Source organism: Nyctibius grandis, chromosome 4 (genome assembly GCF_013368605.1).
Source record: "Nyctibius grandis isolate bNycGra1 chromosome 4, bNycGra1.pri, whole genome shotgun sequence".
NCBI lineage: Eukaryota > Metazoa > Chordata > Aves > Nyctibiiformes > Nyctibiidae > Nyctibius > Nyctibius grandis.
The window spans coordinates 22,306,964-22,451,142 of record NC_090661.1 but is presented as its reverse complement, the minus strand read 5'-3'; the positions used below and the strand labels follow the sequence as shown (position 1 = coordinate 22,451,142).

Genomic DNA, 144,179 nt, shown 5'->3' with positions numbered 1-144,179 from the left:
AGCAATAGCACAATTGCTTATCAAAGTACATAAAAGGATTACAGACATTACCGGACTAGACTCAGATGCTATCTATTTACCTATCAGAAAGGAATATCTACAGTGGTTAACAAATCAGTCAACTCTTTTTCAAATGGCCTTACAGGACTTTACTGGACAATTGTTAACACATTTGCCAAGAAATAAAAAGCTACAGTTTATTTGCAAACAGGATTTGGAAGAAAAACCTATCAGATCAGAGATACCTGTGACTGGACTAACTGTTTTTACTGATGCAGGAAAGCGATCACATTCAGCAGTTATTACCTGACAAAAGGATGGACAATGGAAACATTGTAAATTCTCAGGAATTTACTGAGGACTCATTGCAGACACTTGAATTTTTTGCGATATATCAGGTTTTTGTAAAATGGAAGGATTTACCTGTAAATATTGTAACAGACTCTATGCAGCAGGCATTGTAAATCGAATTGAAAGAGCTTTTATACGACCAATAAGAAATATGCGACTTTACACCATTTTGCTACAGTTGCATCAAGCAATAAACCTCAGAGAGATACCTTATTTTGTCACCCACATTCGTAGTCATCAATTTGATCAAGATTTGAGCATTGGAAATAATAAAGCAGACACACTTGTGTCCTATACGCAAATATCACCAAATTTATTTGAACAAGTGCGCCTATCCCATCAATTCTTTCATTAATCAGCGAAAATGTTAGCGAAACAATTTCACCTCACCATGGCACAAGCACGTGAATTAGTTAGTGTTTGTCCTAGTTGTCAGAAAATTGGCATGGGAATTGGAATAGGGGTAAATCCTCGAGAGTTGAGTGCGTTGCAACTGTGGCAAATGGACGTTACTCACATTGCAGAATTTGGAAGGCTCAAATATGTTCATGTATCTGTTGATACGTTTTCACATATAATATGGGCAACAGCACAAACTGGGGAAACAGGTCGTCATGTCAAATGACATTTACTTGCTTGCTTTACAAGTCTTGGGGTTCCACAACAACTTAAGACTGGTAATGGACCAGCATACTGTTCATAAATTTTTCGTCAATTTTGTCAACTATGGGCTATTACACATGTCACCGGGATCCCTCATTCGCCTACGGGTCAGGCGATTGTGGAACGTGCTCATAGTACATTGAAACAGCTTCTGCAAAAACAAAAAGGGGGAGAGGAAACTGAACCTTCTGAGAGACTTGCAAAAGCTGTTTATGTACTTAACCATTTAACTTTAGCAGGAGATAAGGAGTGACCCCCAATTGTAATACATTGGGAGGCAGTTCGACAGGGAGCAAGCTATGTGCAAAACAAAGGCAAAGTGTGGTATAGGGAACCAGGTACTAATGAGTGGTTGGAACCAGGGGAACTATTACTAATGGGTCGAGGTTATGTTTCTGTCTCTACAGGCGCAGGAGTACGGTGGATTGTTTCTAAAAGGATGGTTAGCCACATTATTAGAGGGAATAGTTTATATAGTTGTGATTATAATTATCATAGGGATCTGCGTGGGTTGTGTTGAGGCAATCATTGAGAATAGTATATGGAAGTAGTGAGATAATAAATCTAACTACTTCCAAAGGGGGAAATTGATACCGGATGGTTTAGCAACGGTTTAGCAAGAGTAGGCCTCAGAGTATGCTCTAAAAGGCCTGATCTGTGTTACCTTTAAACAGAAGCAGCTTTCCTGTCAGTAGTTTTCCTTTCAGCTAGAATAACAGAGAATAACAGTATGTTCTGAAGTAAACTGCATGTTTTGTAGACAGAGTCTGCTTATGGGAATGTTTATAATAGGCATTATCCTACTTGTGTTACCCTGTTTGTTTGCATGTTTGCAGAAAACTGTGCAACGAATGGTCAATACAACCTTTGTGGCTCAACAACAGAGAGCAGGATTTATGGGTAATCAAGGCTGGGATTCTCTGACTGGGCTCTGCGAGACACAGGGAACCAGGTTTAAGTAAGAAACAAAAACACAGAATTAAGATTCTTGGGGAGGGGGAAGGATTCCCAGACGTAATTCCTGCCAACTACCAATCTCACATTTTACATCGCCCTCTTTATTCTTTAAATCATTTTGCCCGGGGAGACCAAGAGCGTGCCCCAATTGAGCGACATTGGGGTCCAGGGGTGCCAGAAGTGGGCCCCCCAGTCAAGGTTCGGTTCCCTGGGACAGCGGAGTGGGAAACAGGTTGGGAGCTGCTACATCACGGGAGGGGGTATGCCGCCATCAAACGGGATGATGTTATACAGTGGGTCCCTACACGCTGTTTGCGCCCTGATTTAAAACAAAATCCTAACCCGAAGTAATATGTACGCTGTCCGAGCTTTATGTTTTGCAGGAGTACCTGTGGGGGAAGCCGAAACAGCACCAGCCTCGACCTTCAGACGTGAGGAGTCATGACAGTACAGAGAGTCTGGTAAAGCGGCGGGGTGCCAAGAAAGATGAGGAACGGCGGCCGTTGCTGAGTGAAACAAAAGCTTTAAACAATGCGCTTATGATTAGCTTGCTTTTGCTTTGCATCTCAGGAGTTGCAGGGGAATCTTACTGGAGAACCTGGGCTCGGGATGTTGTATCCACCAGCTACACTTACGCTTTGATGCAAGGCTCCAGAATCAGCGATACGCTTTACTTCGCATGACTTGAAGCATGGGGAGGGGGAAATGTAGGTAGATTAGGGTACAGCGACCGCAAAATCTCGGGCTGTAACGGAAGGTAGGCGTGGCGAAAGGAGCAGGATGTGTCATTATCGTGCAAGTTCGTACGGGACAAGACGACTATATAAGGCTGTTGCACAGTTAAATAAACGCCATTTGTTGCATCCTCACATTGGTGTCAGTGCTCAATGGCCCTGGGGTGCGGATAGCCTCAGGCCAGCCAGCAACCGAACGGAGCTTGCTGCAGACAAGCGGCAACACCAACTTCTAGCTCTTGAATGAAATAAAACCTTTGCTTCTTGCACTGTTTCTGAGACTGAATTAGTGACAGTATTAAATATGCCTTGCAACAATAGTCCACTTTCAACTGTAAGTATTACGTTTATAGAGAGATACCACATTTTTTTCCAGTTTATTTTTAGTGCCTTACAAAGTACAAAGAATTTTCAGACTCTTATAAATTGAAATTATTTGGCTGAGTCCAGTGTGCTTTTAATGTCACAATTCCATTCTACCAGAATGCGTTATTGACAGTGAATCATGTGAAGATATTATTTAGAGCATCACACTGAAATATTTCCTTAAAAATTCTTAGTTTCAATATTCATTTGAGATCACAGGACAAAATCACTGCTCAGGAGTCTCATTTACTCCCTAAACAAATCTCCAGTGGCTATCAGGATCACTTTATAGAAATTATTTGGCACAATTAAAACAAAGACGTCACTGGATGTAGTGGTCCATATTCAAAGTCCTGCCAGTCACCAATTAAAACAAAGACGTCACTGGATGTAGTGGTCCATATTCAAAGTCCTGCCAGTTACCAATGGTTGCCTTCTGCTAATCCCTACCAGCTGCTGAACACTGAAACCTCATCTTAAAGAATATTGATCTTCCAGCACTTACACATATATTCACTAGAGAGCACAGCCAATAACCCAAAATTTACCTTGAGGTTTAGGAAGGATATACTAGTCATAGCACCCTTCACAGCCCTGGTAGACACATTTTTACCTGCTCTAACCTCAGGCACCTCACAAAGGTCCCTAGATTGAAAGCATAAATGCCTTAAGCTTCCCTTTAGTCAATCAAAATAGATAATGCATCTCCAGTGGTGACAGATAGACAGAATTACCCTTTTTCCTTGACTATAAAAGATGTCTATAACAGCTCATCCCTAACATAAGGCACATCATAATTTGTTTAAGTGAGGTGTGATGAATCCCAGCTGTTGTCCTTGCATCTTTCCTCAACATGATGAAAAAGGATGAACTACTTTTAAAGAGACTGCTGGAGAGAACAGATTACATTCCTTGGTCTGCCACAGACTCCCCTGTGCCTGGGAGAGTGCCCCCCCCCCAGCAAAATGTGTGACCGGAGGACAGTTTCCCGCTCACATTAACATAGCCACAGTGCTGCTAGCACATCTCTGACTGCAGGGTAATTATGATCATCATAATCAGAGTTCGAATCAGCTTTTCTTTCCATTGGGCAGTGAGGTGGCATGAGAACTATGTAATTAGAGCTGGGGCTTGACAATTGTTTTGGGATGCAGTTTCTGGGGAAAGAGGGTAAAATACAGCCTGTAACACCACCTGCTTTAACCAGTGGGATTGAAGGTTTCAGCATCTCCCAGTGCTTTCTTGTATCTTCCTCTCAGCTTCTCTTATCAAAAAAGTCTGAGGCAGTTTACTGAAAAGCAAAAGTTCACATGTTCAGTGCAGGTGCTAGCTTCAGCTAAATGCCAATTTATACCAGTCTTAAGTAATGAGGAAACATTACCTGTGCCAAGAACACAGGTATCTTGAATCTGATTAGATGCTAAGTGTCTCTGTGGATTAATTACCAGAATTTCTTGTGCTCGATTTGGCAGAGACAGACTCTCTGACTAGAATAAACAACAAAAAAAATCTTTCTTGCTAATAGTTTAACATCTCTGGAGTAATGTATTTCTTTCCTTCTCCCCCCCCATCTCCATTTCTAAATCCTTTCAGCTTTACAGTGTCATTTCTTCAATGTTAAAAATGACTGGTCCTTCTGGCCAAGCTAGTTCTTAAAATTTAGAGAGGAAAAGAAGTCGTACTTCCATATTTTTTGCTGCTTCTTTTTGCCTACCTGTAAATTATTTCCTTCTATCTTAGTAACCATGTAACTAAATCTCAAGATGTAGCAAAGAAGACAGTTCTCCGCAGTGGTGCCCTGCAAGGGCAGCAAAACAGGACGACCTGACCTGTTTCTTTAGCTTGTCATAGTCCTGGAAAGCCAAAACACCTGGAGCTTCTCCTGAGAAGTGGGAAGCTGGTGGGGGACATGGGCAGGACTGAGAGTGCTGCCTGTGTCAGAAGCTGCTCTTGCTGCCTCAAAGCCTGCCACCAAGGCTGGCTCTGGCAGCCTCTGGGGAGAAGGACCTCCCCAGCTCTCCACAGGGCTCTCCATCCACAGCTGTTATCCATCCTCAGCTTCTCAGTCTCAGAGCAACAGAAATAGTTGTGCTTATGTCTGTAAGCCTGAACTGTCCCCTGAGTAGACTTAGTGCATGATGAAAAACTGCTTATCTAAAAAGTCTGCAAGATCCATTTTATGGACCCAACTCTATGCAAACTTCTGCCATTCCCTGTAAAACATCAATCCACACACAAAATAAAGAAATCTTGCATGAAGTTTGTGTATGCTGTGTTGACACATATGCAATAAGTTGCTATCCAGTCTTATTTTTCCCTATAAGCCATTCATTTCTGAGTTTAGGACTTTGAAATACAACTTCTGAATAGCTCTACTGCAAAGTTAATATTGGACTTTTCTGTCATTTAATTTAATGCTACCAAGTCCTTCCATTTCTCCATGTTCACCTCTTGTGCACACTGAGTGCCTCTCTCTCTCTCACTTCGGTCTTACAGCTTTTGAAATACACACCATTAAATGGATACTGTCACAGGATTTACTCCTTGCAGTTTGTCCCTGAGGACTGTAGAAATGAAATTTTCCATTTTATAGCAACCAGGGTTTGGTGGGCCTTCTGTGCATCCTATGCTCCCCCTCATTTTTCAGGAGGAGAGGGGCACGTAAAGACTCCATTCATTTTTTCCTTTTTTGGATTACTAGAAGTCCACAGAGAAGCTAAGCTAATCTAAACTTCAAAGGGCCTTACATTAATGAGTAAGACAGAGCACATGAATACTGTAGGCTACATGCAACAGAAATAAGGACCAGTGACACTACTGTAAACTATCTGCTAAAAGCAGTGTAATAAAATAATGCAGAAGCGAAAGGATTTCAGTGTTCTGTGTCTGATTAAACTGGCTTATGGAAAGAAACATAAAAAATATAATGAAGTCATAGCTTTGTAATACACTATGACAAGAAGGAACTATGGCTCTTGCGAGAAGGCCAAATCATGTGCATTTCTAAAGTGGCAAGGCATTTTGGAAGACTGTTTCTCAGTACTCAACATACATATGCAGAAGTGCAGGGCACTGTCCAACAAAAAGCCTTCTAAAGGTCTAACTAACCACGTAAATATAGATGCATGCAAAGTCACTAGATAGACATTTCCTATTATCAGCAACAAGATTGGAAAAGTTACCTTAGTTTTTAGCGAAAGTATCCCTGACAACTCCTACTGCAGCTCTCATTTTCAGGCCCTTACCCTCAGTAGCAAAAGTATTGAAATGTTATTACCATCAAAAACATGTATTTTTGTTGATAAAAAATAAAATCTACTCTTTTAAGGAGTCACAAAAGGTGGAATACGTTTCAAAATTTCCTGGGTTTAATGGTAGGTGTTTTTGCTATGTATACCAATGCATACTGTAGGTAGATTAGGGTACAGCGACCGCAAAATCTCGGGCTGTAACGGAAGGTAGGCGTGGCGAAAGGAGCAGGATGTGTCATTATCGTGCGAGTTCATACGGGACAAGATGACTATATAAGGCTGTTGCGCAGTTAAATAAACGCCATTTGTTGCATCCTCACATTGGTGTCAGTGCTCAATGGTCCTGGGGTGCGGATAGCCTCAGGCCAGCCAGCAACCGAACGGAGCTTGCTGCAGACAAGCGGCAACAAGTGGTGACCCCGACGTGATTGCTGGGCTGGCGGACCGCAGGCGGTCGGAGTGGGTTCGCGAACCATGGAAACCTTGATAAAGGTGATTTCGTTACTGGGCGGGGAATTTAAGATTTCTGTGAAATCGAAAGACGTAGCCCAGTGTGTGGACCGTCTCGTTAAAGGGGGGGGGCGGTGGCAGGACCGGCTGATTGTTTACAGCCGAATACCTGGGAGCGGTGCTCGATGCAGCTCGCTGAGGGAGCTATGGCAGCGGGTTCTGCCAAAGAATTAAAAACATGGGGAGTTATCTTGTGGCTGCTATGGGCTGCGCGGGAGGACTGGGCGACATGGGATGCGGCTCGGACATGTTTACATGGGGTCTACCCTGACCAAGACAGAAGTGGCAGTGGTGAAACTCCTCCAACATATACTCTCTGAGAGAGGAATTAAATATGACGAAGCTGCGTTAAAGCAGTTACTATTTTGGGCAAAAGATAAAGGACATTTTACAACCTTTAATGATGTCTTTGAAGTGCCTTTATGGGAGAAGATTGGTGACTCTCTCTGGAATGCGGTGTCAAGTGATGATAAGGAAGCCTTTAAATTGTCTGCTACATGGAGGCTGGTTAGTGAAGCGTTAAAAGGAATAAAAGCAGAGAGAGAAGTCACACATACAGCTTTTATGGCTTTAGGACCACAGGCGCCTACTACCCCCTCACTGTTTGCGGGACCAACACCTCCCATGGCCCCGGTGGCTGTACCGGTGGCAGCTCCTTTATCACCGTGGGTACGGACGGCTCCGAAAAAAGCTGAGGAGCGGGGAGTGAGAAAAATAGATACAGATCCATCAGAACCGGTAGTGCACCCTAAAACACAAACTTGATTTGAACTTATTGATTCAGACGCTGAACAGGAGACTTGGCAGAAACCCCCTCCGAAACCCCCTCCCTCTCATTGATCTCTCTACGGATGAGGCTGAGCAGGAGGACAAGAAGGAGGGTAAACATGCTTTGTACCCATCTGTCACGGTTTAAAGCTGGGCTGGCTATTAAACCTGCGGCAGATGCCCTCTGTTATCCCCCCCCCTCCCCCCAGAGGGAAAGGGAAAGGGAAAAGGGAGAGAGACTTCTGGGTTGGAAAATTAAAACAGTTTAATAAACTATAATAATGAAAAAAAAGTATAATAATAATAATAGAAATAATCAAATATATACAAATATATATACAAAACCAAGATTGAGCTCCCCTGAAGTCAGCCACGTCACCACCGGCACTGCAGGGCAGGTTCCGGGAAGGCCCAGCCTGGGCCTAGCGATGGTCGAGAGCTGGATTCAGGAACGCACGGATTGGGATCGGGGGCAGCAGGAAAACAGACGGAGTCCTCCCTGGACACCGGCCATAGCAGAAAGAGAGCGAGACCCTCGTGATCCCCCCGCTTTATACTGAGAATGACGTGTGTGGGATGGAATACCCTCGTTGGTCAATTTTGGGTCACCTGCCCTGTCCGCTCCCCCCTGCAGCTGCGACCCCCCTTCGGCTCTTCACTCGTGAGCAGTGAGGAATTCAGCAGTGACCTTGGTTTCTCTAAGACTAAGTACAGCAAGAGCCTTTCTGCACAACATCCCTACCGGTGCCTCAGTGATAACTACAAACTTCGAGCGTTATCAGTCCTGGAAGCAGACACTGTCCGCAAAAACATGCAGTTAGTTTCAGAAAGTGCAGTTACTTAGAGGAGACTTAGCTGAAAGTAAAAATCACTGAAAGGAAAATCGGCCTGGTTTAGGCCAAACCAGGACATTCCACCCCTTATTCCATACCATTCGTGTCATACTCAGATGACCAGGACACCACCTTTACCGGATTAGCCATTTACGGAGTCAGCAGTACCAGAGTCACAAGGACTTAAAGGACTGTTACCATCACGAAATGGACACGAACTTGACATGACAGAGCTTGGTAGACGACTGGAAGAATTAAAGACGGAATTGCAGCAGCATCGTTCAGCCAACGCCTCGGGACACGTGACTATGTCTCCCCCAAAAACCCCCCTCTGTGATCGAGACAAGTATTAGGGCCACCTCAACCTCCTTTACAACTCCCTACTCCACCTTTAGATCAGGGCGGGGGGGGAGGTTTGCGTCCATCTGGTAATGTGGAAGGTGAGGGAGAGGGTCAGCTTCCGCCCGCGTATACAGGGGAAGAGGGGGGGAGGTGAGGGAGGAGTGAAATGGGTCATTCGAGATGCGTTATTAGAAGGAGTTATAATTCCACAAGCATATCCGGTGATTGTGGGTGCGGGTCCTGAGGGAGGAAATATTTGGCAACTGTTGGATTGGAAAATTGTAAAAGAAGCATTGCCACTACAGTTAGCGAAGGACAACACAGGTGAGGACTGCAGAAAAGTTGTTGCAGGGATGGCAAATAGTAATGCCACCTTAACTGAGCTAATGGATGCTTGTGAGAAAGTAGGAACCACCACATTTCAGATGGAGCATTTAGCAAAAACTTTTGCGGCAGCAATTAAGGTAGTTCATCGTTGTTATACATGCAAACAGGAAGGTCACTTTAAGAAAAACTGCCTTAAGAAGTTGAAGCTGAGTGGGAGAGATAACTCTGTTTTGATGTGTCATTGCTGTGGGAAGCTAGGGCATTTTGTGAAGCTGTGCAGGTCTCAGTATAATGCTCAAGGTCAGCTGATAACAACCAGCTGCAGAATACAGGGAAACTGGAGAAAGAACGCGGGGGGGGAACTGTATGCTGACACAAATGAATCTTCCCAACCAGTTCCAGGCCTATGCAGTTAACTCGCAGCCCAAACCGCAGGGAGCGCAGGACTGGTGTTTCCACGCAGGGTTAACCTGCGCGGCTGCCAAGCCTTGGACCTGTGGCAAACAGGGATAATGCTAATGCTGATTGTCAAAAGATCATTGAAGCTTTACCTGGAAAAACAGATTTGAATGCTATGATAAAGGCATGTGCAAAAGTGGGTACTGTGGAACATAAGGCTCAAGTTATGGCTGCGGCCGTACTTGGGGCTTACGTCATCACAATTGCAGTCTCTATTCCAATTATTAGCAGGGGACACAAATTTAACAGCACCACGACACACTACTTCAGAGATACAGCAACTGATTACAGAAATAGAAAGCAGGCTACATTCCAAATTTGTACATCGTATTGATTTGAATCAGGAAATACAAATTATCACTTTGTTTGATAGGCAAATTCCGTATGCAATAATTGGTCAATGGAATTCAGAATGATCAGATTCGTTACAGAGCTATTGGCACAGATTATTCATCAAAGGACGGATGCGATGTCGGGAGCTTGTGGCCAGAGATCCCTGCATCACTAACCATTCCTATTGCAGCTCAATACTTTGAGTGGTGTATGGCTAATAGCTTTGCTTTGCAAACAGCTATGGAGAATTTCTCGGGACAGGTTGTTTACCACTTGCCCTCCCATCCTGTTATAAAATTGAGTGTGGAACTTCCAATTGCCACAGGAGTGTGGTGCGCAGACACTCCTGTGGATGGAACTACCATTTTTACGGATGGATCTGGGAACACAGGCAAGGCAGGCCTTGTCTGGTATTCTGATGGCAAGTGGGAATCTATGGTAGTACAACAAAAGGGTTCACCTCAGTTGGTAGAATTACGAGCTGTATTAAAAATATTTCAGAATTTTCCCATTCCCTTTAATTTGATTGCTGATTCAGCATATGTAGCTGGCATTATAAAGCAATTGGATAGATCTGTTATAGAGCATATATGTAATCAGTGTGTTTTTGAATTGCTGCGAGCTCTGTGGCAAGAAATTCAAATCTGAACTGCATTGTTTTATGTTTTACATGTGAGAAATCATACTAATTTGCCTGGGTTTATTGCAGAAGACAATGCTCGAGTGGACTCTTTGGTTTTTCATCCTAAAACAACACTTTGTACCAGAGTGGAAGCAATAGCACAATTGCTTATCAAAGTACATAAAAGGATTACAGACATTACCGGACTAGACTCAGATGCTATCTATTTACCTATCAGAAAGGAATATCTACAGTGGTTAACAAATCAGTCAACTCTTTTTCAAATGGCCTTACAGGACTTTACTGGACAATTGTTAACACATTTGCCAAGAAATAAAAAGCTACAGTTTATTTGCAAACAGGATTTGGAAGAAAAACCTATCAGATCAGAGATACCTGTGACTGGACTAACTGTTTTTACTGATGCAGGAAAGCGATCACATTCAGCAGTTATTACCTGACAAAAGGATGGACAATGGAAACATTGTAAATTCTCAGGAATTTACTGAGGACTCATTGCAGACACTTGAATTTTTTGCGATATATCAGGTTTTTGTAAAATGGAAGGATTTACCTGTAAATATTGTAACAGACTCTCTTTATGCAGCAGGCATTGTAAATCGAATTGAAAGAGCTTTTATACGACCAATAAGAAATATGCGACTTTACACCATTTTGCTACAGTTGCATCAAGCAATAAACCTCAGAGAGATACCTTATTTTGTCACCCACATTCGTAGTCATCAATTTGATCAAGATTTGAGCATTGGAAATAATAAAGCAGACACACTTGTGTCCTATACGCAAATATCACCAAATTTATTTGAACAAGTGCGCCTATCCCATCAATTCTTTCATTAATCAGCGAAAATGTTAGCGAAACAATTTCACCTCACCATGGCACAAGCACGTGAATTAGTTAGTGTTTGTCCTAGTTGTCAGAAAATTGGCATGGGAATTGGAATAGGGGTAAATCCTCGAGAGTTGAGTGCGTTGCAACTGTGGCAAATGGAAGTTACTCACATTGCAGAATTTGGAAGGCTCAAATATGTTCATGTATCTGTTGATACGTTTTCACATATAATATGGGCAACAGCACAAACTGGGGAAACAGGTCGTCATGTCAAATGACATTTACTTGCTTGCTTTACAAGTCTTGGGGTTCCACAACAACTTAAGACTGGTAATGGACCAGCATACTGTTCATAAATTTTTCGTCAATTTTGTCAACTATGGGCTATTACACATGTCACCGGGATCCCTCATTCGCCTACGGGTCAGGCGATTGTGGAACGTGCTCATAGTACATTGAAACAGCTTCTGCAAAAACAAAAAGGGGGAGAGGAAACTGAACCTTCTGAGAGACTTGCAAAAGCTGTTTATGTACTTAACCATTTAACTTTAGCAGGAGATAAGGAGCGACCCCCAATTGTAATACATTGGGAGGCAGTTCGACAGGGAGCAAGCTATGTGCAAAACAAAGGCAAAGTGTGGTATAGGGAACCAGGTACTAATGAGTGGTTGGAACCAGGGGAACTATTACTAATGGGTCGAGGTTATGTTTCTGTCTCTACAGGCGCAGGAGTACGGTGGATTGTTTCTAAAAGGATGGTTAGCCACATTATTAGAGGGAATAGTTTATATAGTTGTGATTATAATTATCATAGGGATCTGCGTGGGTTGTGTTGAGGCAATCATTGAGAATAGTATATGGAAGTAGTGAGATAATAAATCTAACTACTTCCAAAGGGAGAAATTGATACCGGATGGTTTAGCAACGGTTTAGCAAGAGTAGGCCTCAGAGTAGGCTCTGAAATGCCTGATCTGTGTTACCTTTAAACAGAAGCAGCTTTCCTGTCAGTAGTTTTCCTTTCAGCTAGAATAACAGAGAATAACAGTATGTTCTGAAGTAAACTGCATGTTTTGTAGACAGAGTCTGCTTATGGGAATGTTTATAATAGGCATTATCCTACTTGTGTTACCCTGTTTGTTTGCATGTTTGCAGAAAACTGTGCAACGAATGGTCAATACAACCTTTGTGGCTCAACAACAGAGAGCAGGATTTATGGGTAACCAAGGCTGGGATTCTCTGACTGGGCTCTGCGAGACACAGGGAACCAGGTTTAAGTAAGAAACAAAAACACAGAATTAAGATTCTTGGGGAGGGCGAAGGATTCCCAGACGTAATTCCTGCCAACTACCAATCTCACATTTTACATCGCCCTCTTTATTCTTTAAATCATTTTGCCCGGGGAGACCAAGAGCGTGCCCCAATTGAGCGACATTGGGGTCCAGGGGTGCCAGAAGTGGGCCCCCCAGTCAAGGTTCGGTTCCCTGGGACAGCGGAGTGGGAAACAGGTTGGGAGCTGCTACATCACGGGAGGGGGTATGCCGCCATCAAACGGGATGATGTTATACAGTGGGTCCCTACACGCTGTTTGCGCCCTGATTTAAAACAAAATCCTAACCCGAAGTAATATGTACGCTGTCCGAGCTTTATGTTTTGCAGGAGTACCTGTGGGGGAAGCCGAAACAGCACCAGCCTCGACCTTCAGACGTGAGGAGTCATGACAGTACAGAGAGTCTGGTAAACCGGCGGGGTGCCAAGAAAGATGAGGAACGGCGGCCGTTGCTGAGTGAAACAAAAGCTTTAAACAATGCGCTTATGATTAGCTTGCTTTTGCTTTGCATCTCAGGAGTTGCAGGGGAATCTTACTGGAGAACCTGGGCTCGGGATGTTGTATCCACCAGCTACGCTTATGCTTTGATGCAAGGCTCCAGAATCAGCGATACGCTTTACTTCGCATGACTTGAAGCATGGGGAGGGGGAAATGTAGGTAGATTAGGGTACAGCGACCGCAAAATCTCGGGCTGTAACGGAAGGTAGGCGTGGCGAAAGGAGCAGGATGTGTCATTATCGTGCGAGTTCGTACGGGACAAGACGACTATATAAGGCTGTTGCGCAGTTAAATAAACGCCATTTGTTGCATCCTCACATTGGTGTCAGTGCTCAATGGCCCTGGGGTGCGGATAGCCTCAGGCCAGCCAGCAACCGAACGGAGCTTGCTGCAGACAAGCGGCAACAGCATACTTTATATGCTTATACCCAAGTATACGTTTTATGAAACAGTGTAGTAGCTTCAATGCAAATTTGTCTTTGTTTTTTTCTTCCTCTTTCTTGCAGGCTAAAGTACATGGTACAGTATATGCTGAAAGTCAAGGTCGATAGTGTTTGTTTATTTACAACTTGGTGCCTTCTGATGCTTTTTTATCTTTGACCCCAGGCCTTGTAAATTTGTAGGGCATCAGTTCACCCCTTTGATATGTATCTTCATCTGCATCAGCATCAAAGAGAAGTTGGCTGTGCAGGCAGGGGAGACATAAGGCTCTCTATTTTGGCAAATGCCTCTCTTGCACTCCAGGGAAGACTGCAATATATTCTGAGCCCTGTGGATGTCACAAGCTAAGCAACTCTGAGAAAGAAAACATAACAACAATCTGATGTGAATTTTATGAAGCCACGGGTAACATTCATCTTTCAGCTTTGTGGAAACACACAGAAATATAGAATAGCTCCCATCTGCCTGACGAGGAACAATTAATAAACTTGAAAGAGATGATAAGAAGAGGAGGACAGGCTAGACTAAAGCTGTCTCTTTAAGATCCTCCGTGCCTGAGTGTCAATGTGAAAGTGGGAAATACTTTTTGTGCTGTCCTGGTTTCATTGGGATTTTGCTTCAGTTTGTGGCCAGCCATGGTGATCAGGGCCATTAGCAGCTAAATCCAGGGCAGCTGACCCAGGCTGGCCCACAGGTGTATTCCATATCATTAACAATCGAGTTCACTATAAAAGGGAGGGCTTGCTGTGGTGTGGTGGGGCTATTTTTTCTCTCCTCTTTTCTGGTCTCTCTTTTTGCTTATTGCTGATAACTGGTATTGCTGGACAACCTGCTGCAACTCTGTAGCTAAGTGTACTTTTGTGTGTTTTGTGTTAGCATTTATATTGGTTTCTTTATTTTATAAAATCTCTTTTATTTTAACCCCCAAGTCTCCCTCTTTTTCCCAATTTCCTTCCTTGGTTGGGAAAGGGACACTGGGTGATAGAGAAACTGTTATTGTTTAGCCCTGGGTGTAGGCTAAACAAAGACAGTTTATTTGGTGCCCAACATAAATAGATCACCTGGGAGAACCACAGACTTTTGCTCTAAGAGTCTCAGAAAGTTGAAGCTTTCACAGATTTGACTGTTTTGGTTAAGAGCATTCATTATGTTGGTGTCAGTAGCAGGGTCACTGGGTGGAATTCTCTGGGGTTTGGTTTTACAGTTGCTTTTGTGGTGGCTAATCAAACATGTGGATTTGCTTCTGTTTATTACTGGTTTTGTGTGGTTTATCACTTCTGGGCATGAACTTAGAGGTATCCCTCTGCTATGTGGTATGGTATTATAAATTCCTTTAGAACTGTGACCATTTCTGATTTCTATGGAATGGGAGTGGATAACACGTACTTTCCTTTTCCCTCGAGGCTGATCTCAATGGCTTTTGAGAATTTTGAATACCCGTGGGATATTTTGACCACCACTCTCATATTATCAGGCCTTTTCAATGTCCTTAGTTCTTGCTCTTGCTTAAACCTTGGTAGAAGGGTGGATACAGCACAGCTGCTGCAACCGCTGTAACGAGCCCTACAGCAGCCCTGGCCCATACACCAGTCCCCACAGCAGCTCCAGCCCCTATGACAGACACCGCAGCTGCTCCAGCACCCACAACTGGAATTGCAGATACTCAGACCCTGCCAGTTCCTACTGCAGACATCCCGGCAACCCCAGAGGCTATTCAGATCTCTGCACTGGGAAATGTGATTACCCAACTCCAGGAAGTATTTGCTGTGATGACCCAGACCTTGGCAACAAGGGCTGCAGCTAATCAGCCCCCAGTGATGGGTGATGTGGCTAACCTAGGGACTCAGCCAGTGTTGGTATCAGTCGCCCCTGTGCAGAAGAGAAAAACCACAAAAAGAGCAGGTTGTGATGGCTGACCAGAGACATTACAGGAGGCCGAGCCAGAGCTAATCACTTGATCCCTATCCCTAGGTGAGCTGTGAGATCTACGTAAAGATTACAGCTGTTATCAAGCCAAGCAGCTTGTTACTTGGCTGCTGCGCTGCTGGGATAATGGGTCCGATAGTCTCAAGTTAGAAGATGGTAGAGAAGCCAAGCAGCTGGGACCAATGGCTAGAGAAGTGGGTATTGATAGGGGTCTTGCAACTGGTGCAGAGCCCATCACTCTCTGGTGGCAACTCCCGCAAAGCGTGAAGAACAGGTATCCCTTTAGGGATGATGTCATATACCACCTAGGCAAGTGGACAACCATTGAGAGAGGTGTTAAGAATCTAAGGGAAATAGCTGTGCGGGAGCTGATTTTTGAGGACCTGGATGACCCACAGACACCAGTAGATCCAGATGCACTCAAAGTTACCGGACCCATATGGCACAAGTGGGTACTGAGCGTGTCATCATCGTATAGCAACACGTGAGCATTATTTAGCTGGGCAGATGCCGATGCACCAACAGTGGGCGACATAGATAATTGGATGTGGCAGTATGCAGACAATCTCTTCTCCTCCTCACGGGCCAGCATCTCAGCTGTAGAGAAACCATCTGACAAATCCACAGAACTGCTCGATGAGGTGTTGGAAAAATTGTCCCAGATGGAGGACAGACCCTGCTCCCCACCTGCACTGAAGAATGTCTCAGCCATCAGGAGACAGCGTTCCCCTGCAAGACCTGATCGGGAGAGATGGTACACGTCATGAGGCGCCCTGTGGTTTTTCCTGTGTGACCATGGAGAGGACATGAGGAAATGGGATGGAAAACCTGCCTTGGCTTTATGGACACGCGTACATGAGTTGCAAGGTGAACTGATTAGGAATGGGGCTTCTTCCAGGAGATTTGTTGCTCCAGTTTCCAATGGGACGCTCTTCAGAGAGCATAGATGGGCTTCGGACCCCTATTTACCACACTTGAATAATGGGGATCAAATCTATGTGAGCCACTCAAACCAAGATGTTGAAAATAAACACTATGTTCAGGATTAGAGGGGCCCTGCGTCCAGCCAGGTGGAGGATAGGGACAACCGTGTGTTTTGGACTGTGTGGATTCGATGGCCTGACACATCAGAGATACAGCAGTATCAGGCTCTAGTGTACATGGGTGCACAATGCACCATAATACCATCAAACTATAAAGGAACAGAATCAATTTGTATCTCTGGTGTGATGGGGGGCTCCCAAGAGCTGACTGTATTGGAAGCTGAAGTGAGCCTGACTGGGACTGAGTGGCTGATGCACCCTATTGTGACTAGCCCAGATGCCCCATGCATTCTTGGTATAGATCACCTGAGAAGAGGGTATTTCAAGGACCTGAGGGGGTACCAGTGGGCATTTGGTGTAGCGGCTGTGGAGACAGAAGAAATTTAACAGCTGTCTACCCTGCCTGGTCTATCAGAGGACCCTTCTATTGTGGGGCTGCTGAGGGTCAAGGAGCAAAAGGTGCCTATTGCCATTACAATGGTCCATCAATGCCGATATCGCACTAATAGAGACTCGCTGATCCCCATCCATGAGCTGATCCGTCAACTGGAGAACCAAGGAGTGATCAGCAAAACGTGCTCACCCTTCAACAGTGCCATATGGCCAGTGCGAAAGTCCAATGGGGAATGGAGACTAACTGTGGACTATCGTGGCCTGAATGAAGTCACACCACTGCTGAGTGCTGCTGTACCGGACATGTTAGAACTCCATTACGAACTGGAGTCAAAGGCAGCGAAGTGGTATGCCACAATTGACATCGCAAATGCATTTTTCTCCATTCCTTTGGCAGCAGAGTGTAGGCAACAGTTTGCTTTTACCTGGAGGGGCATCTGGTACACGTGGAATCAACTGCCCCAGGGGTGGAAACATAGCCCCACCATTTGCCATGGACTGGTCCAGACTGCCCTGGAGAAGGGTGGAGCTCTGGAACAGCTGCAGTACATTGATGACGTCATTGTATGGGGTAATACAGCAGGAGAAGCTTTTGAAAAAGGGGAAAAAGTAACTCAAATCCTTCTAGAAGCTGGTTTTGCCATCAAACACGCTAAAGTCGAGGGACCTGCAAAAGAGACCCAGTTTTTAGGAATCAAGTGGCAAGATGGCTGCCATCAGATCCCAATGGATGCGATTAACAAAATAACAGCCATGTCTCTGCCAACTAGCAGAAAGGAGACACCAGCTTTCCCAGGTGTAGTAGGCTTCTGGAGGATGCACATTCCCCATTACAGTCAGATTGTGAGCCCTCTCTATGAAGTAACTCGGAAGAAGAATGACTTTAAATGGGGGCCTGAGCAACAACAGGCTTTCGAGCAAATTAAACAAGAGATAGTCCATGCAGTGGCCCTTGGACCAGTCCAGATGGGAACAGAAATAAAGAACGTCCTCTATACCATAGCCGGGGAGAATGGTCCTACCTGGAGCCTCTGGCAAAAGGCACTGGGGAAGACTTGAGGTCAACCCCTAGGGTTTTAGAGCCGGGGATACAGAGGATCAGAGGACTGTTATACTCCAACAGAAAAAGATAGTGGCAGCCTATGAAGGAGTTCGAGCTGCCTCAGAAGTGATTGGTACTGAGGCACAGCTCCTCCTGGCACCCAGACTGCCAGTGTTGAACTGGATGTTTAAAGGGCAGACCCCCTCTACACATCATGCAACTGATGCTACGTGGACTAAGTGGGTTGCATTGATTACTCAGTGGGCCCAAACAGGGAACCTCAGTTGCCCAGGAATTCTGGAAGTAATAATGGACTGGCTGGAAGGCAAAGATTTTGGAATAGTGCCAGAGGAGAAGGTCATGCGAGCTGAAGAGGCCCCACCATACAATAAACTATCAGACAATGACAAGCACCGTGCCTTGTTCACTGATGGATCGTGTTGTATTGTAGGCAAACAGCAAAGGTGGAAAGCTGCTGTATGGAGTCCTATGAGATGAGTGGCAGAAGTGGCTGACGAAGATGGTGAGTCGAGTCAGTTTGCAGAGGTAAAAGCCATCCAGCTGGCTCTAGATATTGCTGAGTGAGAAATATGGCCAGTACTCTACCTGTATACTGACTCGTGGATGGTAGCAAATGCCCTGTGGGGATGGCTGAAGCACTGGAAGAAAAACAACTGGCAGCGCAGAGGCAAACCCATCTGGGCAGCGGAATTATGGCAGGATATTGCTACCCTATTAGAGAAGTTGGTTGTGAAGGTACGTCACGTAGATGCCCACGTACCTGAGTCGAGCCACTGAGAAACAGCAAAACAACCAGCAGGTGGATCAAGCTGCTAAGATCAAAGTGGCTCAAGTAGATCTGGACTGACAGCATAAAGGGGAATTATTTTTAGCTCGGTGGGCCCATAATGCAGCAGGTCATCAAGGCAGAGATGCCACATATAGATGGGCTTGTGACTGAGGGGTGGATTTGACCATGGACACCATCGCACAGGTCATCCACAAATGTGAAACATGCGCTGCAATTAGACAAGCCAAATGACTAAAACCCCTGTGGCATGGAGGACGATGGCTGAAATGTAAGTATGGAGAGGTCTGGCAGATTGATTACATCTCGCTTCCACGAACCCGCCAAGGCAAGCGCTACGTGCTCACAATGGTGGAAGCAAGTACCGGCTAGTTGGAAACGTACCCTGTACCTCATGCCACTGCCCGTAACACCATTATGGACCTTGTAAAGCAGATTTTTGTGGTGACATGGCACTCTGGAAAGAATCAAGTCAGACAAGGGGACTCATGTCTGAAATAGCCTCATAGACACCTATGTCACATCCCCTACCATGCATCCGCTGCTGGAAAAGTGGAATGATGTAATGGACTGTTGAAGACTACACTGAAAGGGATGGGTGATAGGACTTTCAAAAATTGGGATGAACACTTAGCAAAGGCCACCTGGTTGGTTAATACCAGGGGATCTGTCAACCGAGCTGGTCCTGTTCAATCCGAACTGTTGTGTACTGTAGAGGGGAATAAAGTCCCTGTGGTTCATGCAAGAAATATGTTGGGGAAAACAGTTTGGATTACTCCTGCCTCAAGCAAAGGCAAATGCACGTGTAGATGCTTTTGCTCGAGGACCCGGGTGCACATGGTGGATGATGCAGGAGGATGGGGAAGTTAAATGTATACCCCAAGGAGATTTGATTCTGGGCGAAAATAGCTAATAACTTGAACTGTATGATGCTAAGTGTAATTTATTACAGTAAGAATCACCCCAGACCCTGAACATGGGCTGCACCAGATACACCAGCTGCAAGATCAAATGCAACACATGATTCTGCTGTGCCCAACTTCAACGGTCCATGACACCATATTGAGGCCTGGTCCCAATCTGCTGACTGAGTGAATCCCACACCAATAGTTTTCCTGCCCTGAGACACCATTATGAGAAATGGAACCCATGGGTTTGGACTGAATTGATTCAATGGACTTCTTGGAGAGATGGCCCATGGACTGGAGAGAATATCTGTGTGTATATGTGGATGTGTATGTATGTTGGGAATGGGGAAAATACTAGTGACTTGATGTAAATGATATAGAATAAGGGGTGGAATCCTGTCCTAGTTTCACTGGGATTTTGTTTCAGTTTGTGGCCAGCCATGGTGATCAAGGTGATTAGCAGCTAAATCCAGGGCAGCTGACCCAGGCTGGCCCACAGGTGTATTCTATATCATTAACATCAAGCTCACTATAACAAGGAGGGCTTGGTGGGGAGAGGTTGGGCTGTTTTTGCTCTCTTCTGGCCTCCCTTTTTCATCATTACTGATGATTGGTATTCCTGGACAACCTGCTGCAAATCTGTAGCTAAGTGTACTTTTGTGGGTTTTGTGTTATTTATATTGGTTTCTTTATTTTATTAAATCTGTTTAATTTTAACCCATGAGTCTCCTTTTTCCCAATTTCCTTCCTCGGTTGGGGAAGGGACATTGGGTGAGAGAAAAACTGCTATTGTTTAGCCCCAGGTGCAGGCTAAATGAAGACATGTGCTCAGACAAAATGGTCCTGCTTGTAGGCAGCAAATTTGACCTCTAAGAGCTTATAGAGCAGCTCAGCTCCAAAAAAAACAGATGAAAGTGAACTTTGCCATGGGAAAGATCAAGCTCAACAAACTAGCTGCTGTTATCTGGGGAACAAAAAACACTGAAAAGGGATTATACCTCTCTTCCCCAAAATTGCTTCAACTATCTACTCCTGTGCTGTGCAGTTGCGAAGACCGTACACCAAACCTGTGCATTACATAGCTCATTAGCCAGGTAGTCACAGCACATACAGTGAGGAAGATCTTGCCTCTGCTTCCAACTTCCAGGACTTTGGCCTGGTGGTAGATCCCTGCTTTCTGCCACAAAGTTTGATTTAGATATCTGGACATATTAATTCAATGTGATGGCACAGAAAAGACCTAATATTGATTCAACTTCACTGCTTAAAATCGGGCACAAGATCTTTGTAAGTGATATTATCTCCAGGCCAGGCATTCAACTGTCTCTCCTGTGTGAAATGTGTGTGCCTGGTCCCAACTCCAGGTGCAGCTGGGGTGGAGGGGGAAGCCCTGCATCCTCTTGCTTGCAGAGGGGAGCTGAGCCCAGGAAATGCCTCTAACCACAGGGCCCTTGTTGAGTTTGCTCTCTCCCTTCTCACCTCTTCCTGCCTTCTTCTTCCCTCTCCTCACCTTCTTGAAAAACACAAAAAGAAAATATTTGGGGGAAGAAAAGAAAAAAAGTGATTTTTGCAATGATGGAAAACTGTTTTCCTATTCAGATCCAGTATTAAAAATAAATAAATAAAGCCCACCTCTAGCTAATAAGGCTGCTCCAGGACCTGTTTGATAAACATGCAGATGGTCTATGCAGTATGACAAATCTCCCAGGAACTGATGTTGCTTTTCTAAGCATTGTAGGAAAAGTTGCTTTATCTGCTTAATAATGTATCTAGATTTAACCTCTCCTTTGCAACATACAAAATTAAACAGAGTAAATCTGCCTTGGGATATGAGCCTATTATTAATACAGATCTTCTAACTGTATGTTAAAATACTATTGTGTTCCTTGACACATTCAGTTCAATTTGCATTATGGAAAGCTAATGCATTAACTTGGCAATAAAAATGCATGGCCTTCTGAAATGAATGAATTCAACTGGTTCTATGCACAGTCTTAATGCATTGCTCACATGCCCTTGTTTTTGCAAGGGTGAGTAATACAAATAGTCCCATGTTTGGTAGCTCATTTTGCAAGACTCACAAAGAGTAATAAACCCAGGGTGAATTTATCATTTTACAGACACCTTCCTATGGAGAAATCCATTGTTTGGTGGGTGTTTTTTTTATATGGCTTTCTTCATTTTAAGGTGGAATACGAGATTCAGTCTGTTAAAATACCTTCACTGCTTTGCTACAAAAAGTGACAGATCTCAGATGCCTCTTTAAATATGATTGTCTGTGCTTCATAAGCTCTGCTTTCAGTCTACAGAAAGGTTTAAGATATTTCAGCAGCTCTGTTCCAAGCTGTGATTATCCAGGAAACTAGAAAAGAGGCACACTTACTGTCTAATGTTCACTGCATCTCATCTTGTCAGAGTCACTACTTCACTGCCTGCTGAGTTCTTATGTTTCAACATGTGCCCTTGAGAGCCTTGGAATGAATCGAAAACGTTAACGCAGCAGGACATACTGATGTGCAGCTACTGAAAGGTTGTTAATGGCCTTGTATGCACATCTCCATACAAAGTTCTAGCTGACCTGAACAACTTACTTGACTCTCCAGATGTCAGGGTAAACAGATACTGAATAAAAGACCAAGCACCTGATATTTGTCTGAGCAGTAATTCTCAAGCTGGTTTTAAAGGCTAGAAAGCCTGGCTGTGTGAAAACTACACAAAAAATCTAGCCTGGTTTTACCGCAGTCCCCTTATCCTAAAGGAATAGCTCAGGGCAAGCTGCACCCAGAATTTCCCCTTTCACATGCATTCACTTCAAGAGATAGGCCCCTACCTGCAGCTCCACAGAAGTGCAACTTTGGTATTTATGCTTCTGTTGCCTAAGTCATCAAGCCATAACCTCTGGGTTTTTTGCTAATACTATGGCAGGTATGCAACAAAGTGCTGTTATATCTCATAATATTTCTAACTGCATCTGCATCAATAGGTTTGTCTTACCTTTGTAGTGAAACTCCCCAGTCAGGCACTCCCCAGAGAAGCACAAGAGCTCACTTAGATGAGCACCATGAGTACCAGAAATAGTGCTTCCAGAGAGATGTGACATACTCATTTAGTTTGTTCAAGGATTGCCTTTAACTTTGATGGCTTGTTTGAACTTGTTTGCCCTACCAATTCATAATTAGCAACTACTTTTCCTTTGTTTTCCTGATGTTGCTTACCCAGGTGTTTTAATCCCTTACCATAGTTACATTTTTCACTTCTTTTCCTAAGAAGCCCTGTTAAGTAAAGCTGTATTAGCAAGCAGATGAAAAAAAATACACCTATTATTAAAAATTATTCTCATCTCCTCAACTCTATAGAAGGGGATTTTTTTTTCTCTCCTATCTGTTAAAGAACAATTTGGTTCGTAGATTTCATAGGTGCTTCCAAACACAGCCATGAACTGTTAATGGCAAGCGTTAGGCTGAGGTATACCTCTTCTCTCCATTTATTGCCTCAGCTTCTCTGCTCATAATACTCAGGCGTTTCTTCAGCACACTTAGGGATTGCAGACTATAGTGTAAGGAGGGAAACGAAATTATGCCACGGCATCCAGAAACTGTATGTCTAAATAGCCTCTACAGGTCAATTCAGACTATCCACCTTCATCTCTCAAACTGCCGTTTTAGGCAAAGGCAAGCTACATAGAAAGCCAAAAGGGTTTCACATCGGCATGACTCCTAGCTTTGATGCCTCATCACCTGGACGCAAACACAGAAGTATGCCTGATGTTCTGCCTTCCCAGGTCACTGTCACAACCAATTGCCCATTTTGGGGGGCCATTCCCAATCCTCCCCTCAGATCATCCACAAACCAGACCTAGCTACCACCTTAGGATTGCTTCTCACACTAGGTAAACTACATTATCTGAAACATAGCCTGTTTTTATTATGTGTATACGTTCAGGAAGTAACTGCAATAGGTAATACAAGGGGAACTCATCTATGAAGACAAGTCTTTAACAGTAGGTTAGAAAGCATAAAAGCTACCTGCTTGCTGAACAGGTCTAACAGATCTAATGATTTTCCATCCCATATGTTTGTCCTTCCTTCCTTCCTTCCTTCCTTCCTTCCTTCCTTCCTTCCTTCCTTCCTTCCTTCCTTCCTCTCTCTCTCCCTCCGTCCCTCCCTCCCTCAATGCCTTCACTACAGATACACTTTCCTTAAATATTGCTATCAAATACAAAATAAGCTGTTGTCCCTACCAGAAAGAGGGGAGAAGTAGGTCATAGCTTCCCTTACAAAATGGGTCATCTTTGTTGATTAGCAATATTTTTGCATATTTATCTGTACCTCGATACACATCACAGTATAAACATGGTGACAGCACAAAGGCTGCCATCCTGCTCAGCCAGTTTCATTCTTGCAGAGCCAGATCACAGAGAAACAGGCAGAGGGATTTCATTGCTCATCTGCCTTTTGGCTACAGTACAGCTTCCAAAGCAAGACAGTGGTCACACTCTTCAGCCCACACCAGGGCCTCACTCTCATTTCCCAAGCCTACCTGACAGTCTGCTGGGGTGGCACATTCATAGAATCATAGAATCACAGAATCATTTTGGTTGGAAAAGACCTTTATGATCATCAAGTCCAACTGTAAACCTAACACTGTCAAGTCCACCACTAAACCATGTCCCTAAGCACCACGTCTATATGTCTTTTAAATACCTCCAGGGATGGTGGCTCAACCACTTCCCTGAACGGCCTGTTCCAATGCCTGACAACCCTTTTGGTGAAGAAATTTTTCCTGATATCGAATCTAAACCTTCCCTGGCACAACCTGAGGCTGTTTCCTCTCATCCTATCACTCGTTACTTGGAAGTAGAGACTGACACCCACCTCGCTACAACCTCCTTTCAGGTAGATGTAGAGAGCGATAAGGTCTCCCCTCAGCCTCCTTTTCACCAGACTAAACAACCCCAGTTCCCTCAGCTGCTCCTCATAAGTTTTGTTTTCATATGGAGTCTGGGAGCTTAATGTTTCAGAGAAAAGTCTGTGGAAATGGTAAATCAGTCCCAGTCTTGTCAGTGGGCTGCATGTGAATAGGAAAGACTATCCAGCACTTATTTTTATACACTTATTTTGGACCATCCAATGGCATTGGCTGGACAGTGAGATGGGCAGGAGTACAAAATATAAAATATCAGCTCAAAACTGGATGACAAAACCACAAAACCCCCTGTGTTTGTTTTTTGTGCTCTTCGTGTTTCCACACTAACCCTAACCATCAGTGCCATTTCCCAGTGATGCTTTTCACTGCAGCCCTCCATCTGCTCTATCCACCCACGAACTCTGTCACAGTCTTTGCACCCATCTGTCCTTACGCCACTGTGCCTTTCACTGGACTATATCAAATGTAACTATTTCCCAGTAAGGACTGGGACTGAATTTCAATCATCCCAATTATCAGCTTTGTGTCCATAACTCTAGTTACCAAAAGCCCTGTTTTCTTTTGTGAGTGTGACTTTCTTCTGATGTTAGAGTTGGATCTGAGACGCTGACTGAAAAAAATAGCTGACAGGTACTTTTCTCTTCTCTTCTCTTCTCTTCTCTTCTCTTCTCTTCTCTTCTCTTCTCTTCTCTTCTCTTTTCTTCTCTTTTTTCTTCTCTTTTTTCTTTTCTCCCTTCCCTTCCCTTCCCTTCCCTTCCCTTCCCTTCCCTTCCCTTCCCTTCCCTTCCCTTCCCTTCCCTTCCCTTCCCTTCCCTTCCTTCTCCTCCTTTTCTTTTTTCTTTTTCTTTTTTCTTTTTTTCTTTCTTTTTTCTTTTTTCTTTTTTCTTTTTTCTTTTTTCTCTTTTCTTTTCTTTTCTTTTCTTTTCTTTTCTTTTCTTTTCTTTTCTTTTCTTTTCTTTTCTTTTCTTTTCTTTTCTTTTCTTTTCTTTTCTTTTTTCTTTTCTTTTCTTTTCTTTTCTTTTCTTTTCTTTTCTTTTCTTTTCTTTTCTTTTCTTTTCTTTTTTCTTTTTTCTTTTCTTCTCTTTTCTTCTCCTCTTTTCTTCTCTTTTCTTCTCTTTTCTTCTTTTCTCTTCTTTTCTCTTCTTTTCTCTTTTCTCTTCTTTTCTTTTCTTTCCTCTTTTATTTTCTCTTTTCTCTTTTCTTTTCTCTTTTCTTTTCTTTTTCTTTTCTCTTTTCTTTTCTTTTTCTTTTCTTCTTTTCTTTTCCCTCTTCTCTTTTTCTGTTCTCTTTTCTCTTTTTTCTTCTCTCTTCACTTCACTTTGCTCTTTTCACTTTTTCATTGCTTTGCTTTTCATATATTTCACAAAGTACAGTGACAAATCTGGATTACACAGCGTATCTTTCTAAGCACCTGTATCTTTGCCAGAAGTCTGTTATATTTGCTGAATATTTTGAGAAATTAACCATCTCTGATTAGTAAAATCCCATATCACATCTTTCATTCAACTGTGATTAATGCATAAGACCCTGTTTTCTATAACGAAGTTTTGGGGCTTAATTGATGTGTGTGGCTGCATATGCAGCCCATGCAGTATACTCCCACTTCACACATTTCCTTTTGAAATAAGCTTTACTCTCAGTAGTCTGTGAGTGATACACGGGGTCTTCAACATCGGCTTCCATCACTTCCATTGCTGTTGGAGTGAGTCCAGAGGAGGGCCATGAAGATGATCAGAGGGCTGGAGCACCTCTCCTATGAAGACAAGCTGAGAGAGTTGGGGCTCTTCAGCCTGGAGAAGAGAAGGCTCCGGGGAGACTTTCTAGCAGCCTTCCAGTATCTGAAAGGGGCCTACAGGAAAGCGGGAGAGGGACTTTTTACAAGGGCATGTCGTGATAGAACAAGGGGGAAAGGTTTTAAACTGAAAGAGGGTAGATTTAGATTAGATATTAGGAAGAAATTCTTTACTGTGAGGGTGGTGAGACACTGGAACAGGTTGCCCAGAGAAATTGTGGGTGTCCCCTCCCTGCAAGTGTTTAGCGTAAGGCCAAGTTAGCGGAAAGACCTGGTCTAGTGGAAAGGTGTCCCTGCCCGTGGCAGGGGGTTGGAACTAGATGATCTTTAAGGTCCCTTCCAACACAAACCATTCTATGATTCCCATCACTGCATCCAAAAGAATGTGTCTGATAAACAGTATTAGCTATGACATATTACAGGCTAGCCACCGACAGAGAGGGACATAACCATGCACACTTATCTAGTGGTTTTTGTATACAGTCCCTGGCTTCCTTATAGCTAGGTAGGGCACAATGTAGAGGGTTGCATGGAGAGATTTGCTGGTGATTTCCAGCAATTAGTTTTGGAGGTTCAAGGAAATAGTAATCTGATATCATGATAACTTACAGCTGGCCTTAGCTGCAGAGAAATGGCAAAGAATGAGAGAATAATTCTGATCTAACCAGTAACTCTGTGAGAACATAATTTTAGTGGTTTCCATTTCTGTTCGTGATTTATACAGCAGACTGTTCTATCAGTTAAACCATCACACACAAGACATGAAATGGAAAATTCTAAGGTCTTGATCATGATTATTTAGCCAGAAGTTTTTCAGTAATTGTGATACACCATGGAAAATCACAGCATTCAAGAGCCATGACACAGGCAGTTCCTTTCCACCCTTACATGAAAGAACACTGTACTATAAAGTATTATAAAACACGTAAGAAACCAGCTGTCCTGACACCTACTTGACCCAAACTCTGTGTCTTTATTCATAACTGCACGATTCCTTTTCGAGTCAGAAAGATTTTGCAGTGGTTTTTTGTAACATTCTGTACAATTTGGGAGGGAGAGGAGAGAAATATAACAGTAGAGATATACATCAGACTCTGAAATCTGTTTGTCTACCAACAATCATAGAGTGTCTGCATGTTTTGAACACTTGTTGAAAATAAAAGACCCTCCATATTTGATTTTTGGAGTCCTCAAAAGGAGGCAGATTTTTAGCTAGTTGCAGATCTGACTTCATTCCAAAGAGGAAAGAATCCTCTGGCAAAAAAGGGTGGTGAATTGACATGTTTCACCACCCACTTGTGCAGGATAACGCCAGAAATATCCTTCCCAGGGGATCTTTTGAGATTCAGATTTCTCCCCTGTGTCTCTGACTTTCTTTCTGTAATTTGGAGATTGTAGGGAAGGTCACCCCCCCCTTATGCCTCACCCATGTGGAAAATCATTCCCTCTATTGTCTCCACTGTCTCTCGGAAACATGACTCCCAGCATCCCCTATGGTTTGCTCCAGTTTTTTGTTTGGAGAGAAGGAAGATGATGAAAGATGGAGCAGGGACATTTCATGTACAGCTCAGTTATTTATGCTGAGCCCTATCCAAAGTGGGATATCTTTACGGTGAGGGTGACCGAACACTGGAACAGGCTGCCCAGAGAGGTTGTGGAGTCTCCTTCTCTGGAGACATTCAAAACCCGCCTGGACGTGTTCCTGTGTGATATGGTCTAGGCAATCCTGCTCCAGCAGGGGGATTGGACTAGATGATCTTTCGAGGTCCCTTCCAATCCCTAACATTCTGTGATTCTGTGATTCTGTGATTCTGTGATCTGTCGGCACCTTTTGCCATGTCAGCAGAACCATTGACAGACAGTCTAAGAGAGAGGGAGAAAAGACAAGGGCAATAAAACCAAGCAATGTCATTCATAAAATTTCCTTTTTATGTGGATGCTGCTTTATAGGATATTTCAATCACTTCAAAATCAATCCAAGAACTACTCAAAATAATAAAGGAATATAGCTCAATTTCTGGTTATAAGATAAATAACATGAAAGAAAAGTTATGAAGCTAAGTGGGAGGAATACAGACAGTATGGGTACTCTGGACATATCTGAACAGAAACAAAGGAACTGAGGTACACAGTTACCTCTCAAAGATTAATTTTAAGGCAATTGAAGGGATTCATCAACGAATAAAATATTTACCTGAAGTGGTTTTCCTTTTCTTAGCAGACAAAATAGAGATAATTGAAATAAAAGCTCAGGAAATAGTGTTTTCTTCCAGTATTTTTCACTATCATTCCTCAAGAAACAGAAAGAACTGGTGAATAACTACACCTCAAATTCAAATGACCCACAAGTTGTGGAATAAATACTATGCAGGCCTAGTGTGCAATGATACTATTGTGAATGCTGATTCAGTTTATAATGGACACACTTAAACACAATGAGATCAAAAGTTTACACATCAGAAAATTAACAGAATTAATAAAGCTATATCATTTATTGGTCAATTAAATTAGGAAAAATCACAGTACATTTACTGAGTAGGAGATAAAAGAAACTAGCACTTTTGCTCATTGTTAACTTCACCTCTATGACTGACATCTAATTTCACAAAAAGTGTAAGAAGGAAATGGATACCAAAAACATGTAACTATATAACCAACCCCAGAGGCTGTTCCAAAACTTACCAAGTAGAAATGCCTAATTGGTCTTTAAATTGCACCTGTTAAGCTCTGTCTCATTTCATGCATGCAGATACTGATCTCATATACAGTTGGGTTCATTTGTACATCCCTATAGCCATGTTATGAGAGTAGCTACTTGATCCGGCTGGTTCTCTGCCCCCTTAGCACACCGTGAAGATGATCCAGCACTGTGTGCCAAGGGAGAGCAAAGGAAACTGCCCGTCCCCTGAGGCTGAATATGAGGCCTTTGGGTATTTGTAAGCCACTAGAAAAACTGAAAGTCATGCAAACAAAATAGGCTGGGGTCCCTTTAGCAAACCTTGCCCAAGTGGTCGCAGGAGGGTTTGCCCTTCTCAAGAAGACCAAGTGATTCCACCACAGTGATTTGGAGCAAGACACCAGAAGCACCATGCTGCAGACTGAGTCCCCATTCCTCCTTTTGAGCCCTTCCCCGCATTCGAGTGTCCTCCTTTCTTCTTCTTCTGCCCTGACTACAGCCCAATGTTAAGTTTATGGTGTTCTTCACAAGACACCCTAGCCCCAGCTGGACTACAACCACTGCCCCTTGAGCATTGCTGCTTTAGAGCAGTTTCCAAGCAGCTGTGATTCATGGATGCACAGCTCACCACTTCATTTCCCATCGCCATGGCCGGGCGTGCAGCAGCCTTCCTGGCCAGGCACGCGTGGCTGCAGCCATGCTGCTGAGAGAGCCCTGGCACAGGGAGGCAGTGAGTCCTGATCCAGAGCACGCCCTCGGGCTGCACTGGCAGGCAGGATCTCCAGCTGGGCAACAACTCTCATTTGGGGAGAGTCCTGGAAGCGAACCTCAAGAAAAAGCATAGCTAGCCTAATAACGCAGTATTACATTAAAAATACATTAAAAATTAAAAGCAACAGGATTCAGTGTGCCAAGTTTGTTTGACAAAATGGAACGAAGAACAGAATATCAACAGACATACATTAATAAAAGACATCTTATGCATTTTAATCCATTAAATATATATGGCTCAATTCACTTTACATATTTTTCCCATTGTGAGACAGGAGCAGATTCCTTGAACAGCCTTCTATATCCTCAATATAAACAACAATAACAGAAAAGAATTTAAAGTCAGTTTAAGAGTTATTCCAAGGAGAAGGATACGAAAAGAAATAATGAGGTAAACAGGCTCTAGTTAAAGTTTAAAAGTAGGTATTTTTGTTAATGCTTTTCTTTTAAGAACTATCAGGCAGCATGGATATCATGAGGTTACTGTGGGGAAAAGAAATGAACCATCAAATCTCTCCAGATTGCTGGAAGCAAACAATGCTTAGCACTATTGTCAGTACAATTTCTCCCTCGTGGTTTGAACAACACTTGAAAATTATGATTAGATACAATCGAAACAGCCAGTGTACACAACAAAAGGCAGGAGAGAACGCATTGTCAAGAAAAAGCCAATTAATTAATTTTATAAGAGTTAGGCAAAAGGTAGCCTTGAGAGCATATTTAAGAGGAATATGACCTATCTTTTTTTAATATGCACACAAACTTTTGAGATACTTTAGCTTAGTGACAGCTGTGAGTGCAGGATACGTGGAACTAGTTAACTCATGTGGGGAGAAAAAAAAAATCTGTAAATGACTTTCACTGAAGGGCTGATCATAAACTTCAGACCCACTGTTTGACATTAGCCAAGGTAACTTTTGTTCCTGTTCCTCCACATGCAAGCCAGTTTAGTAGCTACTGTTGTTCCTTATCAATGTCATCTAAGCCTCTGAAGCAAAGACAGAGGAGAAGACATGGCTTTTTTCACATTTGTTTTTCTTATTTCTCACCATTTTTCAGCAATGCCTATAGACACAAAAAAAAAAAGCTTTTTACTATGTGGTTTCAAAATTAAATGCACGCCATAGACATGTGGTTTGAAAGGATAAAAAAGGAACTAGAATGTCTTCTTTCTTTTACCATATTAACCAAGAAACTATGTAGGGAAATGATGAATAATCTAGTTAAAATGCAGACCACACATATTTTTAGTGACTAAGAAATAAATAATTGCAGTTAATGGTTTCCAAGGTATGTTTTGCTAAAAATATACAATTTCCAGTCTATAATACACTACTTCTATTCCATATATAACACCTACTCTCGTGCTAGTGATATGGAAAAATAGTTTCTGTTGTCAGCAGTTGTTTATTGTCAGTTAAAATCAGCAATTAAAATAGGAAATATTTCCGTTCTTTAGTGGTTTTTTTTTAAATTTCACATACAAAACTTTAAACTGTATTTTCCTGAAACGCGGATAATCACTGTATTACTGATTAGTAAGATTCAATACTTTCCCTTTTGCATATTCAAGTTAACAGTGTCTTAATATTATTACAGCTGTTGTGATAGTCTTTTCCATAAGAAGTTTTTGAGAACATTATCTGCCAAGAGATACTGTACCTGAATGGCTAAGTATGAGATTTCACTCTAAATAGCAACTGTGGAAATAAAACTATAAGCAAAGACAAAATACCGTTGCAGGAAATTTTGATTTCTGATAGTCATCCTCTGGTTACAGTTTTACGATTTCTGCTCCAACTTGCTAATGGAGAGAAGTCAGTCAAACAAGATTCTGTTGTATTTGTCCTTGCCCTAAAGTTAGGGTATATTTTCAATATATTTGATTTATTTTAGATTACCACAAAGACTTTCAGAACAAGGTATTGTGCGTTTCAGTGTAGCAGGCAGCATCTGTTCTGTCTCACAGAATGGCAGCTACCTCTGCAGACTGCCAAGTCCCATAAATTTAATGGTGCAGTCTACAGAAAACAGGATCCTAATGGTTATATATCTATAGACAGAGATTCATGGTGCTAGAAGGGCCCATTTAATCATCTAGTTGGACTTTCTATATATTGAGGGGCTCTTAAATTTCACACTGTAGCCCACAATACAGGAGTAAATACATAGCTAGTCATCTTTATCACCTATGGCAATTTGTAACGAGCTTCAGAAACCATACCGGCAGAGCCCATGGGGTACACAGGGAGGGACTGCCACAGCTTCTAGGTCAGAAGAAGGGCATCAACCAGAATGGATACTTCTCTCTAAACCTGTTTCTTCAAACTCACTTTCTTTCCTGTCTCTGCTGCTTTCACATAAAAGTCTGGGTGTTGTGGGCCTGAAACCGTGAAAAGTTACTGAAATATGGACTGGCTGCTTCTGTAGTCTAACAAGCAGTAGCACTTGAGGCCAGAAGTATTGGGAGAAAAACCGAGTCAGCCACTATAGGAAAAGAGAGTAAGATGGCAAGTCTGCATTTCTGATGGTGGTTTTTTTGAGGTTCTGATGGCCTTCATTAAGCCTAAACTTACTGGTGTCTGTAAAGGCTGAAATTAGCATGTGCCAACCACAGTAAATAGTAAGCCAAGTAGTGTCAACACAGAAGACTTCAGGGAAAATGCCTGACTTGAAGGTCAAGAGCTTTACAGTGTAAATTCTGGTGTTATCACAGAAAATATGCCGGGTTTAGAGTGTAATCAAGAAACCTAGAGTCTTTTGAAGCTGACTTCAGGATGGACCACAGATATATACCCAAAAAATTTGCAGTCATGGTTTTACATGTGTGCCTGAGGGTATAAGCAGATCTTTCCCAAAGATCTCAACATGCAGCAATTCATTAGAAATTAATGGACCTGAAAACACTGAGTTGTCTTACCTTTTCTACTAATCTGTAATGCAGAAACGGGACTTAGCAGAACGAGACATGGATATTTGCCTTAAAATGTTTGAAATGCTATACTTTGATGTGTGACACCCTGGAACAGACTAAGATTTGCTAAACCCAGCCTCAGTGTTCACTTTTTGACTGTCAGGCATAACTGGCCCACTCTGAATTATATGACCGTCCCTACCAGAAACAAGTATCCGTGTACTTGAACTCAGAGATGAGCTAGCTATTAATTCACAGAGGTCCCTATATTAAATACATATGCTATATACAGTTTTCTGTCACTACAATGCCTTTTTCTTCCTATGGTGCATTCATTTCCCTCTTTCATTAAGCTTGCTTTCCAGATAGTTGGTTAAGTTAATGTATTTGCACTTGGCTCATGCATTAATCTCTGCAAACTATACGGCATTTTGCATACTGCACACCTTGTCATAAATTATTACTTACTCATAGTATTTATCACTCTGTATTTGTAACCACTCTAAATGCAATGCATCGGCTACTGAAGACTCACAAAATAACATTGACAGAAGGAAGCCATTCACAAATAGAGAAATAGTGACGATTTCTTTTCAATCTAATGGGCATTAGGGAAAATATTTTCAAGTTCAGCAAGTAGTTTGAATTTCAATACACAAGTTTACAAACACAACTCCTAGAGCTGGCCATGAATTCTAAGAAGGATAAGAAAATGTCACTGTGCTATGAGATGAGGAGTCAATCTTCTCTGTCTTATTCCTTCGTTCAATTTTCTTTTATTAACACAAGAACAGCAGGTTTCTTTAGGTCTTGCAGTATTTTATTTCCCTTTGCTGAAGTTCAGTTTCGTAGTGAAAAACTAACTAGGCTGGGGGTTCATGAAGTGTCTGTCATTCATCGTGATGGGTTGCTGCAATATGAAACCAAACGAGGAGCTCTTAATATATGTAGTGAGGAAGGTTAGATAGACTTTCTCAGCTCTTCAAAAAGGAGGCACAATGCATCACTTCCTGAATACAAATTACCCCAGCGTCACTGATCGTCCCTCTGGAGTTGTGGGATCTCATGGTTTGTCGAGAAGATAAATTTTCAAGAATCACACTTGATTGATAAATCACACTTTTGATTGATAAATAAATCAACAAAAGCCATTTTCCTATCAGTCTGACTAATTTGACACCCTTTCTTCATCAAACAAATGGAAAATTATATTCATCCTGATAGTCTTTTATCCAGGCACACAGTGGTAAAAGTCAAGATTTGCAAACAAAGATGTAAAGCCTTCAGGACACCAACAAAAGCCTTTTCTTCTCATCATAGTTGCAATGAGATCTGAAGTATTCCTAACGTTCAAAGGCCTGCTCTCCTGTTTGGCTTCTTGTGTGTTACGCTTACACCTCCATCTGAAGGTTGCTGTTCCTGTTTCCCGTTTTCTAGAATTCCCACAAAAATGTTGTTGAATGAATAAAGCTCTTGCAGAAACCTGCAGTTGTGAGCGCAGAGGTGCTCAGGGGTTTCAAAGCAAATTATAAATGCTTGTTAGGAGTGGTGCTCAATGCTTTAATTGTGGAATTTTCCTAGTAACAGTAACAAAAACCCACTCAACACATCAGGTAGTAAAGGTATGTCATGCAAGAACCCCTGCTCTGCAATTTCAGGAGCAAGTTTGGTAATGTTCACATCCACTGCATATATTTTCAAGTCTTTTTTTTTTTAACCAAACCAGGAATACATCCAAATGCAAGGCAGACGTATTTAGACAGACGTGACATGGAATGATACCAGTAAGCTTAATACTTGAGCAGTGAAAGTTTAGTCCAAAAAAATGTGTGAGTCAGTCCTTCCTGAGGGAAGAAGACTTGCTGCAAAGTTGGAGAATGCTACTTATCTTCTCTGACTTCCTTGATGTCTGTTCTGTATTTTCCTGCATTCTCTCTCATATATTGATCTGATACACTGCCTAGGTGTGGGATAAACTTGGCATGCGCTTGCTTCTTACTAGTATTGATGCAGTGGCTTTTCTTATGCTTGCTTTCCTGAAGGAATGGCTGTCCTCCGGAAAGATCTATTTACTCCTTTTCTTAGTTCAACTCTGGAATAAAATCGAAACTTTGTTTTATTCTGTGGATTCTCCTCACCTAAACTTCTTTTTATCTCAGAAGTCAATTACATCAGTTAATCATAAAGAATCTGGCAACATTACGTGATGTATGTGTGGGGCAATATATAAATGTCAAATCTTGTTGCTGCAGGCTAGAAGGGAAATGCTGCTTATGAGATATGTTTTAGGAACTGAAAAGGCCAGAGTATTTCTAGGCTGGAGTTTACTAGCAACTTAAGTGCCCTTATCCCTGAAAGTCAGGTAACACATAAGCTGAAATCAGAGTTGTGACATTTGCAATTATTTTCAAGCAAATACACTTGCCTTCAGGGACAACATTTAAAGAAAACAAAACTTAGACAATAAACTTTTCCTCCCCTCTGTCTTTCAAATGTTTGGAACAGCAAAAATCTTCTATTGCAAAGACACCAACAAGCCATTAAGAAACTAAAAGAACAGATGCATGCTTTTATCACATCATGGAGAAAAAAGTACATTAATTCCTTGTTATTGTCCAAGATGCTATTTGTGAAGGAAGTCTACATTTTAACGGGCCAGGATAGAAGACTGGACTTGAAGCTGGGCTGAATTTCTGTTACATTGATAATGTTGAAGTCCCGTTCCCACTCTTCTTACTGGAAGTCTGGTGAGTTCCCTGGAGGCCTGGTTATCAGCAAATCCCTCCTCAAGTGAATTTCCTTTCACTTTATATTACTGAATTTCATCTAATTCACATTGCTTCTATTCTCAAGGGAAACCATTGCCCCTGAGAGGTGTTCTGGCCCTTTTTTATATTGAAAGCACTTCCCAGCATTGCCACCAGTAAATTTTATTAGCAGACACATCCTTTTTATACCACAGATATTAATGAAAGAAGAATTCGAACATCATGTAGTGGGCAAGGAGTATAGTAAGGAGATCAAAAACACTCTATAGCCCATGAACTAAAACCCAATCTTTGTTTTCAGTAGCAACAGCAGCGTTGAACATGAGGGCAAACGCATGATTGCTAATGGAACTGAGGCTCTCAAAAGTAGAATAACGGCTTCTGGGGAAGAAGCAAACCCCCAGCGATCTCAATAAAGTAAACCAGATACACCTCATCCCAGAACTGCAAAAAATCCAATAGATAGAGTCACAAGCTGAGTAGTAAGGATTAGTAATAAATTTTCAATTCGGAAATATTATATGACTGGGAACAGAAAGATAATACCTTTATGTAAGGGCTAAAAATTAATGCACGCTACTGCTGGTCCACTACTCTGACCTCAATAAAGCACTAGAACAGACATTTGAAAAAAAGGAAAAAGGGGGGAAATGAGGTCTGCATTTTCTTTAATAGGAACTAATTTTCAAGATGATAGATTAATATGACTGGACAAAACATCTGTCATAGAATAGCATGGAAAATGTTGGAATATATTTTAAGCATTTTGCAGGAGCTCTCTTCTACTGCTGCAGATGCCCAGACCACCCAAAGCAAGCAGCTTCCACTGAGATGTAAAAAAGCACGAAAAGGAGGCGACCCAAAGACAATGCAACCGCAAATGGTGTTTGCTACAAAACAGATTGCCCAGTGATAGCAGGGTAGTAGAGAAGAATAAAGAGAAAGATAATCAAGATAGCAGAGCCATTCTCTCCACTAGCCATTTTCTAGCCTGTGTCCCTTTGTACGAGGACAAACTGGTTTTAATTGCAAGGCAGGTTGGGCAATTGCGTTGCCACGGTTCTGTCTGAACTACTCCTGTTTTATTCCATCCACACTTGCAGAAGTGAATGGGGAATCTCACCCTCCACCTCTAAAAGACCTTATATTACATCTGAAACCCACTTAATAAATCCTTTCTATGTACTTCATGAAAATAGGATTTTTAATTCAGTGTCTGTAGATAAGTTCACACTTCCGTGTGCTTTTCCCACGGAAGAGAAAATATATGATGTACTGTGGATTTTGTTGTTTGTTACCATCAAACCTTGAGCAAGTAAAATATTATCAGGGTAGGAGAGTAAAGGTACATCAGCTGTGAATTAGTGATGAGCATTAAATATCACAATCTCTGTAACTTTCTAGCCCTCAATCAGTACTCTACAGCATCTGCCTTTACTATCTATAGCTACTGTATTTCTCTTCAGTTATCTTTCCCTCACTGAAATACTTCTAGCTGCTCAGTGGAAATAAATCTAGACACCAAGGAGGCCTTGCTGAGCATCCTGGGGACTTAATGCCTCAACTACAAACATGACACTTGTACTGTCCTTTAAAAAAGACTGGCAGAAGATGCTGTAGAAGATCATTGTGCCATTAATAAAACGTGCCAAAAGCATAACTTTTTTATCCTAAGCAATAATAAAGGAACTAATAAATATTTGGGGTTTTAGCACTTGTTTGAGACTAGAGAACTAATATTTTATTATGTGTGAGGGGAGAAAACAAGCAAAAGCCATTAGGGATTTTTTTTAAGATGTGTGTGTGTTTCGGAATTGATCTTAATGTCCTTCTTTCTAAATTACAAATGTTTAGCTTAGCTATTTCTCTGCACTTCTCAGATGATAATTTTTACAAAAGGGATCATTTTCTTATGAATAGTGTTGGAATTTGTTTTTGTCAGTTCAAGCTCAGGTATAAAATAAAACCAGAAAGATGCAGTATCCTGGTTTCACTGGGATTTTGTTTCAGTTTGTGGCCAGCCATGGTGATCAGGGCCATTAGCAGCTAAATCCAGGGCAGCTGACCCAGGCTGGCCCACAGGTGTATTCTATATCATTAACAATCGAGTTCACTATAAAAGGCAGGGCTTGCTGGGGAGAGGTGGGGCTGTTTTTGCTCTCCTCTCTTCTGGTATCCCCCTCCCCCCTCCCCTCATTGCTGATAACTGGTATTGCTGGACAACCTGCTGCAACTCTGTAGCTAAGTGTACTTTTGTGTGTTTTGTGTTAGCATTTATATTGGTTTCTTTATTTTATTAAATCTGTTTAATTTTAACCCAGGAGTCTCCCTCTTTTTCCCAATTTCCTTCCTTGGTTGGGAAAGGGACATTGGGTGATAGAGAAACTGTTACTGTTTAGCCCCAGGTGCAGGCTAAATGAAGGCATGCAGGTAAACCAAATTGCTTAGGCATACAGGGTGGTGCAGTTCTTTGCCTTGTGACTGTAGGCAGCTGGGCCAAGGGCTCCTAATGAAACTCACCTGGATTGTTAATCACCAGCAGCGTGTCCTGTAAAGCAAAGAGTGCAGAAAATCACTCAAAGTAGTAGAATCCCAATGCACTATTGACAGAGGTGTTGGGCAAGTGGGGACTCTGCAGAGGCTGAATAGGGAGAAATGAAAGAAAAAAAACACTGGCTGAAGGAGGATGGGAGCTATCATTGCATTTCTGAGGCAGGAGAGATGGCAAGTTGGAAGGAGCTTCATCAGCCACACAGAGGTGCTGCTTTTAGGGTGGGCAATAAGATTGAAAGATTAGTAACGGTGTCACTCTGCCCTGGGGAGGCAGTGGTATGGGAGGCAGATCTTCTGGCTTGTGTGCAGGGATCGAAGTGGGATCTCTACTTTTCCAGCTGAATTGCTCAAGAATGACACATTTCAAGAAAATTCATTACCATGGCCACTTCTTATTATTCATTTATCTTGTTAAAAATCACTGACAGTAGAAATAATAATCATAACATATGGGTTATGTTACACACATGAAAAAGAATTGCATGGCATTTATGTTTCCTCCCTCAACACACTTTTGAAGGCCTCAGTCTTTGTTGTTGTACACAGGGAGAGGTAGGAACTACTGAGATACCAAATTCCTGACTAGCAGTTGTTGGAAAACTTCCATTCCAATTTTTTCCACTACCAATTAAGCTATGCCTCCTGTGAATCAATAAAGAACACATGGAATTGTAGGGCTCTTGATCTTCATCCTGGAAATGCACACTTAGAAAAGGACTTTAGGCAGTGAAAAAATCCCGCTTAATTTCCCTGCTATTGCTGTATCCATTACTTCAACACATTTTCACTGGTTTCAGCCAGCTTTAATTTACAGCAACCTTACCAGTATCATGATCCAAATACTTGTTTAATTCCTAGTATTTTTTTTTTGCTGGCCTGTGTGGGTATGCGTTGCTCACAAAAATCAACCTATACCAACCAGTTTGAAAGTACCGATCTCCCAAGTGTGAATCTAAGATGTTGGTTGAGTGTGCTTGCTTGGAGTACCTGCTCTCATGCTTTGCGATTTGTTTTTTTTTTTTATTTTACATTTGTGTCTGGTAGAATGGGGAGAAAGGAACAAAGACAGCACAGCATTGCTTGTTAGCTGAAAAAAACCTACATTTTCATTCTCGCACTGTAAGAAGGCACCTTGAGCCCTTACAACTTTGCTATTCCCCTAGGCCTCTCCCACTCAGAGAGTAAGGCAGCACTGTGGAAGGTAGTTTGGGGATACCTGCTGAGTGCATTGCTCCTGTCACTGAGATCTAGACTTGAATCCAAACTCTTAGAGCTAAGGACAACTGGAATAACCTGGCAGTGACTGATAACATGTCTAGGGCTAAGATGTTAACAAACAGAAGGAAAAAAACTCATTAATTTTGTGTTGGTGAAATGGAAATCAGCTGAGCCATGACAGAAGCCCAGAGAAAGGTTTGTCTGCCGGGGCACAGAGCTCGACAAAGGCAGAGGAAAAAACAGGGAAGACAGTGGCTTGGGAACTGAGCTGGTGGAGCTGCAACAGCACACCAAAAGCAGGACAAATATGAAAGACGATCACCCCAGAGACCTGATACTCAGCAGTCAGCGTTGTCTTTGTATTGTAAGTCCTCTCCTATTCAGTCTGCCTCTGAAGGGCCCTCCTGTCAGGCTGAACAGAGAAGAAAGCCACAGGTGCATGAACCCTTGGCTGCTCTGCTGCAGTGATCACCTGAAGGGTTCAGCCAAACCTCACCGGCTCCAAGTGGTTTTTGTGCTGAGAGCCGTCCACGGCCACTGAACCCAGAAACTCATCCTTACGTGTGCCCAAAACTTTCCTTGCTAAGTTCTTATGCAATGCCACTATTCCTTTGTAGACATTTAGGGAAGCTTATATTTAGACTAGAGATGTTTTTGAAAGTGACTAGCTTGTTTGAACGGTAAAGCTTTCTTTTGAGAGGGAGGAACGTTCAGGGTTCCTGATTTCTCTGTGTGCGTGATGGGTAGAGGTTTTTATTATCCTAAGTGATCCTCTAAGGCAGGTGTATTTCGTTCTATGGAATGAAACTAATTAGTCATATCTTTTTCCAATAGCAAATACATTATTTCTGCAAAACTTACACTGTATCAGTGCTTACGATGCATGCAAATTATACAAAAGTGGTAAAAAGGAAAAAAGTATTTTTCCTGTACCTTACTCTCTATTTTAATAGAAAACACACTCAGTGCTACCATGTACAAGTATAATATTCCTTGGGTAAAGCAGCACTCTACTGCATCTACCTGTTTATTGCTCAGTAAATGAACATTGGCTGTTCAACAGTCATTCAGCAGTGGTGCAACATTGCCACCATGTGTTCGCGTTAAGAATTGGGTTTATGGTGTCAATACAGTTACCCTCCTTTTCATTTTGCTTTAGAGAAGTAAGAAAAAATTAAGGGTAACTAAGTAATTTCTCCCCAAAAAAATTTTTTTTATTTTGGACTTGGGTACTGGGAAACAGTGCCAAGAGCATTTTGGAATTCTTACGTGATGCTCAGCAAACCTCGCATTGATCTTCTAATCCCGTTTCCCAAACTGAATGACATTTGCTCTCACCCCTTTAATATTTCTTGTCAAAGAGAAAAAAAAACTTTTTAGTGAGTGACCTTTCTTCTCTCCCTTTGTCAGCTTTCCCTTAAACCCTGCCCATCATCCATTAGTCTCTTAAGAGAGTCAGTCAGCTAGCAGAACAGTTGGGAGTCTCTTATTGGACTGTTGTTCTTGGGGGGCACAACTTGAGTAAGTAATTAATGACCCCAGGCCTAAGTGGAAAATTCATGAACTGAAATAGATTAGGTTTTTGGTTTTTTTTCTAAAAATTCTGTCTGTCTTTAATATTTTGGCTAAAACTGTCAAGCAGCATCTTTCCTAGAGTAACTCAATGGAAATCACATTCCAGTTACAGTGGGAATGGTTAGCCATACATGATTGCCTTCATGCATTTTCATGTGACATTTTCAATCATCTTTGACACACTCTTTCGTCCTTCAGAGGGGTTAGGTCTTGCCTAGCTGTGATGCTGATCTCAGTACTAAAAGAGTTCCCAAATGATCTATCTTTGCCTTTCAACAAGATGAGAATGTATTTTTTTTTCTCTTGATGAAGAAGACTAAACATTAAAAATAGAACCTTAATGCAATCAAAACACAGTAGTGTGAATGCATATTATGTTTTTGCTATTTTTCATTTGGGAGAACTAAAAAAGTACATAAAAGTACTAAAAAGTACATTATTTTGTGTAATCCCTACTGATGCGAAGGTTGAGGGCTACATTGGACCATTCATGCCACAGATGCAAAAAGCAAATATGTGTTTGTACCAGCGGTGTGGAAAACAAATAACATTTGCTTTCTCAGATACATTTACTGACTGCACTCAGTCAATTAAGCCTGATCATCCAGTCAAGGTCACTGAAGCTACAGTCCCCAGTTGGTCCAAAAGACTGGCAGCAACCAGTGGGGACCAGGGAGGGGCAGGTACTGAGTTAGCTCTTTCACCATATTGGCTCCCTCAGTGAGCCACAAGCAGATTTGGAACCTATTCTTGAGAAAGTCAATCTTTACTGAATTAAGTGATGCCAACTGCACCTCTCTACCTAATGCTAGGCAATATTATGCAGCCATTCTGGTTACTGGCTTTGCCATTCTGGTCAATGCTAAATATTTTTACTGGTACACAAGCCTACAGAGCGCGTCTGACAGTGCTCCTTGCATACTGATGTTTTCCAGCCCAATTCTGTCAACATTCAAAATGTTAGTTATTAAGTTTAAGATTTCTAATTAAATTAAATCTCTGAAAAATATAGAATGCACTAGCTCAGAACATACCACACCTGTGGTACAGCACTCACAGCCATGACTCTGCACCTCTGAAATTCATTTCTAACACAGATTTGCCTTTATGCTGCTGCAAGAAAGCTTCCTCTCCCATCTCGAATCTTTCCCTAACCATAGTTACTAGCTTCCTTTTATAAACAAACCCCTCACCAGTTGGCTCTTCTCTAAGACATCACAAAGAACAGAGAGCATGCAATGACAGTATTGTTCCTCACTTTTACAGGTTTTTATTTGTCATTGTTTATGGCCTTGGGATATTAGAAAAATGTGTGATAATGTTTTATCTGAGTTTAGACAGCTATGAGTGAATTCATAAGAGAGATTCTCTGGTGGTGGACTCTTTCCTTTATTATTCAGCTCTTGGATATTTGATTCTACAACTCACCAGGAAAGACCCAGCAGACCTCAGTATGAAAAGCATTGTGTAAGGCAAATAAACTCTCAACAGGCAAGATCCATCAGGGAAAGTAAAGCGACCCCGTTGTACTAGTTTAGCAAGACAAGAAAATGTACATTATGAACAGAGACAAATCAAGAAGATTCTTAATATTATTTTCTTTCAACAATATCATGTAACAACATTAACGATACAAGAACATGCATTATTTGTAAAAAAAAAATATAGAATGTGTTGTTTCTTGTTATATTTATAACATTTGAATTAATAGTGTCATTTAGAAATCCTATTCTCAGTGAACACAACAAAAGTAATTGTTTTTGGCTAAAAGCTTGAGGCAAAAATTGGTTAAAGAAGCAGCTAGTGCAGCGGCTACTGTAGATGCTACTACAAATTTGCTATTGACAATTCATAGCTGCACAACAGTTTGAGGATTATCCATCAGTACACGACAAACAGAAAACCACTTCCACTCCTCATTTCAGTCTAGGACCAGCAGAAAACAGATCTGAAGCCTGAATATTCCCAAAGTAGGGGCTGTCTTAGGGTTTGGGGGTCTGGTTCAGTCCCCAGTGTACAGGCTCTGAAGTTTAGCTCAGATTTCTTCAAATTTTTGACAACAGGAGACATTTCAGACTCTTCACTGAAATTGGCTTTTTGTTTACTCCATTTAGCCTCTCTTCTATATATAAGGCCCTAATAGCTTTTGTCACATGCTCTGCAATGAACAGATAATTGTGTCAACCCTGTAAGCGCAGGACTCACTAAGTGAGCAATATCCATTTTCAACAGGGCAAAAATATCAGTGTAGGCCCACTTAATTGTTCCATGATACAATTTAGCACTGCAATAGCATGTATTAAATTAATTAAACGGCTTTCCTTCCCGTCAAAGGTATAATCAAGGCAATTTGCTTCCAAACATAATCAAGAAACTATGCAAGGAAAGCTTAGCAATATGAGCTATTTTTTCATGTGGAACGTTAATTGATTTTCTATCATTTTTCCCTCCTGGGATTCAAATGAAGCTTTAGAAAAGTTGTTGTTCTTTTATGTGTAATTGGTCCACTTGAACTTTTAGAGGTTACCTGAAACTAGGCCAGCAAAGTACTTTTTTTCTCCCCTTCTTCTGAGAGATTGTATCAACCATTATTAAAAAAAAAGACCCAGAGGTCACAGAAAACTCCAGAGTGCTTAAAACAATTAACATTTAAAACAGAGAAACTTCACTGTGAGGTAGCAATCAGTTTCCTCTCCTACTGAATACATCAGCAAACATCTTTCTGAATGTTCATAAGATGGGGGTGGTTTGAAGAAACAGAGATTTTTGTTTCCTCAGTGCTTGGCACCAGAAGTAAAATTCCACCTGGAAAAGAAAGGTTAGGGAAGGTGAACTGAAAAGCAAAATTGAACACTCAGTTAAACCAACAAGTGGTAATCAGTCTAGGTGTTGGTATTCTCCCCTAGCCATTCCTTTGGGGATGACAGGGTGAAGCAGGGTTACATGGAGGCATGTTTGGAACAGAAAATAAACAAAAATTAAATTCTCCTCCAGGGAGCCTCTTGGTAAGCTGCAGCTCCCTGGAAGTGTCCCAGAAAACTGGCAGCATTATACAAGATCCCAACTACAAGGGACGGCAGTGAGAATCCATGTGTTTGCTATGTTGATTCTGATAGAGCTACAGTGGGATGGGAGTATCAAGACGAATTTATAGTGACCAAAAGACAGACTATCTTGAAGTTGATTGAACTGAGTTTTGTTCCAAATTAGTTCAACTACTTCCCTGATTTGGGTAATACAATTGCTTCATAAAAATACAGGCTTAACTCAATACACATCTATTCAAACTGACAAGTGACCAACCAGTGGGTTTCAATGGCCTCTTCAGCTCTCAGTAAGGAGAAGATTCCCTTTTCCTGTTGAAAAATGTAGCAATGTCATACCCTGTTCTCTGTATTACATTATATTATATGGATTGCAGTATAGTGTGGCAGTTAAGACCAAGAAAAGCAAGAAAGAAAAACAGTAAAAGAAGCATGCCCTGCAAATATAAATTTGACAGTGGTTTTGGATTCTGGAAAAAAATTAACTTAATGTATTCCAAAATAAGATCAAATGTGATGTCATTTACTCAGGCAAAGAGATCAAGGCTGAGCCATGAAGTCATGAGCCACAGATCTACATGCAGACACAGGTTTTCTCAAAGCCCTAATGTGGTTCTGATCCAACATTCCACTTCAAAAGTCTCACCTCTAAATTCAGCTGCTTTTTTAAGAGCAGGGGAAAAAAGCCATCTCTCTTATCTTAGTGTGCAATTGTAATGCAACCAGACTGTTCAGAAAGGCAGAATATTTAAATAATACATCATTTCTCATTTTCACAAAGGCTGGCAGTGATGCTTCATATATGGGTTACCAGCCTATGACAAATCAAGAGTTTGTAGAGATGCTCTGGAACAGTCAGACTGAACCTGCATCACTGAACTGAACCATCCTTTTTTCCATTATCAGAATTGGAATCCCAAGACAATAACAATCTTAACAAGAAGAATTCTTCAGACTTCAGCCATTCATTCTCACATACCTTAGTCTTAGAGGGAAAATATTAATCAAATCGATCTCCTGGCTGATGCAGTATTTTGTTCCTATAGCATATTCGCCAATATTTTTTTCAGATTTCTTTTAATTGACCTTAGCAAATCAGCTCCACCAACTTCCCTTGTGGTACTTGAAGAGTCTAGTATACCTGAATTTCAGCAACCTGTTTTTCCTAAATTTAGCATTACTTAATTTTATTTCATTCTTAATTTCATCATTTCTATTCGGAGCACTCCAAGTTATGTTTTTTCAGTATCCTCTTTGAAGGATGACTTTGATCTGTTGGTTCTGGGGCAGTGAGTGAAAAGTATCAAAAGAATATACATTTCAAAAATGAAATTTTGGGAACTATAGGATTACAAGCATGACCAGAAAAACACTCATTTGAACATCTGTGATCAGAGCCTAATCCTGTCAATTAGTAAATGCTCTCAGTTGCAAGCACCTTGTAAAACACACCCTGTAATGAATAATATTACCCTTGGAATAGTAGCCAATTGAATTCGGATAGCTTGTTTGCCAGCACGTTCATACAGGTGGGTCTGGTGTTGGGGTGGGGAAGGGTGTTATTCAGCCATCTCTTTTGACAACCAAGATTCTCATACAAATACTGCGAAAGAAACAAAAGCAAAACACCAAACATCACACTCAGAGCACACACAATATTTGGCTGCTCCACCAACCTCTCTTCCCACTAGCTCTCTTCTTCCTGCTCTCAGCAGAAAAATATCCACTGGGCCATTATTTTTTGTACAGTTTACTTCATTAATGTTCATGAAAGGCAAATAAATCTGTGGAATTCAACAAGTTTTTCACAACTCGAAACAAAGAGCCTTAAATGGATCACAATTTTGTTGTGGGAAATGCTATTCAGCTAGTGAGAGCTGTCAGTATTTTTGACAGTCTGGATTTTGAAGTATGTTAGGTAACAGAATCCTTCGTGGGGAGAGGAGCGGAAGTGTAAGCAGCTGACTTAAACAAAGGCAATTTGGAATTAATTTTTCATTTGGTAAACAGTCTGACCATTATTTGTATTTTCCTGATTGTTTGTTTTTGAAAGCTTTGCAAATGCTAAGCTTGTGCATGACATGCTAATGATGCTTTGATGTTTCCTGGTCCAGACACCAGCCTTCCATCCTTTTTACTTTAAAATTTTATGCAGCAGGAAAGTAGCTCATTAGATTAATGTAATGTCTTGTCAAGTTTAGGAAAGCTAGTTGCAAATCTGACGTAAAGACAAAAACAAAAATAAGGAAAAGAGTATGAAAAAATGCATTTCAACATTTCTCTCTCAAAGAACAAATGTGCAATCTGCAGCAAAACTAAATGGCAGAGTCAACACTTCCAAGAAATTGGTAGAATTTGTCCTCTAGCTAAGTTATTCTGAGGAGCATAAGGAACATAAAAAATGACACTTGCCTCTTTCTAAAAATTATCCACATCATATTGCATGCTACAAGGTTTTATACATATGGACACAACAGCAGATGGAATCAAGAAAACTTATTAAACCTAAGGCTTACTTGCTCCAAGTATACACATGCACTCCAGAAAGTGCCACCAGAGTCCTCAACCACAACAGCCCCAAAAATCAAACTCTGTTGTAACATATAATAGAATGAGGCTAAAGCCTTAATTTATTGTGTTAGCACTGCCACAAAATACACTGAAAAATCCCACAAAATTTTAGATCTCATTTTAGTGGCTCAAGAGGTAACTGTGTTGTAAATCCAGATGAATTACAAAATGATTACACTAATTTTTCAGTTGGGCATTCAAAGAATTGTATCAAGTCAACAGAATATTTTAGTATGGTTCACTCTCTAGAAAAATATCATTTTGCATTTAATTCTACTATCTTTAGAGTCCTTTTATAGAATACCTTTATCTTCCTATAGAGTGCAGTTATTCCAATTGTTATGTTCCAAAGGTTCTTTTTATAAAGGCACATCCCTGACCGCTTTGTTTTTCGTAGTCCAGATGGGTACTAAGTTGTTGCTTGAGAAATGTTTGGTGAGAGATTTTTAAAGTAGAGTATCTACTTCCCTAAAGTTTGGGAATATTCAGATCAAAGAGGGCTTTGAATATATAGAGAGCTTCTATAACGTGCAATTCAGTGTGAAGTTAGATTTAGGGATTTTGTTCAGATCTGTCTTTGCTTATTATTTTGAAATGTTTATGCAGATAGATGTACTGAACAAGACACCACAGAGTACATAAAATTATAGACTCTTAATCAGGGGAAATTTATTATCTGTCCTTTTTGGAAATACTGTAAATGAGACAAATATTTCAGCATTTTCATAAGGCATTAAAATTGATTTCCATTTTAAATGTAGGGCACAGGAATTGCAAACAAAGCAGCCTGTCTATAAAAATGACAGCGCCTTTTAACACTTGCTTTTCTTCTTGCAAACTTGTCATAAACAAGCACTAAAACTATCTCCATTCTAGCTTGGTAGCATTTCACAGCTCACACACCTGCAACGTTGGCTTACAGTACCTTGCCAGCACAACACAACGTGTCACCTCCAACAGCCAGCAATCACAAACTTACCAAACTCCTCAACTTTTGAGATGTTCTACAACTTAACACCATTTCAGGGAAAACTGTCTGTCTTGTTTTCCCAAGGGATGGGCAGACATTCAGCACCTGGTAGAACTGCATGCATCTAACAGCGGCAAAGGTAGCCGCCTTTCAGTGAGAGGGCGCATCCCTCCAAGAGGAGCCCAGGACACATGTGTCTCCTCACACCCACCTGTGCTAACTGACACCTCGCCACAAGAAAGCAAACTGTGGTGGGAATGCCCTTCGCGATCACAAGCGCTCAGCTCTGTGGTGCAGGGAGCTCGCCTCCTGAGGCCAGCGAGAACCTTTACCACGAGTTTTCTCACTTTACTGGGTGGTTTGAACATGCTGAGGCTGAACTGCAGCCTGTGAAGGAGGGTACTAAGCCGACTGTTCAGCATGGCTCCAGTAAGTGAACAGAGTCTGATGAATCTCTGCCCTGGCCCTTGTCAGTCATCACTTTTCCATTGCATGTCTTCAGGAGTATCACATTCACAACAGCTGTAACACAAATCTCTGCTGAACAGAGGTGAATAGCCACACTCAGCTAAATTATTCAGCAGGTTGCAGTGTGTGTGGAGCCTCAGAATCACAGAATCACAGAATCAACCAGGTTGGAAGAGACCTTAGGGATCATCAAGTCCAACCGTTGCCCTGACACCACCCTGTCAACTAGACCATGGCACTAAGTGCCATGTCCAGGCTTTTCTTAAACACATCCAGAGATGCTGACTCCACCACCTCCCTGGGCAGCCCATTCCAATGTCTAATAACCCTTTCTGAAAAGAAATTCTTCCTAATGTCCAACCTGAACCTCCCCTGGAGAAGCTTGAGGCTGTGTCCTCTTGTCCTATCGCTAGTTGCCTGGGAGAAGAGGCCAACTCCCACTTCACTACAACCTCCCTTCAGGTAGTTGTAGACTGCAATAAGGTCACCTCTGAGCCTCCTCTTCTCCAGGCTAAACAACCCCAGCTCCCTCAGCCGTTCCTCGTAGGTCAGACCCTCCAGTATTCAAGGGTCTGAATATTTCAGTATTCAAGGGGTGGCTTCACCAGTGCCGAGTACAGAGGGACAATCACTTCCCTACACCGGCTGGCTACACTATTCCTAATAGAGGCCGGGATGCCATTGGCCTTCTTGGCCACCTGGGCACACTGCTGGCTCATGTTTAGCTGGCTGTCGATCAGCACCCCCAGGTCTCTTTCCACCGGGCCGCTTTCTAACCACTCTTCCCCCAGCCTGTAGCACTGCATGGGGTTGTTGTGGCCGAAGTGTAAGACCCGGCACTTGGTCTTGTTGAACCTCATGCCGTTGGTCTCAGCCCATCTATTTAACCTGTCCAGATCCCTCTGTAGGGCCTTCCTACCCTCCAGCAGATCGACACTCCCACCCAGCTTGGTGTCATCTGCAAATTTACTGAGGGTGCACTCAATCCCTATGTCTAGATCATCTATAAAGATATTGAAAAGCACCGGCCCCAGAACTGAGCCCTGGGGAACACCGCTAGTGACCGGCCGCCAGTTGGACTTTGCCCCATTCACCACCACTCTCTGGGCTCGGCCATCCAGCCAGTTTTTAACCCATCGAAGAGTCCACCCATCCAAGCCCCGGCCAGCCAGTTTGTCTAGGAGGATGCTGTGGGAGACAGTGTCGAATGCCTTACTGAAGTCTAGATAGACTACATCCACAGCCCTGCCCTCTTCTACTAAGCGGGTCACTTGGTCATAGAAGGAGACCAGGTTGGTCAAGCAGGACCTGCCTTTCATGAATCCATGTTGGCTGGCCCCGATGCTCCAACTGTCCTGCATGTGCCGTGTAATGGCACTCAGGATGATCTGTTCCATCACCTTGCCCTGGCACCAAGGTCAGGCTGACAGGCCTATAGTTCCCTGGATCATCCTTCCGGCCCTTCTTGTAGATGGGCGTTACGTTTGCTAATTTCCAGTCAGCTGGAACTTCTCCAGTTAACCAGGACTGCCGGTAGATAATAAGAGAGTGGTTTGGCAAGTTCATTTGCCAGTTCCTTCATTACTCTGGGGTGAATCCCGTCTGGGCCCATAGCCTTGTGGGTGTCCAACTGGCACAGCATGTCACTAACCGTCTCCTCCTGGATTACGGGGGGTTCACACAGCCCCCCGTCCCTAACTTCAGGCTCTGGGGGCCGAGTCTCCTCCTCCTGAGGACAACTGGTCTTGACATTAAAGACCGAGGCAAAGAAGGCATTGAGCACCTCTGCCATTTCCTCATCCCCTGACACTACACTACCCTCCTCATTCAGCAAGTGGTGGAGGCTCTCCATGACCCTCCTTTTGCTGTTGATGTATTTGTAGAAACTTTTTTTGTTGTCTTTGACTGTAGCAGCCAAATCAAGCTCTAATTGAGCTTTGGCCCTTCTAATCTTCTCCTCGGTACAAGACTGCTGTTTCAGCTTCTTTGGTCAGCATAACTGAATTGTCTTGCAGTCTCTTTGCAGGGCTGTTAGAATTCATGTAGCTAGGACCAAGCTACTGCTTAAGACTCCCAAGTAAAACTGAAGGTATAGTACAACAGGATACAAATTAGCCTGCTATCCAAGCAGACACTTTGATACCAAGTGGCTGTTTAGCCACACCATGATGTACATGAAGTTGCTGAGTAACCAGGAATTTGGTCCTATTTTATTTCTGCACTTAGTGTTCATCACTGAGAAAGTCTGCCTTTATAAGAAAGTGTATGTTTTTACAAAGGATGTCAGATCTTTTTAAAACAATTCCAAGATAAAGCAAAGCCCATTTCCAATCCTTGCCAAGATGCAGAGGGAAAAAAAAACTTTAAAGAAGGTGGGAATCTTTAGTAGTTATGTATGTAATCAAGTTTCATGATTTGAACAGGACTTGAAAATGTATGGTATTTTTGTTAAAGCAAAAAGCAACATTCTCAGCACATACCACTACAGAAACTCCATAATGACCTGTGTAAAATTAGTAACAGAACAGTTAAAGATATGTTTTTTACATTTCATTTGCATTGGCTCTGCATTTAAGTATTTACCCATAATGATAATGGGTCATATACATAGCTTTATATTCAGTAAAGTCAAATCAGGAATTGAATTGGCTCCGTATTCTTTCAGCTAAGACTGTAAATGCCAGGGTCCTGTCTGCTCTGTATGAATATAAATGGCCTCAGTGGAGTTCTGCCAGTTTATAGCAGCAGAAAATCAAGGCCAGAGGATCAAAGGCTCTTTTCCATAAAAGCAGAGTTTTGTTTCCCTGCTATCTTCTTCAAAAGGTTCTGAATTATCTGATGAATACTCACATACTAAAATTATTTTCTTTCAGTGGCACTGTGTGTATACAAGTGTATATAATGATACCTTTGTGCATTAATAGAAATATATTTAGAAGCATAGTAATGTCTAAGACAGATTTGTCTATATCTCTTTTCACTTCTTCAATTTTTATCTTATTCTTTCACAACCATTATCTCAGCAAATAATTACTCTTCCTTTTACACCCACTAGGAGTAACTCTAAGCATTAATAATATCCAAGCTTGCACCACAGCCAGTCAAGGAAACAACCCTCAGACTCCTGCCTCAGTAGAAAGACTACTACACTTCCCATAAAACTCAAGGAGTTCCTCCCTGTAACTCAGGATCCATCAAGACTGTGGAAAGAAACAGTCGTTATCTTTCTGGTAACATCCAAGCAAGCAACAAGTTTAATACAGATAAGCTCACTGACTGATATGGATGCATATCTCTATTGCACTTTAGACATCAATGAAGTCATGAATACAAAGGGACTAGAGAGACGCATCACACACTCTTCACTTCCAATGGGTTCACCCAACATCAGAGATTTTGCAGTTCAAAATCCTTGTCAGTGTAGCAGGGAGAAGATGCTATTCCCTACTGCAGCAGCCCCTAAGTCGACTCCAAGTAGCACTTGACGTTTCCTGTTCCATGCATGAGTTTTGCCTTTAATTCTTTTGGAAAACAGCAAAAGTGTTTAGAAAAGACCATAAATAGAAAAGAAGAATGTCCCTCACCAACCCCTGCTGAAAATATTAAATATTAAAGAGAATACAAGCTACAAGAGGAAAATATATGTATTATACAGACTCCAAACCACCTTGCAAACACTGAAACAATTCCAGGTGACTAACTTCATGTACATGTATAAAATTTAACATGCACATAAAGTATGTTCTTAAAAATGACAACTTGGTAATGGAGAAGAGGAAAATATGCCTCCTCTGTGAAGGATAATCAAATGAAAGGTACAAGCCAAAAACAACCACAGAAGCAGGACAATGAAATGTAATGTTTAGAAAATGTAGCCTACATTGCCTGATTTCCACTGTGATATTCATCTCTGTTAACAAAAAGCAAAAATGTAACTCATGAGCGGTGTAAATGTAAGTGAATTATCCCCATTTCTCCGTGTAAGATGGATGTCACTAAAGAGTTCCAATTATGTTGGGTATTCTGCAGCAAAGTGTTTCTTTATGTCAAACAGAACAATACAATGACTATACTGAATGACACTTATGGAGCATAATAGGTACTCTGAACATTTGGTAAGAGAATCATCTGCCTATGAGAGAAGGAACAGAATGGCTGGATGTATCCCTAATGTACAGGGAAAAATTGATAATGAAATTAATAGAAAATGCACTTAGAGATTCCAGAGCTGATTTGGCCTGAAGATCATTATGAACCCCTGGACAAGTTTTCTCATTGACTCTACTGGCAATAGAATTCCAACAGGACTGATCTATAGTTTGTGTCTCATACCTTTCTAAAAAAACACACCAAAAATGCCGAATTCATCATTCCACAAACCCGCAAAAGTCCACATTTATGGTTGATTCTTTGTCTGCAGGATAGCAAACTCTGTACACAGAGGTCTCTTAGACTGATGGTTCCTTACTTTATCTTTGCGATACATATGTATGTTAATGAGGTTGTCCCCCTTATTTTTCTGTTGAGGCTTTTAAAGGCTGACCTTGCTATTTTTGGATAGCAGTTCTCAATTTCTTCCTCCCAGATATGCTCGTGGAGTTCTTCCAGAACTTACTTCTTATCCCTCCCATTTATACACATTATCTGTGTCTTCCAGAAGAAGACGAATTAATAAATAGATCTGCTCAGGAATTTTTAGCTGAAAGTTTCACTGGAAAATTCAAGTTGGATCTGAAGCACTTAATTCAAAATATCCTGGATTCAACAAAACACTTCATTGAATTCAAATAAAAAAAAAAAAAAAAAGGTGTTTCCCAAACAACAGCAGGATCTGCTATTCAGCCAACTGCATCAAAAACTGTTTTAACTAAGGCACAGGCATCCTTTTAAGTGTAGATGTTAAAAAATAAATTTTTCATTACCTTCTACCAGCAAGGTCCTATACAGACCAGTTTTTCTATACAACATACTTGTAGTTTTATATCACTCTCCTTAAACATCTTGTCTGAGACCACTTTCTGGTTTTTGTTAATCTTACTCTTAAATTATATCCCCCAAATCAAGGTAAATACCATTCCTCAAAACAAATGCTATTCAGATTTCAGTGGTGCGTGATTATGGTCTACAAAATTACTGATACAGAAAATTTCCTTCGGAGCACCTTTGCTTTTATAAACTGCTGACAATGGAGAAGCCAACCAGCCACAGGGATTTCATCCAGAGCCTTTAAACAACTTGTGGTTTGGTCTCTAGTCTGTCTGCTCAGGCACTCTTCCCATATTCATCATGTTAATCACCCACTTCAGAAATAATGGAGATAGGCCAAAGACAAAATGTTGATCAATAAACTCCAGCTAATGCAGTTATACCACAAAAAGACAAACAATACAATTCAGTGTTGTGCTGTTAAACCAAGCCTCAATCACAAAGCTTCTACAGTAAGCTGAAAAAAAAATGAATTCTAAACACCTCATAGCAAGAGTACATACTACCTTGTGTCAGAGATGCACAATCTTCTCTCCCACCCATACTACCTGACCTTTACTCCAACTCCAGAGTTTGCTGTATTTCAGTGATGCTGAGTGTAAGCCATAAGCTGGTATTTGCAATCATCTCCTGTAAAAAAATGTAAAATCTGACAGCCTTCCAATGCCAATTCCTGTAATGGATGAGATCACTATTTTTTCCTCTGTGCGGAAGGCTTTTTGGAGCAGTTCATGTTTTAATTGTTAGGAGTTACACCACATCAATTTTGATCAACTCAAAAAGTTTATTGGAAACAGGAATATTTATTTCTCTGCAGAACTGAAGTAACACAAAAGACAGAGGAAAAACCCCAACATTCCCATATTTATGCACTCATACATTTGTCTGTATATATAACTCTATATATATAACTCTGTATATAGTCTTATAATGATAGGGAAAGAGTTTATAGATTGATTTGTCAGCTGCAAAAAGCTTTTATTTGCATTACTGAAGAACTAGGTAAAAGACAGTTTTAGGACTAGCTTTGCACTAGTCAGGAACTGAGTCAGTACCAAATATAAGCCAGAGCAGCCATAGTGCTATTCTGAATTCCACCAGCTTATTTTGGTCCTATGGAGCAATTACTCCAGCATACCTAGCCTGAGCCTGAGCTAATACAATACCCCGCTCAAGGATTTTTCTGCAAAAGCAAATTTATGGCTGTCATTTGAGACATCCTTCTAACTGCCTTGTACCACCTGGAAAACAACAAAGTAGCTGAGCACTGAGGCCTAAAAATATTAAAGGTCACTGATCTATACAAAAAGCCTGTTGGGTTTAGGGACAAATATAGACCTCCTTAGTCAACCTGAATGCCTAAGCAAATCAGTGTACAGACATATAAAAAGGATGGAAATACTTCCTCCCTGGCTGAAGGGCTACTATACAAGCAACTCTGGGCAGGCACCATCTTCCTGTTCTGTGTTTTCATTAAGACTAGGAGGAGGTACAGCGAAAGGCAACCTCAGGCTCCAAGGTGCCTTGGTAGTACAAACGAAAAAAATCTTGATGATGTCATTTACTGTCCACACAGATAAAAACACTAAATAAGGGTACAATGAAGAGCTAGATTTACCCCCTAAAAGTGTTATTTCAACAGCACTGCACAGAATGCCTTTGACTCAGTCTTCAGCTCATGCTGACTTGACATCTGTCCCCCTTTTCTTCTCTTCAGACAATTCTGTAATGGCCTTCAGCTCAGCTTCAGAGAACTTAGGGGTCAGTGCCACATTGTCATAATCAAATTCTTCATCAAGTGAGAATGGTTGAACATCATCCCCTAGCAGCTGTAATGATAAAAAAACAGATAAATAATATCGCTGCAAGTGATGATAAGGAAGCTCAAAATATAAACTTCTAATTAATATTTAATTCAACTATTTTTTTCTGACTCTAGCACTCTCAGCTGATTAAGTTCCTTTAAAGTAAAAGAATAAATTCAATTATTCAATTTGATCTAATTTAAGCCATTTAATATGCCCCATTTGTACTGTACTGTATCTGAATGAATATTATTAGCTAATTTTGCTCAAGGCAAGGAATCTAAAAATCTCCTTTGCACACATCTATGACATTCCTGCCACTTATAGCAGCAGGGCTGTGAGGATATGGACAAGTTATGTAAACCTAGGTTAAATTTAAAAGACAGATTCCATATCCTTAAAATTTGGGCTAGTATCACATAAAGCTTCAGTATACATGCATCTGATACTAATATAACATGCTTCCCAGAACATAGTTTCAGCAAAGGAAATGCCTGGAATGAGTAAAATGACACATAATCAATTTTCAGTCTCTAATAATTTCTTTTCACCATCTCAGATATATGCAATTGGCCAGTTTGTATTTCTTGCATGATGAACATAGAGTCTTACTGCATTTGCCAATATTTGCTTTGTTGACATAGTGTATAGCATTTCTGTATTGCTTCTCATTGAAATATCTTAGAATAAATGCTCTGTCTATAAAATAAAACAATGAAAACAAATAACTATGGGATGCTGCATGCTGGTAAGGAACTGCAGGGGGCCATGACACAAAAGGTTTATGGTAAGCAGTTACATAAAATTAATTCAAGAGCTACACAGGACACACACCCTCACTGCCCAAACTGTACAGTAATGCTCCCTATCCTTTGAGAAGTCAATATAAAATGTCTAGAAATTTCAGCCGTGACAGACAGCACAACTCCTCAAGGGCTCTGTGTTTCAAAGGTTTAAGTACTTCAGTACTAAATCAGCAAAACATTTAAACACATGCTTATTTTTTCAAACTTCTGATGAATCCTCAATGAAGCCAATGACTACTGACGTATTTGAAGTTAAGAATACACTTATTTGTTTTGCTGAAAGGAAGAACATTCAGCGTCTTATGGTCACTGGTCAGTTTAGAAGGCACAGTAACCAACACAGTTTCTGTTAACATTTTGTAAAAAGCTGTATTGACACAGTTAATGCCATCTAATAAGTCAGAGAAGTGGTAGCTGGATTCCTCTCTGGTGGCCAGGCACCTGGCAGACATGGCAGCGAGTATCTTGCAAGTATCTACATCCTTTTTTAATAAACTGTACTATTGCCTGATTGATTGGGAAATATTTTTTCTAGTTTTATATAATTTTATTAATCATCTCTACTGCTTAATGTTCTAGGGACCTGGCTTACATTGGCTTCAATAGATGCTGGAGCATATAAATCATCCTAGATGCAGACCTGTAGACCATGGGCATTTACAAATGAGAAAAACAAACTTTGTAGATAGAGTTGGTCTAGAAAATTGTATTCATTCTGCATGCAAAGATTATCTTGCTTATGTCCATAGACTATACGAGGTAAACCATTATTCACTTTTATAAATAGCACAGGTTTACATGAGACAAAGCCTGCACACAAGCTCTCTTTCCCATTAAGGCTAAGGTCAACTCCTTGACCTCCTCCCCATATTCATGTCCACAGACAAAGCCTCCTAAAATTCCATTACCAGTAAGGGTACTGGTAACTGGGTAACAACTGGTACCAGCAACTGGGGTTCATTACTATGTGTCTTTCCTTTGCAGAAATACAAAACACTCTTCTAAAATATGCTGCAAGGTGCAAATATTTTTCAGTTAGTTTGGTTGTAATAATATTTGTTACCACATCTATATGTCACTAAGCTAAGAAGAGTTTAAATTACAGTAAGCCTTCATAGCAATTCTACAAAAACAAATCTATTCTTCCTCTGCCAACTCCTCCACAGTTATGGAAAGTATATACATATATTCACTATGCCCTTGTGTTGACCTTCATGTCATTCTAGGAACATTTTATGCATGTGCAGAGAAATACTGGAGAAACTTTTGTTTAAAAAGCAACCCAAAAATGCTAACTGAAATTAGATGCCAAAGTAGAACATACCCAACTTCACTGTTAACATTTTTTCTGTTACCCACTCATTGAAGATTTGAGAAGTTTACTCACATTGCATATTTATCAGTATGCTTCATCTCTCAAACGAGTACTCAAAGCACTAGGGATTCTTTTTTTGCTTTTTCTCCCAAGAAGCCATTCACTTCAATCTTCCACACAGACAAGCAACCTAAAATTTTTATACTGCAAACTGCAATCTTGATCTGTTTCAGAAGGAAGACATTTTGCAATAGAACACCGAATCCTCTGAGCTGATCAAGTTATTATCTTGCTATTTTCGCCTAAGGAGCTGAGAGAAATATGTGAATTTCAGGTGTCTAATTTAACATCTAATTGAAATATTTTTGAGAGCTCTCTGGGAATAGAATTTTGCTCTATTAGAAAACTGCCAGTTTGCTTAAGATTGCTCCTGTGATTTACTCTCTGAAGAAAAAATCATTTTCATTTACAGTTCTTGCATGTCCAAATTAAAGGGGAAAAGAATGTAATGTTCATATTAATAACTGAAGTATTTTGCTAGAGGCTGTTTTACAAAGTAATGTTGTAAATAAAATACCTTAAAGTTGAGACTTTCAAAAGTCTATTAATAATTGGCAACTCAGTTCTTTTTATTAATCTGTATCGAGTTACAGTTAACTGAACAGCTTGTCTCTGTCCTTCTAAAACCTTTATTTCTGTGTAATTATGGCACTCTATGATTCACTTGTTCAAATTATGTAAAGGATGCACATACACTCACCAATTATTTCATTGTATACTCAAGGGAAAACTTACTAGTTCAATAACAATAGGTAAAAAAGGGGTGGGGAAGGCATGTATGCTATTATGTCATATAAGCTTAATATATAGTGGGGTACTTGGAAGAAAAAAAAACTTTGTCCTCATCTTGGAGCACTGGATTGGGAGTCAATAAATCTTAACCAATTTTCCACTTCTGCTTCATCATTGTGGACAAGTCTTTGTATCTTTACTGGCCTCTGAGAAGATGTAACTCTTCCATCTTCTTGCACTTAGCCAATCCTGTCTTTTAAGTTCCTCCTTGTTCTTGATGCATTTATGCATAGAACTTAGAAAGAAACCTCAGTTGAGGCCTTAAACCAAAGGAACTCAATGGAAGCTGTATTTTAGGTTATAGATGCTGCCATTCCACAGATAAAGATAAAATGATAGGCATGGTAAATACTTTTTTGAATGCTCAAACCAAAGACAAACAATGGATACTAAAAGCGTAGAATTCATCTTTCCTAATCCCAGTCATATAAAAATTAGGCTTCTACATTAAGGTATTCAATTAGCCAAAAAAGACCTGAGAGTCAGCCTGTGGATGAAGATATATTACAACTTAGGACAAATGCCTACAGCAAGTGAGATTAATTACTTTCTGGAGGTGTTTGTTTACTTCCCCCTCTTGATGACAGAAGGACTAAATTAGCCTAAATTTAAAGCTGAAGTTAGGTGAGATGAACCTCACTCTGAATGCATGTTTAGAGTGAGTGGATGGAAAATATGCATTCAACTACACTCATATGTATGCAGGGTGGGAAATAAGAACAAATAAAGACCCTAAGAATCAGACATTAAGACATACTGTTAATTACAAAAACTATGATGTCTTTTATGAAAAAAAGTATTCAGTAGAAATAAAGGAGAGAATAAATATCCGGGTAGGGAAGGTAAATGTTCTATGATAACATACTTTAACCATGGAGTGAATGCTGTTTCAACTTGCAGTGCCCTGTGGGAGGTATGTATGCTGCACTGTCAATACTGAAATCCAGGAATATATTTATGTCTAAAACCCAGGAAGAAAGATGAAGCAACATTGGTGGACAACACAAATAATTTGCTGTGTCTTTCACTAAGCCTCCTCCCAACAGCTTTTGACAGAAAAATAGTTTCAGGAACACAAGTTGTTCTTTAACAATTAGCCAAGTTACACACTGGGTCTTAGCAGAGCTGCTTTTTTTTAAACTTTCTCTAGCAATACATTCAGAGATACACACCTTCCCCTGAAGTCCTTCACAAATATGTCCATAGTATAGACATTTGACATCCTACGTTGCACTATTAAGCTTATTAATTTTTCATAGAGAATGGTTTTCCATTCTCTACGAAAACCAACTAGGCAGCCGTATTTTGTTGCCCTTCCCTAACAGATTTGTTTTGATGGACAGAGAACAGTCTCATTTCAAAGCAGGGATGTCTCCAAGAGGGCAGACCTTGGCCTGTTTAGGAGCCTGGTCGATAGAGTCCCTTGGGAGGCAGTCCTGAAGGGCAAAGGAGTCCAGGAAGGCTGGACATTCTTCAAGAAGGAAACCTTCAAAGGTGCAGGAGCAGGCCATACCCGTGTGATGAAAGACAAGCCGACAGGGAAGAACATCAGCCTGGCTGAACAGAGAGCTTTGGCTGGAACTCAGGGAAAAAAGGAGAGTTTATGACCTTTGGAAGAAGGGGCAGGCAACTCAGGAGAACTACAAAGGTGTCATGAGGTTATGCAGGGAGAAAATTAGAAGGGCCAAAGGCCAACTAGAACTTAATCTGGCCACTGCCATAAAAGACAATAAAAAATGTTTCTATAAATACATTAGCAACAAAAGGTGGGTTAAGGAGAATCTCCATCCTTTATTGGATGTGGGAGGAAACATAGTAACAAAGGATGAGGAAAAGGCTGAGGTGCTTAACGCCTTCCTTCCTTCAGTCTAACAGTAAGATCAGTTGTTCTCCAGGTTTTCAGCCCCCTGAGCTGCAAGACAGGGACAGAGAGCAGAATGAAGCCCCCATAATCCAGGGGAAATGGTTAGCGACCTGCTATGCCACTTAGACACACACAAGTCTATGGGGCATAGGGTACTTGAGGGAGCTGGCAGAAGTACTCACTAAGCCACTTCCCATCATTTATCAGCAGTCCTGGCTAACCGTGTTGGTCTCAGTTGACTGCAGGTTAGCAAATGTGATGCCCATCTACAAGAACAGTCAGAAGGAGGATCCAAGGAACTATAGGCCTGTCAGTTTGCCTTGGTGCCAGGGAAGGTTACGGAGCAGATCACCTTGCGTGCCACCACATGGCACGTACAGGACAGCCAGGTGATCAGGCCCAGTCAGCACGGGTTTATGAAAGGCAGGTCCTGCTTGACTAATCTGATCTCCTTCTATGACAAGATGACCCACTTAGTGGATGAGGGAAAGGCTGTGGATATTGTCTACCTGGACTTTAGTAAAGCCTTTGACACTGTTTCCCACAGCATCCTCCTGGAGAAACTGGTTGCTTATGGCTCGGACAGGTGTACACTTCACTGGGTAAAAAACTGTCTGGATGGCCAAGCCCAAAGAGTTGTGGTGAATGGAGTTAAATCCAGTTGGTGGCTGGTCACAAGTGGTGTTCCCCAGGGCTCAGTATTGGGGCCAGTTGTCTTTAATATCTTTATCAATGATCTGTACAAGGGGATAGACTGCTCAGTAAGTTTGCAGATGACAACAAGTTAGGTGGCAGTGTTGATCTGCTTGAGGGTAGGAAGGATCTACAGAGCGATCTGGACAGGCTGGATCGATGGGCTGAAGTCAACAATATGAGATTTAACAAGGCTAAGTGTCGGGTCCTGCACTTGGGGCACAACAACCCCATGCAATGCTACAGGCTTGGGGAAGAGCGGCGAGAAAGCTGCCTGGTGGAAAAGAGCCTGGGCGTGTTGATCACTGGCTGGCTGAATATGAGGCAGCAGTGTGCCCAGGTGGCCAAGAAGGCCAACAACATCCTGGCTTGTATCAGAAATTGTGTGGCCAGCAGGACTAGGGAAGTGATCGTCTCTCTGTACTCAGCACTGGTGAGGCTGCACCTCGAATACTGTGTTTGGTTTTGGGCCCCTCACTACAAGAAAGACACTGAGGTGCTAGAACGTGTCCAAAGAAGAGCAACGAAGCTGGAGAAGAATCTAGAGAACAAGTCTTATGAGGAGTAGCTGAAGGAACTGGGGTTGTTCAGCCTGGAGAAAAGGAGGCTGAGGGAAGACCTGAAATAAGCTTGTAGCGATGTGGGTGTCAGTCTCTTCTCCCAATTAACAAGTAATAGGACGAGAGGAAATGACCTCAAGTTGCGCCAGAGGAGGTTTAGATTGCATATCAAAAAAGATTTCTTCACAGAAACAGTTATCAAGCGTTAGAACAGGCTGCCCAAGGAAATGGTTAAGTCACCATCCCTGGAGGTATTTGAAAGATGTGTAGACATGATGCTTAGAGACATGGTTTAGTGGTGGACTTGGCAGTGTTAGGTTTACGGTTGGACTCAATGATCTTAAGGGTCTTTTCCAGCCTAAATGACTCTATGATTCTATTCCAGGGAAAACCTTTTCCTCTTTCTAAACGAGTCCTGCCATAAGGAATGCAAGACTTAATTTTCAAGGCAAGGACAATTTGAAGCACTGAGTGATTTTAAAATGGACCTGCTCAGTCTTGACAGTTCTAAAAATCAGGCCACAGTTATATTATCTAAATGAAGGCACAAATGTGTGTGTAATTTAGGGGAAAGACTGTCTTCACCTTGAGAAGCCTGGTACCAAACAGTTGTGAAAATCATAAGTCTTTCTTCCTGAAAAATGCAGCAACCCTTGACCAATGCAATAATACTCAGTTTCTCTTTCATAGCCCAGCTCTTCCTCAAATGGAAATGAATTTTGCATGCAGTGGGATCTTCATCTATTTTTCATGAATTATATTTTAAAGAGTCATATGCAATCCGTTATGAAAACTGCAGGCTGCTACAACCCTCCTTCTTCTTTGGTTTTATACAGAAGTTATAAAATGAGAAAACTATAAACCTCATTCTAGGGTTTTTTTGGTGTGCGTCAACAGATATTTCTCAAGGCAAAAACCTTGAATTATGTCAATCCTTAGGGAAAAGAGTGAGTACTTTTATTCACAGAATGGTGGGTATTAAAGCTTGAAAGGTCGTTTTTGAACATTTACTTTTCCCCAAAGCAGCCTTGTTCCTTACAGTAAAGAGTTTATTGCAAAGAACTAAACACAACTGAGCTCAGGAAAGGAGGCACCATATGCACTGCTAGAGCATCAATCCTTCATTGGTCACGCGTCATTTATAAACTTGATTTAAGCCTCATGGGACATTAATAAGCACATGAAACTATCAAAACTGGCCCATTTTATCCCAAAGCTAACTTCAGCTTCTATTACAATGATCAGGCAGGGGAAAAGAGTGATGAAGAATTCTCTGCAATAGAAAGATCCCCAAAAGTTAATGCTCATACTGACTATTTGGATAGGAAGCTTAATGACTTAAAATAAGCCTGTGAGCAATCCACACTTTCTTTTCCAGTTTGAAAAGAACTAAAATTCTGAGGGAAAATGGCAATTCTAAATTAAAGCTCGTATCGATTGTGTCTGATTAAAAGACTCATACTTGATAATGCAAACCTCTCCACACCAGACCTACACAATGCAGATCCTCAGCAGCATCTTGCTACTACTCATTTCCAAGAGGACAAATCCCATTTCTGATCACAATATATTCTAAAACCTTTTTTTCTTTTAAATGTCATGTTAAAGGGATCATTCACTACCACCTTGTTGCAGAAGATGGTTCAGCCCAATGAGAACTGCAGGATGTCATAAGATCATGAGATCACTAGAAAAGTAAATGGCCCATCATTCTTCGTAAGTAATGATTTGTTAAAAGGTCAGGAACTGCAAGAGTTTACTTGAATATTCTGTGAATTACATCAATTAAATATTAAAAAGTCCACATATAGTTTGAAGTACTGAAGTAGACATTTTGAAAACGTAGGTTTATATTGTAGCAGTGTGCAAGATAAAATAGTACCTTTCTATTAGAGTGTTTGTCTCAATTCTTAATGTATTTAAGACTTCATTATTAATTTAAAAATTAATATGTGATTTGTTAACTCATACCAGTTCCACAAATTCCATCTGTATCCCTCTGTTCCTGTGGAAATAACATTAGAAGCCAATAGGTAAAAAAAATCACCCCAAGCCTCCAGTGTTTAAATAAATAAATCTGACCTCATACCTCTTGTGCTTTGGTGTCTGGTGACTGTGGAATTGACAAGGTTCTGAACTTCATTTGAATACGCTTATCAAAAACAGTTGTACAGTAAGTCATTGTCTGTTCCATCTCTCCTGGGAGAACTAACGACCCTGCTGAATAAAAAAATAGTCAACTTTACCCTTCCATTCAATGTATAAATTAGCAAAATCCTGTGCAAAATGCTGTAGAGCTCAGACACAGGCAGAAGCTTGTTAGTCAAAGTGTGCTGTACTTATTGTTGCATAATATAGAATATAGGCAGCTATCTTTAAAACAGATCCATGCAGTCCTGAGCTAAAATCTAGATAATAAAATATACTATACTAAGGAAAAAATCAAACTTGGTTGAAAATAGACAGGTAGCTCTTCTTTCTTGAGGACACTGAATTAAAAATCTGGATGTAGATGCTCCTAAACTCAGAGAACACCTGGGATTAGATTCATCTCTTTTATAATAAAAAGGAAAGTCCTGAGCCAAGATGTCTGCAGTAGGAGTTACAAAATACCAGAGTGAATCCTGGTCTTGCTATTGATTAGCTTGGCAATCTCATTCAATTCTCTTTTCCTAGAGTTCCACCACCTGTACACTGGGCATAAAGAATCCTTGCAAAGCATCTTAACATGACTCTCCTGAGACATGAAGTAAAAATACCTGGTAGACATACTAATATTCCCCACTAGTACCAGATGACTCTCTTGTCCAAGGATATTTCATGAATGTTTGTTCTTCCCTGAGCTTTCCAAAAAGAAGTACTTGAGAGGACTTCCCTGTATCTGGGACACAGGAACATGCAACCTTTCCACACAGGCAGGATTTGGTCCACAGTTTGCAAATGCACAGACTTTCTGCATCACTTTTCCTTTACGTACTTAAGCAAAACGTTCATATTGGGAACAGTGGGTTTGCTTTCTGTGACAGCTCAGAAGGATATGCCTTAGCTTTAGAAATATCTTTTAATGTGAATCAATCTCAGCTCTGCTAAAGCACAGATGTGTTCATCTTGTCTCAGTAATGTTTTTATGAAGGAACTTAAGGGGACCATATGTTTTGCAATTTAGTCAGAGGATTATGTAAATCTACCTACTATTTTTTCTGGCTGATACACAAGTTTCTTTACACCTTTATACTACATTTTAGTATCTTGATTTCCTCTTAAAATCTCTGAATAAATTTTCAAAGCATTGCTTTAACGTTAGTTAATGGAACCAACAAGAGGGAACATAGATCCAGGGTGAAAAGGAAAAAGTGGAGATTTATCTCTACCTGCATACTTTTACCACAGTAGTGGAGTTACAGACCTCTCATTCCCCTTAAATGTGCATTTGAAAATAATAATTTCTTAACTAGGCCTTTCTAAAAAATCCATGATCGAATTCTCCATTTAGTTTTCTTCTGGGAATTGTGTACTATTTCAAAGCCAGCAGGGCTTTGGACTTGTAAAGTAGAATGTTCTTTAAAAAAGAGCTGAATTGATTCCCTTGGGTATCTCATTCCTGGATTTTTGTCTTTTGGTTCATGATTCATGTATAAGTAGTTTCCAGTTTTCACCCCTATTCTCTTGGTTGCTTATATCTATCTCTAGTCATCTATGTGCTTTCAGTACTTGTTCTCAGCATAGTATCCGATCTTCTTCTGCATCAGTTATATGAGAAAGCTTCCTGAAAACAACATTACAGTCCACAGGTATATATGCTATGTCTTCACATGCTCTGCAATGGCTTTTTTTGATCTTTCGTAGCTCGGGTCAGAACTATTTGTAGGACACAAGGAAGATGCGAATGGTCATTTAAAGGCAATGGCATCTTCTGCTATTGTTTCAAACTTGCACCCTAAATATATACCCTCACTGAAGGAAGGAAAGCCTAGACATCAAGAGGTTTGTACCACCTCCTAATACAAACACTGATTAATTCTGTACTAAGAGCTTCCCCCCTTGCAACAGATCAATCTGCAGAGAGAAGATGAGGAGGAAGCACTGTTATGCAACAGTTTGGCAATGGCCAACTCTTAAAAAATAGGGCAACTGAAGGAAATTTATTTTTGCTTTTAACAAGAAGTGTTTGTCATACTCAGAATGTCAATTCCACTATTTTAAGGCTCATCAGTAACGCGAACAATGTTTCAAATTCCCTTCGATCACCCCATAAGAATGTGGTAATCAACCTTTGCTTGCCAATAGACATGCCAGAGATGAGTTTTGTCTCTGTATCCTGGCTGCGTGACAGCATATGAAAGTCTAATCAGTAAATGCTGCTTTCCTTGTCAATGTTTAATCAAGAAACTCCTTCAGAGAGGAAAAATCAGGGAGTTTTGACAGTCCTCCTTCTCAGTAGCAGCTCCCAAAGGAACTGTAGGCTATTGTAAGTTCTAGCCAGTACCTCACAGCTGGTTTAGGCTGATGCTACAGCACTAGTGGATGATGATCCTAATTAAGCTGCTAATTATGTTCTCTGTGGAGGTGATTCATTAGCAACAGGAAAGCCTTGGATACTGCCAACGGCACCACATGTAGAGATAACTGAGCAGCCAGTGATATCAAAAATCTGAGAAGATATTTTGAAATGCACCTCTCCTCATACTCTGAAGAATCAACTTCCTGGATGAAACAGCAGTGAGCTCCGATGATTTTACTCAAGTCCAGCATACTTTAATGAGGGTGTATTTGGAAACGGATCAGTTCTCTTCTCTTTAGTCCTTTTCCCCCCGGCCACGTGACAGACCCACAGAAAGTGATTACTAAATGAGAGAACACTGCTGAGTTGGGGGTTTTTGCTCATTGGGTACCCTTGACGTTAATTATAAGTATAGACAAAAAGAATCTATTGACACAAACCTGATTTGAACTTTTAAGAGTGAAGAAGTTCAAAGTGTTGCCTAAATCTTTAGCTCTACTATAGCCAAATAATGCTTAGCTATAGATTCTTTAACACAGGTTTTACCACTTTCAGACACTACATTTCACAAAAATGCTGTTGATGGGGAGCTGAGGAGGGAGGTAGTAATAACGAAAAAAGCTTAAAAGCTAAATTTTGCTGCCTCCTCTGATTCTCAGGCTTCAGGCTGTTAGCCCCGAAGAGCTGTCTAGTGTGAAATCATCTTGAGGCAGTGTTAAATGGATTGCAGAGACTGGAGGAGAAAAAAAGGAGGAGATTCACGAGCTGGGGAGAGCCCCATACTTGAAAAAATCCACAATTTAACTCTGAATCCTCTTCCTCAATCTGATTTTTCTGGACGTAAATATAGGCTCAAAATATAAATGGAAAGGCATAGATTATGGAAAATAACAGATATTTACATGATTTGCCTAAAGAACTATTTAAATAATCAAATAGTTATGCTTGGCCTCAGCTTCAAAGTAACTGAGTCACTTAGGTTCTCCTCAACGTCTGTGGGGTTACAGAGAACTGGGACTTTGAAAAGACAAGTTTACAGTACCTCAAGGCTCCAAGCTGGAGCAGGATGAGACTCTGATATCCTTGGCTATGCAGCCTCACCCATACATTTAATTAGCCCTATTTGAATTTTCTCTTTTATTTAAAAAATAGCACACTCAAGGTCTCCAGACATGCTTTTTACATATTTTGTACTTTATACAAATATTATCTATTATTACCTAACTATCCTTCGAGCTCTGTAGCAAGTGATTTGTCACCAGTCCTGGAAAGGAATTATGTTGCCAAAACATAGGTACCAGGCATTCTCCATCCCTGGAGAAAGCCTAATCATCTCTATTGTTGCCTTAAGCTACTTAGTGACAGATTAAATTCAGTGAGAAAGAGCAATTAAACAGTCCACCACAAACATGCCATCTCTACACAATGCATTAAAGCTATGGTTTAGGGTAGCAATTTTACTTTGCCAATCATGGTGTACTGTGCCAAAGTCCCACTATGCAAAGCACTGCCCTGGTTTCAGGCTTTCAGCCCAGTGCTGTCTAATGAAAACAGTTACAGTGAATTTGCATACTGGCCAAATCTATGGGCTGGGGTTTTTTTGTAAGAAGCAGCTGTATTCATTCACACCTTAAAAGGCATTGGACTTAGGAAAATAAGTTGGGGAAAAAAAAAAAAAACAAAACAAAAACCCACTAGAATGATTCTTCCAGGACATCTCCCAAAAAGGATTGGTTTAGATGGGATGTTTTAACACCTATTTTCTATCATGCTTTTCACACTGTCAACTTTGAGCCACTTCCCCATAAGTGTGAATATTTATCGTATTAATGTACAGTTGCTAACTCAGCAAACTGAACTGCCCTTTAAAGCTAAATGAAGTATGAAGATACTGAACTATTGCCAATGACAAGTAGAGATAAAAGCTTGTTGTAATTATACTAGCAAGTCACCTGGACAGGCTGGAGAGTTGGGCAGGGAGAAATTTAATGAAATATAACAAGGGCAAGTGTAGAGTCCTGCATCTGGGCAAGAACAACCCCATGTACCAGTACAAGTTGGGGACAGACCTGTTGGAGACCAGCATAGAGGAAAGGGACCTGGGGGTCCTAGTGGACAACAGGATGACCATGAGCCAGCAGTGTGCCCTTGTGGCCAAGAAGGCCAATGGCATCCTGGGGTGTATTAGAAGGGGTGTGGTCAGCAGGTCGAGAGAGGTTCTCCTCCCCCTCTACTCTGCCCTGGTGAGGCCGCATCTGGAATATTGTGTCCAGTTCTGGGCCCCTCAGTTCAAGAAGGACAGGGAACTGCTAGAGAGAGTCCAGCGCAGAGCCACAAAGATGATTAAGGGAGTGGAACATCTCCCTTATGAGGAGAGGCTGAGGGAGCTGGGTCTCTTTAGCTTGGAGAAGAGGAGACTGAGGGGTGACCTCATTAATGTTTATAAATATGTAAAGGGCAAGTGTCATGAGGATGGAGCCAGGCTCTTCTCAGTGACATCCATTGACAGGACAAGGGGCAATGGGTGCAAGCTGGAACACAGGAGGTTCCACATAAATATGAGGAAAAACTTCTTTACAGTGAGGGTGACCGAACACTGGAACAGGCTGCCCAGAGAGGTTGTGGAGTCTCCTTCTCTGGAGACATTCAAAACCCGCCTGGACGCGTTCTGTGTGATATGGTCTAGGCAATCCTGCTCCGGCAGGGGGATTGGACTAGATGATCTTTCGAGGTCCCTTCCAATCCCTAACATTCTGTGATTCTGTGATTAACATTTACTTTCGCACACACACAAATACACAGAAATGACTGAAAAGCCTGGAGAGAGGCAAGGTCTGGCATGGTCCAGAAAGTGGCAAGCTAACCCCAAGCTCAGGCAGAGCTCTTCTTTCCTTACTGTCCTGCTTGGTATTTCAGTGTTGGGCTTATTTCTCATCGTCCAATTTGTGGCCTGTTTTGAACTAGAGATATCTAACAATACTTAGAGAAACTAGATATAGACAACACTCATTTCATTATGATACAAGTGAAATGTGAGTTTAGGCTTCCACCAGTGAGCCCCTGTTTTTTTAATAGATATTACCAGAATTTAAGACACAAACACAGAACAATGTCCTACAAAGGGAAAAATGGACGCATATGAACACTGCACTCAAAAAAAATCTTTGATGCCTGTACCTGATACAGGACTGCTATCTTACTCCCTCCTTCCTGAAATGCCCAGGTTAGATAAAGAATATTTGCTGTAAACGTGACTTATGTTGGTTGATTATTTTCTTGTGAGCTACAGCCAAGCTCCAAATATTCATCAACTGGAAGTCTCTAAGCCCTCTGACTTCATAGGAATTCTGCACATGCAGAAAGGAAAGACTAATCAAATCTTTAATGGATTAGACAGACTAATCAAATGGCTATAACCAAGGAACTGAGGACCAAAGTCATGCTCAGTAACTGCTTCTTTCAGTGACCTTAGGCAAATCCCTTAATCTGTGTGGTTTGGTTTCTTTGTGCATGCACAGGTATAGATGAGGAAAATATATTTAATCACTAAAAGGTCATCAATTCTGGTGGTAATAAAGATCACACAAGCACCTACGATAGACAAATAACTAGAGACACTAGGTTTCTATTTACTTTTTTAGAGGTGGAAGAGTTAAAATTATTATAGATGTACGGAACAGTTCAACACAACTCAAAATGCTCATAATTGGAACTCTTAAAGAAGCTCATTGTGAATTCAGTATTAGTCTCATCTATTTAAAGCTCAGTATGAAACAATTTTAATAGGTACGGACAACATTTTCACTAAATATTTCCACTTTATAGCACTATCTCTTAGCACCCACATTACTTTGTGGAGAAACTTTTGTAATCAAAATAATTTCAATACAAAATAGAAGTGTAGAAAAATGTAGAAATGTTGTGAACAATAAGTGCTCTGTAATTCTGAAAAATCTGGAAAAAAAATACTGCTCACCACGACACAGTATAATAAATATTCCTTATAATTTGTTATCTCATTACCTTTTAGAGTGAGGAAATTGGTACTTTAATTTGTGGAATTTGGGCAATCTGTGGAATTTTCTAGCAACAGAAGACCTGAGAAAGAACATCCTTTTTTAGAGGAGAAACGGTGCTTTAAGCAATGTCGATACACTTGCATCCAAAGACAGACAATGACAGTGAACATTAAGAGGGGGGAATCTACCACTGCATGCCTCTTCATCTGTGTCTGTATCTTCCAAATCTAAGTACTTGTCCACCTGCCATAAAAACCCCAAATTGGAAAATAGATTAAAATGTATTAATTCCATTTCTTACAGTATAATTTAGAGCAAAGCAAAAAAGCATTACATTGTCTCCTTCATCTTCTCCATTCTGCCCTGCATTTTTCCAAGAAAGCACATGAATTTTCTTTGAAATATTTTTAAGTACAGGCAAAGAATTGCTGCCAAAATTGCTGCATATCAACTACAGTGATGGCAAAGAAGCCCAAGCTGTACAGCAACTTTTTCAGGAACTTAGTGGGAAGATGGAGAAGTATAATATCTTCATAGGAAAAAGATACATGATAAGTTACTCCACAGTTTTGCAAGCCTACTGCATATGGCACAGAGACACAACACATGCTGTAGGCAAAGTAGAGTTTGACCCTTCTGTTTTGATACTAATGGTGAACTGAATGCTAAGACAAAAAAAACCCTAAGAATTATTAAATTTTTAGTATTTCACCTGGGACATTGCACTACTGTTTATTCAGGCTGACATCCCTTCAAAACAGTCTAAACCATCTAAAACATACCGCAAGACAAGACATTTTTTATTTCAGGTAGCACTCTGAATAGATGCATAGGGTGAGAGTGAAAGGCCTTTCCCAGCCTATGCGCAAATAGTGTTATCATGGAGGATTTACTATATGCACTGGGTAGTTTTCTGTGTTTCCATGCAGTAATTAGAGATGCTCTTAGATAATTTTTTCCAACCTGATTTTACACCAACTCTTACATAACCTTTACACATTAAAAGTACATACATACTAACATTTGAAAAAAATTTTGGATAGTGATGCTCTCATCCTTCTTTCCCACAGACAGGAAAGAAATACATCAACGAATTGCAAGTACTTTGTAAATGAATAAAGCAGACATCAGTCATGTTCTACTCATAATCCCCACTTTGAAAAAAATCAAAGAAAACCTCACCTTCACTCTTTCAGATAGACTGAGATCATTTCCATCAGAGCCACCAGCTTTCCGGCTCTCATGCATCATTGTCTGTAGATAGATAGGCAGAAATACTTATATGCATGAAACAGAACCAAAATCATAGTCACAGCTCCTACTGATTTACACATACAGATCCTTTATGGTGTATTTAATTTTTTTAAACAATTTAATTCAATGCTCCTGAAAACAGAACATATGCAGGTAATCCTCTGAAATCCTACATAGGACCAGACTGAATCAATTTGAACAACAGTGCAAGTAATTATAACATGCCTAATAAGCAGCATTTAGAACAGAAGCATTGTTTTCAATAGCAGTTTATTCCCTCTTTCCTTTCCTCAGGGCAGGCTTAAAGGTTACAGTGGCCAACTTACTGCATTACAGCCTCCTCCTGCTACAACGCTAGCAATTTTTCTGATGCATTCTGCTGTTACTGTATTTGTTTCTTAAACTGCTAATGTGACAAAAATGTGCAGCCATGCCTGAAACTTTTCTTCTGTAGCAACAAAGACAAGTATTAAAATATTCCATTAAATAAAGGATAATGGAAGTTTCACATTGCTTTATGGGGCAGAAAGCCAATTCAAAGCGGCTAAAGTAAGACACCCAAAGGCAGTCTATCCCAATGAGGCAACCACATTCTTCATGAGAAAAATGGCAAAAAGATTCTTGTCATTATTATTATACAATCAACTGACAGAATATGATTGTTTTAAAAGCCTTGCTTGATTCCACCTCAAAGGCATGTGCTAGCAGGGAGGAAAACGACAGCTTGTGCTCTTTGACTGAGGCCTGGCAGGCCCATCATTTGAAGGCACTTAAGTGTGTTGCTCCATGTATTGCACAAAATCACCTGCTACTTCTTTTCTAATAAAAAGTTCAATGAAGTGAATTTCTGAGTACAGTCTAGATCACAGCTTAGTTAGTTGCTATTCAGGCAGGAGGGCAGAAGTTCTTAACAACTGGACTCAGATTTCCAACTTGCTCTCTCCAGATGATGTCTGCTGTTTTCCTGTCCCTACATATTAAATCCCCAATCTTATATGCTTCATAAGATTAAAAATGCCTCTAGCCTGCCTACTGTTTACTTGATGTAGCTGAAGCAATCTAGCTTCAGTAACCTAGAATTCAGTACTTGCTAAAATCCCCAAGAAACAAAATAAATCTGTGCATGCTGGCATCCATACTCTCAAGACTTTTTCCTTTTTGACAATCTCTACTGTTAACTGCAGTCTGCAGTGAAAGCATTACAAAGGTCCTTGAAGGGCACCTTATTTATTAGTCAGATTATGGCAGCTCTTCAGTAGAGCAAATGCCACTGCCAAGCGTGAGTCCTGCAGGTGCCTCTGTAAGCATTACACACTTAGGCAGTATTTTAAATATTTGCCTCGGATGGGATAAATACCACTAGCTTCTAACATTTGGACAGTATATCTCCCCCTGTTTTCTTCTGTTTGAATGTGGTGCTTGTCCACATGGACAAATGTTAACTCATTACCTCATTCTCATTTGGCATCTGCGGTGGAAGAGACACCCACATTTCTTTGCTTCTTGCAGGTGAGCCATCCTGTTTATTTCTGTTTGATAATTCAGAATTAGAAAACTTCTTTCTTAGGGAGTCCACTTTACTTCCTTGAATTGTCTTCCCCTCTTCCTCTGCAAGGAGAATCACACCAGATCAGATAACATAATGCACTATCCAAGAAAAAGAAAAACGTGAATTTCATTAGATCTAATATTGACTTATTTCACACATTCACTTTCTCTCTCATGCTCAGAGCTTCCATGTGCATCATATATATGTATTTTGCAACCTTTATCATAAAACCCAATATGCAGTTTGAACTTCAAGTGCAGAGTATCACCTGTTCCTCAACACTGAATAATTCATTGTCTCAAAAGCTTATGCAACATACAGAAAACTTGATAAAACAACCCGAGAGCTGAGAATACCAAAAAAGCAAAACAGTAAGTAAGGTTACACCCTAGCTTTTATTTAAAAACTTTGTTTAAATGCTTTCTGAATGCTGCACAAAATGGCACGTAGCATTTGTGCCCATGCCTTCATCTCGCACTGCAAACACTAGCACATATGAAGAGAATCTCTTCTTTGCAACACCACTATAAACCCCATAGCAACTCCATGCACTCAGTAGAGCTATTTTAGATGTACATTTTTAGAATTAAAACCAGAACCACCCCCCTCATTCACCAACACACACTCCCAACACTTACGTGTCTAGTTCTAAATTCAAGCAACTGTGCTTATGAGAGATCTATGCTCACAAAATCACTTGATATCTTAAGCAGTACCAGTGCACATATTCGTTCACATACCTAACTGATGGTATACCTTCTTATCAAGTACAAGAAAGGACTCTGATTTTGATCATAGTACAGTGAAGATCTGGTCCAAAACCGCTATAGTTCTTGTACTTTCTACCTAAATATCTTGGTATTACCCCGTTTATGCTATCAGCCCAAACATGTGCCCCATGTGTGAACCTCACAACCATTAGACCAAACGCCCATGCTGTCTAGTACAGAAGTGAGCATTGGCAGTTCTCATCAGAGCTGATACTGATACTGCCTGTGAGTCCACCCAGGGCCAGCACCCACAGAGCTCTTGGGTGTCCATGGCATGCACCACCACCAGGATCTCCAGCAGTCCAGGACCATGTGATGAGATGCACTGACAGGTCCTATAATCTAGCCTCTTTATCTTTAGTTAGTAAAATACCTCATTTGAGCTGATTTGTTTCACTGCTGGTTTCAGTGTTTAACAACTATAGTATGCTCTTGACTTAAGCTTATTACCGATTTGATTTCCTCCCTATATCAGCAATCTTATTGGGTGGGAAAACTTTGAGAGTAAATATTCTTTTATTGGTATCAGACTAACAAACAGCAGTACACCAGTGATATTTAATTGCCAGAAGTCTAGGTCCTGAGATTAAAGATTAAATACAGATGTGCAAGCAGGTTTTGTGCCCTTACGGGATTCCTGTGGTCTTGAAAGACAGACTGGAAAAATGTTTCACCAGTGCATTAACAGAAGATTGGAATAACTTCTCTCATGTTTATTTTATATATCAATAGTGGCTAATTGCACCCTCACTGAAAATAGAGAAGTATTCAGAAACAGAGCTGTCTTTCAATGATAGCTTCTGACTTCTTTCAGACCTTTAACAACTCCTTGGACAACAAAAGCAAAGTTAAGACAGCTATTAGTGCTTCTGACTGTCCTACCAGCCAGGTCCATGGGACATGGAGCAGCCAGCAGAATTAGGATACAACTAGGTGATCATCAAACGAAATCTCAACAGTACAGACTGGATCTAGGAGCTGATTACAGATCAGGACAAGTATGTGAATGGAAGTATGGAATTCCAAACCCACGCTGAATAGGTTTTTTTCCTACAACATGGCAAAAAAATATATTAACCATGGACAATACAAAAATGCAGGACTTTTTATTTTAAAAGTTGCATTATCAAATATGGAGCGGCTATAGGACAATCAATTCAAATGAACTTCACATCACATGTTCTTAAAGAAAAATAGATGCTCATTTAACAGAGCTTCTTGGGTTTAGTTTGAAAAATCAGTACAAGTTGGGGACAGAGCTGTTGGAGAGCAGTGTAGGGGAAAGGGACCTGGGGGTCCTAGTGGACAACAGGATGACCATGAGCCAGCAGTGTGCCCTTGTGGCCAAGAAGGCCAATGGCATCCTGGGGTGTATTAGAAGGGGTGTGGTTAGCAGGTCGAGAGAGGTTCTCCTCCCCCTCTACTCTGCCCTGGTGAGGCCGCATCTGGAGTATTGTGTCCAGTTCTGGGCCCCTCAGTTCAAGAAGGACAGGGAACTGCTAGAGAGAGTCCAGCGCAGAGCCACAAAGATGATTAAGGGGGTGGAACATCTCCCTTATGAGGAGAGGCTGAGGGAGCTGGGTCTCTTTAGCTTAGAGAAGAGGAGACTGAGGGGTGACCTCATTAATGTTTATAAATATGTAAAGGGCAAGTGTCAAGAGGATGGAGCCAGGCTCTTCTCAGTGACATCCCTTGACAGGACAAGGGGCAATGGGTGCAAGCTGGAGCACAGGAGGTTCCACTTAAATTTGAGGAAAAACTTCTTTACTGTAAGGGTGACTGAACACTGGAACAGGCTGCCCAGAGAGGTTGTGGAGTCTCCTTCTCTGGAGACATTCAAAACCCGCCTGGACGCGTTCCTGTGTGATATGGTCTAGGCAATCCTGCCCCGGCAGGGGGATTGGACTAGATGATCTTTCGAGGTCCCTTCCAATCCCTAACATTCTGTGATTCTGTGATTCTGTGATTCTGTGAAATCAACTTTGTAACAATAAGAACACTGCAGTGCGTTTCTAAAGCATAATTATATGTTAGAGGCATTGAAGTAATTCTTGTGGAGAGTTTTAATGATGCCCTTGGGGTTACTAGAGTGAGCCATCCACCAAAGAGCTATTAATCCCCAGGGACAGCTCTGTGCTGCAGTTACTACCACACACAGAAAGGGCCAGCAGTCTGAGCATAACCTGAAGTCCACACTCGTAAGAGTCACAGTTCATAGAAAGTAAATTGCACCAGACTAGAGCAATCTAGCAAACAGATTTTAATGCTCAGACCACAGATGGATCTTCTGAATAATTCCTAAATCCCAGGCCTCTTGATACGACATCTGGCTTCTCCCTGCTTTTTTAGCAAGTACTTTCCTAAAACAGTATTTAGAAACAGCAGTACATACAGGCAATCTCTTACGGGCATCATCAACTGGAATGACCAGCAACATAATTTATATAGCCAATAGGCTCTGAATAAACATGATACTCCTGCACAAGCCCATGCCTATCTTGGATACCACTGTGGTCATTCTTCTGGGATATAAACCAGATCATCCTTCTCCAAAATATAGGTTCTGAATTCTTCAAATAAAATAACACCACTTTTAGCAGCAAAAGACCTATGACACATAGTTGGGCAGTTATAATTAGACAGTACACATGAGCTGAAAAACGTATTTCATTAGGTTACACATTTTCTGGACAGCTGAGCTATTGTCACAGTTAAAAAGCTAAACAGATTAAATGAGCTAATAAGAAATAAAGTGCACTCATAGTATTTATGTGCCATTTACCAATCCCAGACTACAGCTAGAAGCACTATCCCTTCTCCTAAGAGATCTGTCATAAACTGCTGTCAGAAACTTTTTTCTGGTTAAGACCATTGCAGAGTTATTGGGTTATAGAATATTAAGCATTACATTTGATGAAACATTCACAACTGCAATGTGATACTAGATTCATGACTGCAAGTGAAGAAAAATTCAGAAGGAAAAGAAAAAAGTCTAAGCAACCCAAAGCAGTTGTGAAATGCATGCTGTGGACAGAATAACAGCTATGCAACTGTGGGGTTCCCACGGGACAATGGTGGGAACGAGCTACTGAACGAGCTATGTCCAGGCACGTCCAGGGGGTGGTAATGGGGTGGTAATGAACTAGCCAATCATAATACAGAACAAGGGCCTTGGCTATGAGACCAACAAGATATGGGGGAAGTTGAAAAATAAGAAAGAATGCTGCACCTGCAAGATATAGCTTTTTAGCATAAGCCAATCAGAACTAATATAGAGGTGTGTGAACAAAGCATACTAACCAATCATAACAGAAATGACACGTACACGGAGCGTGCACAAAAATAGAATAGTATAAATGTACCCTCAGATACGAAAATAAACGAGATCTGCTTAATGATCATATTGGTCTGCGTGCATTTACTCCGTGCCCTCTCGCGAACACTGAAATGCAACCATGTGCATAACGACGCTATGCCACATAAATTGGAGGGGGGCATGTGAATCAAACATTACCTTGCTAGCCTCAAGCACAGTCCCTCAGGGAGAGTAAGATCCACCTTCAGATGTCCAAAGTAACTACTGATACATACAGTTTCTCAATGCATGCATCACGTAACTGGCTCTCTTGAAGCAATAACAGTCATGATCTTAAAAAATACTATTAAAAACAACACACATAAATTGCTCTAAATGTAAAGAAACTACAATCTGCAGAGAAATATCACAGCTGTATTCCTTTGACAGTGTTCTGAATTTCAACTATTTCTGTCCTTACTTTTGAAAGAGAAGGGGAAGAAGGAAGGATCACATTCAAGCCAGCAAGTGGATCACTCTGCCTTCCCTCTAACTACGTGATAACTGATTCATTGTTCACAGTCACAGTTCTCAACCTGCCAAGACCCAGATGTACAACACTGGCCTTTACAACATGCGACAAAAGTCCAAAATAAGGGATACAAACACAAAAAAAAAGTAGCAGAAGAAGGAAGCTGAAATGATGGAAAGATTCACATAAATACACTACAGAGTTTTTCAGTCTTGCTTTTTAGAAATTCCGTTGTCAGTACCGTACCGATGAAATAACAAGCCATCTTAGGTCTCTAGAAAATAAAATCTGAGTCTCTCAAGAGTCGTACCCATCATAATTCTGTGTCACTGAAAAGTATGTTGCAGACTTCAGAAACACACATCTATCAGAAAGTATATCCAGCTCGACAACTTTTTTTCTCTCCTGCTATCTATCGATCATCTATATTGTTTAAAATTCTCTTTGTCTTCCAATCTGGAAAGGAATCTTTTGAAAATGTCCACTGATCACCCACATGTTTCAAAGAATAATGGAGTCACTAATCACAAGGCCAGAGAAGAGTGCTACCAGGATTATCAGGAAAAACTTTCTGTCAGTGAAATCTGTCAGATGAAATAGTAGCCCCAGAAGAATGATAAAGGTCTTACGGTTTGAAACATTTCAAAGCCAGACCAGATGCAGCAATCATAACCTGTAGAAAATCTGGTTTGGGATAATACACTGGACAAAACAATACAAACTACTAGGTACTTCCCACCTTTTTTCAATTCAGTGAATTCATTCCAAAAACAAAAAAATGGGTGAGAATGAGAAACAGGCCCCTTTAACTATTAAAAAAAAAATACAGCACAGCTACTATTGTAAGTTCCTATTTGCTGCTTTGTGCTCAAAATGCTGGACTGAGGGCCAGCAGAAGGCTTGTGAATCCCTTAAATCCCGTCCAAGTTATGCTTTGATGGAAAACCTGGTATTCAAATAATACAGTGGCTTTGTGCAGGACTCCTGAACAAAAAATAATTTTATTCATAGTAGCATGATAACTATCTTTCTTACACAGAGGTCATGAGTACAAATTTCACATTCAATCACTATCTCCATTCTTCAAACACATCATCAGCAAACAGCCACATTTTAAAACAAGAACAAACCCTGTCACTGAAATGTTTCCATAAAATGTCACTTTGAAACGTTCAAAAGACCGTAACATACTGTAGAAGTACCTGTATTTACCTATTTGCAACTATGTAAACCGTTGTATAGTGCTGAGTTCATTTACCCTAAATGCCAAGCTGTAAGAGGAAAAAACAAATTTCAAGGCTGAAAATCCAATTTGTTGGGACAATAATTTTTAGTCTTCTACTTCTTCAATCAAACCAGCTCCCAGATTTTCTGCAGTAACGCAATCAAAACTTGCAGCCTCCCTCTGATTGTATAGTGCCCAGCTAAGAATAGAATGTAGTGTTTTATTTTAAAGTTACTTAGCCTAGAAAATGTGCTCTGATTTACATTCTTGAGCTATCTTCCTGGTTCCATGTTTTTAAATGCATAAATCTCTGTAAATCAATGCAGTTTGTCCAACTTATGACAAAAAGCCCAAGCATCCCATACAGTAAGTACCTGGAGGATTTCAGTATTGGGGTTCTATATGCCTCTCCATAAGTAAGAGCAATCCAGGTGCAATTCAGGCACCTAAACTTCATTATGTAGTGCTGTTTTAAGAGTCTTAAGGCATCCTGCCTAGCCTCCCGCCGCTACCCAAAAAGGCAGTGGATGTTCCATAGATACTATTTTCATATCTGCCAACCTTCAGCATCTGAATTGTCAATCCCCTAGCTATCTGAATTCCTAAAGTCCCAGTCCAATCTTAGTCAACCATAACCCTTACTAATTTCGATGACAGTGATCTCACAGTAGCACTGAGCAAGCAGAACTCTTCTGTCAAAGTAACTTGATCTATATAGCAGAGAAAATAACAACTTACTTGCCTAAGTGTGCAAATTAATATTTGTAACTCATCTTGAAAGTCCAATATGTCAAACATTGTGGTCTTCCGTTCCTACACTTCACTTCCAACAAGGGTATTTTTGCTGCTGAATCCCCTTTCCTTCACTGCAGTGTTTTCCTAGTGTAACTCACTCATGCCTATGGAATTCTTTCCTTTTTACACCAGAACTCAGATTCAGCTAGTGCAGCCTTTTCCCCTAATCTCTTTGATCTTACCCTGATTAAATGACAAATAATCAGAAAAAAGTGTTGTTTACCTTTTTTTTTCCCTTCAAAAAAGGTCAGCTTCTACTATAATCCATAATACGAGCTTGATTCATTTCTCAATAATGACACCTTCCTAAGGAAATTTCACTACACCATGTCCTCTGCTACGATAAATACATATTTCATGGACTGGGACAAGTAACTTCAATGGGACCATTTGTGACTTAAAAGGGTAAATTCTTAAGTCCCAATTATTACTTTTGACGGCCATTTTTGTATTCTTCCCTTACTCTAGTATTTTTAAAAATCAGACAAGAAAGGACTTTTTGTTGTATGCGCTTCTTCAGGGGAAAGATGAATGACTGTTACTCTCAAATATATTTCAGCCACTCACACACACCTGCTTTACCTTAATTTACAGCAATACTTCTTCAAAAACTAACTCAGCTCTTAATTTTCAGAAGTTTAACTCTTCTTTTACTGTATCAGTATCACTCCCTTTTTCCTTAATCGAACCTATATGTTCTGGTTTTATGTAGTGTTTATCTGTACCAATATCTATGTCTCTGTTGTGCTTTAGATAATGTCAGTGTTAGAAAAGGGGCAATATTTCCTGTTTATATCACATTCACCCCAGCTGATCATTTAAAAATATGTATTATCTTCCACGGTTCAACAGTGCTGTTGCCGGATACCTTCGTCATTTGAATATTATAATGCAGTCAGTTAAACAAGAAGGCAAATGTACACTTAACCATTTCAGCAGCCTGCCATGAGCAAAATCCTGCTGCTTCCAACAGATGATGATGAAAAATGATGTTTAAAAAATTCAGAAAACCATGACAGAAATCTTAGAGTAGATGCTCAGCTGATATTAACCAGCAGAGTCTTATTAAGGGAGCTATGCCTCTTAGTATCTACCCAGGGATCAAGTGGTATCTATCACTACCAAGCAATGCCAACATACTAGATCAGATTTCTAGTTCTAACAATAAAGAGTGTTTGCGGTGGGGGAAAAAACAGCTTCGTAAAGGCACAGGCTATACAATTGATAGTATTTTGCAACTGTAATTTGACAGTGTACCAGGATATAAAAGCTGGAAGACTTTTTCCAGAAGTTGATAAAGGTGGGTCTGCTTTCAGTAGCTTCAGAAAATCTACACTGTCCTTTGCAGAATGGAAATAGTGTTACATTTCAGAAATTGTGTTTGAAGGATAGTTTAAGAAGAGCTTTAAATTAGACAGTAAGAAATGGAAGAATTCTATTTCAGTGTACAGGAAGTCCACACTTCTGAGTCTTGGCTACACTGAGCTATACTTTGAACCTTAGCTAAAAGAAACAGAATGTATTTATTAGTTAAATAAGCACTGTGTTTGTTACACGTGCTTTTTTTCTTTCTTTTTTATAGTCAAAACAACCACACATTCTTAAATTCATCCTCAGCACAAGGAAACTACATTAAATACATATGTTGGGAGCACTTTAAAAGAACAGGTGATATACTAATAAATCAAGACAGAATTGATTTTTAAAACCTTCCGTGTATTTGCATTCTAGAAGAATTCAGCACTAGGAGGTAAGCAGATAAGCACTGTAAGAAACAAGTGAATTGTATATAATTAAAAGCATCTGATATCTCCATACAAAGTATTGCTTTCTTAACAAATAATAGCATAAAAAGATTACAGCAGGTGGGAAGAAATTAATAAAATGTCAGAGAGTCCAAGAGTTACAGCATCTTCAAAAAGGCCCAATTTTTTTTTAAAGGCAAATACTTACTTTCTTGAAATTAGGCATTTCTATGTGATTTTACACTGGACACAGAAAAGCACACAATTCTGTAAAGAGGTCATCACTAAACTGGAAGTGACATCACTTGATTTCTGTTTCTGATTGTCCTGTTGAGACACTATATGGCTCTGATCTCTGACATTATTTGTTTTGTGTCATTTCCACATCTGGAAAAGAGGGCTAAAAGTACTTCCTCACCTCACTGCAATGACATGAAACTTAGTCAACAGCTGCACTTAGCACACTTCGATGCCTTTCAAGGCAAGGTGATGAGCTAGAGCAAGAGTTCATTCTGTGTTACTGCTTTTTATAGTACTACAGAATTCAAGCATAGTTAATATGCCACCCTAGGATGGAACGCGTATCAAAGTATCAACAGCAAAATTATTAAATACTTCCCTTTTCTACATTCTAGAAAATCTAAGTTATGCAACAGAATGAAAATATTTTTTTTTCCAGCTGAAACAATCTTTAGAAATTGTTTAGTAATAAAGAATTTCACAGAAAAGAACAAAGAACTGCTACCAGGGAAGCACTATTGTTCAAGCGCTGCCAAAGTTTCCAGGAGTCTGAGTGCCTCTGTCCTTATCTGGTGCTGCCAGTGAGCTACTGTGCAAAGGAACACTAGTTATTTCCCCTCTTTATTCCTCATTTTTTCTGTCTATACAATGGAGATTAAGTACTTTGCATGGCAAATAACACTGAGGTCTAAGGACAATAAATATCCATAAAACAGATCAGCTATTATTATTTCAAAAATAATCTATTATTTTTGCATCTCTGTGTCTGTTTTTTTCCTACATTTAGGGGCTCCGTATGATATTTGATTTTATACTATATTGAATGAAGGTTACATAGAGATAGCTACCAAATTTATGATCAATAGAAAATTGCAAATTTTTTCTCCCAACCAATTCTTTCCAATGATCCGGCACAACACATCAATAAAAAGCTCTGAATTGACGCTGTTTCCCTATTTCATGCCTGTTTAAATTTCCTGGGGATGACAGATTAATTTAATTAGTTTTATTGAACTCCTTAGTTGCTTTTGTTGGCAAATCCACTCATAGGAAGAAGGCTGCAAGTTTCTCTTGGGTTAGCATTGTCCTGCTGGTCCATTTTTAAAATTAGAGTGAATTTACTGTCATTTCTTACGTAGTTTTCTGCTATGCACTCTGCTGTTAAGACTCACATTTGTAAAGTGCCTCCACTGACACTTATGTAGGAAGTTTAAAGTTGTTTTTCCTAAATGTGGTTAACGAAAAAAGGAAGCAGAGAGCTACCGTCAAATGGACTGTGAACTAAATACATCGCTCAGCTTTCACTGGGGAATTAAATTAATCTGATCACAACACAGAATATGGCTCTTGAATGCCACCTGGAAGCAGAGAAGTAGTCAGCCACTTTCCAACTTCCTCCACTTAACAGCTTGCTCAGCACAGAAGCATCAAAACAACAGCACTGAGCCTACAAACTATATATTCAAGGTTCAGTTTGCTTAGAGATGGGTCTGATCAAAGTCCTAACTAAGACTTCAGTGCACTGCCAGGCGGTGTGAGGTATATGAAATAGAGCAAAATTAACTGCAAGAATGGACTGAATTTAATCCCCATGGTCAACTGCCCAGGACTATGAAAAAAATATTAATCTAAACTTGAGTTTGGATAACAATTTTATTCATGGCAGCATTTTTTATGCAGTTGACTGATCCAGGATCTCATATTTTTAGAGGTGGGAGAGGACTAATTTAAAATCTAGATGAAAAATTTGAAGCTTGGACTTTTTTTTTTTTTTTTTTTTTTCTGTATTTTTTGTAGAAGATCAAAGGAGACCTTTTATGGTCCAGTGAATTTCCCAGTCTTCCTCTGAGTTTAGAAAAATGAGCAGATGTTGCCTTCTAATTTTGGACATCATAGTTCTCTCCACCCAGATTTCAATCACTCATCCTAAGATTTGAAAAGAGCCTCTTGCCCTGTGTGGCACCTTTTTGAAAAATCAGGGATTGGGTCTATTCCCATGAGATTTTGTCCAAAGTTGTTCTAGAAAATGTTTAGTTCTGAGAAGACCACTCATTGACCACATCTACAGAATTCTGTCACCAATTCCTTTGTAAATCCAACTCTTCTGAGGCTTCTTCAACTGCACAGTCAAGAAATCACTCCTAAGATTTTTTCTTTGGACTTAAAAAATATAGTGGAGTTGTACAACCTCAAAGCAAAAGCTGTTTTATTATCAGATTGCTTTTATACTCAAAGCTAAAAGAACACTCTCACAAAACTAAATACGTAACTTGGCATAAGTGGGTTCAGTGATTCTAAGAGCAGCACAAATGAATGTATTAAAATAAATTACTAATAAAATTACTCCTCTTACCAATATCTTTGCTTTGGATTTGCAAAAGGGTGGTCATTTTTTTCCAGATTCTGAAAACTTCTGCAAAGTCCTAGAGGGAGCACGAAAAATTTCATCTTTCTGGACTTGTGCTCTAACTACTAAATTATATTCCCAGGGGTTCACCAGACCTTTCACCTATCTATTTATTTTGTTAATATTATCCTTTTGACAAAACACATACTTTGGATGCTGTACATAGGAAAACTAAGAGCCTAATGTGCTAACAGGGTGTTACTCCAGGCTGACATTTACAGCTTCAAAGTGTCCTTTTTAGATAGGCCAGAACAGTCAAGGATGCTTGGGTTTTTGTACTCAAGGTATATTCTTTTCAATTTCACTGTGTGTAATTTTAACTGATGAAAAAATAAACATTAGTTAGGAAATGAGATTTTGATGAGATGCTTTCAAAAATAACGTAGAAACTCCTGGTGAAAATATCCTTGCAATCCCAACTAGAGAGCTAATACAAATTCATGCACAAGTGAAAATCACCTTATATAAATATCGTACCCTGCTAAATCAGTGGGATACAATTAGTTTTATGTGTGTCTTCTGTTTCCAATATTACGACAGTCAAAAATCTATCAGATGGTGATGTTTTTCAATAATTTTTTTTAAAGAACTCCTATATATTTACACACACAACTGAGTGGGCTTGGTTATTTGTGTATATAAATAGCTATCTCCATATCTAACTAAGAAGGACTGAAAATTCTGACATTAATGCTCATTGTACAAAGATTTAGTGCGTAGATCAACACCATTATCAGGCCAAATTCAGAAAGGTAATCTGAAAATGGTCAGATTTTACTTGACAGTAACAACAAATATATCCCCACAGTAAATACCTGAACTCATACAGAAAATAGAAGATTTTAGCAGATAGTGTTATTAAGCTATCACAGTTGCTTTTTTAAAAAAAAACTAAAGCCAAATGACTATTTTTCAAATGCAAAATTAAGAAACTAAGAATGTGATATTTTACAAAGTATTTTGCACTGTTCTGATGCTAAAATGCCTTGTGCTTTAAGTGGAATTTTTGCAGGTCATTAATTTATAATGCAAACCAGCACCTTTGGGTATTTTTAAAAGAAAACGAAGGTGGGAGGAAAACAAGCTGAGCTGTTTTGTTTATACCAGCATAGGAAACCGCATTCCGAAGCATTTGATTCAGCTAAAGCTCTACCTTTTATACATTTTTAGGGGCAGATACTATAGTCAATGAAAGTGACTAAAATACACGCTGAGGCTTTTTACAAGTAGCATCACGATATGCAGCATCCTTCTAAGATAGAAGCTATCCCCAGTGTATCAATCATACATAAAGACCAGAACCTAATTTTCAATCCTCTTATCTCATCCCCCAGTGTCTCCTTTCTCTTCTATTTTTTATTGGGAGGAGAGAGAAGGTTGCCACAAGATTATTTCTACGGCAGCTTTGACTCCCCCTCTGGTTTTCTGCTCAGTGCCTGTGACTGACAGTTCTGCCTGAAGGACAAGGACAGGACAGACTTCTGAGTGCCAATCAATGGAGCATACCACATGCTGTAACTGCAAAAATACAACGCTTCTGCAATAAGATGAGGACATCATTTTTAGCGCAAAGCTGTGGTAAAAAGAATTGTGAGTAATATGTAGCTCACATTTATTTTTACGGCATCTGACTTAACATGGCCAGAAGAAATGAACCTGAGCTACAGAATTTGTATCCAGATCTGAACTGCCTGTAATTCAGCAATGCTCAGATCAAGGTTAAGCCCCACCTCTCATTTCATCTGCAGAGCATGAGACCTTTTCAAACTAATCATCCTAATCTGATCTCCTGATGTGCCTTCATCCAAGTTGTTTGTTAGCTTGGCACACACGACAGCATAGCTCAGCAAGCCAGTGTTAGTAAATCTGTGAAAGTATCCAAATTGTACACCCCTAATCTTAGGCCATCTTGTATTCTTAAAAGTACTTTCCTTAGGCTCTTCTTCTTTTATGGAAACTTCTCTAGCAAAATGACGCAGGACATACTTAGGAAAAGCCTATCCTTCCAAACAGTGCATGCTCCCCCACCTTCCTAAAGCAAGCAAAACATGGTTAAACACCTGTAGAAACCTACCTTAGCAGCCTGTGAACCATGCTAAGGAAAGTTGTCCTTAGGGATCCCACTGCTGATAGGAGAAACAAAAGCATCACGAGGATTTGCCTAAGGTCACAAAGCAAGTAAGTAGCAGAGCAATACTAAATACTACTGCTTCTATTTTTAGCTTCCCTTCCGGCTGCCATTTATAACGGGAGATTTGGGAAGTTACATACCTTTCAAAAGATAAGTGAATGTATGTAGAAACTCTTCATATGACTGCTCATGGCTATTAATAAATTGATCAAGGATGCTGTTGTTTAACAGTTGTTCTCCCATGATCCACACCTTGACAGTCAAACAGGTATATTTGCTTTAGTAGGCTGCTTCTGCAATAGAAAGGAGCTGTGTGCATCTGTAGACAGAGAATAAATTAATTGAAGACTCCCTAATTCACATAGACAAGCACCAGAATGTCAAATTTTTCTTCTCTCCTTGTGAAGTTCTGATCTTGTCAGTGGGACTTTACACAACATTTCCCCCAAAATTCAAGTGGACATCGTAATTTCAAGTGCAAAGGGAGAGACTCTGATCATCTATGCCTGAAATTTATGTCCTCAGGTAATACGGCCCACAGAAGTGCCAACCTCTCTCAGTGGTGTTCATTCCCCCTCATTTTAAGTTGGTCAGTCTTACAACCCCTGCCTTCTTTGCAGAAACAGTGACACCACTCACTAGTCTGTTGAATTTAACAACTGGGACACCTGTACATTCAAAACTTGGACTGAATCCATCATTCTGCAGGTGCACTGCTCACTGTACCATCAAAGCCACTAAACCCAGATTTTGGAGGGCTTGTTAAATCATTATGAGGGGGGTGTGTGTATGCTGAGACAGCACACAGGATGGAGAGGGTATGATGGAACTGGGCAGCCATGTAGGAAGGCAAGGACCACTCTCAAGAAGGGAACAAATGCTGAGAGCTGAAGGAACCCCACAGAGGCTTTTCTGCACTTGAAAGCTCCACTCTTCAGTCACACAGCAACAGCTTTCCAGCCCATCTTCAGCACTTCACTAGACTCTAAGGGAAGTAATGGCCCTGAAACAGCTCTCAGTGAAGTATGCTGAAGTTAACCTTGTCCCTCACTTATAAAAGCTGTGTAAATGCATTTTAACAGCTGTGTGATGCTAAATAGTTAATAATATTACTGATTTTTTATACACATAGGACCAGATTACTAGAAGGAGAAAAACACAGGTGTGGACATGGACATACGTAACTGGCACATTGTCTCACACAGTGGCAACTTAACTAAAAAAGTAAATGATCAGTTGCATATATAAATGTGAAAAAGATGGAAGAATGCATTATACACTAAGTGCTTGATTTTCATCTGTTCCCATGTTTCTTCTCTTGATTTACCACAGTATTAAGAAGTGACTTTTGGGAATGAAAGTCTAATTCTTCAGCAAAACTTCAAATCAACAACACTAAGGAAAGGCTGCCAACCTGATTTTAAAGTTAAATAAGATTGAACAAGAATTGTTCAGAGCCCAGCAGGAAAACAAAGCATGATTTCTAATGTCAAACTCTAATTTCGTTGGATTGCCAGCTTGTAAAGAAGACTAATGTTCTGAAGGTATAAAAACACACGCACACGCGTAAGACCTAAAGTTTAAGTTTTCTAACGTTTTACAAAAAGCAAACCAATATTAATCTATCTGTGGACTGACCAAGCAGAATATAATTTACCAGACTCTCAGAGTGGTTTATGCAAATTACGGTGGTTTCAGAGGGAAGCAATGTCTTCTATTCCTCATTATTGTTCCGTTATTACAGTCATCATTTGAGGTAAATTTCATTATATGCAAGACTGCAGTGATTTGTAAGGCTAGTGTCAAAAAAAAAATACATATATTTAATCAAGAAAATGGTAATAATAACCTTTTGTTTCTCTTTGGCATCTGGCGTCTAGGATCTCCAAGTCCTTTATAAACACTAATGAAATAAACTTCACCACAGTCGCATGAGGAAGAGCAAACAAATACTATTCCAAATAACAGACAAAAAAACTGAGTCACCAAGAGTTTAAATGACTTACAAACAAATCAGAGGAGAGCTGGCAATAAAGCTTATATTCCTTTACTCTAAAATGCTCTAAGAAGCTAGAAAATTGATAAGCAATTTGGGGGAACAGTTGTATTCTTAACCAAGCTGAAGAGCAGCTTTCTCAGTGAATGCCATGTTCTACAGCCACCAGGTCACCAGCCTGAGATTAAGCATCCAGACCAGGTGTTAGCAAAATGCTATAGCTCAATTCTTACTCTGCTGCACAGCCTCTACTTCCTACAGAACTTGGGAAACTTCACTTCAGATTTTAACATCCTCTAATGGTTAAGCTGTAGAGAAGCAACAGTGCAACAAGACTTTAGATAAGCATCAGTTTTTGACTTATTACAGTTAGCTAGGAAATGCAGTGCTGAATTCAACTTAACAAAGTTTTAGTCAAACTACCATTGCAAAATCCTGAACATCAGCCTCGTGAAAAAGCAAGCACTGAATACTGTTAGAATATAATCTAACATTTAATACCTGGAATCTCCTGACGTATGGTAGGAAGTTATCCCTAAAGGTTTTAAACATGTATTTCTCTGAGCCTACATATTTTCATCTAGCATGCACTTCAATATGTGCGCACTGGGAGAAGCATCATCAAAATAGTATTACTTAAAAAAAAAAAAATAGCAGAGAAAACTCCCTGGATATTCCAAGCATGGGAAAAGATTACTTTCTCAAGACTAACAGGTTTTTGACCAGAAAATGGACCAAATTTTTACCCAAGTCAAAGCAGTAAATCCAGAGCAGCTCTCCTATAGCCAATATAGTTATTACAGTCATTAGTATACGAGATCTGCTATCAACTATCTCAAAGGTATTCATCTTAGGTTAAGAAAATAAAATAACTTGTAATTCATAGGCCACATTTCCTTACTTTTACTTCTGAAAAAAACCCAAACAATATATTTTGGAACATGAGTTCACTAAATTATTCATATTTTAATAAATCCTAAATTGGAAAAGAGAGGAGAAAGCCCCATTTGTCATTTGGCATCCATCCTCCATTGCTTTTTATAAGAACTTCACAGTTTTGCTTCAAAAATCTAAAGCAAGAAATAAAATGCAAAATGGACTACAGAGGTGATAGTCCAACACAGACCTAATCTTCCCTTGCACAGCTGTTATTTACGTCTGCAGAATCATCTCCTCATGGAGAGGAAAAAACAGCTAGGTCCTAATAAAAGCCCATGTTCTGTCAGAAGAACAGCAATTCACTCAAATAACAGAGAGGAGAGACTGGCAGCTAGAACTACCTGTCCTCTCCTGTTCTCAATTATTTTGAAGAACCGCAGGGTGCTATTGCATCACCCTAAACGAAAGCAAACACAGAGGATGGTATTTGGAGAACATCCACTGTCCCTGAAACTCAACATATGGTTAGGATGGATGGTACAATAGAGGTGTTCAGAAACTTATCTCAACCTATGAAGGTTTTTGTATTTTTCATTTTCATTTCACTTTGGTTTTCTGCTGCTTCCCACCTACTTTATTCCTGAGTCTCTCTTAAATAAACACCATACTGTGTCAGCTGCAGAGAAGTTTTGTTATGAGAACAGCTGAAGCAAGGCTCACCAGAAGACTCTCATCTTTGCAAAGGAGCTAATCGGTAGGTTCTACATACGTAAAAGGCTTCAGCAATCCAATTTACAGCCTCAAGGCAATGACTTCTTTGAACTGTCATGAAAAAAGAAAAAAAAATGTACAATAAAGGATTGGAATCACAGACAATTTATGAACTGGATACAGTCACACACATTTCATTACGAATGAGATGACTGCATTGTTCTGCTAGAAAGTTAACTACTACTGAAATAAAAAACTTATCCTCTCTTTTTCCCAAAAGGCACCAAACTAACTTGGAGGTTTCAAGGAAAGTAAGGTAACGATATCTGATCCTTTCCCCATGCCAGCTCTAAATAGTTTTAGAGACAAATATCAGTAAGTGATGCATTCAAGCAGCAACTATACTTTCTGCATTTCACTCCTGCTCATCCATCCCAGTTACTCTAATGAGGTTTCTTGAGGCGATCATTCATTAAGCCTTGCTGATCATCAGCGATTGTGCAAAATCAATTTTATTTCTCAAAATGCAGTCTCCTTCCTAGCAGTTTAAGCCAAACCAGAAATCTCTACATTGAATCACAGAGGCAGGTCAAGTGAGTATTAGCATGACTTCAATTACACAGTTATTAGTTCTATTAAATAATAAAAAAATGTGGTGGAATATAGGCTTCCTGTTTTATGCTGCATTTTTGAGTGCTTTATTATGTTTCTTTTAAATATAATACAGGCAATGAAAGAAAATTCAAGATTCTCAATTTTTAAATGGAAAGAGCAACAAGCTAATCCTCCCTACAAACTCACTAAAACCTTAATAATTTTATTTTTCTGGGAAAAAAAAACTTTCCTAGCATTTCTGGCAAAGGTTAAAGTCAGGTTTCCACACTGAATTTGCCCTTCCAAAAGTCTGTCTCAATAAAAACAGGAATATTCAGAAATGTTTATGTATAGATCACTCATTGGTTCATGGAAAATATCAGTAGATACACCTGTTCTTGAGACTTTATAACCTATGTCTGCACAAAGCAAATTGAACACAAATCTTTTTACATCTTATACTCTTACCACTGGACAATGCCTGATCTTTTTTCCCTATAGAGCTAGCACAGTAACTACACCTGTCAGAACTAACTTTTTTCAAAGGCGTCTTTAATACTTCAGATCTAACTAACCTCTCATAAAAGCAATCCTACTCTCTTACAACTCACAATACAGAACTAAGCAACAAGCATTTCTATAACACCTCTCATCCATAAAGGTTTTACATATCAGTCTGCACTGAAGACCTTGATTCTGGAGACTCTTTTGGCCTGGGTAGTTCAGCACCGTAAAAGCTGTCACTAGTGATGGGGTGGGCTGGTAAAGGCAATGCAGAAATGATCTCTGTGGGTTGGCCGCTCATGTAGTTAGCCAATACTGCTGATGTATAGGCAACTCTTAAGTGTGCAGTAAGTTGTCAAGGGACCAAGTACAGAACCAGGACTGGTTACTACCTCCTAAGGACGATGAGAAAGCACACTGGGATTCAGGACATTAGTCTCCTCTCCAACCTGTTCCAGGAGCTACGTAACAGTATGTTGTCTCTTACAAAAAAACACAACAACCCCATCTGCCTTCTAGACAGCAGTACCGTAGAAGTCACCCCATGTAATATATGTACCCATATATTTGTGTAAAGCTTGCTCAGGGAAGCTGGTTTAATTACACACAAAATGAGTGAACCTGGTCCTATACTGTTATCAACTAAACTCAATCTGAAGAGCAGGGATAGTACTTTTGGAGGAAAAGTACCTGATTTCCACTCCTTGCTGTCTTACTACCATTTACCACATTAGTGAGTCAAGAAGACTCTAGAGGAGTATGGGTTTGCTACAATATTATTACAGCAATAAAGAATGAGGTAGCACCTTTGCAAAAAGAATAAGCCTGTATCACACAACTGCAGTCAGAATCAGTTCAAGCCTATCCAAGTGCTGGCTGTTCCCAAAAAGGCCACTACCACCCTCTGTCCCTCTTCACCCCTTGGCTTTTCATTCCAGCCCATCTTGGCCAGACAAAATAAACTACCAATATAAAACCTGAAACTAAACTGAGCAAATACATATGTTCTGTTTTAAGCACACGTTTTCTGTTCTGCCTTACAGCCATTCGGTCGTGAGTGCCTGCACGACAGGACAGTGGGAACATGCAGTGGGAGGAAGAGAAGGATGTAGGATTGCCCCTTTTGGCAGCCTGTCATAGCTGTTTATGCAACCATGAAAGCACAGCCTCATCAAAAAAAACACCCACAAATGGCCCAGAAAGCTGTGCTTCCTCCAAGCTAGCAAAAGCAGGTGTTACCAGGGTACTCATACCCGCACTACTGCTAGAACTGGAGCCTGGAGTGCAGATCATCAGCTCCCATGGTGCAGAGGCATGCAAAGATGGAACTCGAGCCTGTCCTTAATAAATGGTTGTTGTTAGCTATGGACTGTGGTCACTACCTTAACAAACACCCCAGGATGGCACTTGGAAAGTGGGCCAAGTGAAAGGATTGATTCTGGGAATTCCTGCCCCAAGAAAGACTTAAAACATTTTCAGTGGGGCAGCACAGGAAGGTTACCCACTTTCCAGAAGGCAGTCAACTGTTTCCTTCTTGTCTAGACACCTGCAAAGCTACCGTTGCAAAAGAAAGCCCTCTCTGCTCTACTATCCTCCCTACTTTTCTCCCTCCTCCTCCCCACTACCGACCACCTGCAGGGAGGCAGAGCTCCTGGAGCAAACCCAATGGCAGCAAGCTCTGGCCATGAGCAGGTGCAGGTCAACGGAACTATGGGAACAAACTAAAAGAGTAAGTTTCAATTACAAAGCACAAAAACATTCGGATGAGGTTCTCTGCAGCATCTTTCAATTCAATGTGATCTACAACTGCTAATCCTGTCTAAATCAACTGGATGTTTGCCGCAGCCTTCAGCAGGAGCCCTGAAGGGCACACCCTTAATGCATCAGCAATTTGTGTGCATGGGAGCTGCATCTGTTTGCGTAAGTGCATTACTGAGCCTCAGAGCCAACCTTTGCGATGGTCAAAAACATGTGTCTCTTGCACCCAGCTCATATGAGATTTTAAGGGTTATATCTAAGGGTTTTAATTGCACACAAGTACATTGATCCTGTTTGATTTCAGTGCTATTATGACAGTCCCGTACATGATCAGAAGATTTCTTTAATGAATTTCCAATGGCTTCAAGAGCACTGCTCCCTTTAAAGATCACCTGGAGGCCTATGACAAGGGTAACGTTTCCTGAGCATAAAGCACTCCCTCAAAACGTGGTAGCCACTGTCCTCTGAGTGCAACCGTCCTGGATTTGGCAGTCAAAGCACAGCTGAATTCAATCAGCTGTTTTAGATGAGGCCTCCGAATAAAGCCCTGTCCCTCGCATGTTAAATACTCTTTACTGATGTTTTCAGATGAGACAGAAAACCGAAGACTGTAGGATGCTGGACTCCCTGTGCCATTTTTTTCACAGGTCTCAGCCCATGGGTCCTGGTTAAATATCCAGAATATTTGCATTCTGGCTGGCTAACCCTACACAAATGAGTAAGGCAGCCTTCCCTTTCCCTGCTGAGCTGGAGTGCATTACTGCAACCCACAGGGAGCCAGCTACGTTCCAGCTCAGAGACAACTGTGTTTTACTAGCTGAAAATATGTTGAAAAGCCTGGAAATATCTCAATGCAATTTGGAATTATTTGGAATGAAGAAGATGTAAACCACATATTAGTTTAAGTAATTAATTGCATAGGAAGAAAATCAAGTGAAACAAAGCATTTCCATAAGTCAGCAATCTGCTGAAAACATACTACCTATGTCAATGTTATTAAAACAGAAATTGTGAAGGAAAAGTCTATTTATTCATTTTCACATGGGTTCTCTGCCAAATAAATTCAGGATGCAAATCATAGTTGTTCTTGCTATGACCTGGACAGTTCTGAACATGATTTTCCTGCCTTGTAGATGCATTATTGTGAAGCTACTTGCTGCAGCTCCTCCAAAGCAAGTTTTGTCACTGACAGTTACAGAAGACCAGCTTGAACAGACCATGTCATCATCCAAAACAGACATGTTGTTGCCAACAAACTTCAAGTTCTCCATCTTCTCAACCACAGTAACTGGAAAAAGAATTTCTAAAAATAAGGCATGTCAACTGGCAGGAGGAGACTAAAATTAATGTAAAATATTAAATGACACACAACTAGGGGTTTGGATTTTTCACTTAAACATTTGTATCTATCTCTTTTGCCAGTAGATCTTTGATCACAGACCCAAACAAGGGTCAGATTATGTCAAGCACTTGGATAAGAAGCTGTCAAGTATCATCTAAGCACTACTGAAAATAGAAATAAATGTGATCTGAATGCCCTTAAATTTGGGGGAAGTTAAGTTCTTCACCATTCAATTCTGCAGTACAGTCTACTTTTATCTTTGTTTCAGAAGTAATAGGCCCATATGGATGCTACAGGGCACAGAGCCTTGAGTCACTGTATTTGAGATGAGAAACGTCACCACATCCTATCTGCATTAGAGTTACTCAACGTCTCAAGACAATTTTCTCAAACATTCAGTATGTTTGCTTTGACGTACTGATCAAATTCCATTTCAAGCTCTTTCTACTTCTATTTTTACAGTAGTTTCAAATGGCAGATGAGATGTTTCTAAATACCATGCAGAAGATGTTGTAACTCAGGAGTGGGTGAAGTACAGACAGGAAAACAAAAGCAGGGAACCATGAAGAGTGAACTGTTTTCCAGGTTTTTCTGTTTAATTGCTGAGCTATGTTATTCAAGTGGCTTATCCTCTGTGCCCCAGCACTGCTAGCTGTTGAAAGTATATGTTCCCAGAGGACTTCCCAGAGTCTAATTATTTTTTGTTGGAGAAAAGCACTGTGAAACTGATGAAAAATGCCACAGAAGAGTGCAAAGTTTTAATAGTCTTTTAAGGTCTGATCAGAAGGCCACTGAAGTAGAAAAAAGACATTCCCAATTACTTCAGTGGACTTTGAATTGGACTTTTAGTCAGACCTCACTCACTGGGTTGCATGCATTTGTCATTTCCTTTGCTCTGTTTCAGCGCCACTTGCAGCAGAGCATTCCTGGGAAAAGCAGCAGTATGCCAATCAGCAGGAGCTGCTTTCTTTTACTAGCTATTGAAATATTTTTTTCTTTGAAGTCAAAAACTACTTTAGATTACATTTTTATATTCCAATAGCACTGAAAAATTCCCAAAAAGATCATGAGCTTGACAGGTTTAGCAGTGTGAAAAATTAAACTATAAAGGAGCGTACGCTGCAGACATTTACAATCTAACTAACAGACATCTACTGCCACTCTGGTCTGGTTCTACTGCAAAGAGTTAAAGATTCTGGAGGCTGCTGGGTTTATTGTTGTGCCATCTGAAGAGAGGAAAGAAAAAAAAACGGTCACAGACAGTTAGCCACAGTAGACTGAGTTCTCAGGAGCACATCTGCAAATTAAGCAGATAGATTGCCCTCCATTAGGCTGTCTCTCCAGGTCACAAGCCCCCTGTGCTGTCAGAGAAGATTCCTCAAAGTGCTCACATTTGAATCCAAATTACATAGAAAGATTTTGGAGGACACAAAATACCCCTATCGGCCAGGTACGTCTAATTTATTGTTTTGCCCAAAGCAAACTTAGTTGATACACTTAGCAAATGTTTTGAGAAATACTATATAAAGATTTCCTTCCTTAAGCCTGTTTATGGAGGACTTCAAAGCTCTTTGGGTGTCTGGATATGTTTTTGATTGTAAAGGATTTGAGAATAGCACTTGCTTTTCAGGAATATGCTTTTTCATTTTGCAAAGGAAGAGACTGCAGATCACTCAGAAAAAAAACAATATACAATATTGCAAAATAAATTTAATTCTACCTTAGATAATCTGTGTTCATGCCAAGTTAAAAATAACTGCAAACTAATGACAGAATTTAATGGTCAGCAATGAGCATCTACCAAGACTGCACGCTATCCTGCAATCCATTCTCTCCGTCTTCAATCAGTGCTGTTCAAATACCTTATCTTTGTGTAAATGAAAGGTGCTTTGGGTTTGCTACAGTTCATAAGATCAAATCATTCATTATTTGATAACATTCAAATTACTGTGAAATTATTATGAATATGGTATTTTTAAATGTTGACAAATATTAACATGAAACATCACACTAAACAACAGTACTGATTATTCATTGTTCTCCTGTTTAAAATGTTTTTGTTGCCTAATCGGGTAACAGGCACAGCTCATACGTGAACAATTACTGCATAGGGTCCAAGAGAACAATAAGTAGTAAATACAGTTTGGGAGTGACTCAAGTGCCTAAACATAGCAATCTAGTGACATTTTATAAACTCTAGATTTACTAGGACCTAGGACACAGGACCTATGGGAGACTTGCCGCCTACCATAGCAGAAGCTAGAATACAAGAATAATATCCAAAGGCATATGAAATGTCACTTGATGTTTAGGCGCCTGAATCCTACCCCTTGTTTGTAACACACATTCATCCTATACTTCTCAGTGAACATTTCTGAAATAATACCCCACATATAAAATTGTAACTATGTCCATCTATTTCCATCTTAAACACATTTCAAATTACGTTAGCAAGTGCTTTTAAAAAGCACCTTCTTTCTGCATTTGATCCTTCTGTAAATAAACCTCCCAATGAATCAATCTAAATCTGAATTCTTTGTAATCTCTTCTTGCCATACAAACAACTAGTAACTGAAAAAAAGCTCAAAATCATAAGTCTGATTTTAAAATAAAATAGGGGAGAATATTAGTTTTCTTCTTTCTGTTAGCTTCTAGCTCAGATCTCTACAGTTCACTTCTCAAATACAGGGCTTATAAAAGTAATGCTGAGATTCTTACTTATTTGTATAATCCTTGGAGCTTGATCTTTTATAAAAATACCAAATATGATGAAGCATGACTCAAGTCACGATAACTGGTAATTGTTTATGTAACTCCACCCTTCTCTATTTATCTATCTTTACTTCTTATAAGGTCTCTTCCCCTCTGTCTTGCTGCACCACAACAAAGGCATTTGTCTGTTTCCCTCCACACTGGCACTAATGCTAATCCGACTCCACACTGACATGGTTTTGAGCATAAAGCCACAAAAAAAACTTTAAACTTTTTGGTTATAAGGTTAGATTTCTGCCTTTCAGGCTCCCTGAAGCTGCTCAGGGTCAGATGAGCATTGGCCCAAAGGAATCAATGGTGTTGGAAGGTTAGAGATGGAGATCAGCATAGCCAAAGATTAACCACACTGTATTAACACACCATCATTAGCACAAAACAACCTGGAAAGCCAAAGCAATTCCAGCAAGTGCCTAAGGAGCTACTTCTGTCAGAGAATCTAGGATAAATATTCTCTCCGTTACTTACTGAACTGCTTGCTTATGTAAAGTTCAAGAAATATTAAGGGATGACAAGGAGGAAATGTGTTTGTGTTTGTTTAACCAGCAAGTTCTGTGTGTCTATCAGTCTCACTTTTAATCATTTTCATTGGTCTTTTCTCCACTCTATATCTGCAACAGCCTCTTCAGATAGTATACTCTTCAGAACTGAGTACTGCTCAATATTTGGGAAATAGTTTGTGACATTGTGGATACTAATAATTGTCATATTTGGAGATTCTTGAATTATATGTAAGAACATAAGATGAATGCCAACATTTCAATTAAATTGTTTGCCATTTTTAATACTCTTGTTAGACTTCAAATATAAACCAGCAGTCAAATGTAGAACACTAGTGCTACAAATATAGAACACTAACTTACATATGTGCTCGTAGCAGCTCTGGTATGGAAGCTTCTATGGAAGATTCTAAAGATCCTGTAAAAACAAAGCAGCTAAGGAACAACACAATACAAAAGACACAAGGGAAATCTAATCCAGTAAACCCAATTTAGTGAAAGCTCCTCTAACAACACCATTTTTGAATGGCTATAAGAAACAAGCAGCTGAGATTCCTGTTCAGCATATCACCTGAAGGTAGATAATTTGGCAAAACTTTCTTCATGCAAATAATAAGAACAAAACCTGCTGTGTATACTGAGATGCTCAGAACAGGGTTCACTCATTTCACTCGTAACTGAACTTCACCTACAATGCAGTATTTCTGAAAAGGAATCTAAATGTAGAAAAAACTACCACCTTCCGGGAAGAGGCATTAGGCTGGCTATGCAGTGAACAGAACTTGACCATGATCTTTGGATGATTCCACAATGTATAAAAAGATAAGACATCTTTTCCATGGATTATTTTTGAAATAGACTCAGCAGTGGCTATGCCTACTCTGTCCATGTGCTCTGGCCTAAGCACATCTGACCAGGCTCACCTACCTTTGAAAGCTTTTAATGGCAGATCCGTATTTTAGCACAGCAGTTTGCATACCAGGAAGCGGAGCAGGCAGGCAGTACAGGAATGTGGTACGACAGTTCCTACTGTGCATGAGAACATGTGCTGATGGCAATTTGCTGTAGTCAGTGTCATTAGTTCACAGAATCACAGAATCACAGAATCACAGAATGTTAGGGATTGGAAGGGACCTCGAAAGATCATCTAGTCCAATCCCCCTGCTGGAGCAGGATTGCCTAGACCATATCACACAGGAACGCATCCAGGCGGGTTTTGAATGTCTCCAGAGAAGGAGACTCCACAACCTCTCTGGGCAGCCTGTTCCAGTGTTCGGTCACCCTCACTGTAAAGAAGTTTTTCCTCATATTTATGTGGAACCTCCTGTGTTCCAGCTTGCACCCATTGCCCCTTGTCCTATCAAGGGATGTCACTGAGAAGAGCCTGGCTCCATCCTCATGACACTTGCCCTTTACATATTTATAAACATTAATGAGGTCACCCCTCAGTCTCCTCTTCTCTAAGCTAAAGAGACCCAGCTCCCTCAGCCTCTCCTCATAAGGGAGATGTTCCACTCCCTTAATCATCTTTGTGGCTCTGCGCTGGACTCTCTCTAGCAGTTCCCTGTCCTTCTTGAACTGAGGGGCCCAGAACTGGACACAATATTCCAGATGCGGCCTCACCAGGGCAGAGTAGAGGGGGAGGAGAACCTCTCTCGACCTGCTAACCACACCCCTTCTAATACACCCCAGGATGCCATTGGCCTTCTTGGCCACAAGGGCACACTGCTGGCTCATGGTCATCCTGTTGTCCACTAGGACCCCCAGGTCCCTTTCCCCTACGCTGCTCTCCAACAGCTCTGTCCCCAACTTGTACTGGTACATGGGGTTGTTCTTGCCCAGATGCAGGACTCTACACTTGCCCTTGTTATATTTCATTAAATTTCTCCCCGCCCAACTCTCCAGCCTGTCCAGGTCTCTCTGAATGGCTGCACAGCCTTCCGGCGTGTCAGCCACTCCTCCCAGTTTGGTGTCATCAGCGAACTTGCTGACAGTGCACTCTATTCCCTCATCCAAGTCATTAATGAATATACTGAATAGTACTGGTCCCAGTACCGACCCTTGAGGGACTCCGCTAGACACAGGCCTCCAACTGGACTCTGTCCCATTGACCACCACTCTCTGGCTTCTTTCCTTCAGCCAGTTCACAATCCACCTCACTACCCGATCATCCAGACCACACTTCCTCAGTTTAGCTGCGAGGATGCTGTGGGAGACCGTGTCAAACGCTTTACTGAAATCGAGATAGACCACATCCACAGCTTTACCATCATCTATCCACCGGGTAACATCCTCATAAAAGGCTATCAAGTTGGTTAAGCATGACTTCCCCTTGGTGAAGCCATGTTGACTGCCCCTAATGATCCCCCTATCCTTGATGTGCCTAGAGACAGCACCAAGGACAAGTTGTTCCATCACCTTTCTGGGGATGGAGGTGAGGCTGACCGGTCTATAGTTACCCGGGTCCTCCTTCTTGCCCTTTTTGAAGACTGGAGTGACATTCGCTTTCCTCCAGTCCTCAGGCACCTCTCCCGTTGCCCACGACTTAGCAAAGATGATGGAGAGTGGCCTAGCAATGACTTCCGCCAGCTCCCTCAGCACCCGCGGGTGCATCCCATCAGGGCCCATGGATTTATGGACATCCAGATTGCTTAATTGGTCCCTGACCCAGCCCTCATCTACCAAGACAGATTCCTCCTCTATCCTGACTTCTTCTGGGGCCTCAGGGGTCCGGGGCTCCTCAGGACAGCCTCCAGCAGTATAGACAGAGGCAAAGAAGGCATTCAGTAACTCCGCCTTCTTTTTATCCTCTGTCTCCAGGGCCCCCACCTCATTCATCAGTGGGCCTACATTGCCTCTAGTGTTGGTTTTACCTGCAATGTATTTGAAGAAGCCCTTTCTGTTGTCCTTGACCTCTCTTGCAAGGTTTAATTCCAAGGAGGCCTTAGCTTTCCTAGTTGCCTCCCTACATCCTCTGACAACAGACTTATATTCCTCCCAAGTGGCCAGCCCCTCCTTCCATGATCTGTACACCCTCTTCTTCCACTTGAGTTTGCCCAGCAGTTCCCTGTTTAACCTTGCAGGTCTCCTGGTACCCTTCCTTGACTTCCTACCTGCTGGGATGCTCTGATCTTGAGCTCGGAAGAAGCAGTCCTTGAATGCTAACCAACTATCTTGAGCCCCCTTACCTTCTAGTACCCTGTCCCATGGGATTTCCCCTAGCAATTGCTTGAAAAGGCCAAAGTTGGCCCTCCTGAAGTCCAGGGTTGTGATTCTGCTAGCTATTCTGTTCCTGTTCCTGCCACATGAGATCCTGAACTCTACCATCTCATGGTCACTACAACCAAGGCTGGTTCCCATGATTTTGCAGTGACTCTCACTGTACACTATGTTGTTCCACAGTCCCCAGGTTTTGATGTCATGTAACTAGAAGATATCAATCCCTCCTTGAAAAAAGAAACCCTATGTGTCTTGGTTTTGTTACCGCAAAATGAAAAGCAGGAGCAAAGAAAATATGAATCCTAAAGATTTCAGAACAAGGAATCGTATTTTAAAATGTAGAGGGTTTTTTTTTTTCAAATACTGTATTTGAAAGCTAGTTCACACCTTTAAATCCTGGGGATTTGGCAAAGGCTGGGACATAGAACTCGGACATTTACTAAAAGGCACAACTCTGCTGTCACCAAAGGACAGCGCCAATGAACCAGGCAGTTGTTTCACTCTGGTGTCTGGGCTCTCCAAAGCTCTTTCAGCGTTATTATCCAGGCTGACTACATAAACTCTTCTAGATTTTTGAAACGGGTAAGCAAAGATACTCCTTGAAACCTACTCACAAAAGCATGTGCAAACACCAAACATCAAAGATAAAGAATTTGGTCACACTATGAAGACACCTGGCAGCGAGACTCCCAAGCCACGCTGTTACCCCAAGCAGGCTGTTCAGCACAAGTGTGCGAGATTCACCCTGGCACTAACAGCTTCTACCTCAGCCACTTCAGCGATACCTACGTGGTTAGAAATACAGCTGGCATCGACTGTTCCACAATGTCTTCAACAAATCTTGATGTTTTCTTGGTAAACCTGCAAAGCGTTCAACGAAGTTTGCATTCGGGTGTGTACGCACTCACTTCAGCTCACTGACTACGGAGCACAACAGCATGCTGCCGGCCAGAGGCCGGGCTCGGGGCAGCTCCCCACCCTTCCCACAAGCGGGGTGCCGGTCTCGGGGAGCAGAAGCCCCTCAGGCACGCGGCCCCGAAGCCGGAGCGGGGCGCAGGCAGGCGGCCGCCCCCCGGCAGGCCCCCAGGGGCCGGGGCTGTGGGACCCGCGCCCCTCCTCTGCAGATCCCGCGCTGCCGGCTGGGGCGGCCTGCGGCACCCGGGCGGCTCCAGCGCACCAGCCCGGCACCCTCGGCCGCCCCGGCGAGAAACGGGCAGAAAACATACCACCTTGTGGCCTCTCCGGCGCTGGTCCCTCCGCCCCCGGGCGCCCCGCAGCCGAATCCCGCCGCCAGGAGACCCGCCCGCTGACGGCCCTGGCCCCGCCGCCTGCCCGCTAACGCCTTCAGTCCCGCTTCGTCACGCCCGAGGACGAGCCGAGCGGCGGCCGGGCAGCAGCGCGCCGCGCCGGGCCAGGCCGGGCTGAGGCGCCCAGCGAGAACTACCGGCCCCAGCAGGCCGCGGGGCCGCCGTTTCCATGGGAGCGGCCGGGCCCTCAGCGGGGAGGTCGCCCCAGCGCAGAGCTGCGGGGGGCGCCCCGGGGGCGCAGGCACAAATGTTTGGCCTTTGCGTGCTAACAGGCCATGATTTGTACAAAATCCCGGGGAACTGGTACACAGCTCTTGCTTGATTCGTGTCAAGAGTTGCAGAAAAAGGGTCTCCTTTTTTAAATACGATTTATTCAAGTACTGTTAAACAACTCTCATAGGGTCTAAAGCATGTTTCATCTGTTTCTTTTGTGGTTTTTTTTCTCAGATACTGATCACAGTATGGCCCAGTCAGCAGACGAAATGTCGTTGCAGGGGGTAGCCGTCAGTAATTCGTCCTTGCTTCAGCCGGGCTTCTCTCTCCTGAATTTTGGTGGGCATGTTTTCTTTTTTGGGCAGAAAGGATGGCCCAAGAGGTCCTGTCCCACTGGCGTTTTCCTCCTCGATATAAAGCAGAATGAGCTCAAAATGAAACCTGCCTTCTTCTCTAAAGACTCCTGTTACCTCCCCCCTCTCCGCTACCCTGCTCTTTGCACGCTCAGAGCCAATGCGGAGTCTGATGAGTATCAGTATATCATCCATGGTGGGAAAACACCTAACAATGACCTTTCAGATAAGATTTACGTTATGAGTCTGGTAAGCAAAAATAGCAAGAAAACCACGTTCCAATGTGTTGAGAAAGACCTAGGTGGAGATGTCCCTGAAGCTAGGTATGGGCATACAATTAGCGTAGTTCACAGTCGGGGAAAAAGCATCAGTGTTATATTTGGAGGGAGATCATACACTCCTCTTGCACAAAGAACCACTGAAAAATGGAACAGCGTAGTTGACTGTTTGCCATCTGTGTTTCTCGTTGATTTTGAGTTTGGATGCTGTACGTCTTACATACTTCCAGAGCTACAAGATGGACTTGCTTTTCACGTTTCAGTTGCCAGAAATGATACAATCTACATTTTAGGAGGCCATTCGCTTCAAAATAACACCAGGTCCCCCACTTTGTACAAGCTAAAAGTTGATCTCCCACTGGGCAGCCCATCTGTGACCTGCACCATCTTGCCAGGGGGGATATCTGTGTCAAGCGCTACACTGACTCAAACTGGTGACACCAAATTTGTCCTTGTCGGGGGCTACCAGTCTGACAACCAGAAACGGTTGTCATGTAACACCATAGTTCTGGAAGATAATAAGATAGAGATTGTTGAAAGGGCAAGCCCGGACTGGACACCAGATATTAAACACTGCAGGATGTGGTTTGGCTGTGATATGGGCAAAGGGTCTGTATTGCTGGGCATTCCAGGGGCCAACAAACAGTTAATCTCAGATGCGAACTACTTCTACATTTTGAGATGCAAAGGACCAGAAGAGGACAAGGAGGAAGAACTGACAGCACAAATTTGCAGTCAGACATCAACTGAAGACCCTGGAGACTCCACTCCATTTGAAGATTCGGAAGAGTTTTGTTTTAGTGCTGAAGCCAATAGCTTTGATGTTGATGATACTGACACTTACAATGAAGATGATGAAGAAGATGAATCAGAAACAGGCTACTGGATCACCTGCTCTGCCAGTTGCAATATTGACCATTAGACACCTGGGTCCCTTTCTATTCGACAGAACTCAACAAGCCTGCAATGATACTGTGTTCCACCGGGGCTGGCCACTGGGTCCACGCACATGTATGGATCTCTCGGAGAGCATGCTCCTACTCTCTCAGAAGCAAATGTCAAGTACTTCTGCAATGAGCATGTTGACCTTAATAAAGGGCTGCAAACTCCCAAAAAGGTGCTGCACCTGAAAAAGCAACCCATGAAACCGTTGCACAAAAAAGCAACCATGAAGTTAACACCACCAGTGAAAAAGTCCTTTCTTCGGAGATTGTTTGAGTAGTTTTACACTGCTGATTTGTATTTACCTGGGAGGAAGTGAATCACAGTCAAAGACAGCTAGTAATGGTTGAAGTAGAATGGGTTATTGGAGCTCAAAGAGATCTTTTTATTTAATTGATTTCAATTATCTCAATATTCCAGTTACATTTCAAAGCTCATGAATTTATTTGTCTCTTATGTTTATTATTGTAATATCCGGATAGAGGGCATTGTGCAAACACACAGCCAGACACTGGTAAATTTGTGCTCTATTTTGTGCTATACTTACTTCCTGGTTATTCCCAGTGAGTGTAATGGAACTGCTGGTAGGATAGACATTATCCCATGTACTGTACACTGCTGTTAGCATCTGTCCATAAAGAACATTATATTACCTATTTTAATTTTTTATCTTAGTGAGTAGTTCTAGAAATATTTGGCCTAATTTATAGCTGCATTACTCCAATTTTATGCTGGTATAATGAAATAAAATTAGACTAATTACTCGAGTTTTAAACTAAAGTGGTGGCTTAAGTCCCTTGTGACAGAAATAATGAAATATTCAGACACTGAGGGTCAGTTTTCTTCAGGGACTTCCATTATGGAAAGCTTACATATGGAGCATTTAATTCTGGATAATTTCTTAATTTTGAGATGTATTGAATGATTATATGTCAGTTTTGGCTACAGCTGTGGAAGATCATCTCATAGTAAAAATCAAATTGCTTTTTTAAACCACTGTGCTCAACAACTGCTTTGTGTTTGTATTTTTAAAAATCTAGTAAGCTAATAAAATTTATAATAAAAATTACTGCATTTTTTTCACCTGCTCATGGGGTAAATTAAACATGGTAAATCTCAAAGTCTATGAAAGGATGGCATGTGTTCTTGGGAGGTCCATCCGCAGTCTGATAAGGGGTCTGGCTTCACACCCACCCCATGCTGTGAGCTCCCATTGACTTCAGAAGAAGTTCGTTCTGATGAACAGGACTTTTATCATTTACTCCAGGTCCTCCACTACACATTTCTTTCTCTGCTCTCCCAGCGTGACTATGTAGAGTGTGAAAGCTTAAAAGTGCAAGCCGTAGCTCAGAGTGACTAATTGAGCCAGTGGAGCATTGTGAGGGTGGAAACAAATGCAGCTGGCTGCTCAAAGCATGAGGAGAAGATTGGATTCAGATTGAAAAGGACATTGTCAAGGTTGAATAGCCCAAGAGTTTACTAAGTTTTTTGTGGATTCTTTTATTGGCTATTTGTAATGCCTCATCATTCTTGACTTTATTTTTTATTTTTATTACTGCTCCAAACATCTTTTCAAAAAATCAATACCATCAGCTCAATATTTGTGAGCCAACAATAATAGCTCAGTATTCACAATCCAGCTCTCATGCTGGACCCCTGAATAAAAAAGAAAAACAGGAGCAGCTGTCAGCCATTTGATCACTATGTGCAGACGCTGAGCAGCCACTCCTTTACAAAGCAGCATGTGTAGCACAGTATTCCTACCAACACAGACATGTATGCGCAGTACTCCCCCTAAAACCTTCACAAATCAAGTCAACAGCAGAGGAAAGTAACGGGCAACCATACAGAGTTTCCATTTCCAACCTTTTCATGTGCTGAGGGAGGTTATAGTTTGGGTAGAGCTTGTAAATGGGAAATACATAATCCTGACTCCCCTCTCACCAGTTTGATATTGGTATAAATTCATAGATTTCAATGCCAGCTTCCCATTTCCTTTGTCATACTACTTTACGTAAACTCAGAGTATATAGTGCTATATGTTCTTCCAAGGAATAAATGAGTATCATGCCCATGTAAAGTCCCTTAAAACCGGTGAAATTCAAAAGTCAATATCCCCTTTTGTAGGCTAGTCATAGGTCTTACTCAGCTGAATTGTCATTAAAATATACATTCATCAGACACTCTTCATAGACTTTATTTACATCAACCAAAAAAAAATCCACGCCAAAATTAAAGCCACACCATCACCCCACCAACAAAGGGGGACAATATACTCACACAACAAAACTCCACTCTTCGTCCCTTCACCATTTTACTGCAACAGATGACTCCCCACAATTATTGAAGTCACTGGCAATGTCCAGTCCGGGTTTTTGCCTGTTATCTCTCCCAATTACTGTTATTATCTCAAATTCCTCAGACCCCACATTGTGTGACAAATTTGTCTACTAGTGTAGACAAATAAAAGGATGGAAACATTTTGCAAAGGAAAAGCTCGACACTGGCCTAGGAGAAGTGACGTTCAGCCTGAGATAAAGCCCGTAACTCAGGCACTGGTGGTATGGTTGCAGTATGTTGGGAGCATCTCTGAATTTCCAGAACTGACTCCTGCAGCTGCAGTGACTCCCTGAGCCCTTAGGAGCTGAGAGCACGTACACTCAGCATGTGGCAAGCACAAGCACACATTGAGGCCCCTTCCAATTCTTACCTGAGTTGTTCTTTACTTTAAGGCTGTGGCTATGACAAAAGCAATTCACAGTCAGACTTTACGATAATCCTCATCAGGCCCATAACATTAATGTATTGTATGTCTGAGGTGTGCTTTTTTTAAATATATGGTTTATTTTAGTAGGAGGGAGAAATTACTTGGTCAAATCATGTCCCAGCCTCACAGTGAAGGCCAGTACAAGTAGCATTAAATCACAGCTCAGAGACTGTAGTCACTGCAGGAAGAGGAAGTCATAAGTAAAGAAAAATATAATATTCCAAAGGACTTGAACATAAAGAGATATATGAACATCAGTCTGTAAAGAAGACACTTGACATAGCATCCAGAACTTCAGAAAGTACTTAAATTCCCTGATAATTCTGATGACGCTTTTGAGTCATGTACTTCTTAAGGCATTGATTGTCTTCAAAACCAGCTAATCAATACAAAATGTTTCTTCCTCAGGCAGGTTAGAATTAGAAGATAAAATGAAGTAGATTTGAGTGCAGAAGTAAATCTCTATTGTATCTGCATCCAACTGACCTATGTGTTTTGTAACCACAACAAGCAGCATCATGGTTCCCAGCCACATTTTAGTAACACTATGTTGTTACTATCAGCTTTTACGAGACTAGTACATGGATTTTACTGCTGTTGAAAGGTGCCTGAACCCTGAAGTACCTGATTAATCTACAGGAAAGGCATAGCACAAACTTTAGTGGTAGCACTAAAGCATGTGTCATAGTTCAGAGTGACTCATTGCACCAACAGATCATTGAAAGGAGTGGAAATAATGCAACTGGGAGCCCAAAGCAAAAGGAAAAGATTGGATTCAGATTGAAAAGGAATCTGTAAAGTTATATACTGCTAGACTTAATGTATTAAGGACATAAGGACTGGCTTACTTCTTTTTCTCATGATTGGTGGCTATAGCTCCCTCTGTATTTGATTTCCTACCCTATCCCGTTTCAAACAAGACTAATTTCTGGGAAGGGCTTGAGCAACAGCCTCTGAAAATCAAACTCCAATTTGGTGTCTCTAATTGACCTTTGAAAATTGTAACACCAAGGCCCATTTTTTCTTTAAAAAGTGCAAGACAATAACTCTATAAACCTTCTGATTTCTCAATACATACACATATACAGAAAGAACAGGACACTGGCCACTACCACAGGTGTGCAGGACCTCCTTCAGGTGGTAGGCTTTGTGTATTTCCTTGTCCACTGGCTCAGAATGCCCATCTTCAGAGGAAGAGCTGGGCATTGAAAATACACCTTTTGACCTCTCTCACAATGCTGCTAGAAAAGGCGCTAATTAAATCCTTTCCAATGTGTCTTTTTGTATTATGGACAATATTAAGCTTGATGCAGAAGGTAGAAAAGCTCCCACACTTCAGAGTTGCAGCTGGTCAGCTGTTGCAAAATTATACCATATTCAGTCACCTAAAACAGTACTCTGAAGAAGAGTGGTGACAGACCTCATTATTCTTCATCTGATCCTGATTCTAGTAGGAATACGTCGAAAGTAAAATTCAGTCAATTATTACAGATTTAGGAAAAAAAGGAGTTAAATCATTCTAATTTACCAGGAAACTCTGCAGCTTGGGTTTTTTTTTTGTTTTATATGGGTTCTGTTTTTTCCATCCAACATTTTTTATTCAATGTCAGATGAAAGAACTAAGTTCTATGAAGTCCAGAAAATAGATGTCTAATTACCTGATTGCACAAGGAAATCAGGTAGCTTAATTTGCTCATCATTAATTCCATCCAAACCAGCTGGTTTACGTAAGTCTTTTGACCCTGAGATATCATTGCAGGGAAGAATGAAAGATTTTCTGAAGTGCAATGAAGGGAATCTACAAATCATGAACTGAGAGGTAGATTGGAACTAATCTTTGCAGCTCAGTATATGGCAAGGAGCCAAAATCTGGTGCAAAGGATGCACAGAAGCCAGTAAAGAGGCTTAACATATTAACATGGACATAACAGTGCAAGGCTGATTTTAAACAAAAGCTGGGATGGTATTTGTAAATTAAGCAAAAGCCATTTACAAACTAAATAAAGCTGTTTTTAAATTAGTTTGGTTTTCTGTCAAACAGTTGCCTGCGAGGAAAGGTGCTGAAAGGACTGCTGAGACTCATGGAGTAATCTTCATTTGTGTTAATTTAGTGACTTCCAGAACAGGGCTGGAATCACAGCTCTCTCTGGATATTAGAAAAGCCTAAATATGAAAAGCATTCACAATCTGAATGAAAAGTAAGACTGTTACTATGAAATTATGTGCATAGTTGAAAAACTGGTAAGAAATACAAAGCCAGAAACTTAAATATTTATAAGACCTTTATTTTAAACAGGTTTCATGAATTAAGAAACTGTAATACAGTAAGAAAAAGTAAAATTATGAAGCTGTGCAGTGAGACAAAGCACAGAACTCAGTGTAGTCAGAAATTAGGATGCTGTAAATATCTAGAATTTGTTTCTGAACTACCTGACTAAAACTCAAAACTGATTTGCTTAAAGTCAATAGAATTATTCCTGTGAGGAAAAATATATGTGAGACCAGAATCATGGCTTCTAACATTGTTCACGTCATTTCATAACATGGCAATTCACAATACGAAGCCCTTGAATAAAACAAAACAAAACAAGATACGTAATGTGATTGTATAGAAACTACAGTCAATACAACTTCAGAACAAGAAAATTATTTACCATGAATTACTGGAGGATTTGTACCAAGTATTAACATAAAAAAAGAAAATGTGAAGAATTGAAAGACTTCCATGAATAAAAGTGTCTCCATTTTTCTAAAGCATCTTCAAAATCAAAAATCTTAACAATAGACTGCGTAACCAAACGATGCACCTGTCTGCAGGCAGAATTTGCTTGCCTTCCAGTGCATGACTGTGTGCATGCAGCATTGTTATTTTATCCCTGTTTACAAAAGCTTCACTTGCAAGTACCTACCCTTTCAGTGCTGTGTGTTCTAATGAGTTCAAAACTCTCAGAGAAAGTCTCTTGATTTACAGAAGATGTCAACAAGATAAAACTAGATTCAAGGCTAAAGAAAAGAAAAGAAAAAAAATAGTAGCAGTTCTCTGTGTCAGCTATCCTGCCCAGAGCTGGTAGAATGTGAAATATGTCTTGATGGCTTAATAATATTTCACAAAAGAATACGTTCACATGCCACTGCATTCATCTGTCCCCATCCAGGTTCTGTTCAGTCTGACGAGTTGCCCCAGAATATAAGCCTTGTCTTGAGAAATCATACATATATGGATAAAACTTACTCACCCCTCTTGAAGGCAGTGAGATGAATCACTTGCTGTTACATCAGCAGCTTGTTAAAGTGAATTTGGAATTTGAAAATGTTAGCAGAGTTCCTGAAATTACATGTGCAAAATGAGCAAAGTCTGGTCTGTCAGTCCAGTGGCACATATTCATTGCAATGAACAAGTCCAGATTACTCGGGGGTGAATTTCACTCCTGTGCAAAAGGCAGCAAACACTGTATATACTACTTAAATGGAGTGAAAATCACCATGAGGTGAGTCAAGATTGTTAAACTGGGCCCTAGGTTATTCAAGCAGAGTCAAGGATAAAACATAAGATGTTTTATCTTATGTTAAGATAAACATCAGTTTAATAAGGTAATACAGTTGTCTCAAATATACATGTAGAGAAAAAAGAAACGTGTGCAACTATTTGCATAATGAAATATATGCCGACCAAAAATGCAAACTATATCTGCATTTACTGCTAAAGGATGCTCTTTATACCTGATATTTATACTCACTCAGAAACAGCTGTACTTGTCTGCATTTATTGGTAAAGAATGATACTTATGTAAACCTGGTATTTATGCTCTATGGGAAATACTTGTTTTATTCAAAGAATTGGCAAAAATAAATTAATCTAGAAATGAACACTCAGTAAGTGCAGATGTACATGGTACACCATACAAAAGACCCTGTAGTCTTTATGACTGCTTAGAAAACTAAATGTTTTAAGCAAAAGGCATTATTTCCAACTGCAAATTCTGACAGAACGTTAAACTGTGTTTGAAGAAACCATATTAAAACGAAATCCTAAATTACAGAATACTTTAAAAAATATTTTAAGCAATAAAATCAAAAGAAAGACATAATGAGAATAACACTAATATTTGTACTAATTACTAACACTTAACTCTATTTTTTCATTGCCTATAAATGGTAAATATCAGACCCTCAAAGATATAGTAAATAACATGAACAAGATACTACTAAACAAACCTCAGACCATTAATTCTTTAAGTTTGTTGTTCACTTACACTCACAAACCAACTTCTGTCACATCAAAATAAAAACAAAAAGCGGATTCTTTTAGATACATGCTTTGATTTTTTCTGCATTTAATCTTATTTCAGAAATATTTCTCCAAACACAGTAATGTCCTAGCTACAGGCAAAAGGCTAGATGATTTTGGGGCATCTCAGGTACTTTTGAGTATATTATTTCATGAATATGTCATTGAATGAAATTCGTATAATTTTGGTATATGAATATACTAAATACCACTTCAGAATGGCAAATACCACCAATAAAATGATTCATCTAATATAGTATGGAGTAATGCCAACTAAATATTTCTGTAATCACGTAAAATACAGTATGCAGTAATTTCAAGACAGTTCACTGCTTTTTAACTAATCTTGTATGCCAACTATCTTTGAGGTTAAGAAATATCATACCTCTTTTACAGATTTGGACTGTGAGTGTGGTGTATCCCAGGTGTGAAAATGCTCGTTATCAGATACAGTTGGAGCACATCAGCAGCAGTCAGTGAAATATCCTAATAGAGAAGATCAGAACACTGACATGTATCTGATCAAGGTAATATCCATCTCCTGAGAAATGAGTCTGCTGGGACTAAAGTTACTTGGTAAAACTGTGGGCCTGCTGATATTAATGACAATTTACTGGTGACTTCAATGAGGCCAGGAATTCACCCAGTAAAGCTCTACTAATACAAATTATACTATATACTGAACTTACCATAGAAATCTAAAATGCTGATGAAGCAACAAGCTACACAGCAGAGCCTGAACGTACTTTGTATAGTGAGATAACCACAAGGCACTGCAAATCCTGATTTAGGAGCACATGTACAAGTTTGCATTTTATAGTAAACAGACTATGATAAGAATATCTGTAAAAAATTACAGCTACCTTTCCTATATCTTTGTATAGTAAATTAGCATAGTGATACCACCATCTACTCCTAAGCAGTACTACAATATAAATGTTAAATGATAATATTTTTTAAAGTTTGTGAGATCAAAGTTTGCTTCTTTAGTCAGTATTTTATACAAAAATAACTGAACTTGATCGCAAAACAATTACCCAAGTGTCTCACCGACAAATCTTTACTTATAAAAGCCAAAGGACCGTCAATAAAATAATCAAACCCTCTTAAAAAGTAAATAGCAAAATAGTTTTAAAAATGCAAACAGAACAAATAGCCATGCTCCGTTTCTCAACTGTCATATCTCTCCAGAATCATATTCATTCCAAAATACTACTTTATATAAAACCTTGTTTGCTTTGGCTTTCTCACTTATAAACAACACTCTAAGACCAAAATAAACTGAAGACCCTTCTTTGCAATTTGTTTCTGCTTTCATCTCACATAACAACTGGTAAATGCACTACTGCATTGCCTCTTTTGGAAACTCCCAACAGACATGGTGTTTATTAAACTCTGCTCAGCACCTTTAACAAGAAGTCTAAAAATTATCGTTTCAGACTTCCCTGTACCTCTACAGGCCTGAAAAAGAAGCTGCCTCCTTGCAGGAAGACACCATCACAAACCCAACACCGAATGCGCTTTACATTTAGAGTTCTGCTGAATCATTGCTTTCCAAGACCTCCAGTGGCAAGAAGTCACCTAAACTGTCCTCTGGATCAATGGTGAAGCCCTGGCTTTTTGATGTTTTATGAGCATTCATGAACTTCTGGAGGTACTTAGAGGTATATAGCCAGTGATGCTTCAAGACATCCTCCATCTCATAGCATTTGGACTGCCTGGCATTCATTTTTCGGAACCTCCTAAACAGTTTGTTTCCAGACTCATTTCCCTCACTTGCCCAGGCCCCAATGGACCCATCTCTTTCAATGATTTCAGGAACATGAGCGAGGGTTTTGTGGAAATAATTTGTAATCTTGCCTTCATATCTGTACTTGAACTTTGTAGATAGGAGCTCAGCGAAACGCTGTGAATTGTAGCTATACTGGCACAGCAATTCTGGACACTCCTTGGCAGGGCATGATGATCGCCACACTGGCTTCATCTTCAGATAAAGGTCCATTAGTTCTTTTAGGGCTTCATGCCTTTCCTCACACTTTATTAATTCACATACTGCCTCTACTGTCTCTTTGGACATGAGCTTTCTAGCAAAATTTCCACTCATCCTCATCATAGGCTTCAAGTTCATCTTCTTCCTGAGATGTTTGTCAAGAGTTAACTGCCACCTCTTCCTCTCCTCTTTAGATACATCAGGATTCTTGTAAACTTCACCAATCTCCATCTGGAAAATCCTGTAGAATTCTGTTGCGTTGCCAATGTCACAGTGCAGCGCATCTATGGAGGGAACGGTCTCAATAAAAGGTTTGGCTGAAACACCCTTCACTCTGTCACGGAGCTCATCAACAGATTCGTGATATGGGTTGGACCTCCATATTTCATATCGCTCCAAATTTTCAGCATGGCTCCTGGTTATAGAATGGATGACCAAGTTCTGGGATGCCTCCAGGCGGGTTGCATCACACAGAGTACAAATGTAAGTGGAACCTGAGGCCTCCAGCCCTTCCACTTCCCGCACGAGTTTCTCATCATATCCTGTACCCCTAAAGATGAATTTGAATGTTCTCAGGATGCCTCCCATTTCAAGTAGCAATTCACTGTTTTTCATAGCCTCTCTTTCTGCTATGAGGGGGCTCAGGATTGCCGTCAGAGTTTCATGATCCGATTCGTCAGCCAGCATAAGGCACAAGGGCTTGCAACACAGCTCTGAATTGGGCTTTACTTCCTCAAAGATCCTCTTGCTTTCATTCCCATGGGCTATAGTAATGTTCATGACTGTGAAAGAAAAGCGAACAGCCTTCTCTGGGACAGCAGGCCCACTTCCATGCTTCTCACTGACATCTCCCATTCCATCACAGGACTCTTTTACTACCACAGTGAAGGGACCATTCAAATAGTCATCCAGGTTTTTTGCTTTCATGCCTTCCAAGATCTCCTCCTCCATATCCTTTAAGGCACAAACCAAGGCTGCATCATATCGAAATCTCTTTGCAATTGTGTCTACTGGGTAGTCATCAATTGAGAGTGGCAATCCTGATAGTCCATCTATAATTCCCACCTCTGTGTTAGTAGATACATTTTTCAAGGGAGGCTTCCACTCAAAAGGATTATAACCTGGTAGGAGGGCTTTCTCAGCAGTGCGAAGAGCATGCAAAGGCTGGAAGATCTGCCTCCCAGTGACAGCTTTTACCGTTCTATACATTTTATGATATTGGCTACAGCTGAGAAATGTGTTGACTCGGATTGCCAGGCAGACAGCAGGGTGAAGTCCAGATCCCCTACCTTGCATTATAGCCTCCAATTCATCTGCTTGTCTGTGTTCATTTTTTGCTCTTAAAGCTAGCAGGAACAAAGTCATGCATACAGCCTTTATATCGCCTCCCTCTTCTTTCTCTGCAAAAGCCTTGACTTGACGTTTCAGTTCTCTCAGACGATGTTTCTGAGTTCTCCTGGTCAAAGAGAGGAGATGCTGCCTCGGTCGGCCACCTTTATTTATGTGGCTGTAGAGCTCTCTGTCTTTCTTCTCCTTGTGACTGGAGAGGTGTTGGCCATATTTTCCATGCAAGATCTCTTCATCACATTCCTTTACAGGGCATCTTATACCCAGGTTATCAAGGATGTTCAAGAAGGATTTCACTGGGGTTACCAGATCAGTAGGAAAGCAAGGATACCAGCAGGAGGGGCAATAGCTGCCCATAACCTTGATACATTTAAGGATGCAAGTTCTGCAAAACAAGTGTCTACATGTTGTTTCCACTGGATCTGCCAAAATATGGTCACATATCTCGCAAGAGATGGATTTAATGAAAGCTACTGGGTAATCAACTGCAAGCAGCTTGGTGCTGAGATGTATATTCTTGCAATTGACAATCTCTTTCATTAAACTTTTGTTGTTTATCTGTGCTTGGTTCTTTACACCTCTGTTTTTTCGAGCACGTTCTGCTATGACCTTCACACGTTTGCCATGTTGCACACTGGGTGGCTGGCTCTTTCTCTTGACTCCCTGACGGGTAGTGTGGCACACATCACAATTAGGGGAGTGGGGTTGCCACTCCATCGTGCTGTTCCTAGGAAAATATACTTCACATGGAGTATTACTGAATTTTCTATGGATAATACTCCAGCAGTTGTGACAAAATCGAGTAGGATGGATAGTATCAACATCCCCTCGCACATCAATCTTAAAAACCTTAGCGATAAGATCTGGCCAAGAGGTTGCTTTTTTCTCTTTCTTTCTCAGAAGCCAGAGAGTTTCATCATCCACTGGCCCATGCACTGGATGAGTTCTCTTGTAACAATCAGTTTTAAATGAAACTCCACAGATGCGGCAAAGTTGCTTCAGATTGTTCTGATGAGCTTTATTGTCTCGTGTTTTCATGTCATTGGCATCTTTCTCAAGTGCCTGCCTATTGCCCATTAAGTCCATCTTTTCTCCTCTTGGCATAGCTTCATCTTTACGCAGTATGATTTCTTTGTTTGAAGAAGCAACCTCTTCTGCCTGGTCTTTGTTTATGTGCTGGCTGTCATCAGGAGGTGTTTTTTCAAATGATCTCACTTTAAAGAGCTTGAATTTCCATTCAGAAAATTTTGTATATGGATGCTGAATTTCTTCAGGAAGGTCCATTTGTGATGCTACTGACATCTGCAATCTGGCAGAAACCAGATCACCTGAGAAAGAAAGAAGCTGTAAGTTAGCTCATCTTCCAAAATTAATAATAATGCCATGGTGTTTAATAGAACAGTCACTTTTTTTTTAATCACTTTAACTGAGAAATGCTTTGAAAGTGAGTTACTTGATCAAGACACCTACTGAATTGAAAGGCCCAGACATGGCTGTCCACTCAATATCTCAGATAAGTACCCGAATGTGTTTTGACTTTGATCCTGAGGCATCCACATGTCTATTAGATCACTGATGCACCTTACATAAAGCCATTAGTCATCCAGTACGAATATCCAAATCTGCCCCTTCCTTCTTATACTTGACTGAGATTACCATAAGTAAAGCTACTATAGACAACAGAATTACATTCTGAAAGTTTGGTGACTTTTTTATACGAAACTGAACTCATTGGTGTCTGAAAGATAGAATTTTGTCTGCCTCATGCTATATTGTCTAAATCAGCAAGACCACTGCTCTCACACCACTTGTTAGTCCTTGATATGAAGTGTGTGATACATTCCATTCTACATGGGCAGAGCAGCACATACTACTCGATCTCAGTGAGACTTTATTCAGCCTCAGTTTTGTAAGGTACTTTAGCATGTGCTTAATGAATATGAGTGGCTCCATTAAAGCAGGAGGAGTGTATCTTCTGTTGATGCAAAGCACTATAGTTCCCTGGACTCTAAAGGAGATATGGCAATTTATACTGGCTGCAGATTTGCTCTAGAGAGAATATTTGTACATTGTAAATTAGTCATCTGTTTAAGTACCTGTCTGAGAACACTCTGTAGGGATTACTGGTACTGGAAATCCGAAAATATCTGTTCAAATTTGACCCCAATTTTAGCTTACATACAGATGCAGCCAAAAGTAATATCAAGGTGGTTGCCATGGAAATATGGTATTGCATGAAAATAAATACAAGACTTTTACCTCAAACACTGAAACTTTTTGCTACTGTATCAGACTGAGAAAACAAAGTTGTTTAGAAACAACAACAAAAGTGACTAACCTATTTTTCATTACCTGGCTATGAGAACTGCACAAAGTAAACAAACAGTATAGAGAAGATTCAATTATGTTTTCTGTTTTATTTTATTTTTACTGATCTGGTTGGTGTGAGTAATAAAAATCAGGAAAACTTTACATTAAGACTATATACTAGAACTAGAAATGAACCACACTAGGCTGTGGTTTCTTTAACTGATTGTATCGCCACTTAGCAATTCAAATAAGTTGCTAGTTCAGTGTCTATTCAGAAGGGGTCCTTCATAAGAAATACATCCAAGTCATGGTCTGAAGTGATGATGCCCAGGGTGTTTCTGAGATTATTTCATTTATAACCTTTCAACAAAGCATAATTTCAGAACAGTCTTTTAGAGTCCATTGGAAAAGAACTGCATGCTTTGATTAAGTTCTAGATCCAGAATGACGTATCAGTCTGCTTAGCTCTTTCCTTAAGAGCTGTGTTTAACTTCAAAACCCCTCAATAGGCCTTGGCAACTAAAGTTTAGGTTTGTTTTCTTCACAGCTTCTTTTCATTTCGTCCCACTGAGAACAAGCTGCCCATACCACTGTCCCTATCTGCTTGCATTGCTCCATCCAGCTGCCTATACTGCTAAAGTCTGCACTGCGATCCCCTGCTGTCCATCACGGATCCAGCCCAGCAACATGGTTGCTTGTATTCTGCTGTTCATAGATCTGTGATGTGCAGCTGTGCCCAGATATATTCAGAGCATTACTACTGTCTCGCTTTCTTGGCTGCATCCTGTGGCAGACTTGGTAAAGTCTATCCACTGAGCAATAACCCGTTTGCCCCTGAATAGTCCTGCATTCCTATTACCTGCAGAGTAATTGAATAGCTAGTGGCCCTATACTGTCCACAGATTCTTTTCTTTTACATAACACCTTACGCAATTTTGTGTAATTTCACCATCTCCAGCAGCACCTTCAGAATCTCTTAAACCATGAGCAATGCCTCCTCAGGGCGGTATCTAAGTCATTGTAAAGAAACAGCCAGTACCGAGTACATTTAGAGCAAAATATTTAATATTTTCTCTACTCTTCTAACCTTTTGACTAAGTGCCACTGTAGTGCCATACTTATCTCCAAACCCATGACCTAACTCTTGCTATTAATCGCCAACTCCAATGAATCAGACGGGGTTTACCCCTGCTAAAGAAAAGTTCAAACATTCTTTTCTTTTTTTCTCTTTCATTGAACATGCCCTGGAAGAAATGAATGAGAAAGAAGCCCTCTCAGTTCATCCTACCTTCGCCTTTTGAAGTAGATAATTGTTGCCAACAGGCTGCTCATTAACGCTTTGAATTGCCTGTTTCCCAGGCAGTGGAGATTTCCGCAGCTCTCTTGGGAGAGCTAGAAATATTCCCAGTGCTAGGAATATTTCCTGCTACTCATGCTAAATTTGCCTGTGTTTTGTTATTCTAGTTGGGGGTCACACTGAACAATCTTTCTGCTCCCTGCCTACCCCACTCAGGTTCTTACAGAGTGAACCCCAGGCATGAACCCCAGCGATGGTTATTTAATCAGCTCTGACAGCTTTGTTCAGTATCGCCTCTTTTTATCCTGAAAAGGGAAAAGAAATCTCTTTTCTTCCCAGATCACAATATTTCATACATTTCTGAAGACAAGCAAGATTGCAATACTTTTACTCACATCAAGGAAGACTTTGATTTATAGGTAGTCTCACCAAAATGAACAGAACAACCTCTGAGGTAAGGAAGCACATATAAAACAAAATCATTGACCTGCACATTAAACCGGGAAAATGAGCCAACACTCAGATGTCCTAAAAGCATCTGGGATGCTGTCATTAGTACTGCCAGCCTACCTTTAGCTTACTGTCAGTTTGTAGAGCTGCTGCTATGTCTGCTCAGTTTTCTCCAAATGTCAAACTTGCTTGCTCTCTCCTGCGTGTTATCGCTCCTTCTGCATTCCCTCTGCTTTTAAAGACACTGCAGTGCTGTTTATCTCATTTATCCCTGTCCCTTCGAGCTCCCAGTACCACCCTGGTGCTAACCACAGGTTACTTCAACTAAACACAATACAGAACTTTCAAATCCAGGTGGCACCTGGCAATTTATGAGGCTTAACCACAAAATTCATATAAACAAGGTCATCTTGTGTGAGACTCCTGGGCTCTGAGATAAGTATGCAGACTCTCTCTGAGGAGCACCTGCACTGTTTTTTAACACAAAGTTTTGCATTTGGCTTTCTTCTTTATAGTTTCAGAGCTAGTTTCTACACTGTTAACTCTCAGAGAGGAGAACCTGGTGTCTCATCACACCACTGTCCCACATCAAAGCTATTTAATTGAAGGCCAATGGACTGCTTCCTCAGGTCAACAGCAGCCAAGCTTCTGCGCTTTGGGTGAATTGACAACAGGGATCACAAAAAGTCTTTTCTTCTGATACTAGTATTTAATTTTCAAGGATATTACCTCTTTGGTGATGTACATCCGGGGTCTTGAAGACCCTTGGCAGGGAAGACAAATCAACAATACAGAATCATAGAATCATAGAATCATTTTGGTTGGAAAAGACTCTTGAGATCATCAAGTCCAACTGTTAACCTAACAAACACTGTCAAGTCCACCACTAAACCATGTCCCTAAGCACCACATCTACACATCTTTTAAATCCCTCCAGGGATGGTGACTCAACCAGTTCCCTGGGCAGCCTGTTCCAATGCTTTACAACCCTTTCAGTGAAGGCATTTTTCCTAATATCCAATCTAAACCTTCCCTGGTGCAAATTGAGGCCATTTCCTCTCATCCTATCACTTGTTACTTGGGAGAAGAGACCTCACTACAACCCCCTTTCAGGTAGTTGTAGGGAGCGATAAGGTCTCCCCTCAGCCTCCTTTTCTCAAGACTAAACAACCCCAGTTCCCTCAGCCACTCCTCCTAAGACTTGTGCTCTAGACCCTTCACCAGCTTTTTTTCCCTTCTTTGGACATGCTCCAGCACCTCAATGTCTTTCTTGTAGTGAGGGGCCCAAAACTGAACACAGTATTCAAGGTGCGGCCTCACCAGTGCAGTATACAGGGGGACGATCTCTTCCCTAGTCCTGCTGGCCACACTATTACTGATACAAGCCAGGATGCTATTGGCCACTTGGGCACACTGCTGGCTTATATTCAGCTAGCTGTCAACCAACAACCCCAGGTCCTTTTCCACCACGCAGCTTTCCAGCCACTCTTCCCCGAGTCATTCTTGTAAGGTGATGTCTTGGAGAAGTGGTTAGTCCTGAGCCTGTGTGCCACACAAGAGGCCAACAGTTCCTCAGTAATCAAGTGTAATGTTTCATGCCAAAGCAATTAACGTATGGAGAAGGTAAACAAAGTATGTATGGAGTATGTAATGCATGGAGAAAGTAAAAAGTTTGGGGCTGAATCCTGATATCCTTGCTCAGATTCTGACTCACACAAAACCTTAATGTGAAATACATCCCTATGAGAAATCACTGAATGGGAGTGTCAGGATAAGGTGGAACAGTAATCATAGAGGTTATTCCAGGCCAAGGCAGTGTGGGAGAAGGATGTCATGGCCGAGGCTTTTATAGACCTCTGAGAACATTAGATGGCTAGGTCCTGAGCTCAGCTCTTCTGCTGTCCCTGTTTTGCCTTGTCTTCCTAACAACCTGCGTATTTTTACTATTCACTCCCTAACATTTGGAAAGACCTTTTCAAAAACATATCAGATTGGGCTGCAACACCAGATATCAATCAAAATCACTCTCTGCAGTCACATACTAGTTTCCTCCCCTTACCTTGAAACAGCAGATGCAACTCCCTGACAATATGCATTGTTAGTATTAAGGGATTTGGGGCTCTTTGAGAAGTAGTTTAGCAAATCTCTCCCTCTAGGGTGCCATTCAAAACTTCACCTAGGTAGCTGGCTACCTGCCCCTGTTCCGCAGGAGCCCGAGTTCCCATGCAAATGGTGCTATACAGGCAGCAGCTTGGTTGTCAAAGGAGCCACATGAGCATATGTAAGCCTAGTCAAGTGCTTTACTTCCAAAGTACCCAGGTAATCACCTTGAAAAAATAATGTCTTATAGGGATACTGCAGGCAACTGAAGGTTTTAATTGATCTCCAATTGCTACCGCTTTGGGTGTGTTTTATGTCCGTATGAGCATAATTATTCAACAGTTTGAGCTGCACAAATCCAGTGCTGGAAAATATTTTCCCTGTGCATCTGGCACCACCGAGTGGAGAAAAGCATTTTTGCATTGGTTTCTGTTACAGCGTGAGCATTAATACGTGAATATGGGCCTAAGCTTCCCGTAAACCATACAGATTTGGAAGCTGCTCTGAATAAAGGTATTTCATTTACACTTGGAATAAAAATTCCAGATAAGTTACTTGAATTGTCAATTAAAATAGGCTGGACATCAGTGGTCTGGGTACCTTACAGATCACTAAAAATAGTGTTTTTCAGCCATAGAAAACTCTCCATCTAAGGATATCTGTTTTACAAAGCTATGTAATGATACATTTCCTCATTTTACAGCTAATGAAAGTCACATACAGTTTGTTCACTTGGCAGGAGAAAAAGGATAGCTCTGAAATTCAGCCAGTTGTCCAGGAAAGGCTCCACAAAGCTTTAATTTTTAAATTTATTCATAATATAACTATTTCTTTATTGTGGTATTTTGGAGCCCTATCTGATGACCCAGCTATCTTTCTCCTCTAACTTTTAGCTTTCTCGCAGGTCCTAACGAAAAATGTAAGTATGTTTTGGATAAAAGCAGTGCTCGGAGTAGTGCATTAAGATCTGGCACACGCCTTTGCTCCGGAAGCAGCACCATGCCTGCGCCTGAGAGCTCAGCGCTCGGAGGGGGCCAGGCAGGTTAGCGATGGCACCAGCCCCCGATTTCCAGCTCCCAGGGAGTGTGGCGTGCAGCTAGAGACACTGAAAATCACTGGAAAACTGCACCCCCCCCCAGTTTATATCCCTCCAAATGCTGGCAGCAGAAGTGTTTGTTGGATTTAAGTACGTGTTAGTCGAGATTCTTGCCAAGGAAACTCACTGGTGCAAACAACCAAATTCCCCTTGTTTGTTTTTAAGGAAATGAAGCTGCCTTTGCATTCGCACTGTCCTGGTTTTTCACTTCCTTAAAATTGCCCATTGTCGCAAGCCACCGGGAAAGGTTAACCCCAGCGCTTGCCCTGAGGGAGGTAGGGCCCCTTGCTTTAGTTCCCGCAGGAGCCCCCTTGGGTCAGTTCAGACAGAAAATTATTTCTATTAAGAATTTGTTTTACACTGAGAAATGGCTTTTTTGCACACCTCAAGCCGTTCGCAAAAAAACCTCAACCAGCTTTCAATGCCTCATTTTTAATAGCACTCACAACGGAGCTGAGTGAATCCTGATGCTTTCATAAAAGCATCAGCAGCGGGGAGTGAAAACTGGTACGGCAGTAAAACTCCTTGCTGACGCAAAAACTGGTGACGTCTTTATTTATTTTTTATGAAAAGGATGACCGCTTCACTCAGATTTCCGCAGCTTTGGCGAGGCTGCCCGCTCCGGGGTATACAGAGATGGGCGCCGGCTCCTCACAGGGACAAAACAGTCCCGGCCCCGCACGGCGGAAGAGCTCTCGGGGCTGGAGCGCCGGGGCCGGCAGCCCCGTCCCTGCCCTGTCGCCCTTCCCCCTCCGCGACGACAGGGGGCGCTGCAGCGGACGTGGCGCCTCGGTGCGCCTCGGTTGGGCTGGGCGACCGCCGCCCCGGTGCCTCCCGAGGAGAAGGCGGAAGTGGCGGCCGGCGGGGAGCGGTCGGCGGTGAGTACGGGCGGGCGGGCCGCGGGGGGCGGCCGGGAGGGGCGCTGCCGGGCGGAGGCTGCGGCGGGGGTTGAGGCGGGCCTGGCTCGCCGGACTGTGGCAAGAGAGGGGCGGGCCGGGGCTCCGCCGGCGCGGGCCGCCGCAAGCGTGTGGCGCGGCGCCCGGCGCCAAGCGTTCTCCGCCCCGGGCCGGGGCTGCTGGCTCGGCAGCGGAGCGCGATCCTCGCTGCCGGGCGGAGCCGCCCTCCTGCCGAGCCCAGGCGGACCGCGGCGCGTAGCCCTGCGGCCTCTCCCTTGAGAGCAGAACTCGGCGTCTCGGCTCACGCCGGTGTCGGTCCGGGGACTTGCCGGTGAGGAGGGCCTGCGTTAGAGGAGGGCGATTACTTGGGCTGAGGCACGCCAGCCTGTCCTGCTCCGAAACGGAAACCGTGCCGCGGTCCGCACGGCGAGCTCAGCAGCTGTGAGCCCAGCTATGCCGGCCAGCGGCGGGGGCTCAGAGCTACGCTGGTTTACCTGGCGGGGGGGAACCTGGCTGGAATGACTTTCTCTTGCCTCTGAACTGTCTGGGGTGTGCCGTAGGACAGCTGTAGGAGCATTAGCAACGGGTGGCTTACGAGTTGCAGTCCGAATTGTTAGTTCCTGTGCAGCCTCGAGTATACCACCTTGAAAGTGGGCTCTGTTTTTCCAACGGTGAAATGGACATACTCAGTAAATTCTTCGGGAACATGTTACGGGCCTGTAAGGATAATTTGCAGGAGAGGTTACCATTTCTAAAACAGATAGCTCTATTTTATAGTAGAGACTGATAATGCTTAGTATTTATGGCAAATTTATTAATACAGTCATGACTTCAATAGTACTTTCCATCAATTCCATCTGTTTTGGATACATCACATGGAGTCTTTTCATACTTAAATGGAAATCTTAGCTGTGGGTGGGAGGAAAATGTTCAAATTATATCCCTTATACCCAGTAGTTAAAGGTAGCCAAAAGTATTTCTCCATGTTTGCCTCTGACAAGTTCTGCATGCTGCAGAGCTACCCTTGAGCTCTGCAGATTTTCTTGTATTTTAGATACCATTGACAGAATGATTAAGAAAGTATTGATTTGAAGCTTTCAGTGAGGGAGAGGTAAGGAAAGGAATAATGGGGGGAGGCAAAGTTACTGGGTGCATTAACAGCTTGTTTAACATCTCCAGTGTGTTTTACCCTGTGTTCACCGTGTTAACACTTGCAAGCAAACTGCTTTGTCTTTCTGTAGTATGAAAGAGCCATAAAACTAGTGCCACTAGTATCAGAAGGAAAAAAGGTCACAGAAGTATGCTAATAAAAGCACTTTGATTATTGTTGTGGCAGGTATCACTTTGGGCGTAATTCTTCTGTATGTTCCACATTACCTTCAGCTTTTCCCAGCAGCTAAAGATTTGTGGAGCTCAGTGATGCTCTGTTGAATGAGAAGTCAAGAGATAAATGGCTTTTTAAGTTTTGTAGTATTACATCAGTGCAATACTGCTTTCTGTTTTAAAAAAGTGCTATTATATTTGGAAAGATAATGCACACAGTAGATGCTGATGCTGATAGAACTTGAGAATGAAAAAATGTCTGAGGTGAACATGCTTTTTCTTCACATGTTGAACTTTCATGAGTTTAATGTGTCAAGAAGAATAACTTTAGTATCACAGTAGCACAAATTAGCTGAACAAATATAAAAAAGTTTTACATCCAGAATGTGAAAACTAAAGATGCAAGATTCTGGTAGACTGAAAAGGAGAAATGTTTCAGTTGTTTCAGAATGTGTGCTTAATTCACTCTTTCTTTTCCCAGGGTCTCAAATCGTTTTACTAATGCCAGATACAAGCTTAATGCTAGTTGAGGTAGATGATAATTAAATCTAGCCTGGAGACTGTGCCTTTTGCAAATGATGTTTGTTCATAGCCATACTTCTCCCTGCCTCTCTTTGAAGCACTTTCTGTCCTGATGTTTACTTTGTCCCCATTATAGCAGCATCTTAAATTCTCAGCACATCTACTGAGGGATATAGAAAGGCACAATACATATCTTGAAGTGTTCTCAGTGTGCAAAGGGAGAGCAGAGGCCAAAGAGAGCAGAGTCCCTGCCAAAGTAAAGAATTAAATAGCATTGTTCGTCTCACTAAGAACGCTTGCCTTGTAGTTGTTAATCTGAACAATTCTCAGTGAAATGTCTCTAGAAGTTAATAAATTGAAGAAAGGTTTGGGGGATTTTGGTTTCGGTTGGTTTTTGATTATGGAAAAACCGATGGAATATTTTTTTGTTAAATTCAGTATAGTGTACTTCCACTGCTCACTAAAATTGTTTGTTTTGACATATTTAAGTAGGATAAAATATGAATGTAAGTAGGAATATGCCACCATCTAGTTTCCTAAGTAACACTTAAGCATAAAAATACATATGTGATTAAAGCCTGACAGCATTCTCTGCAAGCAAAGAGAAATCACCTGGAAAGCTTCAGAAACCTCCAAAGGCCGCTCTGCTCCAGTGGGAGGAACTCTGATAGTGTCTAATGAGGTGTTGTTATTGTTGTTTGATTGTATTTGACTCAAACAAAATTTTTTATTTTAAGTCTTTAGGTTCACATGTTAAAATGATAAGTACAGTCGTTATCCAAAAGACTTGAAAGTCTTCACAGTTACTGGTATTAGAAAAGAAAGTTGATATCTCAACAGAATGTTTTGCAACATGCTTGCAGGCTTTTACGAGAAACCAGAATTTTTTTTTTGCAGTTACGAGTTCTGCCTGAATCTCCTATTGCTTTGGCTTGTGTAGCCATTTGATAGCTTTGAAATAAGTGTTTTATAGGTATTAATTAAAAGGAACTTGCGTAGTTTTTTATGTTCTGCCTGGATGAAGTGTAGTGATAGTTACAAACCTCATAATGCAAACACACAGTGCTTATCAGTTGTCAGTAGACCATTGATTAATATGCCTGGGAATAAGTGTTGCAAATATTGCTTCATAAACAAATTATCCAAAGTCACTCCACTGGTCTGTCAGTCTCATGACCCAGAAATCTATATGTACAAAACTGTTCTCAGTGAGGCAGAAGAAGAAAAGAGAAGATCTTGGCCAGTTTTTCTGTCCATGTGGCGTTGAAAGCATTTCCCCTGCTGGCTGTGTTCTGGCCAGGCTGCAAGCAGATTAATTATGTTTGTGAATGAGTATGTGGCTACTCATTGTGAATTCTCTAGGAAAGGGCATGTGGAAATTAATTGTATTCAATACTTACTGATTAATATTCAAAATTTTCTTTGTCATAGTAACTGATGCACCCTCTGTACAGTGTTCATTCACCTTTGCCAAATGCTCCAAGGTATCATTTCATATTTCAGTGTAAATAGGATACAATGCCTACTTTTATTTCCTCCCTATTACTCTAATTATAGCGTAATTTTCCAGGCAATCTGAAGATATCTTCTGGTCCCAGTACTATTTTTTTATTTAGAAAGGTTTCTGAGTTAATCCTGTGGCTCTTTGGAGCATGAAAATCTGTAAAAGTCCTCCCTAAACTCCGTTGTTCCATCGGACTTCACAAATCAGAGTACCGAGTTTTGTTGTGTGCATTAATTTAATATATGGGTGGGTTTTAATTCTGTTTTGAAATTGTTTTTGTCAATCATAAGGTACATTATTCTTGCAGGAGTTTGCTTTTCTGGTCTGACTGTGCTATCTCAGATCAACCTAATCACTTTGTAATGCAATAGTGTAAATAGCAACATAGCACAGGTTACTTACTGAAGAAAGGTTTCGTTATAGTTTATTCTTAAATTTAAAAGTATAGTATGAGGACTCCTTGTAGCCTTTAACTGTTCCTTTTCTAGGGCATGAAGGTTTGGTGCTTAGGGCATTCCAGATTTCTGCAGCACAAATAATGATCACACAAATTCTGTCCATTACCATTTGGCCTGGAAAGCACCTTCCTTTCTGTTGTCAAACAATACAGCTTGGAGAGAGAAATCAACCTTTGCTGGCCCAAGGACTTTGGGTACCTCGTGTGTGCAAGCTAAAAGCCATTATCTATTCTAGCTATAGAAAAGGGCATTTCAGGTGCATTACCAAATATAGTTTTAAGGCTTGCTCTGCCTGAGAAACTTCACACTAGCAAAAACAAGAATTACCATGTAATGATCCAGTTTAATTTCAGGTTGTTCCTCGATCTGAAGGCTGGATGTTGCCCAAACAAAAAAGGTCATAGAGCAGGCTACCCTAGTGTTTAATGCATTAAACTACCAACGTCAAAAAAATGGATAAATTCTAAAGGCTGTGGTGTAGACAAAGTATTATAAATTAATATTTGCATATTGTTGTATTTGACTTAATTTTGTTCAGCATGGAGGAAGAGTAACAACTATGATCAATAGGAAGAAAAACTGATGTGGTTTTGGGGGGATGTTTGTTAGGTTTTACTTCATTGGTAATCTATTTCATAATCAAAAAGAAAAGGTAGCAATTTGATATGAACTTTGGGATATATAGTGGTTTGAGTTTTAAAATCCATCCTCTTCTAGCCTGAAAATTTTTAAAATTCCCCAGGGGAGGAACATGAAAAACTGCTACAGTAGGCTCATAAATTGGTCTGCTCCACCTTCATCAGTGGAAAGACCTGTCATCAACATTCAGAGTATACTCTAATTGATTTTGCTCTAGCACTGCTCTGTTCAAGAAGATTGAATCTATGTTCCTACTCTTGGAGGGTGAAATAAATGCCACGAGAAAGAGAACTAATTTCTGCTACAGTAGTTACAACTTGTAGAGGAATTGTTTTAAACTGTGGTGGAGTAGTCAGGCCTCAGTTAATGGTCTGAGTAACAGCAGTGCAGATTTTGGTTTGAAAAATTGTGCCTTGCCCCACACCTATAAATATGTGTGGAGGAAGGAGGATTTTCCTCACAGATAAGATGAAATGGAGCAGAGTAGTAGGAGGAATCCTATCTTATATAAAACGTAAGCAAAATTAAAAATCTGGCTCTTAATCACCTGTTTTAAGTTGCCTCTGTGCCTGAATTTCCCTATTTAAAAAGAGGAGCCAATGATACTTGCATTTCTTTTTTTATGAACTCCTTGGTCATATGCAGACAAAAAGCTTCATGTGAGAGTGGAATATATCACTGAATAAGGGGATTTTTGTGTGAGACTGGTGTGTTGTCTGGTTGCAGTGACTTATTCTTTAAAATGACTCTGGTATAGGATTTTTGTTTCTGTAAAGTGAATGTACATACCTGCTGTGTCTGTAGAAACAATTTAAATGGGCAGAGAGAACACCACTTGCACATCACTTCAATCTACAAAGTCTTCAACTATTGAAATTATACTGAGTCAGATCCTGTTTTCTTCCTTAAAAGAACAAGATTTCAAATAGTAATTTTTTTCCTAGGAACAGCCCAAGGGAAGAGTTGTGCACTTCTTTGCAATTAATGTGATAGCTGAATTTGGGTAAAGCTATTATATTTTACTCCCTGCGACTTCCTGAATTCCTTTGTGACGTTGCTAAAGGGATACATGTTCCTCTTCCCTTTCTTAGTCTCACTAAATATACCCTTGTGGCTTACAATAATGTGAATTTTTCAGTCCTAGGCTGGCTTGTGGATTCTGATATTCTGCATACCAACATTCCCAGTCCATTGGCCCAACTTAGTCCTTGTGCTTTTTTGTGAAATATGGCCTGTGGACTAATCACCCTCTGCGGTGGCTGTTAAATAAAAGTTCTGTTAGTTTAACAATGGAAACTGGTTGGTTTTTTTCTCCAGAGAAGAGAGGCCTACTGATTGCAGTCTAAAAATTCTTTCTGTCACAGCATCTTTCTAAGCATTGATTGTTCTGCTTCCATTCTAAGTCATTGGGGGGAGCTGCTCAATTCCATGGGATTAAACCGATAGTTGTTGCACTATGCCTAAAGCAACTGCTAAGAATTTACTTGGTGTTTAGTTTGTGCTGCTCTTGTGTTTAGGAGCCTTGATTATAAAGCCAGTTGTGGTAGATAATATATAGGGATAATACATGGAGGCAGAGAACAGAAATAGAAGTAAACATCACTCCTTGGATGCAGTTCCAGGCACCTCAGCTATAGTTATTTCTGCATAAAGTGGGCATTGCTGACCAGTTCAGTACAACTCCAAACTGTGCTTTGAGACTCTGTACCTTAACACTATTCTGGAAATGTCAGGAATGCTACTCTTCAGATACTTCTCATACCTCTGCGTACCTCAACAAAATGGAAAGTCACATATTTACAAAACAGAATAAAAGTTCTGTTTTGATTCCAATTGTAACTGACCTGTTTAGTTTTGTCTGGTAGATCTCCCTTTTTTTTTTTCTTGGTCTGGATAACTGAAAAAAAACCAGCTCATACAGTGTTAGCATGGGCAGTATTGCTAACTGTTTATCATGTAGGTGGCCTAAAGCACATTTCTGTAATGTTGTATGTGTTCAAAATATATTTCCAGTAAATGCTAGTTGAGGCTTTGTGTGAGTAGTATTTCTGTTGATGTAATCTTCAGTTGTCATGTAATAAGTACCCAAATAAAACTACCTATATGTCCTTCTCCTGTCCATGAACATTTTGTTAAAACGACTTGTGATGTCCAAATTCTGATAAAGGCAGGGAAAAGTTCAGTTTTGTGAGCTTGTGGTCAAGGTAACCCTATTCATTCTGCATCCCTTGCTGCCCCCCAGAGTCTGCACTGGTGATGCAGATTAACAATTATTACAGTTCAGCTCTAGATTAATCCTTAGATTTTCATCCCTATTATGCTTTAAATGATTAATGGTATTACAGTGAATGCAGTAGGTGAACATTGCAAGAGACCTTTGCCTATACTGCTGTGCAAAAGAAGATCAAATCTGGGCTTAGTGGGCTTGTTCTGCATGCCTGTCTCTGTAACCCGCAGACCGATCATACTGCCTTGCACCTGGTGATAACTTATGCATGTCAAAGAAATGTCATTTATAGAAAACTAACCACAACAGGATTCTAAGAAGATGGTTGTAACGATTGAAAAATTGAGAGGAAAATTTCTTGGACTCTTAGAATTTATGTTTGTTGTTTAGACTTTTCTTTAAAGCTCCCTCATTCAATGTAGAAACATTGGCAATCTGTTTGGGGATACCAGCGTTTTTTTTATTTCATACCTATGAGTTCAGCTTGCGTTGTGAGCAGTTTTAAAAACAGGCTTTACTATGCCATTCACTGGTCTTCAGGGAAATGTGACTTATCTTCTGTTCTACAATCATGTCCCTTGTCCTCCCTGCCAGCTACACTGGAAGAGGGGAAAGGAGGACAAGAACTCTGTTTGAGTACTAGTAGTTTGTAGATAGCTTTTGAGCTGTGGAAATACTGGCTTTATCTCATGCATAGCTTCTTACTCAATTTAAAGTCCTATTGGCAGTTTTAAAATGTTATCAGCAGTGCTGTATATTTGAATTTCATTTGCAACACAGCATCTGCTTGGTTTGGGTACTTGGACTTGCATTTTATTTGTGGACATGCACCTAAACTGATTTGAAATCTATACTGTGAATCACTATATACAGAAAATGTTAAATAACATTTACTCACTGCAAGGAACATATGGAATTGAGCTATTGTCATCCAGTAAAATTTGGTTTTGTACAGCATTTTTCATGCAAATTATATTTGAATGCCGTAGAAGTAAATAATACTGAAGGGGTAAAAAAGGCATTTTCAGTAAACACAGCAAGGAGAAAGACTATTCCTCTTTTTACAGAAATTAAGTAGTCGGATGAAAGATTACAGAAAGGTGTGTGTGTTTGTGTTTGAACTGGGCTGACAGGATGCAGTGCTCTTTCCTATACATCACAAGATAAGTAAAAAAGATATATAACAGCAACTGGGACAAAACAAAACCAGTATTTTGAGTAGAACCAAATCTGCGCCACTGTTCCAGTGTTTCTGGTTAGAAATAACATTTGTTCTTGACTGGAAAGGAAGGTCTTGGAATATTTTAAATTAACACCTCTTTTTGTCATCTTGCAGGGTGTTTCTGTGTAGCATTTGATTAGCTACTATGAGCTTGCTATATAGTGATAACAGTTGTGGAGCCCGAGACATGGAAAGCGGCTGCTGTGCAGCCATGGCCAGTGCCTGCAGCGTTGGAGCAAAAGAAGACAGCGTAAGCGTTAGCAGTGGGACTGGAAACCCTCCAAGTTCTTTCACAGAGGAAACACAAGGATATGATGTGGAGTTTGATCCACCCTTGGAAAGTAAATATGAATGTCCAATCTGTTTGATGGCCCTTCGGGAAGCAGTGCAGACACCATGTGGACACCGTTTCTGCAAAGGTTGCATTGTCAAATCAATAAGGTAAAGGAAAATTTTTGAAAGTTGCTTTTAAGAAGAAGTACACTTAAGCAAAGCAGAGCAGTTCAAGGGCAATGTAAACTGAATAGAACTGCTTAAGGTGCTTTACCAGTGAGTGCTAACAGAACTCTGGGAATTTATAATTCATTAAAGATGCTTTCTAATAAACACCGTGTATGGCCAAAATGTCATGAGTTTGTAGGTTGCATGAACTTTAGATATTTTGCCATTTATACGAATTTACTCAGGTTATGAATCTAAAAATTTGATTGAGTAAACATTAAATAATTGTTTTTTAAAAGTAGCCAAATCCTCCAAATAAATTCGATTTTCAGCCCGGATTATAAAACCTGTCTTTTCCTTATGATTGTTTCTCTTGCTAACTACAGGCAACTACAGACAACGTGGTTTCTTGGCATAGATGCTTTCAGTTCTTCACTTGAAATCACCTGCTTCCTTGTTGAGCTGCAAGAGAGAATGTAATGAGGGAATAATCTGGAACAAAGTGTTGAGAGAGGAAACTAGACGGCATATGAGGGAGTGGGAATGAGATATGAAGGCAAGAACAGGCTGAGCTCATAAAAATGAATGACTGAAAGAGCAAGGAAGGGCAGAAAGTACACTGGTAGAGTGTACTTCCGTCAAACCTGGAATACAGTCATCAGTGTCCCACATGTGTCAGTGAATATTGGAACACATTTAGAGAAGTCTAGATGTTATGCTGTAGGGTTTTTCCTCAGCATAAGCCAGATTTTTTTTTGTCAATTCCTCACTTAGCTCAAATGTCACAGTACTTTGGTAGGAATCTAAATATTTAATTCTGTGTGACCCACATGTAGAATTGGTTAATTTCCAAGGTTACTTTGCGCATCTTTGTGTAAAGATCATCAAACTGTCTTCAAGGTACAACGTTGTTTTTCCCAGGCATTTATTTTTAGCTTGCAAAATGAACAGTGCTTTCTTGGTTGGTTTTCCATACCATTTATCCATAGTTCTCTTCCATTTCTTTTTCTCCATGGTCCATCATTTGTAGTTCACTAAGTGAATAGTATGCCAGCAATTATGTTCTCTGAATACAGTGTTTTGTGGGGTTTTTTGTGGGCTTCTGTGTAGCTTCTGTTACTGTTGTATCTGATGCTACTGTACTTCTTCATGGTATTTCTTTTAGATCAAGGGGGGAAATGTTGGAGCTAAGTACGAGAAGACAAACTTAATCAGGCCTTACCCAACTGCATCACTCAATGGTATTAGTGTCAGCTGGGTGCATGGAAGAAGGCAAAAAAATCCAAACCTGAACCTGTCAGCTTTGACTGTAATCCAGTTCCCTAGGCCCAAGCAGTTGGCTTCACTTTCTGGCCTTTGCTTTGCACATTCCAATCTAAATTCTTTCAAGACGTTAATGTGCGTAATTTCATGCATGCTTGTAAGCATTGAATTAGATGTTTGTACTAATAAAGGCCATTAAATTTTTGAATTCCTTGCTTGCTCTATTTGTTGGCAGTAGCAGGTTTTATACTCTTCTTTAACTTGGGTATTTCTGGAAGAAAGAAAAGAAGTCTTTAAACCTTCTCATGAGAGTATGATGTCTATAAATCCTGAAGGTAGATTAGTCATTACTTAAGTATACTGAGCTTTAGAAATGCCTGCTCGCCAGTCATTTCAAAGACAACAGAATTCCTAGGCTGAAAACTGGGGGGAAAATGACTAAACTTAAAATTACCAAAAAAGACTCATTTCCAGTCTTTCAGATCCTTAACAGCTAAGGTGATCTGATGAGCTGTGCAGTTACGGTCATTGGTTAGAATTTACCACAGGACTGAGTGAGGAACTGCAGTGAACCCATGCTCAGAACACAACAGAGAAACTTCCTTCTTAAACCCCAGCCATGGGAAATGGTTTCTCTTCCTTTTTAAATTAATGGAGCATTTGCTCTGCTCAAAGTTTTAGGTCTGCAAACAGTTTCAATGACCAGAAGCTTTTGCTTCTTTTACACCCTTTCCTTATTTTATTTCTATAGATAGTGTTAACTGTTTTAGTGAATATTAAACACGGGTGGCAAGCATTTTTCATCTTGGAGACTGTAGATCATTGCTGTGATATTTCAGATGTTTCATTGATAGTACATGCTTTCCCTCATTCCCCACTGAAATCTGTCTTGGGAGTGCAGTTTGAGTGAATGCTTGTGAAAGCAAAGCAGACAACTTGAAGTGCCAGACCCCTCTGAATCCCTGAAGGGCTCAATTGCATGCTTAATTGGGATCCATGGATCAAGGTATTGATTTGGAGTATGTAGTGTCTACAGTACAATATTGATTCATGTCGCTGAGAAGCTTCTACAGAACTAAAATGAAAATGGAGGGTGATTTTTATGTTCTCTTAAGTACTGTTTTTTTCATTAATTGATTGTCACAGCCTTTATTTGATCAGGAAAAAAATGCTTCTGTTTATTCCTCGTTTCCCCACTCTCTAGCTCAAGTGAACACAGAGACTGAGGATTTTAAATGATAAAGGATGGACAAATAGTTTTTGAGTAGTAGTTTTTTGTGACTTACACAAACAATTGTAGTTGTCCATGTTGAAGAAGTTGTGGCTACAACTAGAAAGATTTTTTAAAAAAGCTTTTAAAGACTGTAGTCTTAGATCTTACAATGTGAGGGACATGATTAGACCAGATGGATTTGATCACAGTAATTGCTTGCCTCCCAGCAAGTCTTGGAATCTTTTTCAATAAAGCTGTTTGAAGTGCTATGAGTCATGGTAGTGAAGAATCTTATCTACCTAAGTAACTACAAATAATAGTTTCCAAGTGTTACTGTCTACAAAGTACTTGATTAGAAATTTTAGAAGAACTAAGTTCAGATGCAGTAGCTAATTAAATTTCACTCTATTCTTTCTTCTGTGACTTAGGTCAAATCTAACTTAGGGCTTGTAGTAGAGCTCGCCAAATATCAGAACCTCTGTTTAGAAGAAAAGCAGAATTATGAGCTGACAACGGGCAGCAAGGAAAGCTTTGGGTGCTAGCAGTTCATCAAATAGCCAGCATGGCTGCAGTTAAAGTGTATGCCAACTGTTTCAGCTTCTAGGCTAAACTGCTCAGTTGCTAAAGTCATGGAGCAGGCTTTTTCTTCAAACAAAATTATTCTGGCTTTGCTTTTCATACCTATATTTTTGTGATTTCAAGGGAAATTATAGGAATATTCATTGTACTTTGTAGCAGATGCTTATTGTTTCACAGGTACTGTTGTGGGTGGCACAGGCCAATGAGATAAATAATTCCAGCATAGGAAAGCCTCCGCTGTAATGTAAATTACAACTGAGGTGCATAAAGTCAATTCTGTGATAGGAAATGTGTAGCAATATCTCTGCCTGTAGATGGATCTAAGCAGCCTTTTAAACACAATCCCAATACTTGTAAATGGTGTTTGAAGTCTGTTTAATATACTACAATAAGTTATTGTTCTTCCCTTACTATAATCATTGGAAAATTGCCATTCATTCTTATTTTACCCTTTGGCTGCTAGTTATTTAAAGTGGAGATCTGGTAATCATTATTTAAAATTAATCTGTTGTTGGCTGTTATTATACATGATTAGCTTTTCTGTGTAGAAATAAGGCTGCTGTCTTATCAGCAGGCCTACTGAACTATCATTATACTTCACTAAACAGGGTATTTATAACCAAGTTATACTGGTGAAAACTGATTTCCTGTAGGTTGCCTGAGAAGTGAAGGAACATTTCTGGGTTGTGACAAAGATCAGCACTCTGATTGTAGCTCAGGGAGCTATGAAACAAAACAGCACGCTAGGTATTTTCTTTTTTCCACTTGTTTAGGAGTGTGACTACCAGACTTGTGGCGAGCTAGCTCTTGCAAGCAAAACCTAGGAAAGGAAGTTCATTGTCTCTTTCTGAAGTCTCAACTTTACCCCCACTTCCTCTAGCAGCATTGCTGATGAAAGAGTTGCTGAGCAATTATTTCCTTTTCCAACAAAGAACACAAATTCCCTCCTGGTCTCCACAGCCCACTAGGTTCTACTTCCCCTCACGCTTGCAAGCAGTGACAATGATCTGGCCTTTGATCTTTGCACCACGAGTGCTCTCTGACATTTTTCTGCCCCATATATTTTTCCATTTTATTGCTGTTTCCATTAGCAGTTCAGCTCAGAAGCTTTGATCCCTCATGCCTCTTTAACTGTATTACTTAATTGTGACCAGATATGTTGACCTACTGCTTTCAGAAATGAGCTGATACTGGATATTTTTTTAAAGGGGAATTTGGTGGGGGTGATCCCTCTTTTACTCCATTTCTGATGATTCTTATGTTTACATGCAGGTAGACAGAACTTGACGAAATGGAACAGGCTGTTAGTTCTCTTGTGAAAGTTGCATGCACCCGTGTTCCACCACCAGAGTCCAAACTTTTGCCTGTTAGCACGGACTGTCCAGTCTGTTTGTTGTTAAAATGGCTTCAGATACAATACCCAGTTCCAAATCCAGTGCCATTTTCATAGTTATTAGTAATTTTTGTGTCCAGAGCATTTTCACCTTTCTTTGCTGTATAAATAAAAAAAAAATGAAGGATGACCAACTGATCAAATAGTTGTACAACAAAAAGAGGGAAATGGGCTACATGAAAAATAATGCCAAATAGATGACGTGAAACTGGAAAAAAAACACGTTTTTGATTTTCTCTTAGCTGTGATCACCTTGGCTGTTTATTAAGTGAGAAAGAAAGGAGAGAAGGTCCAAGAATCTTTAAAGGATTGTTTTGAAATAGTATGTGAAATATTCTTTGATGTTTGAGTTATGTGAAGTACTTAATAGAAATGGGACCATAAGTTCTTAGTTTATTTACATCCTCCTCAAGTTTATTTCCAGAGTATCTATCATGGCATTTGTACAAATAAAAACTGTTGAGTTAGAAAAGCGCTGTGATCCCAGTCATGTCACCTCAAGTGAAACTTGTGTATTGTCAATTTCTCTGATGTACGTTGCATACTTTCTGATAATTGCCACATAAATGCCATTGTTTTCAAAGACTTTCTTAATGTGTTATAATTTGGCCACTAATGTCTTGCTAGTGTAAAAATATTTAAAATGAAGGGCAAAGGAAACTTGGAATCTCTTTTTCCTTTCTTTTCTGCATTGTAGAGATGCAGGTCACAAATGTCCAGTAGACAATGAAATTCTGCTCGAAAATCAACTTTTTCCTGACAACTTCGCTAAACGAGAAATCCTTTCATTAATGGTTAAGTGTCCCAACAAGGGCTGCAGTATGAAGATGGAGCTGAGGCATTTAGAGGTGAGAATTAGTTTTGAAAATATGGAACCATGTTTTCATGGACAAGTAAAAATTCAAAATAACTTAATATAGATGGTCGTGCCTCATACCTGTTTATGCTGATTAAATGCATTGTTCATTCAAGACTATAGCTACATGTATTTGGTTTTTGATAAGTGTTTAATTGTAATTAGGTGATTCTCAAGTGAACATCATAGTGCATGAAAATTGTACTAATGCAGCTTTCTCTTCAGGATCATTCTTGTTTGTCTTTTGATCAGCCGTATCTGTACTTCACACAAGTTCCCTACAGTCAGTTTAATATTCCCTCAAAGCAGCTAGATATATTAGTCGAAATAATTGTTTTGGTAAATAAAAAGGATAAACATAAATTTGAATTTTTATCTGAGAGCATTCTTAAAGCTCTGAATACGTGAAGTCCTGATCTTTGTAATGGAACAATAACAGGCTGTTTGTAAAGTCAGCATAAGTGTATAAGGATTTACTTGCAGGAAGGAAAGATTGCAATTTGTTCCTCTTGTACTGTGCTTTATCTTGAAAACAGATGAGGCGATAGTAGCTGTTTGTAGTATCAAATCTCTCTTCTGTCCTTGTTCAGGACCACCAGTTGCAGTGTGATTTTTCCACTGTGGAATGCCCGCAGTGCCAAGGAGCCTTCCAGAAGAACCATCTGAAAGAGCACATGACACAGGAGTGTCCAAGGCGTCAAGTCTGTTGTCCAAACTGTGCCACATCTATGGCCTATGAAGATAAAGAGGTACTTAGCAGGAATCTCAGTTTTTCAACCTTCATTCACATGGGTTTGCTTGTAAATGCAACATCAGTTCAAAGAAAAAAAGGTTTTGGTCTAGAAGAGCTCTTTGTCCTGCACAGGTGAGAAGCTGCAAACTCAGGACATTAGTCTAGAACAGGAGAAAGCTGGGGAGAAGATTGTGCTTAAATACAAACTTCTTGGGAACCCTGTGGTGTGAAGAGATTCGTGTAAGAACACATGATTTTTGACCTTGCCATCAGAGAGGCTACCATCTGCTGCCAAAGTAACACACAAAGCAATATCCCACATTTACAGTTTTTATGTCTGGCAGAAAGGATGTGTCAGGAGATGCATTTTTTGGGGGATATGTGCTAACACACAAGACCATGATCACTTCTGAATTCTTCTCCTGGCTCTGCAGTTTTCACTTGGGTGATACTGAGGATAGTCCTTTCCTTTTTGAGCTCCATTTCTTTATCTGTATATGGATGTGTTTTATCTCAAGGGCTGTTAATTCTATGATACCGTATTGTGAATTGTCAAACAAAAATACCTCATATAGTCCAACAATACAAAAAAAAACCTTTAATATAGTTCCACTACAACTGAACATGAATTTCAGAAATAAATTCATACTATTTGGAGCATAAGACCTTTAGGAAATAAAATATCTGCAACTTTATGAATCTTTTGTACGAGTCCAGGAAAAAACAGTAATTATAGAAAACGTACTATTCAGGGTAAGGGTGTTATCTTTGTTTCACAGTTGCATACAGCTAAACGCAAAATTTGAAATGTAAATAAAAATTTAACGTCTTATTAGAGGTGATAAGCATTCTTTTAAGTTGTGTAACTTAATGGATCCTTTCTTTCCTCTCTTTTTCTGTGATAACTAAGCTTCATGACCAAACCTGCCCACTCGCCAATGTATTTTGTGAATATTGCAACACAGTGCTCATCAGAGAGCAGGTAAATGACTACCTTTCTCTGTGTTTAATCTGGGTCAGATGTTTTGTATTTATATTGCTTCTTTAATCTGAAATTAAACTCAAAGAAACAGTTTGCTAGCTAATAAATCTCTCTCTGTCTGTCCCTGAAAATATTGCATCCAGTGCAGGTGTAATACTCTTTTTAAGTGCTGCTCCAGCTTGCAATTCCAGTCTGGTAAACCTCTGTGGGATTTTTGTCTGCCAATCACATTGTTTAGCTATACTGCTTCTTGGCAGGGACCATGTTGCATGTTTTTCATCTTGAATGGAGGTTAAAGAATACCAAGCAGCTACCAGTGGTTATGGCTGACATCAGAAGACAAGCCTTTGATTTGGGCAGAGAGGGAGAGTATTTGTAATTGGAAAGCCACTGTTGGAAAGTAGCTATAAATAATTCACTATCAAACTTAGATGCTGGCTGGAATTCTGCTTGTCCATTACTATTGTAATAGCTGTTATTATTTTTCCTATTCAATAATAACTTAATTGACAGGAAAATTATAAATATTATTTAATTTGCAGCCTATCCCTGTTTGAGTGGGATGGCAACTATGTTAATGACCTGGGTTAAAATAATGAATGATCTTGTCAAATTGGAGAAATACTCTGAAAAACAGGATTGAGTTCAGTAATGACAAAGGCAAAAATCTGTCGTTAGGTAGAATAGTGAACTGCAAAAGTACGGAACAGAGAATGCGAAACTAGGTAATGGTTTAGAATTAAGGGCTGACCTATATTAAGCTTGTGTTGTACTTTGTCATGATATTTAAACAAGGCAAATGTTCTGGGTTATATAAACAGGTATTTTGCCTGTGAAACTCAGTATTATCCTTTGTTCTGTTCAGGGCTCATAAGGCCTCAGCTGACGCTGTCCAGCTTTTGGAGTGGGGATGGACAGGGAGGATGCAGAGCAGTGAGATAATTGGGTGTGGAAAACACGGACCATAAGAAAAATTGAAGTAACTTGAGCTTTTTGAGGAAGAGGTTAATGAAGACAGACACAAGTATATGCAAGTAGTGCTTTAGAAGGGAAGGAAGTGGACTGTGATCTAGCTTGAGGGTAGGCTAGCAACAAGAGGCATTTGTTCTAGCAAGAAAATCTGAATGCTTTCTGATGCCTAATGTAAGAACAAAGTCAATGAATTATTAAAGTACATACAAGGAGGATGTAGAATTTTTATTATGAGCTAACACTTTTGTTCAAAACTTCCATACTTATTTGAGAAATTATATAGGAAATCTGACTTCAGGTACCTATTACAGAATCACAGAATCAATCAGGTTGGAAGAGACCTCTGGGATCATTGAGTCCAACATTTGACCTAACACCACTGTGTCAACTAGACCATGGCACTAAGTGCCACATCCAGTCTTCTCTTAAACACCTCCAGGGATGGTGACTCCACCACCTCCCTGGGTAGCCCATTCGAATGCCTAATAACCCTTTCAGTGAAGAAATTTTTCCTAATGTCTAACCTGAACCTGCCCTGGCGCAGCTTGAGGCTATGCCCTCTAGTCCTGTTGCTAAGTGCCTGGGAGAATAGGCCAACTCCCACCTCACTACAACCTCCTTTCAGGTAGTTGTAGAGAGCGATAAGGTCTCCCCTCAGTCTCCTTTTCTCCAGGCTAAACAATCCCAGTTCCTCCAGCCGCTCCTCATAGGACATACCCTCCAGACACTTCACCAGCTTTGTTGCCCTCCTCTGGACTGGCTCCAGCACCTCAATGTCTTTCTTGAAGTGAGGGGCCCAGAACTGGACACAGTAGTCGAGGTGTGGCCTCACCAGTGCCGAGTACAGGGGGACAATTACTACCCTAGTCCTGTTGGCTACACTATTCCTGATACACGCCAGGATGCTGTTAGCCCTCTTGGCCACCCGGGCACACTGCTGGCTCATGTTCAGCTGGCTTTCCACCAATACCCACCAGGCCGCTTTCCAACCACTCTTCCTCCAGCCTGTGGCGCTGCATGGGGTTGTTGTGGCCAAAGTGTAGGACCTAGCACTTGGCCTTGTTGAACTTCATGCCATTGGTCTCAGCCCATCTATCTAACCTGTCCAGATCCCTCTGCAGAGCCTTCCTACCCTCAGGCAGATCAACACTCCCACTCAACTTAGTGTCATCCGCGAATTTACTGAGTGTGTGCTCAATCCACTCATCCAGATCATTGATAAAGATATTAAACAGGACTGAGCCCTGGGGGACACCACTAGTGACCAGATGCCAACTGGATGCAGTACCATTCACGACCACTCTCTGGGCTTGGCCATCCAGCCAGTCCTTTACCCAGCGAAGAGTGCACCTGTCCAAGCCGTGGGCTGCCAGATTATCTGGGAGAATGCCATGGGAGACAGTATCAAAGGCTTTGCTGAAGTCCCAGTATACTACATCCACAGCCTTTCCCTCATGCACTAGGCGGGTCACCTGGTCATAAAAAGAGATCAGGTTGGTTAGGCAGGACCTGCCTTTCCTAAACCCATGCTGACTAGGCCTGATCCCTTGGTTGTCCTGTATGTGCTGTGTAATTGCACTCAGGATGATATTGAGAGTTCATTCAGCCCTGTTCTTTTAGGGTGTTTATAAAAGAATACTCTTGATGGAAAAATTAATTTCAAATCTGATTTCTTTTAGATGCCTAATCATTATGACAATGATTGTCCTACTGCCCCAGTGCCATGTTTTTACAGTGCGTTTGGGTGTCCTGAAAAGGTAAGCCTTTCATCAGAATCATGAATTGCAGACCTTTTGCATGGTTTTTGGTTTTGGTTTTGGTTTTTTTGGAACCCCAACTCCTCAGTGATTTGTGGGTTTTTCATTTTGAGGTATCTTAATTCTAAAACACTACATATTGATACAGTGCCTTTCAAAAGTCCTTTTCAAATTTAAAAAACTCAGTGAATGGTTTGCTTGATGAACTTGCTTTTATTAATCCATGAGTGTTTTCTCAGCTTTCATGTCAATAAAGTAGCTTCTAGCATTTCTTCCAAAGTTGTGACCAAATACAGTTATGGCTCTTAGAGTTCAGTCAAGAAAACCTGACAGTGCTTTATATTTGATTAAATTCTAAAATTATTTAATCTGGATACTCTTATTTCTAGTTGTTTAATACCTCGTTGTAAAAATGGATCTTTTCCCTTCACCATTTCTGCTTCAGTTTTCATATACCTTTATATTTGGTACTATGGAGCATTTTAGCAAATAAATGACGGGAATACAATGCTGATTCAGAACACAGAAGAAATACTAAATGTATGTTTTATCACTAACACTTTTTCACTATGTCACTATTTTGACTTGAACAATATTTGTCCACTGGCATTTGAACTTATTTTTCATTTGTCATAACAGTGATCTTAAATTTGGAGCCCCCATTAGTGAAGTGCTATTGTGTCACATCACCTCTCCTTGATTCACATTCCAGTTTTTCTCACATAACAGAAGCAACTAGTTGTTTGATTTTCTTCAGAGCCACATTTAAGATGTGATTGCAGGTAATGTTTGATATGTTCCTAATGCCACATTTCTTAAATTCTAGATGCAGAGGAATGAACTGGCACGACATATGCAGGAGTTCACTCAGGTTCACATGAGAATGATGGCTCAGAGTTTTCAAAATATCAGTGTTACTGCTACAAATCCTGTACCCTTCATCAATGGCCTACCCTTTGAGCCTGCCCTCTTCTCACACGTGTCACATGCCGCATATGATTGTAATCCAGAAGTTGAAAACTTCAAAGAAACTATTCAGCAGTTGGAAGGTCGTCTGGTAAGACAAGATCACCAAATCAGAGAACTCATTGCTAAAATGGAGACTCAGAACACTCACATGGCAGAACTCAAACGTACTATCCGAAATCTGGAGGGAAAGATTACTGAAATGGAAGCACAGCAATGTAACGGTATTTATATCTGGAAGATTGAGAACTTCAGTGGACTTCAGAAAGCCCAGGAAGAAGAGAGACCTGTTGTGATGCACAGTCCTGGCTTCTATACTGGAAAGCCTGGCTACAAGCTGTGTTTGCGCCTGCATATCCAATTACCAAATGCTCAGCGTTGTGCTAATTTTATATCTCTGTTTGTCCACACTATGCAAGGAGAATATGACAGCCATCTGCCTTGGCCTTTCCAAGGCACTATACGACTTTCTATTTTGGATCAATCAGAAGGCCCTGAAAGGCAGAATCATGAAGAAGTAATGGAAGCCAAGCCAGAGTTACTAGCCTTCCAGAGACCAACAATTCACCGCAATCCAAAAGGTTTTGGTTATGTGACTTTCATGCACCTTCAAACCTTGAAACAAAGAACCTTCATAAAGGATGATACCCTTCTGGTGCGCTGTGAAGTTCTAACACGTCTAGATTTAAACAGTGTCCGCAGAGAAGGATTTCAAGCTCGCAGTGCTGATGGAGCTATGTAGCCTGTAAGTCTTAACCAGAGGAATAGAGCCACTAGCCGTGTTCTTCCACCACAGATTACAAGTGTGCTTCATAATCCGTATACACTGCATTTGTAAAAGATAATAGTTGCCAACATAGTTGATCTTCACCTGAATAGAACCTTGTTGTTGCTGGTATACTTGTTTTTCTGTATGAGGTCACATGTTCAAATATTTGGTATTGTTCTCTATTAAAGTAATAAGCTACTTCTGTAGCAAGCTAACTAAATGAACTGTTGTTGATCAAGACTTAACTGCCTACAGGAAAATCCTGTTGAAGTACCTGTACATCTCAGTTTGGTAAAACTTAAGTCATATTAGAAAAGACCTGTAAATCTTTACGCCTCAGTGCCTTGGAGTAGATACTGTAGCAGGGAAATAGCTAAATTAATAAAGATGAGGGAGGTTTTGTTTGTTTGTTTTTCATACAGCTCGGGAAAGTTGAGACAGCTTCTATATTGACTTATCTAGAATTTTGAATTGGCTGTGCTTCTCTTGAAATCTGAAATCAAGTTAAGACTTTGCACATCACCTAGAGATGAGGTATGCTTTGACCCCTCCCCCCTGCAGAGTTAGCTTAGGAAGTTGCATGGCGATGTAGAGTTGATACTAGTATTTCTGAAAGATGTGTGGTAGTGTTGTGGAAAAGGCTAAATGACTCTGAACTGGGTTCACTGAAGAAATATTTGTAATGAGGTCTGAAAGTGCCCCCCTAATTCTCTTTATTTTAATACATCTTTTTGTGTGTGCTCTGGGCCCAGAATGTCGATCACCAACACCAGAGAGATCAAAATGTAGCATTTGAATGATACACCTTTGTGCTGGTGGGATCTCCTCCTAGTGCTGGACATTTTTCAGGGTGTGAGTGGATACACAAGCAAAGGTATGTACTAACTAGATAGGGCGATGCAGAATTTGTTTTACTGTTGTTGAAACCTGAATTTGTACCAAAGCTGAACTTGTGACCTGCATCGATCTCTTGGTGTTCTGGGTGACGTATGACCTATATCGTCTCCTATGAATTCTCAGTGGATAGCTGGCCTTATCAACATCCAGCGGTTATGGATATTTCCTGTCCCACTGGACAACAGGAGCTGGGCCACCCTCAATACTTTGGAGGGGAAGAAAAGCCTATTAATTAGACAGCATGAGGAAAAACTGCAATCCTATTTGCTCTTAGTAAAAAGAATCTGGCTTCCATAGGGGCTCATTTACCAAACACTAGATTCACTATGTCAAGAATTCATGAGCTTCCTAATGTTGTGCGTATTATTGTTTTCTGTACTGATTGTTTGTATCCCATATAAATGTTAGTTTTGACCAGTCAAAGCTGAGTAGTTCAAGTTCACTGGTGCTAAAAATTTTAACTTACCATGGTGCTGATAAAGTTCTGAATCTTGTCTTTAAAAACAAGGATGAGAAAAGTTTTGTTCACCCCATAACTTAAGTACACAGTCTGATACTGAAGAAAGGTCTAAGCCATGCATAAGCATATGTATATTATTTCTCCAAACTAGTGAAACAACTTAAAGACTTGAGACACTGCAACTTAAAAGATACTGAAGAGTATTCCCACTCTTTGGCCTCATCAAAGCAATCCTGTGGGGATCATCAGTGGGGAAAGTGCATATGCTTAATATATACAAGGCTAATGAAAGACTGCTAGTATATTGATTTGGGAGGATACTCTGCCTACCTGGGTGAGATTAAAAGTACCAGGACCCCAACCTACCACTTTGTTCGTCATAGCCAGGTGAATAAAATTTATTTTGCAGATAGAGCCTATTTGTTGAAGAAGGATTGTGTTCAATGGAGTATTGTCACTACTGAAACCTGAACTTCCTGGCTAACGGTAAATGCAGTCAGTCATTAACTTATTTAGTGTATTGTCTGTGTTTGGAGGACAGGTGAGCATATATTACTCAAAATAGGAAAAGATCCATGTTTAAAAACTGTCTTTTTAAACCTCTTAAGTAGTTTTTATACTGAATAGCCTCATCCTATTAGCTGAATTCTTTCAGAGTGTCTTCAGTTAGAGCATTCCTAGTAGTTAAACCATTCTTAACCAAGAGCTTTTAATGTACATGACGGTGCCCAGACCCACTATATACAGAAGGCACTGTACACTTGTTCTCCAATCATTTTCAAGCTATGTTAGTTATCCATGTTTTTCCAAGATGGTCAAAGACTACCATTCTCCTCCCTTTTTTTTTGGGGGGGGGGGGGGGGGGGGGGGGGAGGAAGGGAGAAGAAAGATGTAATTTGAGAGTTTCTTCCTGCTACAATTCCATTCTCAACCCTAGTGATATTAAAAAATGTCCTTAGTCTGTGTTCTAATAGTTTATACTCAAGACCCACTAAGTGCATTAATACTTTCTTTCCTTTTCAAGCTTTGCATTATGAACTGAATTTTTGCTTTGAGCCTTATCTGCTAGATCCGATACACTTCTGCCTTGGGAGGAAATTCAGTTTGGTGGAGTTTAAGTGATTCAGGTTAACGTTGTACATTAGCACAAACCAATAGGGAATAGAAAGCTACTGCATGTATAATACTGTATTGGCCACAGTAATACGAATGCTTTATTCACTGCTGCTATTCTACTGATTTTGTATTTTAATATAACCAAGCAGAACTCTCAGTGATGCCAAATTACTGTAATGCCAGAATTTTACATGAGAGAATTTCAGAGCTAATTTGCAAAGTATCACTTAAATCTTTCTATTCTGAAAAATTATGTTAATGAAATTTTTATACATCTACTTGTTCCATTTTCCTCTTTCTTCACCCGCCTTCCAAGCTACTCTTTATTTTAACTGCAGTTCCAATGCTTTCTCTTACAAATAAGAACATTATCTTCAGCTAATGGAAGAACTTAGGAGTCTACATTGTTACTATCTCAATGTATAGTCTTCATGACTATTATATTTTATTCAAACTTTTCTAAGGTTAGCACAAAGAGATTCAGTTTCTAGTTGAAAATACATTTTCAATGAGACAGCCTCTTTTCCCCTTCCTCCAAATCTGATCTTTTCTTTTGAGAAACTGTTTTACCATGGTGGATTGAGGTATAATTGCTAGAACTACTTAAATGGAAGCAGAAAGGTATGCAGTGCCCA

At 40.6% G+C, this 144,179-nt stretch overlaps 4 protein-coding genes across 20 annotated transcripts; 2 read left to right on the top strand and 2 right to left on the bottom strand.

The window, feature by feature from the left end:
- Positions 1–38,123: 38,123 nt before the first annotated feature.
- On the bottom strand, positions 38,124–101,038 carry IFTAP (intraflagellar transport associated protein). Of its 15 annotated transcripts, none has more exons than XM_068398483.1 (12): positions 100,845–101,038; positions 100,408–100,479; positions 96,763–96,817; positions 88,942–89,043; positions 87,196–87,298; positions 85,487–85,665; positions 72,108–72,265; positions 70,586–70,657; positions 69,592–69,646; positions 62,973–63,103; positions 45,466–45,596; positions 38,124–38,151 (listed from the first exon to the last, which is right to left on the bottom strand). In XM_068398483.1, exons 6-12 carry the CDS (start codon positions 85,587–85,589, stop codon positions 38,136–38,138), a joined length of 666 nt encoding a protein of 221 aa, XP_068254584.1. In that variant the 5' UTR covers positions 85,590–85,665; positions 87,196–87,298; positions 88,942–89,043; positions 96,763–96,817; positions 100,408–100,479; positions 100,845–101,038; the 3' UTR covers positions 38,124–38,135. The 15 variants fall into 15 exon arrangements, with proteins under 15 accessions (XP_068254584.1, XP_068254571.1, XP_068254582.1 ...); XM_068398470.1 differs by lacking the exon at positions 38,124–38,151 and adding an exon at positions 42,632–43,754; XM_068398481.1 differs by lacking the exon at positions 38,124–38,151 and adding an exon at positions 42,632–43,754 and having other exon boundaries at positions 62,973–63,100.
- Positions 101,039–101,386: 348 nt separating this feature from the next.
- RAG2 (recombination activating 2) lies at positions 101,387–102,991 on the top strand. The gene is given in 4 exon segments (XM_068399991.1): positions 101,387–102,685; positions 102,688–102,775; positions 102,778–102,807; positions 102,810–102,991. Coding segments are annotated over 4 exon segments (1,599 nt in total).
- Positions 102,992–111,294: 8,303 nt separating this feature from the next.
- Positions 111,295–114,488, bottom strand: RAG1 (recombination activating 1). The gene has a single exon (XM_068399579.1). It carries the CDS (start codon positions 114,403–114,405, stop codon positions 111,295–111,297), a length of 3,111 nt encoding a protein of 1,036 aa, XP_068255680.1. The 5' UTR covers positions 114,406–114,488.
- Positions 114,489–121,181: 6,693 nt separating this feature from the next.
- Positions 121,182–143,260, top strand: TRAF6 (TNF receptor associated factor 6). 3 transcript variants are annotated; one of them, XM_068398525.1, is made up of 8 exons: positions 121,182–121,234; positions 129,262–129,588; positions 134,734–134,884; positions 135,483–135,641; positions 136,536–136,607; positions 139,259–139,336; positions 140,163–141,047; positions 141,824–143,260. In XM_068398525.1, the coding sequence occupies exons 2-7, from the start codon at positions 129,293–129,295 to the stop codon at positions 141,042–141,044; spliced, it is 1,638 nt and encodes a 545-aa protein (XP_068254626.1). In that variant the 5' UTR covers positions 121,182–121,234; positions 129,262–129,292; the 3' UTR covers positions 141,045–141,047; positions 141,824–143,260. The 3 variants fall into 3 exon arrangements, with proteins under 3 accessions (XP_068254626.1, XP_068254624.1, XP_068254625.1); XM_068398523.1 differs by having other exon boundaries at positions 140,163–143,260; XM_068398524.1 differs by lacking the exon at positions 121,182–121,234 and adding an exon at positions 122,286–122,363 and having other exon boundaries at positions 140,163–143,260.
- The last annotated feature ends 919 nt before the right edge of the window (positions 143,261–144,179 follow it).

Coding starts and splice junctions, on each gene's coding strand:
- TRAF6 (XM_068398525.1), top strand. CDS start 129,293: ATGAGCTTGCTATATAGTGATAACAGTTGTGGAGCCCGAGACATGGAA. Junction 129,589..134,733: donor TGCATTGTCAAATCAATAAG/GTAAAGGAAAAT, acceptor TCTGCATTGTAG/AGATGCAGGTCACAAATGTC. Junction 139,337..140,162: donor CGTTTGGGTGTCCTGAAAAG/GTAAGCCTTTCA, acceptor CTTAAATTCTAG/ATGCAGAGGAATGAACTGGC.
- RAG1 (XM_068399579.1), bottom strand. CDS start 114,405: ATGTCAGTAGCATCACAAATGGACCTTCCTGAAGAAATTCAGCATCCA.
- IFTAP (XM_068398470.1), bottom strand. CDS start 85,589: ATGGGAGAACAACTGTTAAACAACAGCATCCTTGATCAATTTATTAAT. Junction 72,266..85,486: donor ATTCACTTATCTTTTGAAAG/GTATGTAACTTC, acceptor TTCTCCTTGCAG/AGGAAGAGGGGAAGACAATT. Junction 70,658..72,107: donor AGATGCCAAATGAGAATGAG/GTAATGAGTTAA, acceptor ATCTATCTACAG/ACAATGATGCATGAGAGCCG.